Below are 121,896 nucleotides of genomic sequence, written 5' to 3'. Positions count from 1 at the left end.
CGTAGCAGCTCTGGAGAGGAGCACATGACGTTCCCTTTCCTGCAGAAATGCGTCTCCTGACGGGGCTGAGGATCAGCCCCTCATTGCGGGACCTAAGCATTCAGTCGTTTGAAAAGACGATTTCTCTCCTCGCTCATCTGCTGGGTAGGTACCTATCCTTCACTAGACCGAATAAAATGACCTCTGTAGGTCCCTATGTAGCTTGTAGTTAGCCTGCAAGTGACTGAAAGGCGGCGAGTCCGGCACTGAGACAAAGCACCCCACACTCAGCACCGCGCCCCGAGCGAGACTGGCGCTGGGAACGCGGGTAAGTGGTTAAAAATGTCCGAGGGCTGCCCGGGGGCGGTCCGGGGCAGGCGGAGGAGGGGCTGATCCCCGCCGGTCCCGCCGCTCACACCGCCCTTCGCTCAAGTCCCGGCGGCGGCGGCTCCCGGCGGCGGCTCCCGGCGGCCGGTCGGACGGGGAGGGCGCCCGCGGGACAGGTAGGAGGCGCTGACCGGACTCGTCCCGTCCCGTCCCGTCCCGTCCCGCAGGTGCCGAGTGTGGCAGCCTCGGGGAGGAAGCGGGGGTGAGGCGGCATCACTCCTGTAGCGGGGTTTTACCCTCGGCAGAAGCATCCTCAGGGGAGCGGGTGGGATGCGGAGCCGCCCGCGGTGCCTCCGCCTTTGCAGAGCATCCAGGCGTGTTTGTCCCCGCTTTCGTGAGGGGCGACCGGCATGGTGGGGCGGGATGCGGGAGCGCTGCTGCGGTCCCGAGCCCGGATGAGTCGGTTCAGGTTCTCCTCGGAGCACTTTTATTTATTTATTTATTTATTTTTCCGCAAAGTGCCTGTTTTTAAAGGTTATCCTTCGTTTTCGTGGAAGGCTTTAGGCAGTCCTGAGCAGAGACTGGAGCGAGTGTACGCGCTGGAATAGAGGGATGCATGTGTATAGACGTAAATTAGCGTGACCCGCACGTGAAAATGCACATCTGTTTAATACCTTGATTTCGTTCCAGCCCATGTCCCTCAGCAGAAGCTGCCTAGAAAAATTCTCAGTTGTATGGTATCCTGCACAGATTTTCTTTTGGCGACAGTAGCAGTAACGTAAACATTTCCTATTTTGTCTTTCAGCCAAGGAGTAGGTTCAATCTGGAAATGTAGGCACAAATCAATTACGAAAAATACACAGCTGCTTTTCCTCGAATGAGCTGGGAATGGACAGTTTTTGGTAATCTTATTAATTACTTAAATGTTACTGCGAGTCATTAAGTACTGAAATGTAGTCAAAGTGAACATGCGTTTCCTAGAATCACGTACAGCTCTGAAGTTTTTCCAAAGTACCATCTTCTCACGATACAGTGAGTTTAAAACCTCACTTGGAACGTGTCATTGGTGTAGAAGATGCTTCATAGCTTATTTTATCAAGTTGGTAACTGAGCTTTGGCAGCAGTGTTTTAGAAAGCTGATTAACATAATGACTCTATATAGGAAAAATGTTTTTATCCAGTATCTTGGAAGAACAAAGGAAAAAAAATCTAAAAAGACAAGTCTGGAGAGTGGCATTTGTTTTCCAGCAGATAATCTGTAGACCTTTGCTGAAAAGTCTTAGATTCTTTGATTGAGCAGCATGTCTGATGTGAGACTGAAACTGAAAGCTGGCTTCAGTTGCCTTGTCAACATCCCTAAATGGTATTTGTGCCCAATAGCACAATACTTGGAGGAAAGCATATGTAATTAGGTATGTGTGTTCCTCTTGAAGTGGAGGGGAGTGGGGGTGCAACTGGAGCTGGAGACTATCTGAGCTGGAGACAGAATTTAGCCTAATAACTATTTAGGCCAAATATTGCTTGCTAGGTACTGGCCCTGCAAATTAAATAATATTAGCATGTCTAGTTTGATTTCCCATCTCAAATCAGATAAAACAGCTGGGCAAGTGTGCTTCAGATTTTTAATAAGCTGGACAAACTAATTTAGGACCAAGTTTCTTCTTGTTTGCCTATGTAACTCATGCACCTGCACAGCATCAATATATGGCACCTTATGTAATAAACTTTATTTAAATTTTCTTACACAGCCAACCATGTGGCCTTGCCATACAATCAAATTTAAACATGTGTTGCTCCCACAGAGAGTGATTCAGCGGCATCATATTAGTATTGACTGTTAATATGCTGTTGCATGGCTGGAGGCGCCATGGCTTTTTGCTTGGTTCCTTAGTGTGTGGTTTTAAGTCTGCAGTGTTCCAAGTCTCTGACAGAGCAGTTCACAGGACAGGCTATGTTCTTGCTCACTGATTATAGTCCATATCTAGTAAAAAAAGAATTCTAAACTGCAGGCAGCTCAGTGACCTGTGTGAAGTCAGCTGGCTGTATCTACTTAATTTCCCTGGAAATAGAGTCTTCCTTTTCTGGTGTATCAGGTGGTGAAATGGTCCAGAGGTGGCACAGTTCTCCAGGGGCAGGGCTGTGCATGCCAGGTTTGAGACCCCACAGAGAGAAACTGTACTACCCTTGCATTAGGGAAGATGCCTTAGCCCTTTCTATATCAATTTCACCATTTACATGTCTACTTAAAACTCGGATAGCTAATGCCATCATTTTGAATGCGATTGGTAGGGTGGGAGGGGGCACTTGGAGGACCTCTCCAGGGGTCACAATGTTAAATGAGCTGTTCTGAGATGAGCAGAAGGGTTTAACCAAGTGAACAGTCCTTTGGTGACTTGCATAACCGTGTTTTCCACAATCAGCTGTTCAGCTGTACGGGTACATGCACCCGCCCCAAGGAAGCAAGTGCAGTTAACAAAGGCAATTAATTCATCTATGTGAAGAACACAGGAACTGTGCATTACCATACTTAAGTTTGATTAACATCTAGCGGAGTTTGGAGTGGGCTTTTAACTGCAGCTGGTAAGGATCCCTTGAATTTATATTCAGATTACTTGGCAGGAGTTTTGCATGGTTTCTCTATGTTGCTTTTTCTTGTCTAGGCATTTTAATTTCTTGTTAGGGAAAGCAGGTGGCTTTTGAGGAAGGTAAAAACCAGATTCTTTGTGTATGTGCCAGAGTTTTAGTGTAACCAAAGATATGTTGGTTTAAAAACCCCAAAGTTATGTAGATAGTACTGTAAGATGGATATGATCCTATTTTTTAAAAATTTTATTTTAATGGAACACAGTGTAGATGAGTAGTGTTTCTTTAGGCATGGACAGGAATGGTGTAGTGAAATGACAAAGTTCTTACATCCTTACTCCTGTTAAGTGGTGTCTTCCTTGATGAATGATGCCAGTGGAATCAGATTTCAGTATGTAGTAGTTATGTTACCGACTCACTGTGAGGAATTTGATCCTGATTTTTAATACTGACAGATTAGTTTGTCAGTAATTAGTACTGACTTCATATGCTCCAGTCAGCATAGCATAAACGTAGATATAAGTGCAGTATTTTTTCATCTGTGAGAAAAATCTGTGTCTTGATATTCCAAAAGTTTTTTACATTTGAAGAGTATGTATCATCTAAAGCCATCTGTCAGAAAACTAGGAGAAATACTCTGGGGTGGGATTTGCTTTACTGGAATAGCTTTATTGATTGTGTCAGCATTCATGTTAATTAACCCATGCAAACTGTCTGGTCTATAATTGATGTTTTGCCTGTGTAAGGATTTGTGGTTCAGGCTTTTGGATGTACACATTAAGTTTATATTAAAATGTGGACAGCCATCTCTTCCTGTTTTATCAGTGTTTTGTATCTGATTGTCAGAGAAATTAGCCTATAGTCAGCAGTGAGATACTAATTCTGAGTTCTTTTGATGTTCAAGGCAATGAAAACACACAGCAGAAAACATAATTTTAACTTTGACATTGACTTGCTGTGTGACCTCAGGAAAGAAATTTAATCATTTTTTCTGTTGCTGTAAACACCCTTCTCAGCCTACCAGATCATTTTCATTGAACACACAGAGGTGCAAGTATGTGCAAAATTATTTTTTCAAAGAAACATAAAGACTTCGTATAAGTGTGTCATTTTAGACTTAGGATCACTGGCACAAAGAGCTGCAGCTTCTGTGGCTCTAGTGTCCACCACTGCAGCACAAGAACAATAGCAAAAAATTATCTTGTCTTTTATAATCTACACCCGAAGTCAAAAGGCAAGAGGAAATAAGGAGAGACAATGAAATAATGAAGACAGGTGTCAAGCTAAAGTCGTGTTATTTTTCATCAAAAATCAATGGAAATTCATACATTTAAAGGAATTAATAATAGCTCTATTTTAGATGAGAGTCTTCAAGTAGGAGACAGTGAAGAACTATTTCTTTGCAATGACAGTATATTGCCAATGATGGCTGGAACCGGGCCTTGCCAAACAAACGGTCAGCATCTTGTAAAGTACTGGGAATGCTGGGCATGGGAAGAGACCATGAAAGGCAAGGCGCATCTCAGAGAAGTCATGGCCTTAGGATGATGCAGAAGGTGAATTTGTTAGGCTGGACCAGAGGACACCAGCAGGGGTAGAATTGTCCAGGCAAAAGACAGGGTGGCCCTGTCCCATCATGGTGGTGTTTCTCTGGGGCAGTTCTCATCTGGAAGGGTCTGCTCAAAGCACCAGTGGAGGATGTAGAGAAGGAGGAAGGCTGGCTCAGGCTGCTTAATAAAGAAAAATGATCCAGAGGAGGGTAATGTGTGTTTAGGGCACCTGGCACATTTATGAGCAGTACCAAGGTGGAACACCAAACCAGGGCACAAAGTTGTTACTTTGATGGACTGCAAAGGAAAGAAAAATGAACTGGACAGAAGATGGTATGTGAACTGGTTGTTTGTTGTTCCATGCACAACCCTATTTATTTTGGGAAGAAGTCACTGCTTCCCAAAGTTTTCTGTACATCACAGGAATTAGGTCATGAATTCTTCCCGCACAGTGCCTGTTTCTTCAGGGGTAGGTCCTATAAGTCCTCTTCAGAGTGAGTAGTGCTGTATTTCAAGAGTAGGTGTATGAGACAAAAGTTTCCAGGACAAAATTATTCAAGAGACAGTATGGGCAGGAGGATGTTTTTCTTAGTATGGTTTGGTCTCAGCCCTGTGAGACTTCTTTTCATTAATGAAAACAGAGACATCCGTACAGGGTTTCAATGAGTTCATCATGTTTAAAGCAACTTTTTAAGTTTCTCCTATACAGAAGTCTTGTCTATCTATTTTTCAGAATATTTTTTTGTCGGGGGAAGGGTTGGGTGTTCTTGGTGAATTTAAAAGATTTATAGAGAAAGAAGTAAAATAATATTGTCACCTGGCAAGTTACTTGTCTTTGTACTATGGAAATGTTTTGATTTTATCTTGCAGATGTTTTTCTAAAATAAAGGACAAAAATATTCAAGGTAGAGATAACTTGGACTTGTGATTTTTTCCCCATCCCCCACTTATTATTTGGAGCACAATTCTCTGCTGTCATATGGCTTAGGAAAAATGATTTAAAGTGATGTAAATAAATGATGGTGATGTTACCTTACTTGCCCCACTCTTCATGTGGCCCATAGAGAAACTTCATAATCGGTTGATTTGGCTGAGAGCTTTTGAATCCTGACTTTTAAAGTTTCAGTGTTGCTGGGCTGATTAACTAAAGAGCAGCAAAAGAGTTTCGATCACAGGGCTCTGCCAAAAGGAGCCCCCAAAGTGAGTGTTTTGTGTGAAAGCATGCCTTGCAGTTTGAGCCCAGAGTGACAATGATTGTAACACAATGCTGCTCATGTGACAGTGAGACAAAGAGGCCATTATGCACGGCTGACTGGCATCAGATCCTCCAAAAGCCAATAGTCAGACCAAGCTTGATCACCCTGAGAAACACACTGGAAACACTTGCATGTTAAAAAAAAAAAAAAAAAAAAAAGACATGTGTCTCTGTGTGTATGCATGCCAAAGCCTGGTTAAGTTTTAAGTATAAAATGACATAATTGGTTTGTTTATGTTTTTTTGGAAGCTGCTGTCAGGAATCAGCAAAAAACATGTAACATAGCATTGGGAGCAGACATGGTGGGAATAAGATGGAGTATGCCAACAGGCCAACAGGATCTTCCACTTCCTTTGCTTCTTTGCTCCATTGCTTCCTTCTGAATGCTTTTGAGCGTGAGTTTTAATTTCCTCTAAAGTGTTTACGAAATTTTTGGACCACATTGGTCTGTCAATACACATTTCTCACGATCACTGGAACTTAAGCACAAATAATGGCTATGTGTGTTTGTGGGAAGCATCTGTTTGGTGTTTTATAAACCCTCTTCAAAGGGTTCAAGAGCACTTGATACATGAAGAAATGTCCCTGACAAGTTGTGAGCTGTGGCAGTCTTGGTCCCAAAGGCAGCAGGGCTGGAAATCTACTGAGTAAATAGGATACAGCAGCTGGAGTGGAGAGCTTGTCAATTAGAAAGGTATTTGTTTAAAAACAACTGGTTTGCCTTTGTAACCTTGAGGGGTGGGTTGACTTCTCCAGCACATCCATCACATGGGAGCTGGCACCTGATGATGACCAGAATTAGCAGTGATCATCACCTTGCAAAGAGGTTTAGCTTATTCCCTGACTACTGCTGTATGTCACTTTTCCTTTTTACTATTTTCCTACCATAAGAAAAATTTCACAATCTGCACAGGCTGCCTGAATCCATCACTCTGTCACCACCAAAAATCAGAGGCTGCCTCTTTCATATTCTCTTTTTGCCTTTGAAAACCCCACTTAACTCTCTGGTGTCCTTCCCTCCCAACTTCCTCCTGCTTAGACAGTGAAAGTATGAAAGCAGAAGGATGATTTAGGCTCCTTTTTCCAGAGCTGTGTGTGGGCTCCTCCGGATCTGGGGGAGCCCCCTCGGGATGGAGCACTGGACAGGATATTTACCAGCAGTTCCCCAGTTTAACTTGTGTCTCTGCTCACTCCGTAACGGAGCTTTCCTGCCTTTTTAATCCATGCCACATGCGGGTGACCCAAGCAAACCCTGTGGGAAGACAGAAGCCCTGTTGTGTGTTTGTAGAGCAGTTGCTCAGAAGCTGATGTACAGCTGTGGCCAGGCTTGTTTGGAAGAGAAGAGTAACTTGATCTTTTAATTTTTTTTTTTTTTTTAATTAGTCTTCTCTCCCCCCCCACCCCCTGATTGATATTGCAGATAACAACTGCTTCTGAAGGTTTTATCAGTATGCAAAGAATGTAATTTCTGTTTTTTTTTTTTTTTTTAATAAATCTGTTTTAGGTAGATTAATTTATTTTAAAATAAAAGGCATAACTGTACAGAGGCTGAGAGTCCAGTTTTCTTACTTGCATTGTGTAAACCAGGAGTGACTCAAGTGAAATCAGAGTAACTGAGGCAAAGTTCATGATGCCAGACCCATTGTTTGTGCATTTTAGGATCTGTGAAGACACACATCTGTGTCATCCTAATATACCAAAGCTGCCCCCACCAAAGCCAGAACAATTGGCCTCTTTTAATAGATAATTAAATTTTCTTTTAGACAAAAGTGGAACTGCCAACACTGCAATGGACGCTGCTGAGAGTGCATACAGTTCTCTTTGTGCTGTGGGGTTGGTTTAGATTAAAGGCATTGCAGGTTCTGCTGTGCAGGTATGCACAGGCCTCCATCACTTTAAAAGAGAAGATGGTCCTGGGAAAAAAAAAATCACTACTTCCGGGAACTTGTTTAAACTCTGAACCCAGAAAAGACTGCATTTTTAATTATTGAATAAGAAGATTGGGTGAATAGTTGTTGAAAGAGTAAAACAAAAACACAGCAAGAGAGAAGCTTCCTTGTTTTAAGTATCCCCACTGCTTGTCAGTAGATTTTTCAATCTCCATAACCCATTTCAGAGAGCTGTGAGACTTAATCTCATCTCTGGAACAATATTGTTCTTCTGCAACTTTAATGCACTTTTTAGAAATGCTCCATTCTTTCTTGCTGAACACTAGTTCATGCCAATTTGCATTATGTATGAATAATGACGGCCAGGATATGCATTCATGGTAAGTGAACCTCAAAAGATGCAGTGGTTTGGGGTTCCGGTCTGCACCACTAATATGCGGGAGAAGATGTTTTTTTTTGTGCTTTTGCAGATTGCCAGACTTTCTGTGCGTATTTTGACAGTGCAATGACTTCAGAAAAGAGATTTTTGTTTGGCTTGTTTGCAGAAGTAATGTCGGGATGCAGGGAGGAAATGCCCTTACTCATCTAGCAGTGAGACAAGTTGTAAAGAAAGCCTGAGGTTGCTGCTGCTGCCTCTTGGTCTGCACAAGGGTTTTTTTTGGAATTAAGTAGAAATCCATTGCAGTCACTAAAAAAAATGTCTAGTGCCACTGAGTAACATTTCTGGAGCCTGCCTTCTAGATACACACTTAGAACTTTTATCTTCTCTTGTGGGAGTTTCTCAATAGACTTTTGAAAATTACCCTGCTTTCTGTTGCATGGCCTATCGTCAGGGAAATAGCAAAGCTTTAGTACACTGATATTTTCTCTTAGGTGTATGTGTGTGTTTTTTCTTCACTGCGGTTTCCAACAAGAACACCAGTGGGAAAAACAAGCAAAAGACCAGACTGACAAGAGGGCATTATTGGCTTCTTCAGAGGTGACCCAAACCTGTAAAAAAAAAATTCTCTCAGTTGTGACATTGGGTGTGGTGTTCCATTGTAAATGTTTAGGACCCAGAAGTCTGTATTTCATGATTTGCTACAGCCAGTTAGTACCATAAACACAATGCTCAGGACATTGCCATCGTGGCAGAATATCAAACTGGAAGCATAGGTCCCAGGCGTGGGTTGAAAATGGAGACTACCAGACCTAAATTCTGTTTTCAGCTCTGCTGTTGACTTGTTTCGTGAAACAAGATTAAACACTTAGACAGACTGGAGCCAAATACTTTCCATGTACAGTGTGGTTATTAAGAGTAGCCTCGAGAATGAAAGGCCTTGCAGTGTTAGAAGAAACATTGTAGATCTTGTAGGGAATCATGTCAGTTAAAATACTGTATGTGAGATTATTGCATAATATGTATCTAAAATAAATGTGTTTGAGTGCTGTCTTCTGCTGTATTCACTAGGTTGAGGGAAGACAGATATTTGGAAAAGAAAAGAGATCTCAAAGTAGAGTGCCATGTGGAAACTTTCTGGACCCCTATGTAGCATAGAGCAGCCTTGAACTCCTAAAAGCACAACAAAAACCTTCAAACAGTGACAAAGAGCATCTGCCCTGGCTCGTCTCACCCATTGGGGCAGACTCCTTCCAAAAAGCAGTCACTTCTCTCCTGGAGGGGAAGAATCAGAGTGTCCCAATCTGCCCTCCAGAGAGAAGAAAGATTTATACATGGATTAGTTCAGTGGGCAGCTGACAGATTGGGTCAGGCTGAGTGCCCATTGCTTGTCCATCCCATGGTGGGCAGCTTTGCTTCAGCTTCCAGCGCAGAAGCATCCTTCTGCCTTTCAGGAGTGGATGCAATGGGTATTGGTGCAGTTTTTGCTGCTCTTCCATGCATACTTTTATCTTTCTTTGCGCTCTCTGGAGCAGCAGAGAAAATTGGTAAGGAAGGTCAAATAATGCCCTGCTCCTTACTGGCTGAAGTGGATGAAAAGTAGTTTTCAGCAATACTGCAGCTGGCCTGTCTGTCTTCATGCTTACAATAGCAACATACATTTCTGCCCTCTTGGTAGAAAGCCTGTGTGAAATTGGAAAAACATAAGTTAGCTGAGGAAGAAAGTGTCATTTTGCTATGTCAGGACAGTAGATGCTAAGAGTTTGGGTTCTAGAGCCAAAAGAAATCAGCTGGTCATAAAACCAGTTATTGGCCAGCTCAGGATAGCTGGGATTTTCACCAGGTGTCATGATCTGATTTCAGAGAAAGGCAGTTCCTGAGCTCAGGTTTCATCCCATGCAGATCAGAGGAGAGTTCCATTTTTATTTCCATGCAGATCAGAGGAGAGTGTCCATTCCATTTTTGCTCTTCCCTGGAGGTCTCTCACTGTGATTGTCCAGTCCCTCTGCAAATGCTGTGCTGTTTGTCACTGTCCCCTCAGCCCTTTGCTCATCTGCTGGCAAAATAAGGCAGGAGATGCACGACTGAATGTGAAGTTTCATGTGGTGCAATTTCCAAATTCTGGGTTGCTCTCATCCGTTAATGAGAGATGACATATTCACGCATTCAGGTAACCACTGCTCTTCCTTCTGAAAACAGGGACTGCTTTTAATTTGCTTTTAAGAAAAGGAAAAAAAAAAAAAGAAAAAAGCAGGCAGAATTTGCAATGCTGACTTTAATTTTTAATGAATGACTGAACCAAGGCCAACGTTCCTGTAGTTTTAACTGAGAGGCAGCAGAAGCTGTAACAGAGATGCTGCTAGTGCCAGTTGGGCTATAAGTTATAAGTCTACTTTACAAAGTTTGCCTGTTTTCTGGCACAGTCTCTGACACATGCACTCCAGTCAATCAAAGTAAAGTGCCTAATAACAGATGTGGTAATTAAGCTGAAGAATTCTGTCTCTCTCATTTAATTTTTATTACAGAGAATAACAGAGTACCTCATTAAACCCAGCATCATAGACTTGGGTTTTTTTTTTAATTTGGCATACAAATGTCTGCAAAAATTAGATCTCTGAATAGGGGGCCTTGTTACGAAAGGTGCTTTGTCAGACAATGATATGAGCAGACATTTTTGTGTGACAAATATGTGCTTGTGCTACTGCTGTCCTTTTGCACACTGCAGAGGTACAATCTTAAGGAAGTCAACATGTGTCCTTAAGGATAATATTTTGTGGGATTTAGGGCCTTATGTTCAAGTTGATAAAAACATGGTCTTGGTTCTTCTGGGTTCAAATTACACTACCCTTAACTGAAATCAGCAGCAGGCATTTAAAAAGCTTTCAGATAATCTGTAACCCAGGTAAATTAACATATTAAAGTAAGAGACATTTTCTCGATCAACAGTATTAATTGCAACCTTAAAAAGTTGTCTTCTGGTTGTTGAAGCTTCTAAGGCATTTGCCATCATTAATTTCTTCTACTGATGTATTGGGCACTCTTTTTAAAAAGGCCTTTGATTTGTTATTAGACAAAGTTAATTAAAGAATTTAATGATTTGAGGTGCTCTAAAATTTTTGGTTAGAGAAGACTGATGCTGATATAAATCAGAACAGGAAGCTTTGATATGAAATTACTCTGTTAGTATAAAAACCATAAAATTACAAAGTTGTTTACTTGGTCATTCTTAGAAAGAATCTGCTTTTTTACTGCCTGCCACAAGTGTTGGTAGCAGTTTTATTTCTTGGAGGTTTTATTTATTCACTGAAGCACAGCATCTTGTCCTACAGCTGCAACTGATACTCTAGGGATGTATTGAACCAGTTTGTGACTGTGTACATTCACCTCCATGTTTTTATATCCTCAGTGTGCAGAAAACTTGCAGACACCACTGGCATCTGGCAAAGTTGAATTTCTCCCCAGGAATTTTTATTTTTTCTTCTGCTGGCAGATAGGGAGTACTAGAGTACTTAGTACTAGTACTAAATACTGGAATTCCACAACTGCAAACATGGCTTTAAATTTGTATTAATGTTTATGGAGGATGTAATGTGTTTAAGCCAGTTTACCATGAAAACCACATATTTTGCATGTTGCTCTCTCCATAGGCCTCTTGAGGTTGTTTTGTAATCCTTGTGAAAGTTCTTCAAGGAAGAAGTTCTTCAAGACTTAAAGATTGGATTTATCCCTTTAATTGTGGGTTTGTTAAAAAAAATAGAATTAACCAGTCACTTTTGGTTTTGAATTATATTCTTCCATTTTCCCCTTTGAGTGCAGGAGTCCTACATCCATTCCAACCTCTGCAAATCACCAAAATAAAAGATGGAACTGAGTGAACAAACTGTCAAAGGAAATACTTTTGCATTCCCCATTCTTCTGCTAAAATGTTTTGAATTTTCTTTGTAGGATGGTGGTGGCATGTGAGGCTTTGTGCAGTGAATCACAGATGCTTTCATTGCTGGAGGTGGAAAAACTGATCCGTAATGCATTGAAATGTTTCAGAAGCTGTTAAGGGGAAATGGCATCAGAATTAATTAATTTTGGTTTTTTTTAAGCAGATCATTTGAAATGTGAAGTTTTTAATATGTGATAAAGATTTACAGATGTGTAATGCTTGGTGTAAATCATGAAAACAGGAGCTAGCTGGAAAGACAATTTTATTCTCTGCTGGGTGTTGCATGCAAAATGGCATTTCACTAGATGATTTACAAGGACAAAGGTACTGAAGCAGAGTTGCCAGCAATTTTTTTCACAATTTTTACCGTCTTGTTAGCAGCTAGAAGTTTTAAACAAATGCAGGAGTTCATATGTCTGATTTTCATAATGAAAGGGTCCAGTGAAAGGCTGTGACAAGTGCAGGGTGCTGCAGTCTGAAGAATTTCGCCAGTGATAACAGAGGCTGTGTCTAGGAAAGGGAAGAATCTAATGTATGGTGAAAATGTATGTGGAAAAAGAGAAAGTGCATGTGATGGGGGAGAGAAGGAAACAGAGGCTGTCTTTGAAGAGGGCTGAAAAGCAGAAGACTTTTAAAGGAAGGTGGGCACATTTGAAATTGATGCTAAATTGCATAGGAAACTAAAGTAATTATCTGAGTCCTCTGACAGTGCTCTTTTATATCCTGGCAATAAACTGGAAGTGACATGGTGTCTGGAAGGCTGGTAATAGGAAAAAAGGGGTCACAGAAACTTTGTTCAAGAGAGGGTAAAACCATGAATGATAATTTCCACAGCAGTGGAACCAGGGCATTGGTATATTTAGGCAACCACAGGATTGTCCCAGGCAACTTGTCAGCAACCTCAAAGTTTTCATAGTTACATCCATGAGTGCAATGTCCTTTTCTTATGATTCCTATTAGAAAAAAAACACGAAAACTAAGTGTCAGAGATCTATATGCTATGTGGCTTAGGGACTATGACAAAAGTTTGATACAGATATCTTTGTCGTTTAACTCTGTAATAAAGCTAGTAATACGTTATTTCAAAAATAATTCTCTTTAAACATGTGCATTTAGCCATTTTTTCTTATAAGCTTCACCTGTACTATTAAAATAGACTTGGGGTTAATATAAAGAGATGTTTCAGTAAGGAATACATTATTTGAAAAATATTTTTAATTATATTAATTTTAAAAAAAGAAAGGGGGGAAGCGGAGGAGGATATGATTTTTGTCTCAAGCCTATACTATATAGACTCTATTAAATTACATGTTATTTGCCTTTTCTGCTAAGAACTTACTGTTAACTCCCAACATCCACCCTGGGAAAGATGCCTAGGGCTGAGAGGTGCCATCTGTGTATGGACCTGACACAGTTTTTTGTGTTTCACCTGAAATGTCTTATGTCAAACAAGCAAATCAGGATTTATGTTCAAGGTTCTGTTTCATCCTCTCAAAGTGTCCTTTTCAGAAACTTTGGTTTGGATTCTACACAGTTTTAACTGTCTTTATTTGGTAAATTTTCATCTGGAGGGGGGGTGGGGGGAAGGCAGCATATTTAGCCAAAAGATTTTTGTTAACAGCTCATCCTGCTGTCTCCCTGTGGAAATAATCTTTAAATATACAATACCATGGGCTATAGGTAGCCTTAATGGTTCAACACCTGTACTTGCTATCTGCCTGAAAAAAAAGGAAATACTTTCAAGTGAAAGGGCCCTAATTTATCAGACAATGACAGCTACAGTGAAGTGACCCCATGTTTGTGATGTTTGGCAGCCTTCCTCTGAGGAATAATAATGAGTCCATCTGCAAAGTATTTTGGCATGCTGGCATTTGTCTTTACCCAAATCTGCACAAGGCCTTCTTTCCTTGTGCAGATTTGACTTGCACTGAACTGTCTTTTCCTGCCCTTTTCCTGCTAATTTGAGGGAGAAGAGGACTGATAAGTGGATGTATGGTCCCTGCCAGTTTAGCAGCTTCAGAAGCTCTCACTGAATGGCAGTAAGTGAAGTCAGCAGGCCAAAGACAATCTTGCTTTTCTAGAGGACAATTCGTAGAGGAAACTCTCATGATCTGATGCAGTAAAACTGGTCTCGTAAAAGATACTGCTGAGTGTTCTGCAGGGAAGGTCCTTAAGGACCTTGTTGCAATATTCCCATACTTTCGGGTCTGTGCTGCAGCATGATCCATGCTATCCAGCCACCTGTTTCATCTGGAACCGTGTGGCATTACTAGTGCAAATCCACATATTTGCTGGGTGGTAAAGTTTCCTGTTTCCTCCCATGTTTGCAGTTACCATTTTTCATTCTGTGCTTGTAATTACAATGCAAGAGGTTGTTTGATGCTTACAAAACAATGTGTGGTGTGACAGCTCTCAGCTTCTCCAGGTTTACACCAGGAAATGTTTGTGTTTAAGTAGAAAAAAAAATCAAAAAAATACAGTTTAACTTCAAAATGTACTCCAGATTACAGTTTTAATATAGTTTGAAGGCTGCTTTCTGTTATTTTTAAATCAAGTAATGTATTATTGTATTTATACTTAGTAGGAATTGTAGAGAGATGCAGTCTGTGAAATTATAGCATTACTGAAAAGATTGTGATGCTGTAGCTTTCAAAACTGGTAATTCCATCACTTAGGGGCAAATAAAGTCTGATCTCCTCCAGACTTGCACATTATCACTGGATTCTCTGGAGCTCCACAATTCAAGACTTCTTCCTCTCTCTTGTTTTAAGTGACCAATAAATTTACAAGTTATTGGGCATGAGGCCAGAACACACAAACACTGTGATTACATAAACCTAATTTTCTTAGAAGCCTCTGATAATTAAAGGGAGACTGAAAAATAAAAATTATGTCATCTAATAAACAAAGAAAAATGATCATAGATTACTGATTTATTTTTCTTAGCAATGTAATGTGAAAAAAGTAGCAGCATATCTAGCTCCGTCAAGGAGGCTTGTTCCAGCACACTCAGCTTTTGATTTGGTTGTTCTTCAGACGCCAGTCTAAATGAGTTGCTTTTTCCCCATCACGTGCTTAGCCCATCTTCAACACCTTTGGACTGTCCAAATGTGTCAGTCTGTTTCACAGTGAGGTTTGAAAGTAAAGCATCACAGGTGAAGATTGTCAGATCTGATTAAGCTGCATCAAGAAGGGCTGCTATCATCTGACCATGGAGGATGTGAAAGTTTAGGGCCCTTCAGTTTAGGGCACTATTGGGTTATCCTTTAGCAAACTCCCATGCTGGCTGTGCAGATCCCACACATTTTCTGTCAGGCAGAGTCTCAGGCCTGCCAGCTTGGTCTGTCCTGAGCTCCCCGTGACAGTGACAATCAATGCTGCCTTTGGAGTGGTATGTTTTTAGGATTTGGGAAAAGACCAGTCAGTTTCCATTTGCTGTGACTCTACATCTTCAGCCAGCCTCGGGTCTGTGTGATAACGCTCCTAATTCAGGTTATTTTGTATCTGCTTTATGAGTGAGATTTTATGTGACAAGGTGTCAAACTGATTTACTGATTTCCAAAGGGAAAACGCCTTCTGCTCTTCATCCATTAATTCTCTAATGTAATCGATAAAAGCAATCAGTTGTGGGTTTTTATTTTTTTTCACAGAAGCTAACATGGGATTAATCATCATTGACAAGATTAGGTCAGATTCAAATTTTGCTCTGCCTGACATCAGTCGTGAGAGAGATGTTTTTATAAGCAAATTGTGTCCCTGGTAGAGGAGTTGAGCCTCAGGAGTGAAGAGTGTTATGGAAAAGACTCTGTAGGAAGTGAAAGACCAAACAATTCTTCACCCAAAAATGGTTAGAAAAACTCTTTTATCTCACATGGAGCTGTAATTTCCACTTCTAGTCACCAAGTCTGTGTGGGGTGCTCTGGAGAGAGTGAGGGCAAGGACACCTCCAAGGGGCTCTGTGCAGATGACTGTGTGGTTTACAATTCAGTCTGAAATTTGAAGAAAACTATGATGGACAGAGAGAAGATTTTTTTTTAAAGTAGCACTTGCTGTACATGTAGGTTGATGCCATGTCAGTACAATTAAGAATAGCCCATGGGTTTGCAGCTCAGAAAACATTTTGAAGTCCTTGTGCCCTATCACTGCAGAAAGGCAGGACTGAGTGCTCTAAAACCTTTGAGATGCCATGACAGAGTACGAAAGGCTCTCACTACTCTGGAGTTTGTCTTCTAACTAAATGGCCCGTTCCTGCTTCATTTTTCATGTTTCAATGGTAAAAATGCTTTTGCAACAGTAATGGGAAAGCTGCATCAGCAGTTCCCTTGGTCTTGGGACCATTATGTCATGTTAGCAACTGTGTCGTCCCATTCTCTGTTGCTCATTCAGTTCTAATCCTGGTTAATTCTCTGGCAGCACTTGATTTTGCTGACTAAAAAATGTTTGTTTGCAGCCTTGAGCAACCTTCACTTCTTTTACAGTGTCCATCATACCTTTCCCTGCCCCTTGCCCCAGCTCTACCTGTATTTATTTTCCTTTTATTACAAGAAATATGAGGGAGAGATGTGTGCCCTCAGCTTTGCCTGTGGCTCTGCTCTGGGTGAGGGGAGAGATTAATTTGTAAGCAGTCTTCATTTTCACCTCATAAAGAAGAAGCATTTTTTTGCCTCTTTTCTTTAGTTATCTGTTCTTTCTCTGGTTTTGATCCTGTACTCTTCATGGGGAAAAAAAAAACCAAAACCCAAACCAAATAAAAACTGTAGACATAGTTAGTAGTGGCAGAGAAAGTGCCTAAAAATGTCAGATATTGGTTATTAATGGTTAACTGTCTGTGTTTATATAGTGCACAGGATTTTTCATCAGCTTACTAGTGAGACAAATGCAATTTGTGTAGTTGCTCGAGTTTAAATGTATTTTGGGGGAGTACCTGTAATTTATAGGAATATATTTTGTACACTTTTTACACCATTTTAAGATGAGCTTGTTAGTAATTATAATAAACCTTGGGGTGATCAGGTTTATTTTTTTAAATGACTGTTATTGATTATCTGATTTTTATAAAATAAATATATAACTAGTTAAATTTCCTTAATTAGCTTACAGAGATTAAGGGAAGTACTCTATAGTTGTTTCATGCAGATGCACTGCTTTCCTCTTAAAATTTCTAAATCATTGGCATGGATTAAAATTGAGGGAAACAGAGAAGTGTGACCTGAACAGACACTGGTGCTGCCTTTAAGTTCCTGCCTGAAAGAGGAATACATCTTTGTCACTGACAGATTTTGCCTCAAATGCTGTAGAAAAAACTAACAAGCAATAAGATTTTAGTGCTCTGTTGTGAAGGGAAGTCCTGGTGGTGACACACCAAGGATTTTAAGTTTGTTGGGTTTTTTTTCTGTCTCGAGTATGTACTAATTTGCAGAGGGAAGGCATTCCTCAAAGTGAGCATTTTCAGTACTTAAACTACAGGTTCTGTGTACATGTAGAGAATGAAAATACTCTCGTGTTATTGGGTGAAATAATTTGAGCAATATATGGTATGAAAAGTGAATCTCTGAACAGTTGTTCTTGGTGCAAACTGTAGGCAGCAAGAGTTAAATGAGTCATCTGCATCTTTTATTGCTAATATCAACACTTCAGCAATGCTAATCAGCTGTACTGATTTTTTGTTTTGATTTTCCTTAATAATTAAGTGAAAGATCTGGAATGCAATCAAGTTTTACTCTAGGGGGTTCATGCAAATTTTTTTTTTAATCTTAAATTTTGTTAAATGTATCCTGCAAAAGGAAAGTTGCTGAAGTTGAGAATAAAAGAAAGAAAAAAGGGAAATACCATTTACAGTCTGCTTAATCAGAGTGAATATTTTCAATGAAATCACAACTTCACTGCAATTATTAGGTGAAAATACAGCTGCTGTTGAAATAAGTGCACATTGACTGCTTTGCTGCATGCAGAGAAATAGTTACAGACCAAGAAATACCTTTCAGCAGCCTGATTTTTCAAGAACAATTCAGCAAAATAGGATCATCTCTGTATCCTCAGATACCTTAAATAGAATAGTTTCTTGTTGTGAGCTTTTTTATGTTGACTTCTGAAGTAAGAGTTAAGTAAGACTATTTTGTCTTTTTTTTTTCCCCCATGGTCCTGTGGTCTTCTTTCTCATATAGTAAAGTGATTGATGTAATTTGCTTTATTCTTTTCCATAATATTTAAAGTAAGAAATTGCTATTTCTGGATTAATTTAGTGTGTTACAAATATTTTTATTAAATCAAACATATTTATTAGAAAATGTTTTTTATTATACTACAGATTAGTCTCAAGGATCTAATTTTTTTGTTATCTCTGTAGCCACATAATGTTAGAATCAATGTGTAAGTGAGGAAATAAGGTCAAATGTTCACTGAAACAGAAATGTAGCTTAAGTCATTACAAATAAATTACATGTTAATAGAGTTCATTCTGGCATTTTGGATTAATGGCCAGTTGGATTAAGAGTGTTTCAGCATGCAAATTAAAATAATTTGCTTAGTAGAAGTGTTAGGATAATCTTTTCAGACCTTCATGTTACTAAAACAGCTTTTTTTAACGAATGTTTATTCTGTTTGGAAACTGTACAGCCAGCTGAGGAAGGGGAATTAAATTTTGGGGATTCAAGTTTAAAGAGCAGTGACACTGCAGGGTAACGTGTGAGGCTGTGCTGGCCATGGGGAGCATGTGGGGAGGCACAAACCCTTGCTGTGAATGAGGGATGTGCAGGGCTCCTGGTGCTGTGTCACAGCTGAGTCTCTCCACTCTTGTGGTCTTGAGCAAGTACCAGCCTTTATTCCAGACCTCAGCTCTGGCTCTCAAGAGTGGGCAGAGCCTGGCTGAGCACACCCAGCCTGGGTGGCTGCAGTTGGAGGGGACAGCAGGACCTCTGAGGTGCAGTTTGTCTACCAGCTGACCTCATGGGAAGTGACTCCATTTGGGCTCTTCTTCCAAAACGGGCATGCTGTTGCTGCTGCTGGGCAAGCAGTGTGTGTTCCTTGAAGTACCCCTTGCTTTGGATTGATTATTAGCTACTTATATTCTCTATGGTATTACTAATGTACTATTTCTGTTTTTTTCCTCACAGTCATCTCTTTGGAAAGATGGTTCTTCATTTCAACTCCCTTTTTGGCTTCCCTGTCATACTCCTGTACCACTGGATGGGTTCAACTGTGTCTTTGAATCTGGAAGATCCCAATGTGTGTAGCCACTGGGAAAGGTAATACTTTCCTTTTGGAAAAATAAGTGATGTAAATTCTGATGTAATAATTTTGCTTTGCTTTACTTGGCATGCTTCTAATTATTGAAGGCTTTTAGCTGAGTTTAAAAACAGGGGGAAAGAAATTCACTTTACTGCATGGGCAGGTGAGTTCATGGATAAGTAAAAGACTATTTAACAGTAGGCTGAAATGCATCTTTGCATTAGGGATTAGGATGCAAAAAAGCCACTAGAGTGGTACCAGCAATATTAGACAACCATCTGGGTACTAGAAGTGAATAAAAATAGCTCTTTCCAATTTAGGTGAAAAGAAATTTTACATATGCAAAATATAATTAACCATATTGGAATTTGGCCAAATTTGATTATGCTGATTCCATCCTATTCAGCACTCACAGGATCTGAATTAAGATTTGTTGTTTAATTATTTTGATGAGGTTCAAAAATTTATAACATGCAAAATGAAATTCATCATCAATGTAGTTGGTCTGTTTGTTCATCCGATTTCATGTGAATTGCAAAATGCCACAATGGGTTGGAGAGGTTGAGCTTCAAGCATCTGCTGAACTTCTTTCCTTGTGTCAAAGTTATGATAGTGAAAACAAGACTTCTGGTCTCATTACAACTGTTGTACCTGTAATTGATCAGCTGGTCCATGAGAAAGTCTTAATTTTCACAGTTCACTGTGAAAATCAGTTCACATCAGTATTTCCTGCACTTAATGTAAACTGTGTTGTATGCTTAGTCATGGGGAGTGCTGCTGAGCCACTGTACATTTATTAGTGATGGTTATGGCTAAATCTTTACAGAGAAAACTTGTATTTACTTTTTTATAAAATCCCTCTGTTAAAAAAAACAAACCCAACACGTAAGGACATTCCTTGGGAATTTACCTCAGCTTCATTTGTCACCTCTGCCTCAGCTGCTGGGTACAGTTCATGCAACAATGTGTATATGAAGTAGTCACCAGATTAAATACCTGTTCATAGTAGTCAGGCATTTGTCTACAGTGTTACTGGACACTGTCCTATATTGTATGTGCTTTGTTTACAGTTTTTGTAGATAGGAGTGGCTTTGGGGGAAGCTGCACATAGTGAAAGCAAAATGGGAAAGAAACCGTGAATATAACTATTTACGCTGCATAATATAATTTAAAACTAGCTGATCAAAGTCTGCAGAAGGAAAAATATACCGAAAAATGCATCCAGCATGCATGCCCACTTTGTTGCATGAACTTTTTTTCCTTCTTGTGCTGTCTCACAAACAGGGCAGAGCTCCAAATAAACTTAGTGAAACATTCATGCTGCTGCCCAAAGCAGGGGACAAAGGGACAGAGGTATGAAAGGGCAAAGTGCCAGACAGAAGCTCTTGACTGTCACTGTCACTGTTGTATGCTTTGAATAAAAAATAGACCTCACTCAGTACTAAAATGGCCTTTACAAACTGTGAGAAGGGGTAGAGCCTCAGGACAAGAGCACAGAGCCTCAGGCAAGCGCCAGCATCCCACTGGTATTTTGTTGGGCTGGGACAGCTGGGTGGATTAGGGCTGCTTGCCTTCATGCAGGAAAACATGGAGTAGGGTGTGTGCATTTAGGAGTGAGTGGCTCTGGATGTACTTGCCCTTGGCATAGATGGTGACTGCAGGATGAGGAGACTGTGGCTGTCACCCTGCAGTGGGGGCTCAGGGCTAGAGAGGGTATGAGTGGAAGAGAAGGAGAGCTGGGCGGGCTTTTTAGTGTTTTGGCGGGTCCTGGGAATCAGTCCTGCTGCAGGAGCTTGCCATGCATTCCTGTATTTTCAAGCTCCCTTGCGCAATCCAGGACTGGCTGCCAGCACAAACAATCTCAGAGTTTTCTAGGATGATTCAGTATTTTCCCCTTTTGTGACAGGGCTCTGCTCCTGTTGCCCTACTGACAGCTTTGGAGGCTCTCAGTGTAGATTTGTTTCTAGGACACTGTATAATTGTGTATTTTGGCAAAAAAAAAAAGTAGGATTTCGCATAGTATTTCTGGGGGTGTGGTGTGGTGTGGGTGGTTCTCTGTTAAAAATTATCCAGTAAGCAAAAGAAAGTATGGTGTTCGGTATTCATTAATTTCTGATTGCTGAATAGACTGGTGGTATGCCTGTAATGTAATTTTTCAGAAATTACTACTCAGGTGTATTTCTGTGTTAATATTCACTTAGTATCTAAATGCACTGGATGTCTTCCTATAGGCCCAGATCCCAGATTTTACAAGAGATTTCTCAGAAAGTCCTATTTTTTCTATTTTGGATTATAATAGAAGAAACCTCATTTTCTGGCTCCTTAACTAGTTGTTCAGTTATCTAGTTGCATTAATAAAAGTTTCCACAGGAGAACACCAAATTCCCTTTGCCCTACTTCAATTGATGCCTATTTGAGATACAGGTGTTCTGGTTTTTAAAAAAATGAGGTTAACATTACATTTCTTTAAATGTCAATAGTGGAATTTCATCAAATGTGTTACACAGTAGAAACATGGTGACTCTCTGCAAGCTTATTTTTCTTTGCAAGCTTTCTGTCTCATTTTTTTAGACATGAGTATTTTGTTATATTTATTCCATTCTGTAACAGGACCTAATTAAAAGACCTGTAAAAGACCTAATTAAATGAGACTGTACTAAAAGGACTTACTTGATGATCTCCCTTTTTTCTCTCTGTCTCTCCCCAGTTACTCAGTTACAGTGCAAGAGTCATATCCACATCCTTTTGATCAGATTTACTATACCAGTTGTACTGACATCCTAAACTGGTTCAAGTGCACACGACACAGGTGATGTATGAACCTTAATATTGTCAAATTGCTGATGTTGTTAAGATTCTTGATTCAAAATCAAGCATGATATATAGGATTTTTTAGCTGTAATGTCCAGCCTGTCTGACTGCTGTAATCTGTGTCAGCTGGAAAATGCCTGTCCAAGCAATGCCACATACATTTTGTTAGCAGGCTGGGGTGTACCATCCCATGGAGTGCTAACAGAAAGTAAGCAGCTTGGGAAAAACTAAATTCTCCAGACCCTGCAAGGTGTATTTGTTTAGAAATATCATGGGGACCCCTTATTGCTTGCAGTGCTGTGTTCTGAGGCAAGTAAGTGTATGCCTCTTGAAAGAAAAGTAAAAAGATTTGTTAAATGAAACTTCCTGTGTAAGCAGAAAACAAGCAAGGGTTGAATGAATAAAAACTGATGACATCTGCAAAGAGCATTTTCCTCAGAGGAATATGCCCATAAGTATGAACCATCACAAGTGAAAAAGTCCCTATTCTTTTCCTCCTTTCTGAACATCCATGAACCTAAGGCCCTTGGACTCTTGAAATTGGCGACAGATAAATCAACCACTCGGAGCATTTTTCTTTTCTTATGACACCTGAATGTTTTTTAAAATGTGTAAGAATATATCCTGTCTTGTTTCTGAACCAAGGTATGTAACAAACACTCATTCCTTTCTTTAGGATCAGTTACCGTACTGCCTACAGACATGGTGAGAAAACGATGTACAGGCGCAAATCCCAGTGCTGCCCTGGATTCTATGAAAGCAGGGAAATGTGTGTCCGTAAGTTCAGCTTTTAAAATTTTTTTTTTCTTGTTTTGAAACTCCATACACCCATCACTGTGCTGGTGTGACTCCCCTCTGATGGGTGGCTCGTGGAGGCCAAGTTGGAGGAGCTCAGTTACTCAGCAGTGATGCATGTGCAGCTCTCATTGAAGCCAGCTGGGGCTGTGCAGATGAAGATGACAGGATGGTTGGATTTCAGATGTCTGAGTGGCCAGCCAGCCTTGATGTGTGGTTCTAGCTAATGATTGTGTGGAAAATGCACAGTGCAAGCAAGCATCAGTGTGTTTTCCAACACGGTAGATAAACAAAACGTTTAAAACCACAGGGATATGGAAGTCTTTTCTCCTTGGAATAGACCCCAGCAGATCCTCTTGCTGAACCTCTCTTGGACATACAGAGGTCTGTAACAACTCTTTGGAGGTCTCAGCACCTTTTCTGAGTGGCACACACCCCTGTCTCCTCATCTAACCCAAAACTGGGAAAATTTGTGTCTGGGGAGTCTGGAGGCAACCTTGGCTCAGTTCTTTCTCTCTCTTGTGTGGCCTTGTGCAGACCTAGGGAGGTCTTAAAATGGTATTTGTTAAAAATATGTTTTACATCCTGGAATTTGAAAAAAAAAAAAAAAAAAGCTTTGATTCAAAAGCAAGTTCAAAATATTTTTTAAAAAAATTAATATATTTGATATCAGGTTGGCAATGATTTTAGCTTTTTTTTTTAATATGTATATATTAGACTTACAAGAACTAAGTTCTGACTACTTTTGGTTATCATACAGCATGTGTGAATAATTATATTTATTTTTTTTATTAGGTAGAATACTTTTTGAAGTGCGTTACAGTTTGACTCATGATGTGATGACAGATGTGATGGTGATTCTCTTACATGACAACAGATTTTACATAGCTATAGCATATGTAGTAAATTCATTGTGTTAACACAATGATATTCAGAACCTGAAAAAATTCAAATACCATTGGACATACTATTTTTTCCTGTTACCACATAAAAATATGCCTGATAATGATACTCAGGACATATCTGCTTTGACTTCTGAAGTGATTGTGGAATGCCTTAGACTTTAAATTATATGAAAATACAGATCCTTCAGTGTACTAGAGTTTGCATTTATTTGACCTTGGAAGAAAGAGAGAGACCTTCAGTCTTCATGATCTCCAGCTGGAGCATTTCCATTACTGCAGTTTTATTTCCATGCAGTGTGGATTACTTTGTTTACCTGGTGGAAGGATGTAAGATGCCTCTAAAAGGCTAAAATCTTTGTGTTATTGTTAATATTTTGTTGTTTGTTTGTTTGTTCTTTTATTTGGCTTCTCAATTTAGAAAGGTAAATTAGAAAAGTCTACTGACTTGACATTGCGTGAATTGAAATTTCATTGCTGCTTCTCAAAAATAATAGGAATCTATGTTTTATTAGTTGTGCCATTTCATTTTGTCTTTAGGTGGGTTGACAAGAAAGTGTATTTTAATTTTAAATCCAGCATTATATGGAGTCAGTACTTGGACTGTTCGTAAGAGTGTAGATATCTTGTTACTACGTACTAATTCACTTTCACTAAAAAAAAGTGCTTTGTGCTGTCCTCATGAAACTCCTGTTTATAGAGGACATAAATAATACACAAATTTCTCAAATAATACACAAATTTTTCAAATGTCTTCACTATTGCCTACACTTCTGTAGAACAGTAGGTTAACTGGACCTCAGGTTGTTATTTTTACTGTTACGTTTAGACCTGATGCACTTTCTGAGGTAATCTAAATGCAGTTTATATGCAGATACAAAGGTAGAACAGTAATTCTGTGAAGTTCTATTAAGGAGCTTACTCCCGGCAGTTCCACCCCAGGCTGGGTGATTGACTAAATTTCTTATTTATTCCGAAGAATTTCCTGCCTCTTGTCTGCTACTATCAGTGGCAACCCCTAGGAGATTTGACATATTAATGCTAGCTTAGCTACAGACTAGAAACTTTTTCAATAAGTGCAAATTTTTTTTTAGCATGTTTCTGAAAATAAAGATTTCAAAGGTTTTAAGACATTTTCTAGTGGCTTTCTTGTAGATGGACACACAAGCAAAGATTGATTGTTTTTGGCAGCTCGACCATTTACCTTGCTTAGTTTCTAACATTGTAGTACATTTCTAAGAACCTTAATGAAGAACTATGCCTGTTGAATTCCCTCAAAACATGAAATAGGAAAAGCACCATCCATCTTAAGGTATAATTGGATATCACTCACTTTGCTAGCAAATTGCCATCAAGCACAGGAAACAAGGATCAAACAAGGGATATGTTCTAGCATACAGTATAGAAGTGAAGGATTTATTTGAAAAAAGCATGTTTATAACATAGTTTAATAGATAATATATTTTTTTCCCACGACAAATGCTTGTTTCAATTAATTTGGAGGAAGTTGGAGTTAAATCTTGCAGTCATTTAATTTATGTGCATAATTACATCCAAAGTGTTTCAATTTTATGTTAACTGGTTTATGATTGGCTTTTTGAAGTGAAAAAGCAACAGATACTAAAATGCATGCATAAACTTACATCAAAGATAAAAATACATTTTTTCAAGTTTTCTTTTAACATCAGATAATGAAGGCAAGAGTGTAGAAAAGATCTTGAAAAAACAATAAGGCACAAAAGGAAAGGGCAAATAAGATGTAAAAGCAAATGTGCAAGAATAAACCCAGATTGCTTTTTATACAATAATTGAGCTTTCCCTTGGAAAAAGAGAAGACATGGCAATTGCTGCCAGGGAGTTTTTGGTGCTTCTTCACACTGGTCAGTAAAAAAAAAAACCCTTCATATTAAGTTTTTCACCTGCACCTGCATATAAGTATTTTTTTTAATACTGTGCCCAACAATTCCATAGAAAGCCAAGAGAAAGTGGTTTATCTGGTTTATCTGTTCCTGGTCATTCGTGTCTTTTCAGCTTCTTCTAGGTGATTTTTATATTGTCCTCACCCCTTTGTATCTCTGTGTAGTAAAATTTGGTTCTCTCATCCCCATGTCCACTGCAATACTTTTTTTGCATGTGCTGTCTCTTACAGATGTAGGACTCACTTGCCAAGAATCAGTTAGCTTAGAAGGTGTCTGGAGAATAATTTATTTTGGTTAGAGAATAGATTTTTAGGTATATCCAGAATGTGGATCCATGTGCTCAGTATGGCGTGAGGGGCAGTGCAAGGAGATAGGTCTGGTTTCTTGCAACTTCTTTATTTTTCTGTTCTGTTCCAGCTGTCTCACAGAGGAGGTGGTGGAGTGTTGCCTTATTGTATTTAAGGCTCAGAAATTTGGGCTGAGCATTTTCATTGCCTGGGTTATTCCTACAAGTGCTCACACTGTATGTTTACAGTGACCTGCTGCTGTCTCACAGCTTGCTGGCAAGGTTTTTCACACATTTGGTTTGTGGAGAGCCTCAGTGCCCAAGGCAGCACTAACTAGGAAGGAATCTTCAAAGATGCAAGTGATTCACGTCAAGTTACAAGACTAATGGAAAATTGTGATGTATTATTTAAACTCAGTCTTTCCATAACACATAAATAGGCAACAACGCTTTGTGATAATGCCTTGCTTCATCAAATGTTTAAAAATTATTATTCTCCCTGTTGATTTCTAATGAAGATCATTTTAATGCACATCTGAAAAGTAGCTTGTTAGAAAAAGTTGAGAATGAAAACTAATGACTGTAAAAATAAGCAGTTAATGGCTGGGATACCAGATAATCAAAATTTTTTATTTCATTAATCTTTGTGTGGTTTTCCTTTTTCTTGGACACACTAAATGTAAAGATAAGCAATGTGCTTCATCATCTTTAATTGAGAAAAACCCAGAACAATTGCAAGTATTTTACCTAAATACCTAATTACTCTAGAATATTTTCAGTTATTTAGAACCACAGTGATTCATATGTAGCCCTGTTAAACTTTTTTTTAACATCCCCTTTGTCTTTTTCCCCTTGATAACTTTGTATTCATTTGTATAGCAGTCAGATTTCTGCTTTAGTTTCTCTGTAAATGTTGGTACAAAGGAAAATCTCATCCTGTGCATATTTTCTAGGTTTTATTATTGTTTAGAGAAGAAGGAAATTATTACAGTGTATGTATTTCAGAAAGTTAGGGGTGTTTTGTGATTAATATGATGCCAGCAAATTTTTGCTGGTCAGAGATTCTTCCTCTTGGGTGTATTATATTTTGTCATTGATAATGCTGGATATCAAAGCCTTTTCATTTTTTTCTTAGCTGCTTCAAACAAAAGATCTGTTTCAAAGTAAGACGTAGCTTACAAACATGTTTGCACATCATAAAAAAAAAAGAAAAAAGAATAAATTTAAGGCAGCCCTGTTTAGCACTTACAATAAAGGTTGCAGTGATTAATAAGGTTTATATGTCATGCTTTCAATCTCTATCACTGTTTGTTTATTCTTCAATTGATCTATGCAATCATTTGGTAAAGTTGATACTAAAATATCGGTGTGTTGCAAATCATATTTTATCCATGCTGTTGCAAAAGAGCATTTCTTTGGATGCCTGCTGAAGTTCCCCTCTTTTTCTTGGCATGAGGGTTTGCTGCAGAGAGTCACAGGATGGTTGAGGCTGGAAGGGACCTGTGGAAGTCATCCCATCCAAGTTTCAACCAACCAGAGCCTTTTGCCCAGGATGATGGTCAGATGGGTTTTCAACCTGGATCGTACTTTGACTCTTTTTTCATTAAATTTGGACAATTTTCTCTGAAGTATTTGAGAAATACTAACACATTTTTAGCTGGAGTCTTCAAACTTAGGAGAAACAGAAGAGACTGAAGTTAAACACATTTTTAAGAGATGCCACCAAACATTAATACACTGGTATTTATTTTGCTTTTAAGAGGTACTTGAGACATGAAAGAACTGGATTAGGACTATTTTAAAGAATATTTGTCCTAGTGGTAGGAGTTCTGTAATTGTTTTTTTTATTCCCTTCTCTGACAGCTCACTGTGCTGATAAATGTGTCCATGGCCGTTGTATTGCTCCCAACACCTGTCAGTGTGAGCCTGGCTGGGGAGGACCCAACTGCTCCAGTGGTGAGTTTTCACCTGCTTCTGCCTGTCTTGTACTCTTACCATGGTGTTGTCCTCTTTTTTAGACAGATAATCATCAGTGTTTGGGCTTCTGCTCTCTGATCAGAGCTTTTTTCTGAGTTATCAGGTTACTCTGTGTAACCTGATTTTTCTTCATTTACTTGCAAACACTGTTCCCACATAGCAGCACTAATGAGCTTTTTTTTTTTTTTTTTTTTTTTTGTGCTCAGAAACATGCAGATAGTACAGTGTCTGGAGCAAAGACATAATTTTATTTTACATGTAAGAAAACCTCACAGTTTTTATTTTACTAATGTGCAAAGTTTGATGGTGCCAGGTCCCATTTAAAAGCTATGGCGAAAGCCTTCCTAGCAACTCTGTCCTCCTTTTTCACTCTGCAACTGACTCAACCATTTTTCCCTTCACCCTTCACTCCCTGAACTCTCAATGTCTTTCCATTGTACTCTAGTCAAATTTCTCCCATTTCCTTCTCCTTTCCTTTTGCCATAAGAGCATGTGCAGGAGATGAGAAGAGCAGAATTGTGCAGAACACAAATCATTATCTTTTCTTCCCTTTGGCTGAAATACAGTTTCTCAATGCTATTTTTCAATTAATTATAATTCTTTATTAGTTCCAGCCTTGTGGCCCCCTTTTTAAGGTCTTTAAAAATGTATTTTTGAGGCTAACATGAAACCACACATTTTGTTAAAATCAAGTTCAAGGTGGGTCTCTGCTAGTGACTGCCCAGTTGAAAGAAATATATTTTAGCCAAGGATAAAAACAACTGTATTTACAAGTTAAAGTCCACAGACCTTGTAAATTTCTAACAAACAAATTGCAAACTGCTAATTTACTTAGTACATTATTCCTACAAAATTAACAACTCTCATTTGTCTTTCTTAAAAAAAAAGGAAATGTTGTTTTCTTAAATTTTCAAATATGTTGCTATAATAACTCAGTTCATTTGGAACTGATCTGTTGTTCCAGCAGCATATTTGTTGGCATGAGGAAGACTTTAACTATTTTAAATTTAACGACTACATTTGTTGTGTAGTTTTCATGTATGCTTACATGGGATTCATATATAGTTCCAAAGAAACACCCAAGTTTTGCATAAGGCATGAAACTGAAAGAACCATTGTTCTTTCACAACAGAGTGCTGTTGTAAGACTGGTCTTAATCTAATGCACTGAATTGTCAAAATAAATTGTCAAAACATGCTATCTTTCTTACTGAAAACCTTATGTATTAAGCTTTTCTGTAACTAATGAAACATGCAGAAGAAATGTGAATCATTAGACAGCACAGATTGCAAAAATACTGTTATTTACTGAGGTTTTCAAGTCTGAAAGTGTGCTTTAGATGAGACAGGAACCTCTAAATCTGCCTTTGGAATTAACTCTTCCTCTCACAGGGTTTGTGTCTAGTATAATTCACTCTGAGTACACGTGCAGCTCCTTTCCTCTGCTTTTTCCTCAGCTGGTTGCCTTTTGTGTATCTTTGAACAGTGATCTCTGGAGAGGCTGGTGATCCTCTAAAGGCTCCTGGGTGACATTAGGGCTACCTGGAGCTGCCAAAATTTGTTTGGGATTACTGGTGTAGCTGTAGGAGAAAGCGGGTGAGCTGAGGAAGTGGATATTTCTGTGCATGTGCTACAGGAACATTTGTTCTGGGATTTATCCCCTTCTGCGTGGACAAACCTAAGAAAGTTGCTGATTTCACTTGTTCATCCTTCTGAGCTTGAGAGCTGACATTTGCTGCTATCTGTCCATGATTTCCTTATCTGAAGAGCTACAGCACAGATCAAACTGAATTGAAGAACAGTGAAAAGTGTTGGAAATAACAGTAAGTGAGAGGAACTTGGCTTTCTGAGCTTTCTTGTTGCTTGCCCTATGTAAAAGATTTTGATACTCTGCCTTTAGCTGTATTTTCTTCATGATCCCCCAGCTTGGTTTTAGTTACAGAAAGGTACAATGATACAGAATAAAGATCTGTGCTTTTTTAATACTATTTTATATATATATAGCAAGTTATTAATTCAGTTGTAATTATGCATATTGCCCTACTGTAATATTGTCCATCAAATAGACATTTTCATTACTTAAATGACAGGTGGACCCATATTTGAAAGACAGGCCATTGTCTTTGTAAAGCAGAGGTTCAGGGATTTTATGGCTGCTGACGACCAGATAAAATGCCCTGACTGAAAAGGAGATACTATCCTCAAAGAGTGAGGTATTAGGCCAATTTCCAGATGTAGCTGTCTGTTCATTTTCATGGACTCACGCATATTGGAAGGTACTGTTCTACTTAGGGACCAAATATTTTGTAAAACTGCAAAACTAAACATTTACTTCCAAATTGCTGTCCTATCTCTAGTGGAATTGTTTATTCTCCTTATAAAGGAATTTTATCTGCAAGTGTCTGAGAACAGATTTAATCCTGTTACAGCATCAGTCCATCTGCCAGCCCCCGAGACTGATTTTTATCTGTTGTTTCTCAGGAGGGAATAAATTTTTTGGGTGACTCCCATTTCCTTTTGTAGCAAATATTACCTCCTTACTGCTATGACTCCTTGCCAATTCCTGAATGGTTAGTGTCTGCTCTCAGTTTAGGGAGAGGAGGCCTAAGGTTTGACCAGAGTGCTGAGCCTGTCTTTTTTCAGTGCTCAATTTTAACTTGGAGTATCTGCTCCTCACCACATCCTCTGCCTTTCTGGAAAAAAAATTACATCCCAGCTGACCAGGAGACAGGATTGGATCTATTCTTCAGCAAGAAAAACCTGAGTTGTGGCTAGGAGTTTTGTTAATTAAATGTTTCCTTGGGGAACATTTCCTGCACAAGGTGTAATTTTTCTTCAGGTATTTTCTTTTTATTTAAAGGAAATAGAGTGTATTAGGCAGTGTTTGCTTGCAGTGAAAGAAAGTCAGTGTGAGGTGGATCAAGAAGGTGATGATAATGTAGATATATCTGAGAGGAAACACCTCTTAGATGAAGAGATCATTCCTTTGCAGAACATCGCATTCTGGTGGAAGAGATGACAGTCATGGAAAACAATTTATTTTAATACAGATTTATTGACTGAATACGATAGTCAAGACAAAGGAGGGGACAGAAGATGTGTTGAGTGAGAGAAGCAAGTGAATCAGCACAATCCATAAGCTGTCAGTTCCCCTTTGAGGAAATACTTGTGAATTCCAGGAATAGAAGTTGGACAGTTCTGGGCTAGGGACAAGTGCAATATTAACAAAAGTGCGCAGAGTGCTAAATATAGGTTAAACAAACAGATTTTATTGAAGAACAAACAAACTGACACAACTTTTCCCTCCCAAACTGAATTACTGTTTTGTCAAATTTTTAACTGTCATGTGTCAGATTGGGTTGTTTTTATGAATGCTTTTTAGTACAGGTTGAGAATAAAATAGTCTTCTGTAGAAGTTGTGCTAATAGTTGAATTATGTGCTAATGTCTGTGTAGATGTGGAGATGATCAAACCCTACTGTACATTTGTAGTTTATGTTTTCTGCCTGTTTTCTGCTCACACTCCTACAACAGTACTTTATATCTATTTATAAATGTTATTTATTTATATTATTTATATATATGTATGATATTATTTATATTTATATTATTATCTATATTATAATGGATAATACATGAATCTGATTGTCAGTTTTGAGTGAGTGTGCAGTTCAGTGGGTGTCCTGTCCACAACCAGGACATCCACTTTGTTTTTCTTCTCATGCCTAGAGTCCGCAGATAATTCCTTCAAAATCAATAGGACACTTTCTGGATAAGCTGGAGCAGAGGCAAAAATCAATATTACACTGACTTGTCTGAAATGGTTATAGCCTTGTGATCCCCCCCAGTTGGCATGAGTGGTAAAGCAAAAAAATGAAGTGATATGTCTTTGGTTTATTACCAAAGCATGGTTAAGATTGTTTGTGAAAATGGGAGTGGGATTCTTCCATTTTTATTGTGCTGAAGTAATCTTGAGATTTGTTTGAATCACTGGGTTTTAATTTGTAATTTGATTCTGTTGCTGATTAGCAGAGCTTTATTGGGACTATAGTCTGAAGTCATGGGAGTAGAAAAAGTGGCACAAAGACATAATTTGTCTCCAGGGTTTTGTAAAGCATGAGAGGAAAATTGGATTTTTTTCCTTAATACATTAAGCTGCAGGTCTAAGCCTTGCACCTCAGAGAAACCTTTACCTTTAAATGGGCTTATTAAGGTAACTTTTAAACTACAATAGCTCTGCTACTATCAGATTTCCTTCACAGCCATGGGTGTTTTGTAAAGTTCGCAAATTCCATGAAAATCTTGCTGTTTTCTTCGTGGGATTTGGCAGATGCAGGCCATGGCAGAAACTGGATCCCTTGGCACTGCTGTGTGTGAGACACTCACGTGAGCCACGAGCAGTGCCAGCTTCCCATTGCAGCCCTGGATTTCCTTTAACCCTGCAGAGGTGGGTGGATCTGTGACTTTTCCAGTGAAACAGCCCCCGTTGAACCTGCCTGGAACCACCTTGCACACTCTGATGGCATAGAGTCCTCCCAAACTGAGATTTTTCTGGGCCAGGGTATTGCTTTAATTTTTTTTTTTTTTTTTTTTTTTTTGACTAATGCAGCTTGAAAGATATGCTTAGGGAGTTAGCTCATCCCTGAGTTTTCCAGGCCATCCAGCAGGAATAAGTTCTGGTTTCAGCCACATCCTTGCATTAGGAAGGCTTAGTTTCCAGAACTGGGGAGCTGGTAAACACACAGGTAAAACTGCAGAGTGTCCTGGCAGATAGCTATTTTACTTCTATGGAAGATGTAGAGAAATAGCTTATTCAAGTAATGTAGAACTGCCCCCAGCCCAGCTCCTGAACAAAAGTGCTAGCAGATTATAAACAATCTTGAATTTAACCTGTTCGTATTTAATGTGCCTTCCCTACGTTCACCACCCGTAATTCTTCTGTAATTATTGCTGCTGTAACTTGCCTGACTGACCTCTCCTCAGTTTTTCCAGCTGAACACTTCACTTTCCCCTCTAACCATGAGGAATGTCTTTGAGTTGAGAAACTAACCCACCAGTAAGTCATATGAGGTGCAAATAGGAAAAACAGATATTAATGGAAGTTGCCATCACCTTCATTTTTAACAGTCACTGCAGTGTCACTATAGTAGGTGGCATCAAAACTTCCAGGGCTCCATAGCACCTCTGCTTTCCTAGAGGTTCAGTACAATTATGCATTTGAAATAATAAAATCCTTATGTTTAGTATATATTGGTGCTATGAATGATTTTGGTTTGGAAGTCCTAGGGAAATTAATAGATTTTATGGCCATGCATCAGAATTATGCTTAATTACAGTCTGTAAGCAAAAGTAGAAACAAAAAAATCACTTTCTACAAAACAGAGTTATTAAATTTACTTATGTTGAGATTTACTTAAAGGAAGGCATTCCAGTAAATTGTGATAGTTTTATTGCTTTGTAAAATTTTTCTGGACCAGAGAAACTTTTCATTTCTGCTTTTCACCATTTTGGAAACCCAGTAATTTGTACTGTTTGCCTAAGCTGATTTTTTGACTAGGGTCTGTGTTGTTTTTTTTTTCCCCTACTAACAATGCTTAAGTATTTTTTGTGCTGATTTAATTTCAATCTGCCTTATATATTGGCAGGCTTATACGTTTTCAGTGGCTCACTTAGTAGGTTTTCAAGGATGTGAAAGATACCATTTGTGGCCAATTAAAGAAAAACAATTAAGATGACCTTCAAGTCATTGGAAAAAAAAAAAAGCTAATTTATGGTTCTACAAGGATATCTGTGCAAAATCAGGGTCATGGAAAGGATGTGCTGCAAACAGGTTCTTAAAATTTTTCCTATAATAATAATGATTTTTAACAGGTTTTATCTCAGTAGCATGATAAAATGAACACCAACAACCATCTGTGTGTGTTTTTCCTTATCAATTATCCATCCTTGTGTTCTGCTGTCCAAAGCACTTTAAAGAGTCTTGGAAATTTATGGCATGTGAAAGGCATATAGTTCCAGTCTTTCATAAGATCTGAAAAACACATTTTCATTGTTCTTCCACTTCACGGATCAAAAGGCTTTTATAAAGTAAACAAGAAAAAACCCTGAATTAAGTTTAAGCTTAGTGTTTTGAATAAAAATCCTTTCTTATACACAAAACAAAAAGTAAGAATGAAAAATGGGCCACAGGGTAAAAGCCCTACAGTATAACAAATGCAATCAGATAGAAACAAAAGACTGAAAGAAAATTCCAGATGCAATAGAAATGGCATTCTGAAAAAAAAAAAAAATTCCATGCATTTTTGTGTCTGGGATGTAGGTAAAGTGGTCTTTTACTAAAAGACATTGGTATTTTATAATTATTATGAGTGATTCTCTGAAGGAAAAAAAGGGGTTTTTATTAATATGCATGTGCCATTTTCATAGCATTTTGAGATGACTAGAACAGAGCAAAATTTTAAAAAAATACATAGAGAATAATCCATGGCTTTATTAAATAATACTTTGAAGGTTTCTACAGGATGTTTTTATCCTAGTTTTCAGAGTAGCTGGCTTTGTTTCCTGGGTTTTTTGACTCATCTCTGAAGTTTCTGTTTGCCATGTTCTACATTTGCTGTCCAGACTGACAGAGAGGCTGATGTCACATGGGGCTTAATGCATCTTGTCAAATTTAAAACACACTTTGAGTATTTATAGTTTTCACAATCAGCAGGAATTTACTTTTACTTGGTTTAAGTTCCAGTTAGGAGAATTATTATCTATTTCCTATCCTGCAGAAATATCCTAAGGGAAACAAGTTCAATCCGTTTAGATCTGCAGATGGAAATAGCAGAGAGTAGTTTCAAGAACACTCTCTAAACTTTCTAGTAGGTGTGATAACATCCATGTTTTTGTCATTTTTTTGCTGAGAGCATCAATGGATTTCTCTTCTGTTGACTCTTCGAAGTCACACCTTGGGGCATGTTCAGGGATTAGCAATCTTGTTTGTAGTAACAAGACTGTCAGTGGAGTATTCCTTTGGATAAATCAAAGTTTCCTCAATATTGTCCTTTTCTTATTCACACTGTCTATGGTTAGGGAAAGGGGGAGGGGGAGGGGGAGGGGGAGGGGGAGGGGGAGGGGGGAGGGGGGAGGGGGAGGGGGAGGGGAGGGAAAGGAAAGGAAAGGAAAGGAAAGGAAAGGAAAGGAAAGGAAAGGAAAGGAAAGGAAAGGAAAGGAAAGGAAAGGAAAGGAAAGGAAAGGAAAGGAAAGGAAAGGAAAGGAAAGGAAAGGAAAGGAAAGGAAAGGAAAGGAAAGGAAAGGAAAGGAAAGGAAAGGAAAGGAAAGGAAAGGAAAGGAAAGGAAAGGAAAGGAAAGGAAAGGAAAGGAAAGGAAAGGAAAGGAAAGGGGAAAGGGGAAAGGGGGAAAGGGGAAAGGAAAGAGGAAAGGGGAAAGGAAAGGATGGGATGTTGAAGCTATGGGCAGCTTCAGTTTGTTCTACATGCTGAAGGAAGGGAAATCACCTTTCACTTACTAAAGGCTGTAGTTGGAACTTTCTGAAGAAACTGTGTTGGGAGTTTTGCAGGCTGGGAGATAGGAATATGTGCCTTTGCCAGTGTTAGGTTATTTTAAATTTATACTTCACAATATTGCATTCCAAAGGAGGGAGTATTTACTCCCTGCTGTCTGTGGTAGGGAATTTTGTTTTCAGTTTTTCTAAAAGACCATAAAAATACAAAAGCCTAATGAAACGATAAGAATCTCCTCTGTTTTCAAACAGTGATAGGTATTTCCAGGAACACACTGCAATGTGTCTTGCAGAAAGATGGGTAAGATAGACTAAAATCTCATTGAGTTGTCTTGGTGCTACATATGAGACACCTGCAAGAAACTGACAGCAAGGATTGTAAATCTTAGTTTTGCTGTACTTCTTCTCCCTCCCCAAAGAAGGAGAAGAAGTGATCTTTAAAAATAGCATTGCAATAAACAATGTCTGGATTGAGTATGAAGTTATAAGGGAAATTGTGGCATAGTTAAAAGGTAGTTGCAAGTTAGAGTTTCTAAAGAAGTTTTTCTTCTGAGCTGTTCTTTGGTTTTATCTGATAGCGTTATTTGCTTCTTATTATAGGTCAGCTTTTAGAGAAGTGCAGAATTTTAGGTGATCGAGGTGGGTTTATCAGGAATAAACTGGGACTTGTTTGCATTTTTTTTTTTTTGTTGTTGCCCTTTAATGAAATCAACATTTTAAAAAGGTGGGGAAAAACCTTACAAACGTGTGACCATATTTAGTTAAAAGTGCTTTTTGTCTATAAAGAACAATAAAGCAGTTGCCAAATTCTACCCATGTATTCCAGATTGTTAGGAAAAATAATTTAAAAAATAAATTAAAATATTGGGGCTCCAACCACCCCAGTTTATAAATCACAAAAACCATTTGCATAAAACCACCTTTAGCCCAGCACAATGACAATGTGCATTACAGTTATTTTACAAGGAAATCTTATGCTATACAAGAGAACTTTACATCTTCAAAGATGCTACAAAAGGCCCCAGATTGGTAGCAGTTTCCATCAGAGGTTTCCGTTTCTTCTCAAAGTTGGTTCTTTTACCATTGAATCCTTAAGCTTCTCCCTGTTTCTCGAGACACTTGACCCTCAGTGTCAGCAAGAATTTTTATCATGGTAGACCTGCATAGTCTTAGAGATTCTTACCATAATGCTCATGTTAAACAGAATTTATGCAATGCAGTGCTCTTATTCCAAAGGGGAATTCCTGCTTTTGCTCAATAAAGCAGAGAGCAAAGTTCTCCTTCCTCTGTGTGTGGCATTGTGTGATGTGCACCGTGCATACTGTGGTGACAAAAAAGATACTCCAAGATGAATAATAAAAGGAAAATATTATAAGAAGATGTGACATTAATACCACAGTGTTAAAAGTGGTGTTTATGTGTATTTTATTTTTTCCCCAACAGCATAAGGTGAAGGCAGAAAGGACCCTGTGAATCTCATACAAAAGCTGACAGGGATACTAACTAATTCTTCTGTTTTAAAACATAAAAAAACCTGTGGGTGAATATAACATGTGTGAAAGGCCATGAGGGCCTTTTGTAAATAAGGTGTTCTGTGTAAGACAGAACAAAAATAAGCCAGTTCTCTAGGATCAGCACAGAAAATTAATACTGGTTTACTGACTGGGTTTGGCACCTCAGAGTGATTCAGACTTTGCAGGAGTGATTGGGGCTGACATGCACCATCCTTGTGCTGAAATAACTCTGAACATTCTCATGTTTCTATGCATTGCTCCCTTTTCCCCTTGTCCTGAGAGAGATGGTATAGCAGCTCTGGATCTGTTCAGAAAATCAGTGTATGAGGATTTTGAAGGCAGGCACCTTCAAAAGCTTGTGGTGTGTGCCCCATGCATGTGGCTGTGACCTTGGGTGCAGGGAGCACAGCTCTTCTCATTAAACTCCTGCTGACACTGTAACGTGGCAGTAGTTCATCAGCCCCAAGAATATCCCATTCCACCAAATCAGCAGATGGTGTGAGACTTCCAGCCCAGCTTTCTCAGTGTTTGAATTCCAGAAATTGTCTGATGTATTAATTGTGTAAAAGTAATCCAAACTCACCACAGGAAATATTTCTACCCTTTGCCTTCTTTTCTAGTAGTAAACTGAGCATCCATTTCTGATAAATCACTCTGATTTCCTATGGAGAATTTTATTGATGATCAGTCAGGGGAAATAGAGGTAAAATACATGATTTATCCATCTTGTTCAGTCTTATTATTTTTCCCCCTTAATCCTCCACAGTTCTGCCCATAAGTCCATCTTGTTCAGTATTACTATTTTTTCCCCCTTAATCCTGCATATTTCTCCACTGTTCTGCCCATAAATCACAGGTGGATGGAAGGCTGGTGACAGACCACGTGTGAAGGGTTGTGGCAAAACTGCACTGTGCTGGGGGCCACCACTGGAATGCAAGGAAAGATTGCCAAAGTTAATATTTGTTACTCACCCGATCATTGCTGGGAGAATGGTCCTGAGGCTGGATGTTTGCAGCCACAGGATGTGCTTTTATTTTAATGATTTCCTGCAAACATAGGGGAAGGTCATGCCAGGAAACTAATTAATGGTAATTACACTGGGCAGTGCATCCTGCCCAAATGAGGCTGGATGCTGGGATGCAGTGGCAGATGCTTGGTAGGAGCAGTTTCTGGGCCCTGTGGCTCTCAGGCTCATTGCACTGGGTCTTCAGGAAGTTGCAGGAATGTTGCTGCCTGCACCAAATACCCCATTCCCAGCAGCTGGTAAAAGAACACAAACTCTCACCAACCAATCAAGAATAAATTTCTTACTAGTTTCTGTCTTTGTAGCAAGGGCATATTCTGGCTGCTTCCATCCTTGCCTGACCTCTGCACTGGAACAGATGTGGTGTGGCAATCAGTCTGAATTCTCCTGCTTATCAGACGTGTCTGGACAGGGATTTTTGGGTTTTGGTTGGTTTTTTGAAAAATTATTATTACTTGTTTGATTTATTAATTAATTATATATTTCCATGAGGAATGGCAAAAATTGAAACTGTCTGAAATGAAGAAGACTTTCATCTGAATGCAGACTAATGTGTTAAAAAAAAAATATAAAAATTAGGGGTTTCTGCTCTGTCATGATAGAACACGTGACTGTCTCAGGCATCTTGACAGACCATACATGTATTTTTTATACACAAACTTGCTAGTTTCCTAACTGGTTGAGCAGGAGGATAACACCATTCTACTCATGCAGACATGTTGAAAATGTTTAAAGTTATCATGGCAAAAGGCAATTTAAGAGATACAGTGTGCTGTAGGCAGCAGTGTGTTACAGAACTGTTGTGGGCCTGTTCTTTTTCCATAACAAACCCCACACATCTTTAAAGACAGAGGCCAATAATAAGATGGGCAGTTGTTCTTACAGCCCAGCAGGCTGCGTGTTTATAATACATAACACTACTTTCTGTTGCTCTCTGTTTTATTGTGTGTAAGTGCTCACAGTATCTCCATTTATGGATGCATGTTCTAGTGACCTATACTGGGAGGGAAAAAAAAAACCCAACCTTAAGGAGTAGATTCTTGAAAAGACCCTAATTCCTTTTTATTTGTGTAGCCTGGGTGAACAGCTCTTACAGCTGAATAATTCCTACCCTGAGGAGCATTCTTGAATTACTTTGCATTAGTCTAGGAAAGTGTGGCTGTTCTCTGCCTGGCTTTTTTGCCCCAGGAAAAGACTGGGAGAACAATGGTTGTCAGTCTCCAAGAGGAGAGCATGGGCTTACAGTCACTGCAATTGAGGCTTTCCCATTGTGCTGCTGTTATCAACAGAACACAAAAATAAAATCAGATCATTTGACCATATGATTAACACATTCCTGTTGAACTCCAGGTGACCCTAATCTTCTGGCTCTTTACAGAACTCCTGTGTTTCTTAGGATAAAATTTCTTCCTTAACATCGAGTTCTTCTTTTGATGCTGAAATACCCTCTGAATGGTTTGCTTGTAGGGCTTTAATGGGATGCATTGGGGCAGACAAGAAAAGATGGATTTGAATGATCGGAAAGACGCAATGGATAACCAAATTTGTAACATCCAGATGAAGTTTAACCACATAGTTGTTAATTTCCTATTGCTTGGTGAAGTGCTTCTTGTGTTTTCTTTTGCTCTATCAGTATATTGCAAGATTGCAAAGGAAATATTTGCAATTACGTGAAAATAGGAATTCTTTGATTTGACCAAAATCATAAGTCTACACTGACCAAGCTTTGCAACTTCCTTGTGGGATTCAGAGAGTTGTTGGTGGATTTAGATTACATTTTTTTTAAGTTAGTAAGACTTTCCTCTGTAAAGGGAAACTAATGGTTTGATGGTGGAGAGTTACAATGAAGAGTTTTGAGAATTAAGAGATTTGAACTCGCGTGTAATTTTCAGCCTCGTGTTTTATAATGTTGGCTTTTCTCAAGAATAATCAATTTCATAAATCACATAAATGAAGTCTGATCTGCCTGCTACGATCCTTAAGGACCAAGGAGGAATAACTATTTCCATTTCATAACTTTGTTCTTGCTGCTGCATGGCTGGCTCGCAGCACCTCCACTGCTGTAACCACAAAAACTCCTCTAAAACTTTTCTCCCTCTGCCCGTCCAGCCTGCGACAGCGACCACTGGGGACCCCACTGCAGCAGCCGCTGCCAGTGCAAGAATGGGGCCCTGTGCAACCCCATCACTGGGGCCTGCCACTGCTCTGCAGGCTTCAAGGGCTGGCGCTGCGAGGAGCGCTGTGACCCTGGCTCCTACGGCAACGACTGCCACCAGAAGTGCCAGTGCCAGAACAGAGCCACCTGCGACCACGTCACCGGCGAGTGCAGGTGTCCCCCCCGGATACACCGGCGCCTTGTAAGCAGTGGCTGTGTTGTTTTTTGGGGGTGGCAGGGTTTTGAAGAGTTTAGATGGACTTCCATTCTGAGCTAGCAGGTTTGGGCAAATCTGTGTTGCAGGGTGTATTTGGACGTGCGGCCAAGAGAAAAAAAAGCCTTGACCCAGAGGGGTAAAAACGCACAAAAAGGAGCAGCAGAGGGTTCTTTGTGGCCGTCACAGCCTGGCCACAGGTTTGGGAAATGGCATTGAAACATGGAGTTGTTTGGCCTTGATCATTCCAGAGCTGTGTCAGCAGCAGTGAATGAACGCCAAAGTGCGTGTAAAGAGGGGCCTTGGGAAGGAGTAATTCCTAGAATGCCAGGTCTGTTTCCTTGGGGCGCATCTCTCTGCGTCTCACTGCTCTGTGCTCCACACTTTTGGCTGGAAGAGCTGATGATGATAGCACTGGAAACAAAGCTGGGGCCTGTGGTAATGGGTGTCTGTGCTGTCCCCACCCTGTGCACAGCTGTGAGGACCTGTGTCCCCCCGGGAAGCACGGCCCACAGTGTGAGGAGAGGTGCCCATGCCAGAACGGAGGCGTCTGTCACCACATCACCGGGGAGTGCTCCTGCCCGCCAGGATGGATGGTAAAAAATGCTCTCTGAAACCCCCCACAACCCCCCCAAAACTTCCATATTTGTACATCTTGACAGGGTTAAAAAAAAACAGGGTAGCAAATGAGGATAGCAAATGTGGTCTGCTTGTAGCCAGGAGTAATGAGAAACATATTTTAGCATAAGGGACTGAAATAAAATGTTTGCGAAACCATCTGTTACTGAAAATGCTCCAGTTCTGCACTGCCTTTTTAACTGTATCAGATTCTGGGAAGCAAAAGACATGAGTTGTGCTGTGACAAGGCAATATCCTTTAGGTCTTGCCTGGGACTCATTGGTTTCTGTGTGTAGGTTGATGTTATAAAGAGATGACACCATTTTGTTTATTAATAGTGGGTTTGTGCCTGTTTTTGTATGTCCAGTATGCATGAAAAAAAGCCCAAAACCTTTTCCTAGTGTGTTCACTGTTGGGGAGGAGATGGGACATCAGGTCTTTGACATTATCTTTAGGCTTCCTTCCCTTTTATCAGAGGGTAGGGAATTAAGACTCGACCTTGGAGCTGCAAATTACCTTCCCTTGCTATCAGGCTGCCTGCTCTGAGTTGGCAAATAATGCAGTTGGAAGGTGATCAAGGCCCAGATAAATTCTTTAAATGCATTTGCTGATAATATTGATAATGAACATTTGATAATATTTTCCATTTAAATGTTTCTTTCATGTGAAAAAATCACATGTACTGATAATTTAATTACCTTGTGATTCTACTGTATTATATTATACTGTGAATAACCTGTGGCAGAGGCCAGTTTTTCACCAACTAGAGAGCATGCTATAAAATACAATCTCTGGTTGTGAGGTTGTGTAGCACACCTGACTACCTAGCTTGGAATATGGCCATTTTTACTTTTTGTTGCATTTCATGCTAGAAGAGCAAAATTATTGGTCATGGAATACAGATGTTTGCTTAAATTCTTGACTCCGTTTATCTGCCTAAACACAGCCACTAAAAATGAGATAGAGCACATGAAGCAGTGAGGGAAACTTATACTAGTATGTATGTTAACTAATACATGACTATTTAAACCTTTGACTAATTTTCCATTCCAAGTAATTATTTAAGCATAAGTTTTCATTTTAGAACTTTCAGTTTTGTGTTTTGTCAGTGTAATATTTTATTTTTGCTTTTCCTGTGACAGAGGTTTAAGGTAGCCAGGTGCAAATTCTGCAGTGTCTTATATTAGATGAAATACCTGGATGTCTTTTGTCTGATTAAATGCCTGTAAATAACTTTTTCTTGAAATGGCTTCTTAAAAGTCTCAGGTTCTGATGTTTCCCTCACCACCCAGATGCAATTAATTCCAAGGATGTAAAAGGCGGTGCAGAAACTCAAAACCCATTGAAAGGAGCAATCATGCTACTTAAGCTTTTAGGATGTGCTGCTTTAAGAGAAATTGCAAACAGCTTTTACAGTCTTCAAAAAAAAAAACCCCAACTTACCATGAAGTAGAATAATTGGGGCATTAGAGCAGCTGCTGATTCTTATACCTCTATTCACTGGAGGGCATTCCTGAGTATATTGATATATAGTACTCCCGGTAAATAAATTGGGAAGACCTTGACATCAGTTAGTCTTATATGTGTAAGTGTTTTCACAGGTGCTTAGAGAGAGTGTTTTTTCATGAGTGTTTTACCTCCAACACACAAATTCTAGAAGATTATTCCTCCAGTGCTGGAACATGCCCTATGTTTAAAGCTGGAGAAGGGTTTGGCATTTCCAAGATCAGCACTGGGAGAGTAATACAAGATGTCCTTGATCTTCCCTCATTTCTTCCTTGTCCATTCAGTCCATTCAAGCTGCAGTCCCAACTCTAAGACTTCTCTTCTGCACTCCCAGGGCATGGTCTGTGGTCAGCCTTGTCCTGAGGGTCGTTATGGGAAGAACTGCTCCCAAGAGTGCCAGTGCCACAACGGAGGCACCTGTGACTTGGCGACGGGCCACTGCCACTGCAGCCCAGGCTACACAGGGGAACGGTAAGGAAAACCCATTCCTGCCAGGCTGCTGAGCCTGGAGGGCTCTGCTACAACAGAGGAACTTCAGAAGCTGGTAGAAGGAGCAGTGGAAGTATCTGAGATATGATCAAAAATGCTGTTTTAGATGGTGAAATGTTTGCCGTGTCACTCAGCTGGTGCTGGGTGGCAAGCTGAAAATCCATGTGAAAGAGCACTTGCTGTGAAGGAACTGCTGGGTTTCACTGTTTCCCTACTGTACTCTGGCACTTCTCATGAGTCTTCCTCCCTTGGAATGTCTTGCAGAATGGTGCAGCCTGGGCTGTGGTGGAGGGCTGAGGAGGGAGGCTCGTGGGTTTGTGCAGATGTCTGGCACTCACTGCAGCAAGGGAGGCTCGTTCAATCTCTCTTCAAAGGCTGCAGGCTGGAGAGTTGTCTCCTAAAAATGCTCCACTCAAATGAAATGAAAAATTTCATTTTCTGATGGCTGTAAGTCAGCTTTGGCAGATTGGAAAGATAGTAGACTGAAACATCATTTTTGAAGGCAGTGGAAAGCGATGAAAGAACATTTTCCTGCATGTCTTTTAAGCAGCACGCAACTAATTTTCAGGAGTCAGCAGCAGCCTGATCACTGAGGTCAGTCCAGGGGATCCCTGCCAGCAGCTGTGGATATTGTAACCATGTGCACTGCCCACACCAGTGTTCACAGGACGTGGGAAGTGCTCTGCCAGACATAATGTGGAAAAAGACCTCACAAAGAAGAGAAGTAATTAGCCCAGTGCCATTTGCATGCCAAAGTTATATTTGTGTCTGTGAAGAAACACTGCAGAAGGTGGTAGATGCATTTAAACAGACAAAGAAAGGGGCTTCAGGGAAAATCAAAGGAGTAACCACAGAAGTGTTTACACACTGCCCTGCACTGGTGTTTTTAAAAGTAATTAATTTTTTCATATTGTTAATAGTTTAAATCTGACTTTCATCTGAAATGCCTTACAGTTTGCAGCATTTTGATCACTTTGGCAGATCTGAGCCTCCTTCTTTTCCTGCAAAAGAGGCTGTATTTTCAATTCTTTCATTTGTTGAGATGGTTCCAAGGGCAGGAAGGAGTCAGCGGCAAGGCTGTAGACCTGGTCCTTATGTCAGAGAACTGTGGGTGCACTGTCTGAGGTAGCCCATGCACACCACCTCCAAAGATATGGTTTTTGCAAGTTAAATTAAAAAAAAAAAATTAAAGGTTAAATTTTGTCTGGTTTGGCTGGGGTTCCTGGTTGTCATTTGAGGAAAATTCTTTCACAGCTTTATTTGTATAACTTCATCAAGAAACATTGATACAGGGTAATTAACTCTATTATTATGCTGTTAGGTCTACTATTATTCTACACCTCAGGAGAAAATAAGATTTTATTGATAAAAAGTTAGGACAGAGTTACAAATACCTTGAAACTTCTGGGTATCAGCATCAGATTGAGAAAAATGCTGTAGAAGCATGAGACAAACATGTCTACCCATTTTACTTCACTCAGAGGGCTTTGCTAATTTCTGTTACATTTTGCAGTGTATTGTATCATTTCTCTTTGAAATTCTCATGTAATGAACCAGTAGTCATACCTGAAAACAAACCAAAACAAAAAAGCCAAATCTAAAAGATAAACAGAATAAAAAAAAAGGAAGAAATAAAAAGAGATAAAATCATTAATAATGTGTTATATTATCAAGTAGTATTTTTTTACAACCTGTAACTTGACTTGCATTTAGAATTTAACAATTCCTATTCAGAACACAGGAAAGGCAAAGCTGAAAAACATCAAACTCATAAGACATAGCCAAATGAAATTGCTATCCAGAAAATAATCAGTTAATGAGTTGCAATTTTGAGAAGCAGGATACTGAAATTTTATTTTCTAGTAGTCAGGTTAAAGATACAGACTGATCTTTAGGTTAAACAATGTATTACATCTATGAAAAATTAAGGATATTAATCTGTTGGCTAAAGTGTCTGCCTTCTCAAAACTCACAATGAGAGAGGAAAAGTTTGGTGAAGAAGTCTCTTTCTTAAGATATATTTTCCTTAAGCAGCAACAAAAATCATTGCTACTTTCCCCTGTGGGTTAAACTCAAATCTTTACTGATTTTCATTTTCATCTGTCAGAAAAATTAGATGAAAAGAATGGGTTTGAGCTCCTGGTTTTTTTTCCAAGTTACAGAGATTTTTGCTCTTATTTAAGGGGTGTTTTTGACCAATAGAAGACATTCCTCATAAACCAGATTTCCTTTAAACCTCCAGAAACTGTCATTTATGGGTAATAGAACTATTTTTTGTTTGTTTTTTTTGTTTTGTTTTTTTTTTTTTAACCTCACAGATGCCAGGATGAGTGCCCAGTGGGAAGCTATGGGCTGCTTTGTGCAGAGACCTGCAAGTGTGTGAATGGTGGGAAGTGCTACCACATCAATGGTGCCTGCCTCTGTGAGCCAGGCTACACCGGGCCGCACTGTGAAACCAGGCTCTGCCCCGAAGGAATTTATGGCCTCAAGTGTGATAAAAAGTGTCCCTGCCACATGCCCAACACCTGGAGGTAGGCTTTGCACCCTCTACCCTGCTTTGTTTTTCCTAAATAGAACACAGAAACCCAAATATAACCTGAAAAGGGGTATTTCCTGATTTTTCTAATACTTTCGTGCAGACTGAAGCAGCTGAAGACTTGTAAGTATTTGGTATTCTCTGACTGCAATGAGGAAGAAGATACCAACCCAAAAGATGCTTTGAATTTTACTTGCAACCATATTTGATCATAATATTAATGGCTGGGTTTGGTCTCTAACCCATGAAATAAATATTAAGACAAAGTGTGACCTTTATCCATGTTTGCCACCTGAATAAACATTATATTGTTCACTGTGACTGCATAAAGTCAGTGCACATTGGGCTGCCTCTTACATACTCTGGTTTCCTGTAGATGAGAAATAACTGAATTGAAATCAATGGATGTATAAAGTCTTCTGATTAGGGCATGAGAAGCTTGGACATTTCTCTCAGTCTCTCTCTTTATATAAGAACTTCTGTGGGTGACTTATTTTAGTACAAAATTTCAAAGGCCCTACCTATTGTAAATCTGGGTTTGAAAAGTACCTTTTTTGTCATTTAAGTGCTTTTTTGAGTGAGCAGGTAAAATACAATCCCTGGAAATCAAATGAAAATAGTTTTCCCATTAGCTTAGCTTTTACACATCTCTCCTTATTCAGGAAATGATAAGCCCTGTTTTTTGAGTTTTTGTGGATTTTGTCAGCATTTCAGCACATCGTTAAGAAAATGTAAAAAGTAGTTATTTTCAGACAGAGTTTCATTTGTGAGGGAGGGATGTCAGATGTCAGTTGAGGCGAGCCAGCATATTTATGGAAAAATTGTGGACAGCTTTCTTTTGTTACAAAACAGTTCTTCTGATTAGATACTGTGGTCATTGTGCATTCACTTACACTTAATTGCATTGCTAATAACAGTACCTTGGAGAAGGGTTGTGAGGACAATCTAAATTTTTGCTGTTGAAGGTAGCTGTGAGGGGAATATTCAGGAACTAGTGAGTGTCACACAGAATGCTGCTCTACGTTAATATAAGAGGCACTTTTTCTCATAGGCAAAATAAAAGCCTTTCGTCAGAATTTAGCAGTGATGTTAAATCCATGCATGGAAATAGCTACTCTGTTAATTCTTAGTGAAAAATTATTTTGTGTTTTGTTGGAGTTGTCCAACAAAACACAAAATAATTTGGTTTGTTGACAAACTGTGTGACAACAACCTGAATTCTTTTCCCCTTCCAGTCATATACTTTTACAGTTGTGTACTTGCACTTCTGCTCGTCCCATTTGCCTGAAATACATCAAAAAATACAGTTATTTTGATGTAAAATCAAGCAATTTATTATTTGGGCACAGTGTGTTCAGGCACCATAATGCAGGGCCCTCCAGCTCTCAAATTAGGCTAGCACACCAAACACTACTGTGTTATGACTTATGGTTAGCTACTTCCCTACAGAAAATATGTCTGCAGACTGTTGCAGCAGCCTGCTGCTGCACTGTATACCATTTCTAATATTACAGGGATTACTTCTGATTCATGTTCCACACAGCTGCTCCTTCATTTATACCACTGGAAGAGACAGCTCGTGGTCAAGTCACATCACAAATGTTCACAAGTAGACAACAGCATTTGGCTGGTCTTTTTTTTTTTTTTTTTGGACATTTCCCCCCCATGAATGAGAAATCCAAAGGCACTTAAGAGCCCTGAAGGTGCTGGAGCATGTTTGCCAGAGCATCATGATGTGTGAAGAAAACAAATATTTTCATTGCTTCACAAGTGAATTTAGCATATATGTAAGATCCTTCCCCTTGGGCCAGGATATGCCCAAGACCATAAATAGCGGGAATCAGGGTAATGATGTAGAAGACAAAACTTCCTGTGGGCACTTGAGGCTTTTGAGAATCTATTGAGAATATTTTTGGAAGTTGTGTCTGGTTGTCCTTGCTTCTTGATGTCAGTCAGCCATGAGGCAACTCTTTAATCATGACAGGGAATACCCTCAACCCTCTCTTGCCTGCCACAGGCACTGCACTAATTCATTTAGCAGCAAAGTAATCTCAGGGCATGCAAAAAAAAGGGGTGGAATTCATTCTGCAAATAATCTTTGTGTGTCTGTAGGTCTGGGGCTCTGTTTTGGGGGCCCTTGATACTGTGACAGCTTTTTTCATCTGGGTGTCACTGGTTTAGATATCATCAAAGAGGAGCTATTGGTAGGCTTAGAGCTATAGGTTATTAGCATTAATTAATACAGAAATAATCTAAAGGTTAATTTAAAAAATTCTTAGCTCCAAAAAATACTGCTCTAAAGAAAGTGTTACATAAGTTGCAGAATACAACTATATTTTTACTCATTTTCTTCACATACTTCTCCACATACATAGTTGAAAAATGCACATTCTTTGTTTTTTATTACTGTTTTATGATTGACAAAAATTGCATCAAAACAGCTCAGACAATAATTCATTATTTGCATTTTGGGTAGGCTAAGCTGTAGGGATTTTGATGCTGCTGTTGGTTGATGGCAGCTCCTGGAGAAGAAAGGCAAGCCCTTCCTTGCTCTTGGTTGTACCAGAAGCCTTTATTAAATCCTTTGTAGAGCATAAAAATAGCAATACTTGAGAGATTTTCATCTGTTTGAGTGGCCCACCAGAGGACAGCAACAGGTAAAAACCTTCTTGTATCAACAGCCTTGGTGCAGTTCAGCCTGCAAGATTTATTCATTACATGAGCACTAGTGGTTTTTTTTTCCCTTGTCTCATGCTCTTTTCTGAGATACCTGTGTAGGATTGATTGCAGTTGTATTGGTGGAATTCATGTTTGGTTCATGTAGTTTGGTTCTGTTTTTAAAATAAAGATGAAGGCCTTTCAATTTTCCATTTTTCTAATTGGCCTTTATGTACAGTTACAAGAGCTTTTAATGGAAATTTTGTATTTATTCATGTTTATGTTTATATTTATTCTTTAGGATGCTAAACAACTTGGTTGGATACTCTAAAAGCAAAACATGTAGATGAAGCATATAAAAATCATTCTTTTCACCTAAGTCCTTCAAAAACGTAATATGAACTCTCCACAGTAATTCTTTTTGTCTCTGTACAGAGTAGGGTTGCATTTCCAGCAAGTGTGAACAGGCAACCAGGAATAAAAGAGGATATACTGCCAGTATCTCTCAGCATCTCTTTATATCCCTACCTTAATATTTAAACATTATTGCCAATTAAGATAACTGCATGAGAACCCATCAAAAACCTGCAGAAGTGCTTTGTCTTCCTACATCTAATTACAAATCACAGAATACTAATTTTAGCGTCAATCAATACTGAGGGCAAGGGCACCTCAGTGGCACTCACTGGGGGGCACGGAATATCAATGCCTCTGCCTCATATCCAGTGCTTCCTCATGCGTGTGGGCTCCCCCTCTCCTGGAAGGGGGAGAAAAATAAAGAAAAAACCCAACAACAAACCACACTTCCAATCAGGAATTTACAGGATTCCGTGAACGCTGGGATTTTTGTCATAAAGTGCCAGTGCTGCTGAATTTATGTTATGAATATATTCTGGTTCTTATCCTAACAACTATCTAGTTGTGGATTATTTTTTTTTTAATTTTCCCTGCTCTGTGTTGTTCCACTGATGAGAACACAGTGGTCCTACAGGATTTTAGGACAGGAGACAGACCTGATTATCTTGCTGCATCATGTGTCTTCATAATTTTGCCTGTGTTTTATATGAGAATAGCTCCATTTCATCTTGTTTCATGGCTGGTATGCACATAACTAACAAATAACCAGGGCTGTTCAGTATGAACACCATGAGTTTTGAACCATTTCTGCAGGAAAAGGCCTTTCCTCTCACTTTATGTCAACACTGTCAAAGGTATTTTAATATTCTGAAGACCCACGAATTTTTATGGTGCCACAGCATGTGCATTAAATATGCAGAAAGCAGAATACATAGTGATGTTCCAACTTTCACAATCCATGCCTTCCCTGATTAGCAATGGTTGTTTTCAGCAATTTTAAACTCTTACTTGGACAAGCCCAGCCCTCAAGTCCAAAGGCAGTTATAACTAATGTCGTGTTCCTATGTTACACTGCAACTCTTTCAAAGATTGCTGTTGGAATTGGTAATGTTGCAGCACCTGAAAGTGCAGCAGGTATTTTTTCAGACTTTCAAATGTTCATAAAAATACTCAGTTTCCAATACACCCTAATACACAAAGTCAGCAAGTCTTGCAAAACCAGGCTCTTTTCATGGATCATTTAATTTGTCTGGAGGAGGGCTTTTTTTTTGTTTTTTTGTCCTTCCAGCACTCTTAAAGGAGCTTCACTTCAATCAGTGGGAGGCAAATATCTCCAAACAGTCTTCCCATTGTAAATATATTGGATTTGGATACTAAGGCTTTCCTTTGGTGAGAATTAAGCAAATGCTTTGTCTGCCAGAGTGCTACAGAGCACCCCATTGTGTCCCCTCTCCCAGCCTATATGTCCTTGCACAGCTGATGATGTCCATTTGTTACGAGGCAGCAGCTGCCTACATGGCCCTTGAATGAAACTGCTGTTCCAGGTATAGAGGCAGTTGCTCTGCCACCAGGTATGGCCAGCAGAGAGGGGAGATACTCCCCAAAAGGTCACTGCTCTCATGCTATAGCTGGCTTCTACCCAGTGCTGATGGTTTTGTACCATTCCCTGAAAGATTCCAGTTATTCTCTTCCAAACTAATTTAATGAAGAGAACGTTCTTGCTTTGCTGATGGCATGCTATGTTGTTATTTCCTGTTAGATGCCATGTTATTTTTCTTTTATCATGTTTCTCAGATAATATGCTGCTGAGCTTCTGCAGGGTTATGAAAATGATCCTGTTAGAGTGGGAATCTAACAACAAATTTGGAGAATGTAGTGGTTTCATCCTCTTAGTATTTATATCTGTGGATATCTGTCCTATGGTAAAAACTGTGTTTCACCAAGGTTTCTGTTCAAATAGAGAAAAACTATACCCCTTCATTTCTTTCCATGTCCTCCCAAAATGTCTGTATGTTGTATAATTTTACATTTCCTATCTTAATTGGAACATTTTTTATATAAATACACCAAATTGTGTTGTGAGAAGTAAAATCATTTCATCCAAGGCCCTTCATGCAACCCATCTGCAACAGGGAGGGTTTGGGGTGGGTTTTTTTGGGTTTATTTGTTTGTTTGGGTTTTTGGAGGGTTTTTTGGGTTGTTTAGGGTTTTTTGTTTGTTTGTTAGTTGTGTTTTTTTGGGGGCTTTTTTTTGCTTTTTGGTTTTGGTATTTTTTTTTTTTTTTTAAGTCTTGCGGAAAGAAAATAATATTTATGCCATGTTTAGTCCTGAATTACTGAGTTAACATTTCATCCCCCACCCCTGGCAGCTGTCACCCCATGTCTGGGGAATGCTCCTGCAAGCCAGGCTGGTCTGGGCTGTACTGCAACGAGACATGTTCCCCGGGCTTCTACGGGGAGTCGTGTCAGCAGATCTGCAGCTGCCAGAATGGGGCTGACTGCGACAGTGTCACTGGGAAGTGCACCTGTGCCCCTGGATTTAAGGTAAAAGAGGTCTCACTTTCACAGTTCCACAGTTTTTGGCCCCAGTTGTGCAACAAATTCTTCAGGGTGCCACCTCGTCCCTTCTCCGCAGCAGTAAAAGGGCAGTGAGTGTGTTTGGGTAGCACTGCTTGTGCTGTAGGACCCTGAAAAATCAACATTTCTGATGGGTTCTCACTGCTAAAATAAAGGCATTTTTAGAAGGAGAAGTTACTTGCTTTAAAAGATGTTGGTAAGAATGAGGGCGTGCTGGTGAGGTGTAAGTAAAGGGAGGAATGATGGGTTTCAGTCATCAACTCCTCACACTTCATCCACAGAAACTCCAGCCAAAAGCACTTCTTTTTATACTTCAGGACAGATTATTCTTCAACTTTTACACACACTTGCTGTTACACGTGCTTTGGATGATAATCTATCATTTTACAGTATGACTGTTCTTGTGAAAGTAATAACTGAAAACATCAGCCAAATTAGCTCTTAAAAATATTTTACATACCCACATAATTTACCATTAGACTGCTTTCTTACTGTGTTTTGACTTCATAATGAGCTTCTTTATTACTGTCCACCGATCCACCTGTTCTAACCAGGTGTTATGTGACCTGAGCTCTCAGAGCAAATCACAGAAAACCAATACTTACTTAAAAAGACTTAAAAATACTTCAACAATATGAAGATGTCCCTCTCTCCTAAATTAAAGATCATTTACTGACAGCCTAGGACATGCATGGGCTGTATTTTTTCTGGCTTTTGTATCACTTGAGTCAGTTGTATTGTCTGAGCCTCCTCAGATGGTTTTTAGACTGTTTTTTTTATAATTCAGGGTGCATCTTGTGGTACCCCTTGTCTCCCTGGGACATATGGAGTGAACTGCTCCTCCGTGTGCAGCTGCAAAAACGGAGCCACCTGTTCACCTGTGGATGGCTCTTGTGCCTGCAAAGCAGGTAAGTGTCTTCTCAGATGGATTTTATTTCCCTGTAACCATAAAATGAAACTGGGTTTTTGAAGTAGAGAAGAGGAAACTTAATGAGAAGCAGACACTTGATGCTTCTGCTGCTCTGGGAGGTGAAAACAAGGAAAAGATGTTCTCAGGGAAGAAAACATGTTCTCAGCTCTGTCAGGAGATCCTTTATGTGATGTCAGCGTTCCTAATCAAAATCATACAGAATCCCAGAACAGTTTGGTTGGAATTACATAACTTTTGTATTATTTTTTTTAATTAGTGGTTTTCATTAACTTTTAAATTTGTTTTTAATTAATCATAACCCGTATGTTGACTATAAGCAGTGTCTTAGTTTTTAATCACTTCTAGCCACAATTTAGCAAAGTTTGTCATAAGCAGCTATTGTAGGAATACTTGGTAAAAGTTACTGAAACTTCAAGTTTTCATTAGCTAATTTTGATAAGCTTCAGTGAACAAAGCCTGGGGGAGTGAGAGAGAGAGATGAGTTGTTTAAAATCAATACAAGAAGTGCAGAATTTATGGGCTACAAAGACATTTTGCAGAAACCAGAAGATGAGGAAGACAGCAAGATAACAAAGACTCCATGTACGTGTGTTGGAAACTCTCTACCTGTCGAAAAGATAATAAAAAGAGTAAAAAATACAGATTAATTAGCCTGAGAAGTGAGGAATCAATTACCAATAGAGGATAGAATGCTACGTAATGAAAGAGAATTACATAATTTAGAACCAGTGAATAATAATCTCTTTGTTTGCTAAAAATGGATAAATAAGTGAAAAAGTTTCATGTCTGCCTTTCTGTGGAGGCCAGAATTTTGTCAGAGACACACACACACAGACCCTGACCAGAAATAAACGAATGCCTGACTTGCTGACACAGAAAAGACAGAGGGATTTATTTATACCTAGGATTTTGGAGGATTTGGTAACAGTTTGGGTTGGAAGGAACCTTAAAGACCATTTTGTTCCACCCCCTGCCATGTCAGGGACACCTTCCACTATCCCAGGCTGCTCCAAGCCCCAGTGTCCAACCTGGCCTTGGGCACTGCCAGGGATCCAGGGGCAGCCACAGCTGCTCTGGGCACTGCCCACCCTCCCTGGGAACAATTCCTGATTGCCAATCTCCCATCTAAATAGAATTTGCTAGACAAATAGCCACTAAATTTTTCAGGGACTTATGCTGTTAAATCAGTTGTGCAGCAGATGTGGAACTTCTACTCTTTCCAGAGAGAGTGGGGCTAATTTAACACTGTTCAGGTAGATACTGCAAAGCAGCTAGGTCGTGCGGATAAAAATATTCCTTGGGCAATGCAGAATCCTAGCTTCCTAGGATTCTGCATTGCATTGTACCCCATGCAATTTTAATCATACTACAGTGAATGAGGACATCAAAAAGTAAATTAAACTGAACCTAGGTACTTGCCATGTAAACAAAGGAAGATTATAAATCTTGGGAAGACAGTTGAGGGAAAGTGTCTCAATTTCCTAGGCAAATTACAAAAAATATGTTTTTTCCTGAAATGACCCCTAAATTTGAAGTCATCAATGAAGCACGAGGCAGCCTGATTTCTGTGCATGTGTTTTGCATAGCCTATAGATCCATCTCAGTGCAGAATTATTTTTCCCTCCACTTACTGTAAACAAGGTACAAAATTAGAAACTTGGCCTGTGTCACTGGTGATGATATTATGTGATTGACTCCCTCACACTGCTCCTCTTGAATCTGATCACATTTTAAAAAATCTATTCACATCCCTGTCTATCCAGTCTGCAAACCATTGCTATTGGCCTGATCAGTGGCGAATGCTGCATTTTAGAGCTATTTTCCCTTACATTTCTTTTTGTATTTGGGGAGAAGTACAGAAATAATCTAAAAGATCTTCTCTGTTTCCTCAAAGGATCCAATTTATGCAATACTTTTATTTTTTTCTCTTTTTTTTTTTTTTTTTTTTATTAGATACCTGTTAAAACCATATTACAGGACTGTCTGAGTTGAATGCTGGTGAAACAATTATGAAAGCAGCAGCTTAAGCCCGGGGAAAATATTTGTCATTATTTTCAGGCTACACCTTAATACTCTCAGTGTTGTTTAGAGCTTCTCAGTGTAATGTCAAGGTGTCTCTATTTCCACTTCAGATCTTCTATCAGTCTCTTTTGCTTGTTGGCACCCATCTGCAGATGTGTGCTGTGCACAGATGTTACAAGGTGACCTTGAACACCTTTGTTCCAACCTGGACAAACCCTCAGCTGAAGCTGCTGATAAATCCTGCAGTGAATTTTACCCCAGTATTGCCCATCTCAGAGACATGAAACATCCTCTGAGAGGAATGGGGGAAAAGCAGATTAATTTCTGAGTTTAATACAGTCTTTTTTTTTTTTTTTTTTTCTTTTTTTTTTTTTTTTGGCAGGTTGGCATGGTGTGGATTGCTCCATAAATTGCCCCAGTGGCACGTGGGGACTGGGCTGTAACCTGACCTGCCAGTGTCTTAATGGAGGGGCTTGCAATGCTCTGGATGGAACCTGTACCTGTGCCCCAGGATGGAGGGGAGAGAAATGTGAACTCCCTTGCCAGGTAGTTTAATAATTCCACTGAATTTTGAGTTTTTGTAGGAGAATATTGGGCAGGAAGGGGCATCTGTCATTCTTTGTCTCCATGGGGATGAGTCCCTTTGGAGCACACGGAATGGGGGTGCAGGGTCAGGGACAGGCACTAACAATTCAGGGAAACTTTTAACAAAACTAATTATGAAAATAAACTGTTCTCTGATCTCCTTTTCTCTTCCCCTGTCAATTGATAGCTTTTGCAATGTATCTGCAGAGCAGGTTGTTGGTTTGATGTAACTGCAGAGGAATCGCCTGAAGTGAACGCATACCCTGTAAATTCCTCTCCTATATCACATTTAAGCATCTTTCAGTTTGGACAAGCTCTATTGAGCAATGACATGATGGGAGTAGCTGAACTACAGTAAAAAAACTGGAAATCACCTTGTTTTCAATGAATTTTTTTTCTGCTGAACTGCACTAGTGAATCAAGAGTGATTTTTTGGGTCTTTGCTTTTGGTTTTAAGATGAAGCACTCCTGTAGTGGGTAAAGAGGCAAAGAAAATGGAATGTATTCTGGAAAGCTGATGGCAGTACCACCTGTGCAGTGTTTCCAGCAATACATCTCTATCTGATGACTGATTTTTCTGTTTCCTCAAGCAGCTTCATTTATCACTTCGTGCCTGATTCTGAAGGGTGATGAGACCTCCCAAGCTGCATTAACTCTTCCAAAATTGACATTTAAAAAAGACATGTATAATTTCAGAGCAATGGCATCAGTATCACAAGCTTAGTAAAATAAAGCTTAAAAGAATTTCTGTATCAGGTAATTCAGCATGCCCAAGCTCATTGTCTTCCTCTCCCTCTCTCAATCTGCATCAAACAATGTTCATAAGCATTTACCTATTTCAAATTCAAATTCTGCTTCAAAATTCCAGAGCAGGGGAATAAACAGAAATTGTTTATTCAAATAATAATAAATACAATAATTTATTAAAAATAGTTCAAATACTTCCAGTTGTCTGAAATGTTTTTCATGTCTGAGTAGAGACTTTATTTAAATCAATGTCTTTCAGTTTGTTTCAGTAATTTCAGAACGTTATTATCACTGCTCAGATTGTTGTTCGAGATTTGAACTACAGTTTGGACTTCAGGCCAAGTACATATCAGGCTAAAAATACTGCTTTTCAACAGCATATTGGAGGATTTCATTTCATTCCAAATCTGATTATATGCAAAGGAAATGCTTAATCTTTTCTTTTTCAGTATATAAAAATGTATTATTGAGATGAGTGAAAGGCTCCTTACAGTGAAGTAATGTAAGATTTTGTTCTACTTTAGACTTGAAAGACTGGCAGTTGAATAGCTAAATCCTGTGGCACTTGGTTGGAATGTATGCATAAACATCAAAGAACAGCAGATTAATTTTCATATAGGTTTTATTCAGATTCTTAATGTGACTGACACCAATTTTTAGCCTTGATTGTAAATTATTGGGGTTTAAACCTGACATGATTTTTTCCTTTTTTGCCTTTGCTGTGGGTAACCCTGAAGTATGACAGTAAATTATACTGGCCTTTTTTCCATGGTCATTTTTTTTAATTTGGTTCTGACACTTTTTATTCAAAGTCAGTTGACTGTTATACTTTGCCTTGTTTGGAGATTGTAAAGAATCTGCTCTTCTCAGTTTCTTGGGTTGAATTTGTCTGAAATTATCCACAAATCTGTGTGCCAGCTTCTATGGAAGAAGCAGGAAAAGCAAAATCAAATATTTAGATGTTTCCCATGAAAAAAGAAGTACACCAACAGGGTGATTCAACTTGGAACTTTAATCTCTTGTTGGTTCAAAAAATGTTGCATAGGTAAAAATAAAAGTTTGTTTTGTGCACTGTTCCATAGCCAAATATTATCTCATTTTGATGGAGTATATATTGTAGTGCAGAGAGAAATGTTTTTAATCAAGAGAAATGCTTCTAATCAAAAGAAAGTGATAGATTGCCTTATTTATGCAGTGAACCTCACACTGAAGGTATCTTGTAATTTAATGGTTTTCACTCGTTTTATTTAAAATTATGCCTCTGTGTGGTACCCATTTTGACCCATAAGCAGAGATCTCAGGGTTTGACGTAGAAAGGAGACTTAATTGCTTTAGTCTGGGATTTTTCAAGAGAGCATAATTCATTCTTTATCTTCCCCCCTTTAATAAAAGAACGAAAGTGTAGGATGCTTACATGTTCCAAATGCCACAAGTATTTTACATTAATAGCAGCCTGGAGATTCAGCAAAGGTCTGTGGCTGCTTTTTGAGGCTGGGCTGACCCTAACTTGTCTCTCCTCTAACTCCCAGCTGCCATCATCTCTGGGGTGTTCTGTTCTTTGTTGCCACAGGATGGTACCTACGGCCTGGACTGCGCCGAGCGCTGTGACTGCAGCCACGCGGACGGGTGCCACCCCACCACGGGCTACTGCCGCTGCCTCCCGGGATGGTCAGGTAAAGGAGACACCCTTGGGAAGCACAAAACCAGAGTTTCCCACCAGTGGGACTTGGTTTTGTGGCAAAGGAAGAGTTTGTGAGGTTGGAAGGGCAAGTGGTTCCTGTTCTGTGGCCTCTTTGTCCCTCCTGTTACTCATGCGTGGGGAAATTTTCCAGTGTTATCTGCAGAAAACTGGGAATAGAAAGGGAAACTTTAAAGCTTGGACACCTCCACTACACAATTCCTTACAAAAGTGGTGATCAGCTGTAACTATCCAAGGTTGTTCTGGCAGCTCTGGGGTAAAACATTGTGTACAGGAGCTCAGGAAGCTTCGTTCAGGCAGCCAAGAAGAGGATGAACCGTTGCCCTAACTTGTCAACCTCCTAACTTTTCTCAAACCAAGACAACTGTGCTGCCATTTCAGTGTCTCAACCTTTTTTAAGTTTCTCTGCACATATTTTGTCCTGTATGAAAATTTCTGCACAATTTTTTTTTGGTTTTTGTTTTGTTTTGGTTTGGTTTGGTTTGGTTTTTTTGGTTTTTTTTTTGGTTGTTTTTTTTTTTTTTACATTGTGATTTTAAGAACTATTGTCAGTCAAATAATTCACCAAAATTTGTATTTGGCACTGTTGTTGCAGCCTCTTGCTAGTGGAAAGCAAGATTTTTTGAAAACATGGTGGAACTGTGCAGAAAGGGAGCTATCATGAAATTCCCTTTATCTCTAGAAGGGAGTTTTAGGTCTTACAAGGATTTCTAAGCTTTAAATTGGGAAGAGCTCTTTGATCTTCAGTAAGGTTTAATTAACACTGTAAGTTTGCCCCTCTTGGAGTGTTCCAGCTGCCTCCCTATGATGTTGCAACGTTGCAAGGGTCAGATCTCAAATCACCTGTCTGTCTGGGCTCCTTCCATATAATAATGAGGAGTCAGCATGAAAAACAAATCATAAATGAGCAAAGCGTGTTTGTGCTCCGAAAAATCAGTGTTTTGTGTTTTATCTGTGATTTTAGACATAGTTCACTCTTCTATAAACTAATGTTTAGCCTAACTGACTTGTAGGTTCATGATAGAATTGTTTTGTTTTTTCCTATGGCACTTTTAGACAAAGTAGGGGGAGGTAAGCTTATAATTTCCTCAGATAGATACAGTCTTACTATTGTTTTTTTTTCCCAAACCTTTATTTTTATATGCTCTTTCTTCCTAGCTCTGTGAATGGATTGCCAGCATCTTGTTTGAAGTACATAATACTTAGTGTCTACAATTCAGGTTGATTAACTGTAGCTGATTACAGCTTACCTGCTGTTTTTTCTACTTTCTGTTTAGATGAACATGACTTTTATGATTACTGGGGGTAGGAAGTGTAAATATCTAAGAGATACAGATAGGCAGGAAGAGCTCCTGCTTTGCTCTGGAAGACCAAACCTCTCTACTCATTTTTTAGTCAGTAAACCTTTCTACTCAATTTTTCTGTTTATTATCTGTTTGAGAAGGCCTGTCTCACCATATCTTCTCAGTGTGAGTGAGAGGAGCTTTAAGAGCCAGCACTCACCTAACTGAGGCAGTACCTTTTTTGGTTCAATTCTCTTCCCACCAGCTGCAGTGTGACTTGCCATCAGCCACTCAGATGCCTCAGGAGTACAGAAAATAGTAGAAGCTACCTGAGTGAATTATGAAAAAATACCATTAGCCTTATGCCAGCTATTGCTGTTTTTCCTGACACTACTTTGTGTTTATTTTGTTATGATGTTAATGTCTTTAACTTTCAGGTAGTTTTCAGGTAATTGTGTGCGTGTTTGGACACATTTCCACAAACTTACATTTGAATCTACTCAAAATGTGATCTCATAAATTACTAAATGTATTAATCAAAGAATAGCCACCATAAAAACCTATGAAGAGTTGCTGATCTTAATGGTGTAGGTAGGTAGAGCTGTTCACAAGTCCTAAAAGCACAGCTTGAAGTACATCCTGTGAGTCTTCTAAAACTGAGACAGACAGTCAGGGTCAAAATGTATTAATACATGGATCCAGGTTAAAAACAAGCAGTTTTGAAAGGCCGGATTAAAAATCTAGCCTAACCTGTTTCATAACAGGTTATAAAAATTTCCTGGCCAGTGTGATATAACTAACCCAGGGTGTGACAGAGGCTTCAAGTGCAGCACAGACCTTGACTGTGCTTGGATTCAGGTATGGGAAAGGATCATGTAGCAATAATATATCTTATATAATATAGAATAAGATAAAGACATTATATAGTAATTTTGTGTATTGAAATCTTACTTTGCCTTTGTTCTTAGGAAAAATACTTCACAAGAAAGAGACTTCAGGCCTAATTATTGATAAAATGGAGCCCCCCATCCCTGGATGATGTCACCAGAACAACATGTGTGTGACAGACTAGTTTTGACATGTTGGTGATGTCTAGACACACTTTACAACATCCACAGCATAGCTCACTTTATACTCAGTGTCTGGAAAAATCCTCCTCCCACACTTTGCATGTCAGAGCAATACCCAGAGAGGAATCCAGGCTTTGTGAAGATGCTTATATTTGGAATGATTAAAAAAAGGAGGGAATACTTCAGGAAAGGGCTCTCAAATAGCTGTGCTGTAACAGTGCATTGCAGGAATAGCAGAAGATTGTAGGATTAAGGAAGGAGGTGCATAGAGTTGTGTGGAGAAGCAGGTGGAGGATGTGTGGAAAATACAGGAACTTCTAAAATAAAAGAAATTATGTTAGAGTGGCTTAGCTGCTTTTTTTTTTTTTTTTAATGTTGAATTTTGAAAGTAACCATCAGACATACTAGTTTTGGGTGGGTAGTATTATCTACCTAGTTGAAAAACAAAGAGAGGGAAAACCAGATTTTGGATCAGTTTAATGCTTATGTAACCCAAATGAAGGATTTAGTTGTTTAAAACCATTGGTGTTAAACCAGTTTTAACAAATGTTAAAAATAAATACATTTTGAGGAAGCTTAAAAATGTGAACTTGTGAGTATTTTTTGCTTTTAAACACAAATAAATCCATTATGCCAAGGTGAACTTCCCAAGATGTTTTGTTGCCATCAAAATAACACAGAGTTTCCGAGAAGGTACTTTAAACACAGCATTTTCCTCAGCCCTGTGAACAGAACAGTTATCTGCACATCCCCCCAGGAATTTCATCAGAGGGAATAGTTTATGTAACTTTTCAGAAGCAAACAAAGGAGTGACACAGTTGTCCCACAAGGCTGGGGAGCAGGAAAAGCTGCATGGGGAGGGTGGGTCAGTGACCTTGGGGTGTGAGGGAGCTCTGAGCTGCTGACGTGGTCACAAGGGTATGGTCTCAGCCTCCAGACAGAGCTGCAGTTCCCCATTGGGTCAACAGTGAGATGCTCTAAGGTTTAGTTTTGTTAAGTAGTTTTTTGTTTGTTTTTGAGCATGCCCAGGGTGTTCTCTTTTCCTTATTACATTCTGCTTAGGAGTAAAAGTTCAGTTTTTTACTAATGTGTTAAAAGACTCGAGAAACAGTTAACTTTCATTAGATGTCTGTTTTCATTTGGGGTTGCTGGTTTTTATTTGGGTTCTGTTTCATGCTAAACAAAAGTGACTTAGGTTTACAGGACCCCTGTTAGAAATCCTGTGCTCTTTTGTAGTTTGCAAAATGCTTTCCCTCTGCAGCAGCTTAATTCTGTTTAGGGAAGGAAGAGTTAAGGGTGATGTTTTTTTCCTGGCAGTCTGACCATTCCATCACGTTCCAGGAGCCACATGACAGGATGGCACAAATGAGAAACATCCGCCCACACAGAAGATGATGTCTGCCCCAAACTCCCTCATCCCTTGACATTTTCACTGTATCTTATAAATAACTTCTTTTTCATTTGGAGGGAAAATTCTTTTTCATTTCTCAGTAGCCAGAGACTGGAAAAGAGTAAGAGCTATTAAAATGGAAAACATTAGAAACACACAGAAGATATACTCTCCTGATAGGTAATGATAATTCTCCTATTAAATTATACCAAAACTTTGAGTTACCTTCCATTATAAAGGTACATCTAACAGTTCTCTCAACAAGGAAACCAGCAAGCACCATGATAATTTCATCTCTTCATCTTATCTGTTCTGCATGAAGCTGCAAAAATAAATTTCTCCCAAATTTTCTGAAAGATTAGGGAACTCATATTCTTGCAAACAGAGATTTCGCATTAAATCATTAATCAATTAAATTAAGTAAAGCAATATGATTAATTAATTAAAATGGCAAAAGCTTATTCCCTCCAGACAGTTTATTAGTATAATTGCAGTGATGTGGGTTTTCCTGATCATACATCACTGCTCTGCTTCCATTGGTGCAGCACCTTTGTATTTGCAAGGAGATGTCACGTCGGGGTGGCATGACATTTGTTACTCTCAAAATCGATTTAAAGGCTGTGTGATGCCAGGGATTATGAAATACCACTAGTCTGCTATCTGTACCAAAACAATGACAGTGGTTTGTGGAAAAGACAGATGCAGTAATACCAGCCCATATTTCACCAGCGAGCAGAGCGTTCACCCACAGGCTGCAGCAGGAGGGGTGTCAGTGACTTTTTCTGTGCTGGACACCTGCTGGCATTACTCAGCTCACCCATCACCAGATGTGTTGCTTCTGTGTCCTTCCATGTGCCTCTGACAGTATTTCTGAGAGGCACATTTGTTGCTGGATTATAAAGGGGAGGTCTGCCATCTGACACCCAACCTGCCGGTGGAAACACCCAGGTCTGCTGGAAGGCTGCTGCTCTGCCTTGACCCTCAGCTTTCCATGAGTACACATTTTTCCCCATCCTACAAAGCAGAAAAATAGAATTGGAAGAGTTCTGTCATGGGTCTTGCTCACTTTTGGAGCAAAAATAAGCTGCTGCTGTAGCACCAGTGCACCCAAGATTCTCTTGTAAAAACATGAGCTTCCTTCTACTGCCACCAGTTCTGCCTGGCCTCCTGAAGGATGAAGCCCCATTGGGAGGAATACTCAGTGAGCTGCAAAATGAAATGATATCTGAGAACACTCTTATGAAAAATGACAAATCTGCTTTTCAAACTTGGGGAGAGGAATTCTCCAATAAGAGGTTTGGCTCCACCCTACATCTGGATTTCGCTGTGTCTGTATGTCTGTTCTCTGTGCACTGTGGTGGATCTTTATGTGGAAGAAATACCACCCTTTTAGAAAAAAAATAGCTTTAAATCAGTGATTAAGTGTATCTGTTTTCTGCCTACAAAGAAGTTAAGAGAGAAGTCTTACTTCCTGGTGGCTGCCTAGAGACTCATAGATTAAAACAAGAGCACTTCTGGAGTGGATAGCAGTACGTAGCAAGAGTATGGCCTTCAGAAGGACACTACACATATCTCAAAAGGGATTCTGACACTAAAATTTGCAGATAAGAATGTCTGTCTTCAAACTCAGATGTCCTTGTTGACAATCTTTTCTAGCTAACTTCCTACCAAAACTTCCAGCCACGACTCTCCTGCTGCTGCAGTGAAGCAGCTGAAAAATCTCTGATCCTCTTATTAGCTCCTTCATTTGGGACACTTAAATTAATTCCTCTGCCTATCTTCAGCAGTGGAGTAAGGTACCAAAGACAGTGAGGATACTTAAAAATAGTGCCTGTGACATTTTTCAGCACCTCCCTTTCTTTGGGCTGCCCATCCGTTATTTGACAGAGAAACTAGGAAAGTAATTCTCACCATCAGAAGTTGCAGCTGCCTTGAATAGAAGTGTCAGTTTTTCTCAAATATGAAGGGTGAGCTCTTGGACCATAATGAGAAAGCATCATTAGCTTTAATGACACCAAGATTCCTCCAGCCTTTGAAGGTCTTCTTCCTTCTTTAGTTCAGGCTGCTACATATCCAATTTTGCACTTACACACACGGGATATGCACCAGTTTTTAATGCTGAAGGATTATACTGCAAAGTTCCATGTGTGTTAACATAAATTGTGCACAGCAAATACATGTTCTTTATGAAAAAAACCCAAATTCTTCTTGAGATTTGGATAACATTTCATCAGACTAATGGAAACATAGTAAGCTGTAAAACAGGACTTATTTCAATAGTAAATTTGCCTGGGAAGATAGTAAGAAAGAATTGGTAATTCCCACCCCCCCACACCCCCCCCCCCCTTCAAGTGCTAAAACAAACCAGCTCTTTGTTGATCTGACTCGGGTGGATCACTGAGTCTGAACTTAAAAATACAGCATCGGGAGTGTGCAAATCCTCCGCTAGCATGGGCAGAAGGAGATGTATCCCTGAAGAATTCTTCCCTTCAGTCATGCAATTACGAATGCTGGGGGAATGCTGATTTGGATGTGAGGCCCCAGCATAAAGCACTGGGCATTAAATGCACGAGCATTTCTTCAGAGCAGCTTAGCTGAAGTTTATCATGACCATTCAGCTATTGCTTAGCAACTTGTGAAGGCCATCAAAGAGCTCTTTGTCCATAGCTCTGGCGAAAACATTTTCTCGCAGATATCCTTATCAGTATCAGAACCAACATGAAAACTTACTAAAAACAATTTTATTGTGTTAAGAGATAAATACTTGCACAAAACTGTGGCAATGATCAACCAGTTGGTAACAGTGTTGTAAAAGCTGAATCTAATCTTGCTTTGCAAGTTCTAGTAAAATGCTTCTTTTTCCCTGAATAATTTCTGGCTTTTCTATCAAAGCATAGCTTTCTTTGCTGAAATTTCATAAAAAGCATCACTCTGGAAATTAATTTTTAAATTTTTTTTATCCCTGTAGTATTTCTAACCTGTTCTTTGTCAAAAATACACACAAAACCAAATACAAAAATTTGGTTTTTACAACTATAAGTTGTGAAACTCAACTTGTTATTTTTAAGTGTCTTGTGAACTTACCAAAATAAATAAATAGTGAGTGAGACTGAAAACTATTTTAATAAGTAGAGATGCAGTAAATAACTAAATTATTTTGGACTTGCTACATTTGTTCTTTACACTCAGAGGAGTAAAACTGATTTTCCTAATGAGCAAGAATGAATATAATAAAATTACAGTGAAACAGAATCATATTCAGCAGTCTTGCAGTGTGTTATGTTGTCATCATTGTTACTCTATGACATTTAGTGTACACAGTTTATTTGCTAAGTAGAGTGATGCCATTCTTCACCTCCTCATAAGGGATGAGAGTGGGAAATAAAAGCCAGGTTTTCTCAGTTTCCCTAAGGGATGATTTTCCCTGATATGTATTGAAGGAGCCTTTTTCCCCCTTTTTTCATTTTTAGTGGTAGTTTCTGGCTCTTTTAAGCCCTGTGGCTCTGTGCAGCATGGGACCCATTGTCTTCCCCATCCCAGAGTGTCCACATCACCCTCGGACACTCTGCTGTCATAAAGCATCCTCTGTGCACAGATCAAGGCAGTATAATTGAGCCTGGTGTTATTGTGTGTCACTGGTCTACATAATCTCAGATAATGCACTTTGGTAGCTCTTGGCAACCACTGGCTTGTTAATAGTGACCATTATACACTGAGCACCGCTGACACCCATTGAGGCTGTGAAAAATGTCTTTCCTGCAGCAGGGTGCACCAAGTGCAGTTATGTGTGATATGGTAGATAACCCTCTGAGGTGTTCTGCCTGTGTTTTTACAGACTTAGAGACCCAGATTCTTAAGTTTGGGAACACTGGGCAAAGCAGCAGCTGGAAGAAGTCTTGTTTCTGGGAAAATAATGAATTAAAATGCGGTGATGTCATACTGCTCTTGTGCACCAGCATCTCTCAAAATCAAACCTCTCTCTTTAACTTGCTTCAGTGAATTAATGAAAAGTTTGAACTAGACTGCTGAGAAACAAGTCAGCACCGACTCAAATGTAGATGGAGACAGAAGAACGACACTGTCTAGGCAGGCAGAAAGTGAAAAAGGAGTGATGTAAGCAGCCTTTCATTTTCTGACAATAGGTTTGTTTTAGGTCAGTACTGATGATCATTGTGCAGTTAGGGCTTTGAGCTGGCCTGTGTACCGTCTGTCTGTATCTGGATTTTTAAAGTCAGGTGTTCTTCTGTCGTGCTGGCACAGGTTGATGCAATCTGTTGAAATACATACTTGATACTTCAGCCTGTTGATTGTCCTGCAGAGAAAAACAGTTCAAGAGTCTGGAGTTCTACGTTGCCTCTAATTAGAGAGTTGGTTTTTAGATATGGGCAGCTTTACAAGGCATGTGTTGGGGGTGTTGGGGAATCACCTCTTAGCCTGATCTATCAGCAAACCATGTAATTATTTCTCAGGATTTTTACAAGCAGTTGGTTCTGGCGTTCAGAGTTAAAAGATTTTTTTTTTCCTTGTCACATGTAAAACTGGTTTGCTTTTTTTAGGACTCTGGTAGCCATTGAACCTGTGGCACATTTTGCTGGAAATACTTACAAAGCAAGAGATGCTTGTGGTTGGATCCAGTCCACTTTTCCCTTAGTGGAGGGCTCATTCAGTAGAGGCATTACAATAAAACCTGATTGTTAATGCAAAGTGCTGCAGACACAATACGGTCTGGGTTCCACAGTGGTGCCTGCTGGCATTTAACATGCACAGTGCTTCTTAAAAAGCAGGGAAATTATATTTATGTTGCTGCATTGTGAAGAAAAATGACAAGCAAACAAACAAAAGAACCCAGCAAACAAACTGTGATAGGATGATTGTAATGGGTGGTTTGTATTAGGATCTATGTGTAGAGATTCAGGTTGTGGCCATTTTACAATCAATTTTATACTGAAACAGGTTAAACAAAGCACTGACTAACCAGCATCCTTAACACTGTGGCAGCTAAGCATTTTGGAATGCTCATATGGTGTGTTTGGGAGCCCTTTGTGTGCACTACATTTTTCCGTTCAGTACGAGGCTGAGCAGTAATCAGCTCACCACTAATTAGAAGTCATTCTATGTCCTGCACCCCATTATTATACATGAGTTATATCACACACAAAGCATACTCAGAGGGAAAAGTTTCTGCAATACCTTCTGTCATCCATTTCCCAAACGTAAAATCTGAAACCAAAAATCTTCTGCTGTTTTGAAACAGCCATTATGGAGGAAGCAAAACTCATTTATGTACCTCTCATCAAAACTGGAATATGAGGGATATTCACTGTTCTGGGGAAGGCAGGAACAGAGATGCAGGTTTATCTTGTTGTACTTTCCTGATGTTAGTGATGTTTTGATAAACAGGTTGTGTGAGCTATGTTTTAAAGTTCAGCCCTCTGAGAAGCAAAGGTTTAACCTAACTGTGCACAAGAGCTCTTCACAGATGATTTGTTTGTTTGTGGTTGCAGGTATTCACTGTGACAGTGTGTGTGCTGAGGGACAGTGGGGTCCAAATTGCTCCTTGCCTTGTTACTGCAAAAATGGAGCATCCTGCTCTCCAGATGATGGGATCTGTGAGTGTGCACCAGGATACAGAGGCACCACTTGCCAGAGAAGTAAGGACAACATAAATGCTTTAAAAATCTCTGTTTCTCTCTCAGTTGCTTGGAAAACATATCATACAACACCCTAATGCTTTGCTAATTGTAGTCTGAAAGACTAGGAAACACTCCTTGATTGGACATTTTGTCAAAACACATGAATATTCAGAAAAAAAAGGGTTACCTGAAAGGAACAAATGTTTCCATCTGTCTTCTTGTTATGGTACAGCTTTCCTTTTATTCACTGTCTGTCCTGTGGCACCTGTTATGAACATGACTTTCCAAGATATGTTATAGGAGATTCCATTCTAAAACATTTCCATATGTGATTGATGAGTGTTAAGTTTGTAATACAGGTAAATAAAACATACTTGAGTTTCAGAAACAAAAAGCCTTCCCATTCTCTGCTGGGAGCCATTAGCTCAGTTAATATTTGGGGCTTTAACACCTGTTTTGTAAGAATAGTGAGTAGGGTCAGGCCCCACAGAAATGTCAAATGAGGATGTCAAATGTACCCATGACTCCTTTTGAAAAATTAGTCTGGGTAAAATACAAATTTCATAAAAAGAGATACAGATGAACTAAGGAAAATCATGCCAGAATTAGGGAGGTAAATAAGTCTGCCCTCCCAAGATTTGTCACAGTTTGCCAGCAGTCCAGCTGACTTCAGTTTGAATCACTGAAGCTGTGAGGGAAAGGTGTTCAGGGAAGAGAAATGTGACTTGTCTGGAACTGGAGGAGAGCCCAGTTTCCAGAGCAGGACTCCCAGAAACAGGATCCAGGACCAGGTGGGTTAAGGACAAGCAAAGATGCTCCTGGCTCTTCCAAAAGAGGCTTAAAAGGCAGGAGATGACCTGAAATGGTCACTGTCAGGGAGAAGGAGAACCAGAGGAAGGTGAAGTTCTGTCAGTCCAGGAATGGCAACATTTCCAGCTGCAGGATGTGACATGGCACTGGTAAATCTCACTTCCGTGTGGCATTAGTATTCCTTGAGCATTTCTGACTCTGAGCAGTAATTATTCTCACTATCTAATCTCTAAGGGCCCTGCAGTCAATCAGTGCATCCGAAGTATAACACTGCCATGTTAAAATGTTCCGTGGTGTTTTGGAAATGTGCCTATAACCTGGAAAAGAGGCTCCTAGTCCAGAGCCCCTCTGAGGCATGGTCTGTAGGCTGGGAAGACAAAGGTCATAGGAATAATTTGGATCCTGGTCAGAAGCTGCCTTTTCAGTAAACAGGAAGACCTTTTGGCACTGTTTCACTTGGAGAAGTTAATCTCTCTGGAGAGATCCTGGCCATATAACTTTATCAAGTGTGTAATTAAAAGACTGAATCTTGAATGAAATTGAAATATTGAAAAGATTTCAAGTTTTGTCAGTGCTAATTGCAGCTGTTCAGGTATTTTCTCTTGATCTCTTACCTAATATTCTAATTTATCAGGAAATATATGCCAAAAGGAATTAGATCAACAAAGAAGGAGAAGCAGCCTTTTTTCCCTCTCCTTTTTTTCTTTTTCTTCTTGAGAAACTCATGCTTTTAGCATCACAGTTAACTGTTAACTCTGTATTTCTGGTCTCAGGTTCTCTGAAAGTTAGAGTGACTCTGTACCATGTAAAAGAAAGGTTGATTGGAAAATATCTGTGCTTTTTATTCAGTGAAGTTGTGACTATTTGAATTCCAAGTTATAAAACACATCAGGAATCAAGGTCTAAGATGACCTTACTCATCTAGAGATAAAACTATTCTTTCTGTTACTTCAGATGTGCTTCAAAAGATGTCCTTATTTAGCCAGATAAAAGTATGTATGCATTCCAAACATTATCCAAGGTCAGGGTGGCTTGACATGTAATGGAATGCCAACAAAGTCGTGATGAACCAGAATACACCAAATCCTCAAGGAGAGGGAGCAGATCTTGTTTTGGGAGTGTAAATCACTGAGCTGTACAAATAACAACGGCCACCACTGGGGCTGGAAAGCAGAGCCGGTTCCAAGCCAGGAGCAGGTGACCTGCAAGGATGGCTGATGGCAGGACAGCAGCAGTGACAATTTGTCCTCTCTGGTTCCAGTCTGCTCGCCGGGGTTCTACGGCCACCGCTGCAGCCAGACCTGCCCCCAGTGCGTGCATAGCAGTGGCCCCTGCCACCACATCACTGGCCTGTGTGACTGCCTGCCTGGATTCACAGGAGCCCTCTGCAATGAAGGTACAGCTGGCCATAAAGACTCCATGGGATGATTTGCATTCCATCACTTGGGAACTGTGAAACCAAAGATACTTTCTGTTGTGGAATGTTCAGTTTATAAATCAGAAATCTTAGGTTGTTTCAGCCTTCAGTGTGAAGCCCTCTGTACTCTTAACTGCATTATTTATTAGTGAATATGGATATTGTGCTCACTGTCATTTATAATACCTCACTTTACCCTTATACTAAGCAGTACCTCTCTCAATCCAAATATCAACTGTTTTCTCCTGAAATTACAAAAATTAAATCCTGTTCTGATCACTAAGGAGTTCTAATTCTAACAATGCCTTCTCAGTATGTCCTAGTGGCAGATTTGGGAAGAACTGCGCTGGAATATGCACCTGCACCAATAATGGGACTTGTAATCCTATTGATAGATCCTGTCAGTGCTACCCTGGATGGATTGGTAGTGACTGCTCTCAGCGTAAGTATCAGGGGTTTTTTCACCTTTAATTCTAGAACAAATAATCAGGATGCAGCTATTTAAAATACCTTTTTTTTTTTTTTTTTTTTTTTTTTTTTTTTTTTTTTTTTGGTAAAGAAACACTGTCTTAAGTCAGAAATTAGGACTTCATGGTAAATAATGGAGAGATCCTAAACTTCTTTGGTCAGGCCAAGAACAAAGCTGAAATTTTCTCAGACATAGGTTAGTGCTCTGGCTGCACAACCATCCTTGTTCTCACTAAGCATTTGAACATTAAGAAATTTTTCACTATGCCTTTTTTTTTAGATGCTTGTAACTCTGTCATGGCTTTTCCTCTTTCTTCCTTTTATAAGTCTTTTAACAGATAGACATTTTTAGTGTCATTCTACCTCACTCAATGAGTATTGTCTTCCTATGCTCAACTCATTGAACTCTTCATTACTGCCTTAAAAAGGAGAAGGGAAGGTCCTAATTTTACTATTTTGTAAAGTTACTTTATTAAATAGTCACTCCTCATATGCCTGGATGGGTCTATGAGATTTACTAATTAGAGGAAAGAATTTTTTTAAGGAAAACTCTCACAAGAAGCATATCCAATCCCATAAGGTGCTAAAACCCACACAGTCTGAAACACATGCATGCCAACATTTCAGTCAGCCCACTTTTGTGACTAAAAGAAGCTGCAACATACCCTGAAATGTCAGACATTATGCTGGGATTTCCAGGGAAGTGCATTTTTAAATAACATGGCTCATTGGTTTATATCATTTACGGTTTGACTGGCCCAGGTTAACAGGCTCTGCACAAGTGCAGAGTAACATCTGGTCAATTTGGGTAAAGAACCTGAAAAACAACTTTCCTGGCTAAATTCTGTGAAGTGATTAGCATGCACAGCCCAGTATGATACCAAAATAAATCTTGGGCCCATTCCTGTGGAAGCCAGTGGCTACAAAGGTCCCTGTTTTTATGGTAAAATAAGTAGGTAGTTGGGAGAGTAGCAGAATAGAGGTATTTAGGAGGAGAAAGGACTTATTGCATCAATATCAAGAAAATGGTGCCAGCAATATGAATGGAAGTGTTTATTGAGGCTGTGCTCACAGACCATAACAGAGGAAGTTTATTTGCTTTGTATAAAGGCCTTTCGTTCACATGGAAAATAATGATTCCATTAATTTCTTTCAGAACCAGCGACCTTTTTTAAATGTCTAACCTTCTGCATGTATGTGATTTACATTCCTTCTTAGCTGACCACTAATTCCAGACACAAAACAATAACAAAAAATAATTACAAGGTACAACTGAAATGAAAGTAATAAAAAAACTTAGTTTTTTTTTTCAATTCATCATAATACAATTTTTAATGAACTGAAATTTGGGAAAAAAGGTGATACTTTGGAAAAATACAGCCCACTTATACATGAATCATTATGCAAATGTTTAAAGGATTCATGAGTTTTATTGGTCTCAGGCAACCAGATCAGTACAAAACAATAAGGAGTTACCCTTTTAAATTTACACAGGAATAAAACCAAGGCTTCAGTGTCTGATCTCTTGCTTCCCTCCTACGAAATACTGACACTGTACTTCCATAAAACTATTTTCAAAGTACTACAGAATTATTTATTTTACTATTTATTTTTAAAATACTAACTACTCCTTAAAGTACTGCTTTCTTTACTAAAGGAAAAAACTCCTCAAGATGAGAATCCTACTCAACAGAAAGGGTCTATTCTTAGAGTACCCTCTTCACTTAGTGATATGCTACCATGAAGAAAATTATCTTTTGCTACCTCTGAATAGTAATTAGTGTTTTGGAACCACTTCACAGTTCTAGTGGCAGCACATAGCATCAGATTCATCTATCATGACATTTCCAAAGCAGCCAGTAAATTCTGTCTCATAATGAGTTGACATGATTGTGCACAAAATAGTCTCCATTCTCTGGATAATTACTTGGTGTTTAGAAATATTATATTGATTATTGGACCCACAGAAGCAACTGAGTTAACCAGATTAAGGCACAGACCTGATTATCTTCACCAAGATGGCAAATCATGAAATTTAACAGTGGAAGCACAAGCAGCAGGCTCAGCATTGGATCTAAAGCTCTAGGCTATATAGGAGTTTCCACCTTCTCTGTTTTCCTTCACTTTTTGCAGTTTAAAAGCTGTATCACCTTGACTATTTGCAGAGTAAAAAATAAGTGAAGAAAGGAAACCTAGAGGCTCTCTCTGTGAGAAAGCTGCTATGAATGTCCTATTTACTGAGTATCGAGTATGCATTTTTCACCCATTTAATGTTTTTCAGCACTTTTTACCTGGAGTAAAATGATGCCTTAGCTGAAGTAAATGAATAAATCTATGGCTGTTTGCTCAGAACAGAGCAGCCCAAAACATGAACTTGGGGGAAAAACAGCGAACACCAAACAAAGCAGTGCTCATGTGTGAATGGAAGTAACTCTATTCATGTGCATCAAGGAACCTTTGTCATTTGAGGTTAATTAATTGCTCTGGGTTGTTGCAGCTTGCCCACCTTCCCACTGGGGACCAAACTGCATCCACACATGCAACTGCCACAATGGAGCATTCTGCAGTGCCTACGATGGGGAGTGCAAGTGCACCCCAGGCTGGACTGGCCTTTACTGCACACAGAGTAAGTGGATTTTGTGCTCATTCTTAGTTTGAACATCAATGACAGAATTATCCTCCAGAACAGCTTGAACCTGGAATTCAAGTACTGATACAGAAGCTGTTTTTATTTAAAACCCTGAAAGATGATTTCACTAGACTGTAACATCATAATTTCTTCTGGAATTTTCTTCATTTAATAATACATTAATACTGATTTTTCTTCCCCCCCCGCCTCCGCCCCCCGCCAAGAGCTTTTTGTAAAAGTAAAGTGGCTGTGCAGTGACTGGGTGTAGGTATGTGGCATTCATTACGTGCTGGCTAAGGGTTCAAATGAAGTTTGAGAAATTAACATTTGTTAAAAATAAATATGGGTAAAGCTGACTTATCTTTTTTGTATTACACTTTCAGTTTGGTTTACCTTCAGTTCAGGTTGCTTCACTGACTGTGATCCTGGCCACAACCCTTGTATTTGACCTCAAGAAAAAGAGGACTGCTGACTGTGTTTTGCATTCAGTTTTCAAATATGTGTTTTTCATAAAATCAGAACTTTGCTGTTTCAAATGAGTAATGTTATAGTGGCAGGAAATAACAGATACATTACAGGACCATATGGATGCAGTTCTGGGAGACATTCACTATGCTGGTTCAGCTGTCAGCTATCAGGGGTTTTTTGCTTCCTGCTGGTGAATAATGATCTCTTTGCAGTGGTGTGTCTTCTTCACACTGAAATGGTTTCTTTGTGAGTAGCTCAGGTACAATACGTTGTTGTTTTGGCTTTTTTAATGCTTCAATACCAACCATGAAGGAAATATGTCCAGAGGGTCACAGACTGATGGGCAGACTCCCAAAGTACCCTCTTTCTTCTCCCTCCAATTTCTTTGGAAGCCCATTTCTTCAAGGAGCTGTCCCTGCTGTCTTTTCAGAACCTCTGCTGCCAGCACCATTTCCCAACCTCATTTTTGCCTGGTGTGTGTTTTAAACCACTCCATATGAGGCAGGTCTTGGTCCCTTGTACTGACAGAACTCCATTTCAGGAGCTGCAGGAGCAAGCCCTCAGCAACACGCTGAACCAGAATGCTTGTCTTCCACTCCCAGAGCAGCTGTTTCACTGCTCTCCCCCCTCCCTCTGCTTCTGTTGCAGGGTGTCCCCTGGGTTTTTTTGGGAAGGACTGTGCCTTGATCTGCCAGTGTCAGAACGGAGCCGACTGTGACCACATCAGCGGGCAGTGCACGTGCCGGACGGGCTTCATGGGGCGGCACTGCGAGCACAGTGAGCATACCCCTCCCTCTGCCCTGGGACACAGCCTCTGGCCTCCAGGGCCAGTTCTGATGGGTACAGAGGCCAAACAGTTTAAAACCTGACAGAGTTAAGTTGTCACAATTGTGGTTTCCGTTTCTTTGCACTGCATTTTAGTCACTTTGGGCATAATGCTAAAGGAACACCCAATTACTCTGTCATGTAAAAGCAACAAAATGAATCCAAGGAATTGTCATAAGCATCCTGTGAAAGCAGCAAGGCATACCCATTAGTATAAACCACAGCTAATAGTTGGAAAACTGGAGATAAGAACTAATGCATCAGTGTTGGTGGAAGAAATTAATCTTCGCAGTGTGGTTTTACAGCGCCACTGGTTTGTAAAAGTGTCTTAGGCGGTGTTCTGTTTTCATGTTTTCACACGTGTGGTTCTCCTCAGGAAGATCAGGGATAACACCACTGACATCACTGGTGGTGTAATGTTGTACAACATTAAAACAATAATCAGGCTCATGAGCACAGGACTGTCCAACCTTTGCTGACTTTACGGGGCTCTGCTCCCAAATTTGTGCGTTTGGATGATGTCTGTGTTTCTCCTCAAAACATCACAAACGTTCAGGAAAAGACAACTTTTAAGATAGTCTCTTGATGTCACAACATCACTTTGAATAATTTGGCAAATCTAACTCTGTTACAGATTTTGTATTTCATCCTACAAGTTGCTAATAATGATTTAGCAACGTTAAGCTACATGTTTTGGTATTCATTCTAATTCAGATCTTGAAATGCAAAAATATATTATGATGTGATAGGTTTTGCCCACCCATTTACCTCAGTATTTATAATCTTGTTACGTGAGTGTAATCAAGAGAAGGAGGAGGTACATAAACATTAAGTTTTCCACTTGAGCTGGGATTTGTCAAGACTGCAAGACCATTCTCTGGCACCCATTGTGTTACTTTATTTTTTTAAATTATTCCAAATTAAGAATGCATGAAAGATGAGTTGGATTCTTTTAAAAAGACAAAAGGAAGTAAATATAGTTGCAGAATTCTTGAGAAAATTTAGAAAAAGTGAAGAAATACTTGCTAAAACCATCAGAACTACTATAATGTCCCAGGCCACAGTACCAAGAGGTGGCAGTATAAAAGAAAAAAAATTTATCAGTGTAGGGTAATTCTCTACCAGGATACTTACATGAGGTAGGAAATACTTCAATCAGTAATTAAGTATTCAAGTAATTAATATAATTAAGTACAACTTTCCCAGTTACCTTATTCTCCATAATTTAGCATTTTTCTCCTGTCAGTAATTTCTCATTGTATACATTATCAGAGCATGCTATGGGCAGCAGTTGTATTTCTCTGTAAATGTGTGGTGCATTTTAGACTCACTGGTAGGGCCCGTTCCTTTTGCTGTTTTACACCAGCACACTCTGTCACACCACAGGACACCATCCAGGTGTCCGGCACCACCTGTAAAATAACGAGGTTTTCCAGGCTTTGGGATCTGAGTCTTCTGGCTCTGTATTCACACCTTGCCCATTTCTTCTCTGCCTTCTGCATTTTTTGTCTTTTTTGCCTTTTTTCCCCTTGATTCCTCGCTGCTTAGTGGCATGGCAGGTGAAGGATGAGTACACATCTGAACACAATTTCTCTCTCTCCTGCACACCAAGGGGTCCTCTTAGGAGCATTTCCAGTAGAGATCTGGTGCTGATGACACATTGCCACCTGCTGCCCACGGACAGGAACATGTGGAGTTGGACTCCTGTGGTGCTGCAGACCTGTAACCCCAAAGCCTTTAATGAGATTTTACTTGCTTTTTTCCTGTGCAGAGTGTCCCCAGGGCACATACGGGTATGGATGCCGCCAGATCTGTGACTGCCTGAACAACTCCACCTGTGACCACATCACGGGAACCTGCTACTGCAGCCCAGGCTGGAAAGGGGCCAGGTGTGATCAAGGTAAAGCCCAGACACAATCAAATTTAATGTCATCTTTTCACACAGAAACTGGCTTCAACTATTAAACACCATCTCTGTGTCATTCAATAAATAAATCTGACAGGTCTATTTAAGTAACCTATTCTGTTAATTCATGTAAGTTCTGGAGGCTTTAAATTAGATGCCTCAGTGATAATTAACTGGAGCAAAGTAACTGGAGTGTAGATTTCCATGAAATTACAGAGCAGTGCTGCTCAAAGGTGCTGATGGAGCATGGGCTTTACCTGCCCCATTCTTTTACCCAAAGAATGTTCTTACTTTTTCAAATTCATGAAAACATCTATTTTCTATGAAGATTCTGAGTGTTTTTCCTTTCTGTGAAGATTCTAAGTGTTTTCCCTTAAATTTAGGAGTTGTTCCTGGCAGAGTTCTATTCTGGCCTTACTAAATACAGTTAGATTTAGAAGTGAAATTTTGTCTCCTGCTCCTGACACGTGACTCCTCTGAGTTTATGCCACTTATTTACATTTCCTCTTCTATTCCAGCTGGTGTAATTATAGTGGGAAACCTGAACAGCCTGAGCCGTACCAGCACTGCCCTCCCTACTGACTCCTACCAGATAGGAGCCATAGCTGGCATCATCGTTCTTGTCCTGGTTGTGCTCTTCCTGCTGGTGCTGTTCATCATTTACAGGCAGAAGCAGAAAGGGAAGGAGACACACATGCCCACAGTGACCTACACCCCTGCTATGAGGGTCATCAATGCAGATTACACCATTTCAGGTATGTCATGTTTAGAATACTTTTTTTCCCCTCCATCTCTTGCCTTTGTGCTCAGATCTGCCACTAACAGGGCTTGAATTCATATATTTCTGCTTTTTGATACCATGAAGGTGGCACACCCTGGCAAAATGTCTTAATTCCAAAGAAAAGTGACCACGTACCTTGCTCTCCTGTGCAACATTTTGCACCCTCAGACTTTTTTTCTGCATTAAACATGGACATTTCTATCCTCTGTGCCTGCTTTTATATACACATGTAATGTGGCAAAATCTGGTTTCTACAAGGGACTTTAAATTCAATGCCAACAGCCTGAATAGAGGAAGAGTGTAGAAAATCAGGATTTCATGCTATCTGTGGCAAGATTCTGCACAGAAACAAACAGCAACAGGCTTGAAACTGACTAAGGGAAGGAAGATATTGTTTTGTGTTTGTTGGGGTTTTTCCTAGGAAACTCTAGGTCAGATTCAGAAATCAGTGCAGCACTCTCAAAAACATATCTTAAGAAAGAAATTCTATGTTGTTTTCTGTTGTTCATTTTCCTTTCTTTTTCTTTTCAGAAACCATCCCTCATACCAATGGTGGAAATGTCAACAGCCACTATTTCTCTAACCCCAGTTACCATACTCTGACTCAGTGCTCCAGCCCACCTCATGTCACCAACATGGAGAGACTGACCTTGGCAAAGGTAAAGCAGGAAAACTTCTGACAGTCTTCAGTTTATTTTACATTGTTCCCTAATCTCTCCTATTTGGCTTGTTTTTGCTCTTCCTGATTGCCACCTGGAAATTCAGCATCTCCCTTGCAACTTCAGTTTTATTACCTCACTTTCTTTGAAATAGGCAAAAACTAGCCAGCTGTTTGTGAACCTGAAAAATATGGAGCCTGGAAAACGAAGTGCTGTCATGGACTACACAGGAACACTGCCAGCAGACTGGAAACACGGTGGCTACCTCAATGAGCTTGGTAAAAAAAAAAAAAAAAAAGGAAGGAGAATGGGAATGTTACTCACTGTTTGTGGGATGCATTCCTTAAGGGAGGAAGAGATGAAGTGACCCCTTGTGAGAAATGGTGGAACAGTTTTTGATGCCCAGTGCAGACAAGATGTGTAAAGTATCTCATTTTTATTAAAATATTTGCTTATTGATTAGTTTCATAGAACAGTGGGGTTTTTACAGTAAGGGTCTCCTTGGGCAAAATTACAAATTCTTATTAAATAAATGAAAGGTTGCATATATTTCCATTTTTTTTAAATCACCACGAAATGCAATCAGTGGTTTAAAAAGTATTTTTTCATTACCTGAGCCACTTCAGATGTAAACAATAGATCTTCCCAGCTAAGCCTCCTGTTTGCTAAAAAAGCATTGTCTTTAAGAAGAGAAATTCCCAAGAAATGAGGAGAGTTGCTGTATCCTGCTTTATGCTGTTTTTTCTCCCTTTTCCACTCCCATGTATTCCAAAAAGGCTGGATTGCACTGACCAGTGAAACCCTTAAAAAGGTCTTTCTGTGGCAGTATAATTCAGAAAATTTAATTACCTTAATTTCTGGTGCTTACATATATCAGACCCTGGGATTCAGAACAACAGTATGCAGCACTGGTTTGTTTTTTTTTTTTCCTGCTCTTCCCTAACCTTGGTCAAACCACAATTCAGGCCTCAGATCTGTTGTGTTTGGTTTGGGATTTGTTTTTTTGGTGGGTTATTTTTTTTAAAGAAAGGATTTCAGTCATAATGCTCAACATTCAGCTTTATATTTTCTTAGAGTATTTGAACTTGGACTAAATGCTCCTAAGAGATACTTGCTGTGGTTAACCCAAGGCAGAGATCTTGAGCAACAGGGAGGTTCCAGAGGACTGGATGAGTGCTGATATTGTGTCTGTTTGCTAGAAAATAAAATAGGATTACTTGGGTAACTCAAGGCTGGTGACCTGAGCATTAAACTTTTGAAAACAACTCAGGTGACATGAGATCTAATAAATAAAGATGGGGTAGGAATAAAATTAATTATGTCTAGGTCTCCTTAAAATAATACCACTTCCCTCTTGAAAACTACTCATTTTGTTTAAATGGTACATAGATAAAGTAATTTTAGGCTTTTATAATGCTTTTAGCATAATACCACAAGACAGCCTAATTAAAAAAACAGCTTTCCACAATATCAATGAAAGCAATTTGAATAGAACAGTAACCAGGAAAGTGCCAGGTCTCTGAAGACAGCTGTTGTGCTCTGCTGTTTACTTTTATTGAGAGAAATCAGTGAGTAACAGGTAATTACAGAGTTGTAGATTCAGGTGCAAGGTGTTCAGGCCACTGGGGCTGGAACAGGGCAACCCTGATTTGGGAGTGATTAAATTTGGAAGCAGAGCATTGAGAATTGGAGCAAGCTCTGCACACCCTGAGATTTTCAGGTCAAGGTGGGATGCCTTTCTGGTAGGCAGGGTTTATCAAGACCAAAAAAAAACCAACAAAAAACCAGACAAAACAAAACAAACAAACAAACAAAAAAAACCAACCAACCAAACACAAACAAACAAACAAACAGAAAAAAACCAAAACCCACAAAGCTTTAGTCCAAAAGCACTTACTAGGATTGTTCAAGAGGGAGTAACTGGTATTATGTGAGGTCAAACTTGATAATTTAATGGTCCCTTATGACCCACCTTCCCTGTTCCTGTTGGAAAATGTGCAAGCAAATAGTCCCAGTGCTTCTGTACCCCCATCCTGGGCAGTTCCACAGTCCTTATGAGAGAATTATTCAGCTAGGGCAGAAATGAGTCTCAAGGCAATTCTTAAACGTTTAGAAGCTGTTGTTTAATCACTTTTGTTTTCTTTGATTTTAAAATTACTCCATTTTTTTGTATCATTTTCTCCTCAGGTGCTTTTGGACTTGATAGGGGATATATGGGGAAGTCCCTGAAAGGTGAGGTTGTTTTCTGATGTGTTTAGATGAAACTACATAGACATGCCTTTTATTCTTCCAAATCACCTTTGGTTTCTAGGTGAAGAGAATATAAAAAAACATTCTGGAACTAAATTTTTCCTAGATACTGAATCAATGGATGATTGGTTTGTTTGCTGGTATGGGTTTTTATCTTTTTTGAAGGGAATTTGTTGGATTTTTTTTAAACCAACAAAACCACAAACCAAGCCATTTTAAGTTACCTGCGTGTCACATAGATCAAGTGTTTTTTGTCATCTTGAGTCACAACACACTTCAATTCTAGACTGCAGAACACATGCTGCCTCTGCTGAAAGGCTATAAAAGGCAATTCCAACTTCAGCTGGCATGGTCTGCATGACCACAAACCTTCACCACATCCACTGCAGGCCCTTGGAAAGGATATCAAAATACAGAGACACAGACAGGAATGAAAAGCTTCTGAAATTCGGAGTAGTGATCTGGTATTTTGTTATTCTGAATGATCCAGTTTTCTCACAAGACTTTACATTGTACCACCCTGCTGTGTGTCAGTGTTTGTAGTACCTGATCAGGGCATGCCAAGGGTGCCTGGATATCGAAGCAATGGAAAAGGTGTAGCAAAGTCCGTATGAATGATGAGTTAAACACACTGACAGAAAGCAGCTGGTTTGTCACCTTGTGTACAACAGGGCGCAATTAAACTGACACAGTGATTTATTACACCTGGTTTTTCCTCCCCTTGAGTCACAACAACCCCCTGCAGTTCCAGGCTTGGGAAGAGGGGCTGGAAAGCTGGAAAAGGCCCTGGGGGTGCTGTGACAGCAGCTGGACACGAGCCCAGGTGTGCCCAGGTGGCCAAGAGACCAGTGGCCCCTGGGCTGTGCCAGCTGTGGGGTGGCAGCAGGAGCAGGAAAATGACTGTTCCTTGTGCTGAGGCCACACCTCAAACCGTGGGGCAGCTCTGGGCCCCTCACAACAAGACAAACATTGAGACATTGCATATCAGGAAAAATCCCTTCCTGAAAGGGTTGTCAAGCATTGGCACAGGCTGCCCAGGGAAGTGGTGGAGTTGCCATCCCCAGGGGGATTTAAAAGATGTGAAGATTTGGCACTTAGGAACCTGGTTAAGTGATGGATTTGGCAGTGTCCATAAATGGTTGGACTCAATTATCTGATAGGTCTTTTATAACCTAAACAATTCTACACTTCTATGATTACAGAAAGCTCAGTTCAAATGAGTCACAAAATCATGAGCACCCATCCACTGACAGCTCCACCAAGGTCAGTCTCATCTTGGATAGGGAGTCAGGAATGAGCTAAAGAAGTCTCATGTTAAATAACATATCACAAAGCAACAGAGAGAACAAAGTAACACAAACACCACAAAATTGCTTCCCAGCACAAGCAAATACATCTCTGAAACCAGTTATTCATCCTTGAGTTAAATCCTGACATCACAAGCCACCTGATGTTTCCTTGCCAGTTTTCCTGCATGTGCCTTAGAGAAACTTAGAAGATGGTTATTCTTTTTGTGTACTCAAATACACAAACTTTGCACCACCTAAGCCATCCCTAGAAATAAATCATGCTGCCATTTGCACAGACATTGCTCTTGGGAACAGTTTCAGATCAGTTCTTCTAAGTGTCCTGAGTTCAACACCTGGAGGGGCAGAAAGTGTTCTGAAGTGCTTGTTAAAAACTGATTCTACAGCTTATCTTTATATAATGCTAAGGCACTATTTTAACCAGAATTGAAAATGCTTGGATTTTGCAACAGTAATTTGCAGGTGGCAAGATGAAGTCCATTAAAGAGCGTTGCAGCTGAGATTCTTTCATTGATTGTTGTAAATAATTTTGATGTGTTACAATTGATTTTCTTTTAAATATTCACTTCTGTGTGCCTTTTTTTAGAACAAACCCCTTATTTTTGGTAGCAGTCTCCATAGCACACAGCATGGTGGAGACAATGACATGTTTTTCTTTTTGTAGATCTGGTGAAGAACTCGGAATACAATTTAAGTAATTGCTCACTGAGCAGCTCTGAGAACCCCTATGCTACTATCAAAGACCCACCAGCTCTGGTGCCAAAGAGTTCAGAATGTGGCTACGTGGAAATGAAGTCCCCAGCACGTCGCGACTCCCCATATGCCGAGATCGCCAGCTCTGCCACAGCCAGCAAGAACGTCTATGAAGTTGGTAGGTACAAAATCCACCTCTGGACGCTGGGGGTTAGGAACAAAGTGCATAGGGCTTTTTAATCTTTGATTCAGTTTCATCAAAACACGTGAAAACCACTGGAAAAACAACATTACGTGTTCAGATTCTGTGTTCTGCTCAAAAGCTGTAACAACAGCGTTTTTACTCTTTTGGTGTAATCCACACAAACAGGGTTTGAAGTACCTTCAGCTCTATTCTGTCACCTGCAGTACCTCCGAACTGCCCTGGTGTGAAAGCCTTCCTTTAACCAATAGCATAAGATAAGTTTAGAATTTGATTGCAATGTAGTTCAGCTCTAGGTCAGACTGAATGCAGCTGGAGTTATGCGTGGGAGGGCTGAAGTTCTGTTTCCTTCTCTTGATCAGAATAAAATAGCATCTTCACCCACAGACGTAGTATTCCATTAATATGGACCCTACCTAGTTACCATATTTCTTTAGTTACAGAAAACTTTGGGGTCCTTTGGAGTGGTAGCTATCGTGATCACTTCTGGGCTGTAATAAATTGTGTCCAGTGTCACAGGATACATTTTCCTTTTCTGCATGCAATTAGAGATCACTGAAATTCATCAACATACCCGTTCTGCTTTTAAGGACTGTTACAAAGTCTTGATTAAAACCCTCAAATTCAGGTTGTTGTTTTGTTTGGTTTTTTAATTTGCTGAAATTAAAGACACATGAAGAAGAGATGTTGTCTTGTTTCTGTCAGTAAAGACACTCATAGCAGGGCCCTGCTGCAAGTGCAAAGCAAAAACACCAACCTGTGTTTCTACAGCTGCATTTCAGGACTCAGCATGATGAGGAATCTTCCTACTGAAGCAGAAACTGAAATGAAGTATCAGTGTTTTCCCTGAAGCTGAGTGAATGCTCTCTCTCCTCACAGAGCCCACGGTGAGCGTTGTCCAAGGCGCGTTTGGCAGCGGTGGCGGGCGCCTCAGCCAGGATCCCTACGACCTCCCAAAAAACAGCCACATTCCATGCCACTATGACCTGCTTCCTGTCAGAGAGAGCCCCACACCCTCCACAGAGGGGGTCAGCAGCAAATGACCCCGCAAGGAGCTGATGCCTACAACCCTGGGACTCTCAAGGGGCAGAGTGGCACAGTCGTGCTCCTTCCTCTCTGGTTTACCATCTTTCTTGGCTTCTGATCTGTCCTGAAGAAAATTGCTGTACCTTAAGCAGAATCTCAGCATGAGGTCTGTATTGTGTATACAAGTGACAGATGGACAAATGCCACACTCTGGGGATCCTGACTCTTCTCTTTTTTTTTTTTTTTTTAATGGCAGTAAATTTTGTAGAAACAGGTATGCAACACATTTATACTGTAATATACTGGCTTAAAAAATAGTAGTTTGCAGATTAGTCTTGATAACATCACATTTTAGTGACTTCAAATATAGGCTTCATGTCTGTCATGTTCCAGAGCAGTAATACTCCCAGGACAGTGCAATTTACCAAATACCACTTTGTACAGGTGATCTGATTCACCAATTACTCACTAGTAGAAGGAAAACTGCCTTGCCAAATTTTACCTTCCATTCTTATCTTTAGTCAAGATCTGATACAAGAAACAAGATCTGATGAGGATAAGGAAGCACAGTGTTGCAATTATTTGGGAAATCCACCAGCAGGGTTTGCTGTCCATTACAGGTTTGAATAGTTGGCTTGAATAGTTCTGGAGAGAAAATAATTGCATACATCAATATTTACATGATGCTTCAAGATCTCTTAGTACTGTAGACCCAGCACCAGTCTTCAAGAAGTATTTTGCTACAGTTCAGCTTCATACGTTGCAGTTCCGACCACTATTTCTGCCACACACAAACTAATAATCCACAACATATCAGTTATTACTTCAAGAAATATGTAAATTGAATCAGTTTATTTTTGTCACCATGGACTGATTATGTAAGGAGTGGACAAAGGTGATGACTTCTGTAAATCTTAACTGCAAGGAAGGGTTTACATTTTATAAAAAGGTAGTAATAATGACTATAATATAGGAGAAAGATAGTCAAGTGTTCTGACTTTTTTTTCTTCAAAATAACTAGCGAACTCTGTGCATACTTGCTAAAAAGGCACCTTTTTTTATAGTTGATGTAGGGAAACACATGCTTAAGCTGGTCTTTTGCATTGCTAATAATGTGACACATGTACCCCCCCTTCACCTTCATTAACTTCTCTCTTCATTTTTACGCTGTGTGTCTGTGTTTTTAGTGAACTAGCCTGTAAATGAAAAAATATTCTAGTGTGTGTATCCATTTCTTTCGCATTTTTACCAACTGGCCTTTTGTTTGTCCAGTTCAAGGTACCTCTGGGCAGAGCAAGAGGATCAAAGTAAGAATTCACATTCAAGAATTCTGTCAGGGGTGATTAAAAAATACCTAACAGTTCAGAGTGATTAATTCAGGGGAAGAAAATCAAGGTGTTTTTTGTTAAGAATGACAAGAACACAGAAGTAGAAAAACAGTTCCTGCTTAAAGTTTAGCTTATTCTGCTGATCATGTGGATGGAGACCCATCTTCCCAAAACAGCCCCTTTTTCCAAAAGAAGCTTTCAGTCCTTCCAAAATAGTCTATTACGAGCTGCACAATTCAGTGGAAATTAAATTCACCAAGGGATCCGTCCATTTGACATAGTTTTCCCCAAACATGTCAACCTAAAGATAATGTGGTTGTTGTAGACTAGACACCCTCTTTCAGTGAAAAGATACTTTTAGGAAGCTGAGAGTGAGGTGCCAGCATTTAACATGACCTGGCAGTGCTTCTGTAGCACCTTGTCCTGAGGGTTGGTGTGTCACTGATTGATGGGGAGAAGGATCCTGGCTATTCTGTAGTTCCCTGGGCATTCTGTTACATCCCTGGAATAAAGAATTCCATTACCTTTGGATTTGGAAAGTACAGATATTACCGAGAAGATTTCTAAGGCTGCTTGCCATTTAATCGCTGTCTAAGATGAAGTCTTGATTGGGTTTGTATCCATGTAGATAAAATGTAGAGCTACTGGTATATACTTTTTTTTTGTTTTTTTTTTTTGTTTTTTTTTGTTTTTCTTTTGTTTAATTGTGTGAAACAGACTTTAAAATAAAACCTTTCTTCTCTAAAGCCATGAATAGAAAATGCTGCATTTTACAACTGGGGGCTCACTAAAACTTGTTGCTGTTTTTGAAGACCACTAGGTAAATTATCTTCATCATATAAACACTTATTTTAACAAGGAAAAGTGAAGAGCTGAATAAATGTTGTGTGGTTTTTTAAATTTCCAGCATGTCGCATATCCTCAAGTGAAATATTCAGTCAAATATTCATGAAAGTAGATGAGTTTACTGTCATTTTGCTTATTGTGTGTGTTCTAAATGTACACATGACTGACGTCTGCCTTCCTGCATGTGGGTGAAACTCCTGCCATGTAGTTAGCAGCAGCAATGTCTGCATAAATCTGAGCTGGATCTGCAGTACATGCAGGGCAAGCAAATGGCCTGTGAGTTTACTTCAGAGAATGATTCCTGGTGAGGTGCTCAGAACACTGATTTCCTGGAGTGCACTCTGCTCTCAGCTTCAGAGATCCCCAGCTCAATCCTCCTGACTGCCAGACAGCTCTTGCTGTAGATCCCACTGTAGTCTTCACACAACTCAAATACTTCTGAAGGTGCATTCCATAGGGTGGAGGAGACTGAATGGGTCAGGTGATGGAGCAATTTTAGCAAACACTCAGAGAACTGGCTTCACTTCACCACAGACAGGAATGGAAAGGGATGCCTTGCCTCCATATATTCACATAACAATAATGACAAAATATAACATCGATAATGGAGGTAGCTCTCCCCTAGCAACGTGTCACCATTTTAATAAAAGGCTGCACCAAGTTAAATAACTGACTTTAAAGTAGTGAGTATAACCTTTAGGCTTTAAATACTGTAGGCATTATTAATTCAGGGCACTTAGAAGCATAACGAACCCCATGGCTTTCTGCTGTGTCCAAGATTTTAATCACAACACACTGTTACACATAAAATCTTTCCTTATCTTGATCTACCCAGAGAACATCCATTAACTTTAATTGGAGATGCACATGCAGATTACAGGAAGGAAGATTTCATTGTGCTCACACTTTCTCCTGAGACAATCTGCAAGTTCATAGTGAAGTGAAGTTAGGATAAAATCAAAAGCAAGGAATGTGTTACTCTAAATATATTGAATTTTCAAGTACACTAACAATTTTTTATCCAATATGTGTCCAAATAGTAATTCTTACACCGAAGCTCTAAAGTCCAGACTGAAGATCACAGACCTAGTTTTGACAAAAAAATGCTTTCTATTAAAGATTGTATATACAGTAGCTGAAATTACTGAAAACAAATGAGTGTATGTTTTTCAATTACTGTAGAGAAAACCTTGTCATTTGATACACTCATCCCTAGTGCTAGAGCACTGAATATAACTTTTCAGTTTTTTAGCCCACAAGACTTCACTTTGATATGATTGAACTGTATTATATTTTTTAAGAAAACCTATCAAGTGTGCCTGGCTTTTTTTTTCCTTAGTTGTAAGAAAAAAAGTGTTTTGTTGTGAAAACATATATATTTTCCAAAGATGACTGATGTTCATCATTCTCCCTTTCACTATCATATATTTCACTTCACTTCACATCCCTGTAGCTTAATACAATAAAGTTTCTAATGAAAGATGAGAAGCGCTTTGATTTTTTTTACTTTGTTCTTCATTTGCCTACAGGAGATCTTGAAATAGCACAGGAAATCTTTGAAATGTGATTTTTGCTCTCATGGTTTAATCCTAGCTGGCAACTGAGTACCATGTGGGTAGTTACTCACTCCTTCAGGGAGGAGTAGAGGAAACAAAACTCTGTGGGTTGAAATAAGAAGAGTTTAATAATTGGAAGGAAATAAAGTAAACTACTAGTACTGATTTTAATGCTAAAACAGAAAAATCCATCATAGAGGGCCAATGTTTCAGGTTTAAAAAGCTACAATCCAGTATTGTAAAAGTACAGTTCTACTTCCCTGACTTTTCTGTGCAAATCTGAGAAACTCAGTGTTCCTTCAATGCTGTTGAAAAGAGGGGTTTAATCCTAAGTAATTGACTTGATTTACATTCAAACAGCCATCTTATTAGTAAAAAAGTAACAGAGTGATCCTGATTAACTACATAGGGTAAATGATCATTGGTTATAAATCAGTATTTTGCATAAAGAGTTGTGATTCCACATAACGAAAAAAAGGGCTGGGACATTTCACAGAATCACAGAATCAATCAGGTTGGGAAAGACCTTGGAGATCATCAAGTCCCAAGCTGTGACCTAACACCACCTAATCAACTAAATTATCCTTATGCTAAATTGACAGGCCTGGAACTGGACACAGCACTTAAGATGTGGCCTCACCATTGCTGAGCACAGGGGAAGAGTCACTGCTGGCCACACCATTCCTGATACAGGACAGGAGCCATTGGCAATACTGTTGTTAGCCCTATGATGAGATGCTGAAGTTCTGGGACACCTGGCCTCAGTGATTGCAGTCATGGATGGCTGGGACATTTGTGTCGTTGTGTGGGGCCATCCTGTGCTCCACAGGAAGCTTCCTGGTGGCAGCCTGCTACAACCTTCCCACTTTCAGCAAATTTGATTAGTGTGTTGGTAATCTCTGCACCACAGGTCCTAGGAGCGAGTTTCACTCCTCACTGGGGGTATTCCTTTATGAAATGTCCCTTTTTGCTACATTCAAAACATAGTCTCAGGCTCTGTTGTTGCCCTTGAAGGATGACTCACATTGCGGCTAAAGCCTCTGCAATCCCTTGTCCTACCACCTGTGCCTGTAAAGTAGCCAAGTGTTCTGGTGTTCCAAGCCTCAATCATTTGCAATCAATTAATGCTGGCTCAGGCTCTGGTGGAAGAACACAAAACACCTTTTTGCATTCAGGGCTGGCATTTGAAATTGCCAATGTTCTCAATAACTTGTCTTTTGCCCTTTAATTTTTAATTTGTTTTTCAAAGGCTTGCTGAAGGCAGTCAGTGAATTGCATGTAGTGTTCATTGGACCCCTGTCTTATGCCCACAAAATCACGTGTCAGTCTGTTGCCATCAGGCACCTGCATGAGTGCTTTTCTGGCTGCATTTTTGATACTGTCTAATACAGGTCTCGGGAGGTGTGCAGCAGGTTGGCTTTGCACCCCTTCACCCTCAAGGTGGTCAATCGTTAGTGCTGCCAGTGCTTGATCACCAGCATGTGGTCACTCAGGGTCCAGCTCGGATGGACAGACCGACCCTTAGACTGCCCAGGAGATTGGTGAGAGATCTTGAAATTCAGCACTGATAGATGAGGAACAAGCACAAATTGGTGACCCAAAAATGAAAAGGGTTTATTAATGCAAAAATAAACTGACCGAAGGCGAACAAGGTATGAAGGGGTGCACCAAAAGGGCCAAGGACCAGGGTGAATACAATTTATATAATGTAGGGTAGAAGTGGAGTTTGAGGGTGAGGGTCCAATAGGGAAGAGGGATTGGAAATACGTAAAACTTTGCAACATTTTTTAACCAATAATCTAACAGAAAAAGAACTTTCTACAGATGATTAACATACACGTGCATGGGATGCTGATAGTGAACTGCTTTCCTCACTCTAACTAAGGTGGGTTTTCCCACACCCTTTGTTCTAGTTCTGGTATCTTTATTCAACCCCAACACCAGCATATTCCACAATCAACTGATTTAATAATCTTTTCCACCCCCTTTCCCACAGGCTGTATTGTGTGCAGGATAACAACATAGGCATTATGTACTTTAAATCATGGAGCATCAAAACCTGAGTGGTGAAAATAGCCTGAACTAAGTTCCTTAAGTAAGGTGATTCCCTCCCATAGTCCTTTGCTGCTTTACACAGTTCCTTTATTTCCCCATATGACAATGACTCCCATCTTGGATTCACACCCACCCCCTTCTGTACCATACCAGAGCTTCTGTAAACTTTGATGCAATTTCCCAATCCCCCTCCTTGATTGCTGCTGTCCGGATCCTCTCCCAGGGGTCTCTGGTCACTGGATCTGGAAGGACTTAGGTCTTCTGAGGAGGAGAAGGAACAATGACTTGAGACAAATACAACTTTATTATTAACAAGGGTATCAACAATGGTGTTTCACCTCTACCACTGGCATCAGTATGGCCTGCATGGGCACCACCAGGTTGTCACTGGCATTGCAACAATCCTTGGACCAGCCGGGGCTGCAAAGAAAGAAATAAATAGGACAGGGTTGACGAGGGAGCCTGGAAAACAACTTTAATAAAGGAGCACCAAAAATGTAAGCCGCACGCAGTATAGGGTGTCCTCTGAAGACCCCAAAAACAGGTGAACACAACAATATATACGGAACTCCCAGAAGGTAGCGAACCAGTGAACAACAACATAACCATATGTGTAAAAACTAAGCAACCAATCATTACCAGAAACTCAGAACATAACCTTATTTGGCTTAAATGCCTTAGCATAACTACACTCCTAATTCCATCTTCCTCTCCATAACTTAAACAGATGTTTCCCACTGCCTTAGATTTGTGTTTGCTTTGTTGTCTACCAGGATCAGCTCACTGTCCAACTCTGGCCACTCAACTCCCACACCATGTTGGAGAGTGATACTTCCAGAACCATGGTGGAGGTGGTTCCAGTTTCCTCCGGAAAGCGTGTGGAGCCAAGGGAGGAGCCTTGGGGTAAAATGGTGGCATAGGATGATGGCATGACAAAATGGCAGTTGGTGGAATAAGGAGATTGAGGAGAAGACATAGGAACCGGTAGGGCACAGCAGGAAGGATGTCGTGGCCACCGCCATTTTGGGCCCCACATGGAGGAGGTGGAGGCACACACAAGACAGTGGAGTCATTGTAACTCATCCATGTCTCTCTACATGTTTATCCAATGACCTACTCGCAGGGTAGACCAAGGGAGAAGTATGAGAAAGAGCTTGGGTAGAAGTGATAGTGGAACTAGGACCACAATGCTTTTCTTCCTATTTCAGTGTTTCTAGAATTCCACAGAAGATAGAGAGTGACGTGGTGCCAGAGTCTGCCCGCTAGCTCCCGGCACCGGGCCAAGAGAGGGCTGTTCCCCAAAAGCCATGGGAACACAGCTCACAGCACTAATCACGAAGTATCAAGGGCAGAGGCTTGCCGACCAAGAGACGGATTCTGAGCGATGTCAAAGGATAAACCCACCGGAATGTTTGGCCGTCTCCTTTGCAGGGTCTGGAGATGACCACAGGCCTCACATTGGGCGCCAAGCTGCCGCCATGCCCACCAGAAGTCCATTGGACTACGCCCGACCAGCCGGCACGGTTGACTGCGGGGGATGCTCCCCTATTCCTCAGGGAGGTTCATGGAGTGGCTAGGGCTAAGCGCTGACGCTGTCAACCATGGGACGGAGGAGAGGCAACGTCCATGAAGGAGGAAAGAGGCAGACTCTTGGCTGGGTTAACAGTCCAAGGTTTATTATAGGGCTCCAGGGAGCTTCGCACCTCAGGGGAACCCACAGCAAAGAGCCCTGAGCAGGGCTATGCAACGGTATATAAAGGGGGGGTGTAAACAGGGGGAAAGAATCACCCACCAACCAATGGAGAAATTCGGGGGAGTGGAAGGTGGGAAGACAGAAAGGTACAATATCCTGTAGGGAAGATCTAGAGGAGGGATCCCTGGCCCTCGCCCAATCACTTAACGCCCTTGGTGGAAGATTCTAGATTGGTGGGATGGGGAGTTGAGTGATGGACAAGGCACCAGGGAGGGGACAGGGAAATGACTCAGCAGATTTCAGGGAACAGAAGCAGGGAGAAGAAGGGGATTGACACAGAAGGAGGAGGGAGTAACTTGGGGCAAAAACATTGTGTAGAATAGAGAGGTGCAGGAACGAACTATTACAGAACTGACAGAGAACTTGAAAACACAATACGAGAGAACTTGAAAACACAATACGACAGTTTTTCCTCTGGAGGGTCTAGAGACAAAAGAGACTGAACAAAGGTGTACATGAGCTTTTATAGGGGGGACATCTTAGGGGGAGGGTACAATTCTTACCCAATAGGGAAAGGGACAGGGAGGAGCAACAGGCAGGGTTTACAATACTTAAGCCAATGAGGAGTCACAGGGGGAGGGAAACAGTTCAAATAAACAAATGGGGCCTAAAAGGATTAGGGGATTTTCAAAGGGGTGGTCCAAGCAGAGGGTTGGCACAAGGAGGGATTGACAGTTGGGTAGGTGAAGTGACAGGGAACATTCGAGAACAGGAGGCAGGGCTAGGACAAGATTGACAATTGGAGGGGATGATACAATTTAGGGTAAAAAGAACAAACCATTAAAGAATAAACACACGGCAACAGGGAGCATGCAGGGTGCCACAGAATCTCTTTTAGTAGTTAGATCATAAAGCTGTACCCTCACCAAGACCCAGGAATTAGCTATAATGATGTTAGTGTCCATGACTTTGGTGAAATGATGAAAAACCCACTTTAAGATAGTTTTAAATTCCTGCTTGTGAACTTCTTTACTGGGATTAACTGTTAGGAATGTGGACAACTCTTGGATTTAAACAAAATTAATTTATTATAAAAAATTAATTTAAAAAATACTGTAATTAATTTTCCAAGAAATCACCAAATTTTTTTTTTTTTTTTTTGGTCAGGGGCTAAAAATAATTCTTAGACTGCAGTTTTTGAGGGTTTGCTGTCTCTGCTTCTGGGAAAAGGCACACTTAAAAAGGGTATTAAACATACAACTAGTGTTATAAATAAACTTGTTTTAGTAGATGGGGTTAATAATGGTTAATTGTGTTAACTGACTTGTAAGGAATTACCAATTAATGTAATGAATTGTTAATGTAATGAATTGTTAATGTAGTGAACTGTTGTAACTTACAAAGTTAAGTATGTATTGTTAGTCAAGTGTGCGTGTATAGTTGTCAATCCAGGGGGAGGGGACGAGGTTCATCGGAGAGTGATATCACCAGCTCAGCCTACGACTGGAGGGATCAACCAACCAATAGTGCTTCATAGTTCCACAATGATTGGCCAGGAATGCATCACTTTATGGACCAACCAGAGACCAGAAAGAGGGCCAATCACCAAAGGAATCAAGAAGCACCAGTCTGGCAGCTTCCAGAGACTTTAAAAACCTCTGGGTGCTGGCCACCCGGGTCTTTCTGCGTATTCTGTATCCAAAGAAACACCTTGTGCACACAGATACTTGTTACTTTTGTTACTCTGACTTGCCACTGAGGTCCTGGGCTTATCCTGGAGCCTCATCCTCAGTTGTCTTTGTTTTTAATGAACAGGCCCAGGCTTTTTAAACTATTTTGGCTCTGATTCGCCTGTTTGCAACAATTTTGGGGGCTCATCCGGGATTAGCCATGACCCACAGGCGGTCCCAGAGAAGGACAGGTTCGGGAAGACTGGTCCAGCTGCTTTTTTTTGCTGCCTGGATTTGTATTTCTCCAAGACGGAAGGCGGTTCGCTGGCTATACCTAAGAGGTGACTGAGGACACAGCAACTCAGACCGGGAAGGCCCTCCAAGAGGGAGTGGGGCTCGCGACACACAGGTAGGTGTTGCGAGAGGGGCAGGCATAAGGGGGTATGTTCATGTGTGGAGAGTGAATGAGATGGGGGCTGGCAGCTCAGACTCCCAAAGTGAGAGTGGACCTCCTAGTACTGCGTTATCAGACTCCCATGAGGGGGCCGGCTGGGAACGGAGGGAAGCGATTGAAATAAATTGGAGTGAGTGTGGAACTGAGGGACACTCCTGGGTGTGGGTGAAGGGGGAGGACCCTTCTTTTCTCTGTCCTTACCCGCGTAGGCTCCCGTTCCCCCAGGGTGGTGGGGGCTCCAAGGGGTTGCTCGTGACCAGCAAACGAAGGGACCGGAGGTGGGGGTTTGGTTGGGACAACTTTCTGGCCTGCCAGAAAGAGTTTTGGGACCAGGTCTTCCAGTTACAGTGTCAGGCATTGGGGCGGCTGGCTGGGGGAAGGGTGGACATTGCTGGACCCTTGATCTGATCCAGACAACGGGGGCGCAGGGGGGTTCCAGTGGCCCGAGCAACTTGGAGGGCAGTTCCTCAGGGTGAGCACGGGGAATGTCCCGGTCATTTTGGGGAACTAGGACCTTTGGGGTGGGCTAAAGACTCCTAACCGGAGATCTGCTGGTAGTGAGGCCATTGGATGGGGGATTGTCCCTCTTTTGGCAGGGGGAGGGAGTAGGAGCCCAACCAAAGGGGAGTAGGACCCTAAGCCAGGAGAGCTGGTCAAGGGGAGATTACTCATAGCACGGTGACGGGCCGGGGAGGGCGAAGGCTGCTGGCCAGGAGAACTCCCCCTATCCATCAGGGGTAGGAGGGAGATTTTAGAACCTGCTTGTTAGGGACACAATTTCATTTTGGTTTATATAAGTCGTCTATGTGTGACTTATTTTTAGTTGGAGTTTTGTGGTCAGTGCTATCAAGTTCTTTATTCTGTCTGTTCCTACTGATAGCATTATTTATTGGATTATTATATTGTGTTGTTTTGTTTATTTTAATACAAAAATACCAATTTGGTATTTTGCAATATTATTTGTAGTATTCTGTCTAATGTTTTTAAGTGATTGATGTGTATATTGTTTCAGGTAGGCAGTCTTTGGTGTCTGCTCGGCTTTTATCTCTGTTAGAGTTTCTGTTTGTCAGAGGGTATTTTGTGAGATTGAGCGTAAGAGTCGGTGTTTTGTTGTTTAGTGTACAGGTTTTAGTTGCTGTTTTGGGTGTCTGAGGTCATTGGTTCCTCGAATTTTATAGAGAAGTGATTGTGTGGTTTTAGTGATCTGAGAGAACCATTTTAGCTGTAGTGTGTGTGATCATTGGTGGCTTGGAGGAGCCATTTTAGCTGCTCTTGAAAGAGGAGGGACTCCCCTCAAGAAGGGGTGTGGCAGCCTGGTAGTGAGTGATTGACACTGAGGAGTAAGACCGGAAGAGTCTGAGGAGGCTTCCGGCTGATTGGCCATTTTGGTTTGTTTTGAGTTTTAGCTCCCACAATACACAACTTTCCCACAAGTTACTATTTTGGTTCCCACGATACCCAATTTTCCCACAAAGTTTCCTGTTGCATCCTGGGATTAGGTTTTAGGGGTTCTTATTTGTGTTAGCTACACGAGTCCTGTGTACCCCCGTGCTTTCCCTGTGTATTCCCCACCCCCCCCCCACGGTTTCTGGCCCCATGCTGCCTGCCGTTGGATTTTCCCCCCCTGCCACTCCTGTAACCACTCCCCCCTCCGACCCCAGGAAACCCCGTGTCCACCGCCCCATCCCCACAATCCCACTCAGCCCAAGGCTCGGTGTCCGCCCCTGTGGCTCCCTGGTTGGTCACTGTCCTACATCATCACCGCGGCACCCGCACAGATTGAGGGGGGGATGTCTGCCCTCCCTATCACATCCCCTATATCATCCCACTCCCTCCTGGGTCCCAGCGCCATTTCCCCCATGTGGAGTGGGAAGCACGGGTCGCTACCCCCCCCAACCACAGCTCTCCATGACAATAAAACCTTCCTGCCTTCCTTGTGGATGATTTGGACGTTCCTTCCCTCTTTACCTCGGACCCTCGTGCGGGTGACTGAACCCGGCAGACCCCGACCGGCGTGCCAGTGCCAGTGGCATGCGGGAGAGAAGCGGCGGACCCCGAAGTCCGGGCGGGGGCAGCGCTGAAGGGCGCCGGAGCTGTCCCAGACCTGGGAGAAAGAGTGCAACGCCATAAATGGCGCCTAACAGGGTGGCCTGAGCTGGCGGAGTCGCCCTGCACAGGCGGAGACTCACCGCGAAGCACCGGGAGTCATGTGGAGAGCCATCGCTGCCGGCGCGCGGCCACGCCGCTGATCAACGGCTGACGCCACCGAGCTGAGCGTGCATGGTCCGTCTAGAGAGAGATTGAGAAGATTATTGGGAAAAGAGTAGGGAAAGGGAGGATTGGCAACTTGGGAGGAGAGAAGATTAGGGAGGAGAATAGTGGGCAAGCTAAGAAAATTCAAACAAAAACACACCACGACAATTAACAACTATAATAACTTTTTCTAATTTAATCTTTAATTAATCAAACATGTAAATGCTAATCTTACAGTTTTGTGAGTAACATTAACTAAAAGTACATCCCTCTGTGGTTGGAAATATCCTCAAACCCATTTCTGCTCCTGCCAATTAATGAGCGTTGCTATTGGTGTGGCCAATCAAATCGTAGCTTCAGTTTTTGGGTACTCCAATAAACCCATAAACGATAAACTTAAGACCAAAACTTGTGCCACCCTTTTATAAAACCCAAGAATGATGAGTCGATATCCCCACCTTCCGTTCACCTCCAGTCTGTCGCAGACGCTTTTCCTCATCGAATTCTCCCCTTTTGGTCGAGGTATGCCATCGTTGCCAGGCCTGGCTTCCAAAACTCCAACTTTGAAAGGTATGGTCTACTGGTCAGCACTTCCCACTGATCCAATCCCAACAGTACCCTGAATATCAGGGTCCCCGTTCAGGCACCACTTGCCACAAACGGTAAGTGCAACGCAAGACCAGACCAGCCAGGAGTGGCAAAATGAAATAGGGACGGGAACGATGGAGTAGCCCAGAAAAATAAACTTTAATAATGAGCAAACAAAAGGAAATAAGCCACACACAATATAGGGTTTCCTCCAAAGACCCAGAAACATGAAAAACACAGCAATATATACACGCTGATCTGAGGGCAGGGAACCAATCATTAGCTGAGCCATCAGCTCCTGAAGTGTAATGATATTTTGACAGGCCGCTGGGATTGGAATACCCACTCTATTATAAGGAGTTGGTCTTTCTGAGTGGGGTCCCATGGAAAGGTAAGTCCATGAAACTTGAGTAACTTAACTAAGACAGCAAACTGAAAAAACAGGGGTCTTAAGGTCCAAGGGCTACTAGACGGTACAATGTGGCCCTTGGACAACTGCTCCGGCACAAGCGACTCGAGTGCCTTTAACTTTATTTCTAGAAGGGGCCACTGATCCACCCACACTGGCTAATTGGTCTTCCATGTGAGTGGGAGGGTGGCATGCTAAGGTGGCTCCAGATACAAAACCTTAACAGTGACTTCATCCCTTACTCCTAGAGTCTGGACTTCTAGGAGTACATGTAAATTATCCAGTCCATTGAGAGAATCTCTGGTGACTAAAGTGGCATCTTTGTTCCAGCCAGGTTCACCACACTTAAGGTTTTTATGCCACAGTTTCAGAGACAGACAAGTGACTTGACACTGTGTTCATGCAGCAACAGCCAGCTTTACTGAGATCTTACTTCCTTATATAGATAAGAAACTTACAAGATTAATCCTCACTGGCTGAGCCAGTTACCACGCGGCTAAACAGCCAACAGCAACCTAAGTCCCCAACGACCTGGGCCTGCTCTAACTGGTCAAATTACGTATGTAAAGTAATTATACACCACATTTTTCCTGTGTGCAATGAAGGCTTCTGCCACACTGGGATCGGGAATTCTGAGGGGGGCAACCCGCCATTCGGCACGGGGCTGCCAACATCTCCCTGGGTCCCCACAGAATTCTCGTGACCCCTGCTCGGGCAGTCCTGGCCAGACTACTCAGGGTCTTCCCTGTCACGCAACTTCTCCCAAATGTACAGCCCCGTCCCAAAAGTCTACAGTTCGGTTTTGTGTCCCTGACCCCATCTCCCCTCAAAATGTCCCCCAAGGGGTACAAAATGGCGGGTGCCACACGGCGATTCCCGCCACTTGTCCTTCTCCCCATGATCCTTCTCCCTCTTCTTCCCAAAACCCTTTCCTCCCTAAAACCAACCCCTTCCGGTCTTCCAATTTTCCCGCCCGTTCTCCATCTCTGCCTACCGTCCCTCCTACATCACCTTTTATCCCACCCTACGACTCCACCCATCTGGGGAAGCTACCACCCAATGTCCCTCCCACTGGCCCTGTTGTCGTCCCTTCTGGTCCCACCCCCGATTCCCATGCTTCCCACGACCCTTCTTCCGGTTCCCACACTATGGGTTCCTGGCGGGGGGTGGGGGTTGTGGGCAAAAACAGGCTGAAAAAATACCTAGGGGGGCTCTGCAGCAGTCTCAAGGCGGGTGAAAAGGCATTAAGTTAAAACCAGAAATACCAGTTGATAATTATGTTTATATTAAGCAGTCACCTTCTGAGTCTTTTCTAAGTTTCGTAGAGCGGTTGCGGAAAGCCATCGACCTGCAAGTACCAAATGAGGAAGCCAAGCGGGGGATCCTCACAAAGATGGCAAGACTGAATGCCAACGAGCCTTGCAAAGCAGCCATCCTCAGTCTACCTCTGGATCCCATCCCCACACTCCATGCCATGCTGGAAGTGTGTGAGAGGAAGGTCACCATTCCACACAAAGACCAGGAGGACCGCTTCCGCTCTACGAAAAGAATCTCTGCTGCAGACACGGCCAATATCAAGCCACCGCCTATTCCACCAGCGGTGCCACCACGCCACTTCACGGAACCACCACCAAAAGGGATAAACAGGGACTAGCTTTCTCATCTATGCAGACAGAAAGGGCATTGGGTGCAAATCTGCCCTTTGAGAAACGACTTATTTAACTTCAAGAAGAGACAACAAGGGCAAAGGAGCCCTCCTAAGGAGGAGACTCAAAAGAACTAAAAGAACAGCGCAGTCCCTCCCTGCGCGAGGACATAAATAGGGTGGGTCATACAACATCTAGAGAGGGATAAAGAAATGAATGACCTGCCTGGGAACAAGGACAATTCTCTACCGGACTTGACAACATTCAAACCAGCTGCTAGCATAGGAGAAGCTGTAGGATTTTCATTCCAGATGGGGGAACACTCTAGTTACCCTAAACCTATTTTAACCATCTCCGCTTCTTCTGGATCTTTCAGGCTGGCCTTGACGGAACCACTATACATCAAAGACAGCGATTGGCGGTTTGTGTCGGTGGACACGGAAGTGCCCGGGACCTGGAAGAAATTCCACAGTAAGTACATCGTCCTTGGGGACACTAAACACACGTCTCTCGACGTTACCGTTGCCCTGGGTTTAGTAACAACAGATTCGGGGAATCTAGTCGTATGGCTGCACTGTGCTCACCCTCTGGTGTACCTGCCTAAGGGCCAAGTAATCGCCCAGGCTCTCCCGGTACCTGAGCCCCCGTGGGACCCTGAACATCTGGGATCCGTTCCCACAGTTTGCTGGACTCGGGTGCTGGGAAGAGAAAAACCCAGAATGTCGTGCGGGCTGCGCCGGGGAGGTGAGTACAAGTATATGAGAGGACTTTTGGACACAGGGGCAGATGTGACAATCATTCCCTCTCGGGAGTGGTAGTCACATTAGGAACTGCAAAATGTGGCTGGTCATGTACCAGGTGTAGGGGGAATCCAATTGGCAAAGCAGTCGAAGAGCACTGTAAAAATTGAGGGGCCGAATGGGCAATTGGCTTCCATACGCCCATTCATTTTAGATTATTCGGAACCCTTGTGGGAGAGAGTTGATGGCCCAGTGGGGAGTCAGAATTGACATCCCGACTTCCCAGGTTTTACGGGCAGCGGTCACTGAAGAGCGCCCCACCCAAAAACTGAATTGGAAGACTGATGTCCCAGTGTGGGTAGAGCAGTGGCCGTTCAGTAAACAAAAATTAAAGGCGCTTGAAGAGCTCATGGCGGAGCAACTCGCCAAGGGAAATATCCAGGAAACAACATCTCCCTGGAATTCCCCCATCTTTGTCATTAAGAAACCATGCCAATGGTACGTTTCTTCTTTGCTGTCTCCCGTCTGTGCAGCCGTCGAGGGTGTAATAATACATCATTACATGGATGACATCCTTGTTTGTGCCCCCACTGGTGATTTACTTACCCACGTGCTTGAACTGACAATCAATGCATTGATTGTTGCAGGGTTCAAGCTTCGTGAGGACGAAGTTCAACGGATGCCTCCTTGGAAGTACCTGGGTCTTAAGATAAATAAGCAGACCATTGTGCCGCAAAAACTGGCAATCAAAAATAACATTAAAACTCTCACGGATGTCCAGCAGCCGTGTGGGTCATTAAACTGGGTAACACCCTGGCTAGGCATTACTAACGAAGACCTAGCCCCCCTTTTCAATTTATTGAAGGGGGGAGAGGAGCCCAGTTCTCCTAGGGTTCTTACCCCAGAGGCGAAAGCTGCGTTGGAGAAGGTTCAGGAGATGATGTCTGCCAGGCAGGCCCACCGATACCACCTGGGCCTGCCCTTCAAATTTCTAATACTGGGTAAGCTGCCACACCTCCATGGGATGATCTTCCAGTGGGAGATCATCCAGGGTAGGAAGAAGGACCAGGACCAGAATGACCTGCTCTCATCGGTCCAAAAGAATGACACGGCCACAAGAGTTGGTGGCAGAATTGATCCGGAAAGCCAGGATCTGGATCAGGGAGCTGGCAGGTTGTGACTTCACATGCATTCACATATCACTGAAATTGAAATCGGGCCAATTTACAAAAGGGATGTTGGAACACTTACTTCAGGAAAACTAAGCCCTGCAATTCGCACTGGACAGCTACCCCGGAGAAATCTCTGTTCAGAGACTGGCCCACAAAATTTTTAATCTGGATGCTCAATTTATCATTAAAAAGTATTCAGAGTAAAACACTTCTTAAGGCTTTGACAGTCTTTACAGACACATCCGGAGCATCCCACAAGTCAGCGGTGACTTGGAGGGATCCTCAGACTCAGCAGTGGGAGGAAGTAGATGTAGCGGAAGTAGAGGGGTCACCCCAAATAGCTGAGTTGGCTGAAGTCGTCAGAGCCTTTGAGAGGTTCTCTGAACCATTTAATTTAGTAACTGATTAGGCTTATGTAGCAGGTGTAGTGTCCAGAGCTGAGAACGTGATATTGCAGGAAGTGTCCAACATTCCCCTGTACAAATTGCTCTCAAAATTAGTAAAGTTGGTCTCCCACCAAGAGCAACCATATTATGTGATGCATGTGCAGTCACATACAGACCTGCCGGGGTTCATCACTGAAGGCAATCGGCGTGCCGATGCCCTTGCAGCCACACCAGCAAGGATGGCCCCGCTCCCAGATATTTTTCAACAAGCTAAGATCAGCCACCAGCTATTTCATCAAAATGCGCCCGGCCTGGTGAGCCAATTCCACCTTACTTGTGAGCAGGCTCGGGTCATTGTGGCCACATGTGCATCTTGCCAATCCCATTCCCTACCCTCACTGACCTTAGGAGCCAACCCTCGTGGGTTGCATAGTTGTGAGGTGTGGCAGATGGACGTGACCCATGTCACGTCTTTTGGCAGACTTAAGTATGTACGCATCTCCATAGATGCTTTCTCTGGCGTGGTCTATGCCTCTGCCCATGCAGGGGAGAAGGCAGTGGATACTAAAAAACATCTAGTGCAAGCCTTCTCCATGCCTGGTGTTCCGCGGGTTATTAAAACGGATAACGGCCCAGCGTACAAATCCAAGGACTTCCGAAGCTTCCTGCAACAATAGGGAGTAGAAAATAAGACCGGCATCCCCTACTCCCCGACAGGTCAAGCCGTGGTGGAAAAGGCCCACCAGAGTCGTAAGAGGATTTTACATCAGCACCAACCAACAATGAAGGTGGAAACCCCCTAGGTATGGTTATCTAGAGCACTTTTCACCTTAAATTTTCTTAACTGCTCATTTGAGTACCTGAACCCACCAATCGTGAGACACTTTAACACCAGTCTACAAACCAGCCTGAAGGCCAGACCTCCTGGCTAGTAAAAAATCCGGAGATGTGGGAGCAGGAGGGACCATATGATATGATAACTTGGGGGCGTAGGTACGCTTGTGTGTCCACTCCCTCAGGTTTGAAGTGGGTCCCTTCTAAGTTTGCCAAACCATATATACCAAAGCTCCCAAAACCCACCCAGAGTTCCCAGGTAGGCAACGCGGCATGGAGGAGAAAGAGGCACCAGAGATCCTCCCTTTAAAGTTTAAAATCTTTTTAAGTTTATGTTTTCAGCTTTTTCCTCAGGTTTTCTTTCGGCCCTGACCCAACCCAACATGACACTAAGGATGAGCCTCGTCCTTCTTGTGATGCTGATAAACATCTTACATCCCCAGCAGGTGTGGACAGTACCTCAGCCTCAGGCCAATGTCTGGACAACCCTAGCAAAAGCCATCAATCAAGATCATATTTGTTTATCCACCTCCTCGGCCTCCAACCCTATGCTCTCCTGCCTCGTGGGGATCCCCTTTAAGCTAGATGAGTTTCCTTTTGTTTTCCCTAAAACCTCTGCCTCCCCCCGAAGAAAGGCCCGCTCTCTTGTAATCAGAGAAATAAACCCCTGGAAAGAGTGGGTCAGGAAATTGCCAATCATGCAAGACCTCCCCCAAGAATTAGACCTTTTAGGTTCTTCCAAAGCTTTGTGTTCACTTTGCGGTTGACCCCGACCCCCAAGTCCGGCCCTTCACAGAAATCAAACAGTATAATGTTAATTACACAGCTAAAAATTGGTGCGAAAAGATAATTCACATTCCCCTGCAATGTGCCCCAGATAATCGACCCCATTCCTTTCCCAAAGGCACCTTTTTAATGTGTGGAGATCAGGCTTGGGCTGGCATCCCCCCCCACCTGGATAGGAGGTCCCTGTACCTTTGGCCGGTTGGGCTTGTTTACAACCAACAAAACTCAAATCACCAATTGGCAGTCAAAAAATGCAACTCGTCAATTGACTTGTCCTAAAAGAGAATTGAAAAATCTGGACCCAAATTGCGATGCAGAAATCATCCATTGGTCTAAGACAAAAGGGGTTGCGGTCATCCCATTTTTGCCTTGGGTAGCTGTAACCAAAGCATTCAGGGAATTGGCTCACCTCGAGTGCTGGGTCGCTAAACAAGCCAATCTTAATCAACCGCGCTTTCGAACCTTCTATCAGATGAGGAGATAATGAGGCAGGCAATCCTTCAGAACAGAGCTGCGATTGGTTTTCTCCTACTCCTACATAATCATCGATGCGAGGAATTTGAAGGACTTTACTGCCTGAATCTGACATCGCGAGCCGAGGATATCCATGCCACCATTAATAAAATGCAGAACATGATTAGGGACATTAAAAGAGAATCAGGAGACTGGCTGGGGAATGTATTTGAAGGATGGAGACTCACGGGTTGGGCACAATCTTTATTTCAGATTGGACTTTTAATTTTGCTTATTTTGATTATCATTATCATCGGGTTCAGCGTCCTCAAAAGAATGGTGATTAACTTAGTAACTGCCACGGTAGAGGTAAATCAAGTTTCTGTTCCTACACCTCCAGAAGAAACCCTGTCCGAAGATCGACCATGGCAAGAAACAGCGCCCACCCAGCAACCGTGGTTTGGGGACCTGTACCCGGAATCCAAATATCTCCCACGGACTGAATTCACTTCCTTTTAGTTTTCAAGTTCTGTTTAACTATTAAGTTCCATTCCTTCCTTTTTAAAACAAAAAGGGAGAATTGTTGTATTGTGTTTGTTAAGACCAAGATTGTTACCCATGTTTGGTAAATGGGTTTATCCTTGTAACTCCCCTATACCCCTGTGGTTTGGCCCCTGTCACTCCTCCCTAAGCCTGCCCCTTGACTCAGCATAAATGCTGAGTCATTCCTGTGTCCCTTCCCTGGTACCTTATCCATCACTCGGCATCCCATCCCCACCATCTAGAAGCTTCCACCAGGGGCATCGAGTGATTGAACTAAGACCAGGGACCCCTCCCCTAACCTTCTCTGATATGATGTTACCCCAATCCATCATCCCAAGAGCCACTCCCTAGTTCTTCCCCATTGGTTGTCAGCCCTTACCCTCCCCTGTTTATAAGCAGTTGTTGGGTCCTTCTCAGGGGCTCTCGTTGGTTGGTTTTGTTGGGGGTTATTAGGGCTCCCTGGCGCTACTAATAAACTCTTTGATGTTCACCCCCGAAGAGAGTCCGCCTCTTTATTCGGTGGATTTGCTGTTCGGTCGCTCCTCTGGAGGCACTCCTGGAAAACCGCCAGGAACCGAATGGAGTGCCTTCCACCGCCGTCTTGACATCTAGCTGGGTCACTCAGGCGGACGCTGAGTGGACACGATGGCAGGCCCTGAAGTCCCAGTCCGTTACCACAGATCAATGCTGTTGACAAATGAGATGGGCCTTGCTTGGAAAACTAAGGATTTATTAAATTAAAGGCTGAGCAGAGAGAAGGGCCTCGAACAAAGGAAGGGCAGTAGGTTTTAAGGCACAAGCCAAAGGTGGAGCTTAGGGTTGGAGACCAATTAAAAAGGGACTGTGGAGGAACTCAAGGTGGGGACTACAATGTTTAAACTAATAAGGAGTTACAAGGAAGGGGAACAGTTTAAGCAAACCAATAGGGTTAGGGCATTTCCAGGGTTGGGGGTTGATCTTAAGTAGGACTGACAACTAAATAGAAGGACAGAGAACAATCAGGAACAAGGGGCAGCTTTAGGATACAGTAGACAACCAGGACTAAAGCAATGTCTCAGAGAGAAAGTGGAGTGAGGGGTACAAAACAAAACATTGAAAATACGAATAAAACAAAAACACACTGCAGCATAAGTCTTCATTGTTAACGAAGGCTAGCTCACTATGCATCCCAAGTAGTCGAAATCCTACCTGCCTCCTTCTCCTGCAGTGCTGACTGGGAGTGTGAGTCTGGGGCAATGCATGGGAAACCTTCCCTTGCATGAAAAAAGAGCAGAGGTCTTTTTCCTAAACACCATCTAAGCTGTTCCACAGAAGGCTGGAGTCCCACTGCTCTGGGAACAGAAGACTTTGCCGTTGTCCTCCAGAGCCCTGGCTAGCTCTGTGGTGTCCTGGGGCCAGTGGCGAAAGTGGGTAACTGGCCAGGCTGGGGTTTGGCCTGGGCCAGGACCTCTGAGCCACATGCCCCTCACTTGGGCTGGCACAGTGCAGAAAAGTGCTCAGGCTGAAATGAAGAGACTATGAAGCAATGCAAAACTGCAAAGGATCTGAGCATTCTGTCCAAGCTGGAGTGAAGACAAGCTGTGTTAAACCACACCAGGAACGCAGTTGCAACCCTGCCCTTCCACCTCAATAAAGGGATTGGAATTTCACTGCCACAGAGTCTCCTCTGCTTTCTTCACCCAGTCCCTGGCACATCATCTCAGAGTACCACTGTAGAGCACTGAGCTCTAAGGTTCTGCTCTTGGCACTACCCAAGCCAGAGCAGTTCCCCACACTCACCACTGCTCCAGAACATTGAAGAGTTAGCCTGGACTCTGGGAGGCAGTGGAACAACTGTGCTAGGCCTCTAGCCCGGACTGTGCGCCAAGCTCTTCTAAAGCTGCATCCAACTGCCACCAACCCTCTTCTGTTCTGGAAGGACTGGCATCACACTCTACCATGGGTGGATCAGGAACCCCAGGAATTTTACCTTTTAGGTTCTTCCCCTGGCCCCTTTTGTATTCATTTTCAGTATCACTCCCATGATGGAACCCAATACATGGCAATTAAGCAGACAAAACATTCCAGGAAATCTCCATCAGGAAACAAAAAATTCCAGGCAAATCAATGGTGTGGGGTCATCTGTCAGGCTTATACAGCCTCCTCCATTGATGTCATCCCCATCAATTAGACCAAGGCACCGTCTTAATCTGTGGGTACTGTGCCTGGGCTGTGCCTGCTCTGAGGCCGCTGTACCCTTGGCAGACTACCATTGCTTATGCCCAGCAAAACCCAAATTGAAGACTGGCAAAAGAAAAATAATTTGGCTATATAAAAGAAGAAGTCTGAAGGATTTGGATGAAAATTGTGAAATTACTCATTTGTCAAAGTTCAAATGAAATGCAGTCTCCATTTGCTTGCCATGGGTAGCCACAGCCAAAGCTCTAGGAGAACTGGGCCGCCGAGAGTGTTGGGCAGTTAAGCAAGACAACTTGACATCACATGCCATAAGCGACCTTCTATCAGACGAGGAGATAGCTAGGCAGGCCTGTTGGGGCCAAAAGGCCCACTGGTGAGAGGGCTGCAGCCCTCCCTTGGAGAGCCAGTCTTTAAGCCACTGACTTTGCATTTACGGTGAGAAGTGCTCCCACCCAAAGTGCTCCCACCCAAAGTGCCTTGCTCCACGTATGTTAATACATTTTTAGTTTATTGGTTCAGCTTCCCTCGCCCCACCTCCTAAGTTGCACCCAATTCATTACTGTGTTTTCCCCACCCCCGCTTTCCCCTATAATACCAAATCTCTCTGTACTTGGGGAGCTGGCTGTCACTGGCCTCCTTCAAAGAGGGCCCTGCACTTAATAAAGGCTTTCTCTGTGGAATGCCATACAGTGCTCAAAGTCTCTTGCTCTGTGTCGTCTCATGAAGAGCTAGAAATCACTAGCCAGGCTGGGAGACGTGCAAAAGCGCTCGGGTTGAAATGAAGAGACTATGAAGAATCTCAGCAACACAAGACTGTAAATGATCTGAGTGTTCTATCTGAGCAGAGACAAGCTGCTCCACGACAAGTATTCTGTTGGAGCAGAAACAAGCTGTGTTAACCTCACCAGAGTGTGACTGCAACCCTGCTGGCTTGCCCTGCCCGTGAGAACGGCACAGAGCATGCTTCCCAGGGCTGGAGGAGCAGGGGCTCAGTCCTCCCAGTTTGGCAGGTGCCCAGAGCGGCTCTGGGTACATTTCCAGGTGCCCCAGGTCCCTACTCCCTCCCAGCCAGATGTACTGAGCCCCCTTTTTTATAGATTCTCACATACTCTGCTGTTTTCTAAACAAGATAGAAAGTGCTTGATTATCAAGGCTTGCCAGGGCTCACCCCCAGATTAGGGTGACCCCGAAAGATGGAAAAGTCTCTCCTCCAACCCGTGCCTTCAAAGAAAGACTCAGTAGTCTTCAGTCGTCCGGTCTCAAGGTAATTTATTGTATGTTATCTAAAAGATTTTCTTCCTGAACTGCTGTGGTCCATTCAGCAGGTCAGGCAAAGGCACACACACACAAACACACTGACACTGTCTCTCTGACTGCCCAGGGGGCTGGTGCCATCTTTTATATCATACATTACGTGTTAAATGTTCATGTTTTTTCCCCAATGCCTATCACCTATATTGAATTGTGACTTTCTACTCTAAACCAATCTGTGAGTGCCAACATCACCAAGAACATGGAGGTTAGGAAGGAGAAAGAAGGAGGACAGGGCACGCCCAAATCCCTCCATCTTAGAACTTCTGACCCCCATGTACAAAACTCAGACCCCTCTGTACAAGGCCTAAACCCCCCTGTACAGCACTCAAAGATTCTTCCTTTCACTTTGTGACTACTTCTACTATAATATCTAAACTTTTGTGATTTCTTGTTCTTCCTGCAAGGTTGGTAAATTGTTCCATGGATCAGATTCAAAGCCACAGGGGTTTCCGGCTGCATGCCAGGGTCTCAAATGCTTCTGGCCTGGGCCCAGAACATCCTAGAGTGTCCAAGGGACATTCTGGGTTCCGACAAAGGCTGAGGACGTTTTTTGTCACTGGAGGAACAGTTTTGGCTAAGTCAGAGGTCACAGAAAAGCTTCACCTTTTGTTCCTCACTTACACTCCCTCTTAAATCTTGTTTCTCTAATCTTACATATTTTAAATTATTGCTGCATGTTTTCTTTTTATACATTCCTTAACAAAGCATATAATTAAATCATTGGTCACAAAAAACCAGCTCATCATTCTCACTGGTACAAAACAATGTGCATCAACATATTTGGCAAGCACAAATATCTGAAGGCATGTATTCATTCTACTTTTCTAACTGTGAATATCCCCTGCTTATCTCTGTTCTCTCGGTTAATGACCTTGATCTTCTTCCTTTCAGGGGTAAACACAAATCTTACCTACTTCTGCTAACTCAGTCTTTTGGCTCACAGACCAGCTGTCAGCCCCTCCACATCAGCTCCTGCAGGTGACTGAGGGGAGCAGTGGCACCACGGAAACACTGCTCTCTTCCACACTGCATCAGCTGTACCTGCTTTGGGCCACTGCAGCAGCCTTGGTTCTGGTTCTGGTCAGAAGCATAGCTATGCCAGCTGCAGGGAGCAGGAAACATTGTGACTAGCAATACATTGGATGCCTCCAACTAGCTTGTTTTACCAAAGTCTAGATGAACAAAAGATTATTTGTTCCAGCAGACATATCCATGCACACACAGCGTTAAGAGTTCATTAACTCTAGAGGCACTTCACTCACAGCACCCACCCCTCTAACACAGAATTCTACATTAATAGCTACACTTGGGAACATACTGAAGACCTGCACACTTAAAACTTGCAAACCAATTGGATTTGAATATAACAAAGAATGCTGGCAGTATTTTGATGTGTTTCTCTCAGAGTGTATTAAGTGTAGAAATTTATTCTCCATCAGGATACAGCTTCAAGGGTGTATTACAGGCTTTGGATTCTCACATACTCGGCTATTTTCTAAGCAAGATATAGTGCTATCAAGGCTGAGGACGTTTTCTTGTTCACTGGATGTGAAAAACACCATCCACTTGCGTTAAAATTTTAGAAGCTTAATAGTAATAAATAGTAATAAAAATAGTAATACGAATTTGGACAATCAAAATTAGGACAATGAAAGACAATAAAAAGCAAAGAACTATGGATGCCCGGGTGCCTTGCACTCTGCCACAGAAACACACCTTGCTAACAGAGGATTAACCCATTAACCCTTAAAAGCAATAGCCTATTGCATATTCATATATCTCATACATGATGCACACACATTCTTTTCAAGCAAAGGATACCTTCTGCTTAATTTCTGACCCTCCCTCCCCCCATCTTGTAAATCAATTCCTCTGGCTCCTAGAAGTCTGGAAGAAGTATGAATAGTTCCAATAAGGAGGCAATAGCTCTTCTATTCATCAATAATTTTGGTGTCTTATCGCTGTTATCTCTGTATGTGAAGAATTTCTTGAGTATCTTTTCCATTCCTTGAGCTAGTTACAAAAAGTACCTTACATCACATAGCTTCTATTTTAATATTATGCTATAGCCTGAAAACTGTATTTACCACACTACTTAAAAGACAGAAATACAGCATAACTCTCCAACGTAACACATATAGTATTATTTTAATATTTGCGAAGAGCCAATCATATAATATCCATTTTTCACACTGGAGTAACAGAGTTTTTGGAAAGTCAGAGGTCACAGAAAAGCTTCAGCTTTTGTTCCTCGCTTATATTCCCTCGTTTCTCTAACCTTAAATTTTACTGAAAATGCAGTAATTGAAAATTCAGTAATTTACTGAAAATGCATTTTATTGAAATGCAAATACCACAAAGAGAGAAAACCACCTTCTGAAAAAAAAAAAAGAAATATTGAAATTTGTCTAACTTAAAAGTACGTGGCTTTGCTGAGTTTTGCTTAATGTAATACATAAATTCAGTTGGGAGTGTTCAGTGATCCCACCTGACAGTGGGATCTGTCAGGTTTTATTTTTCAGACCTCAACTGAGATACACTCCAAAATCCTACATTATAGCTAGAATGGGTGCCTAATAGAGTGTCAAGCCTGCATGGCTTAATTAACCATGTAATTTTTTCTTCTTTTGTATGCAGAGAAGGACATCAGAAAGGCTATTCATGTCCACGGTGCTGCTGGTGCCCAGGCACCCGAGAAGGCCGATGGCTCCTGGGCTGTGCCAGCTGTGGGGTGGCCGCAGGAGCAGGGCAGTGCTGTCCCTGTGCTGGCCCTGCTGAGGCCACACCTCGAGTGCTGTGTCACCTCTGGGCCCCTCACGCAGGGAATGGAGGGGCTGCAGCGTGGCCAGAGAAAGGAACGGAGCTGAGGAAGGGAATGGAGCCCCAGGGGAAGGGAATGGAGCCCCAGGAGAGGCTGAGGGAGCTGGTTACAGGCTGGACTCCATAACCTCAGAGGCCTTTCCCAACCTAATTCACTCCGTAAACAGAAATCATTTCAACCGAGACGTACTTCATATATCTACGAATAAAGAGATACACAGGATGCCCGATGGCTTCTTTAAGCTACCGTCTTAAGGCTGAGATTTAAAGGCACTACGTAACTCAGAAGTACATCCACCCAAACAGCCCCCTCACGCCGCCAACGTGGCGCTGCCGAAAACCCTCCCGCGCCGCCGCTATTATATGCGTGCGGAGTGAACCAAGCTGAGGGGGACCCCCCCCGCGAGGGGCCGTTGGACCCGACCGTGAGAGACGTGGCATGGCGCGGCGGCGGCGCTGCGGAGGATGCTGGGAGTTGAAGTCCGAGGCGGCGCTGGCCGCGGCCTCCTTTCGTGTATCCCTGGGACGGGAAAGGCCGGGAAGAGACAGCACGGGACGGGGGGATCGGTCTCGGTGAGGGCGCTTTTGGCGACAGGAGGACGCGCCGCGTTGTGACCCGTCGTTCCCGGCGGCGGGGAGGAGCGGCCGGAGGGCTGGGCCGGGCGGTGCCGGAGCCCGGAGCGGCTGCGGGAGGTGCGGGGCTCGCTCCTCGTGTTCTGACCCGACGCGTCCTTGCAGGGCTGCAGCGGCTCCCGCGCTCCGAGTGCTGCCAGCGCCGGGCTCCGAGGCTCGCTGTGAGGTGAGGGTCGGGGAGCAGCACTGCGCAGAATTCCCGGTGCGATTTATCCCGGTGATTCGCTGGGTCGCCGGTGCCGTTGTGCTCTTGCCTCCGGCCGGGTTTGCTCCTGCGTGGAGAGTCGGGGTGCCGGGTTGTTCGGAGCCTTGAGGCACCGAATTCCAGCCCTGCAGCGAAGGATGGGAGTGCTGGTCCTGCGGTTTCATCCTGACCTTCTTTAACATCGGATGGAAACGGTGCTTCAGAAGCCTTACTGCTGTATTTTGGTGTCTCTGGAGGCATAATTTGGTCTTTGTGTGATTTACTCGCTTTTACTATCATATGAAAAAAACCACATTGCTTCTTTTGGGGGAATTACCTCTGAAAGTGCTGGAGCTGTTGCATTACATCCTGTGATATCTATAGCGTGGAAAAACGGTGGGTGTGGGTTGTTGGAGCGGGCTGGGTCTGGCTGTTTCTTTGGTGCTGTTATTTCATGGCATTGCTGGATGGTGTTACACAGTTCCAGATCAGTAGTTCTGCCGCTTCAGCCATCCGCTGGTATGTGGGGTTTCGAGAGGGTTTTGTGACACTGAAATATTTGATAGCAAAATTAGGGGGGTGGGGTGGGGAATCTGCTGCGAATCCTGAGGGTTGGCAGTGGCGTGAAAAATGTGTGAAATGAATTAATTGACATTCTGATTATTCTGATGAGGTCAGGCAGCCTTTGGGAAAATGGAGCTTGCTGGGTTTATGGTGTCTGTGGACCCTGTCAGCAGTAGTGACAAGGGAAGGCCAGCAACAGCCCTTGCTGTCATGCCTGGTGTTTCTAGCTGTCCTGGTGTGTGTTAGCTCTCAGCACACTGGTGAAAAGGCTTCTTTGGTATTGCTTTTTGGGTTTCTTTTAAGGTGAAAAGGTTGTGCCGGTGTTGTGGTTAACATAATTTATGTGATGAGTATAGAATCACAGAATTGTTTAGGTTGCAAGGGGCCTTGAAGTTAATTTTGTTCCACCCCATGCCATGGCAGGGACACTTTCCACTATCACAGGTTAGTCCAGGCCCTGTCCAACCTTGAACACTTCCAGGGATCCAGGGGCAGCCACAGCTGCTCTGGGCACCCTGTGCCAGGGCCTCACCACCCTCACAGTCAAGGATTTCTTCCTCATATCTGACCTAAATCTACTCTCTTTTAGTTTGAATGTTTTTCACTATTTGCTGATAGTTCAATACATCAGATTCTGCATTTAGCTGTACCACAAAACATGTAAACTAGCACATTGTACAGTTGTTTCATTTGTGGATTTTGTAGCTCATATCACATCTTTGAGGTGCTCATGTTAACTTTGAGGAAGTACGACTTAAACAGAGCCCCAAAATAAGTGCACAGTACTGTTTACCTGGTGCAATCAGCTTCATTATGCATTGGGAGGAAAGTTGACTTAACTTCAGTTTCCTCCTCTAAGGCCTTAATCGTGAAAAGTTATCTGCCACCTCAGTTTCAAGTTAAAGGATTACTTCAAACACAGGTGCATTGTTTGAGGTATGGCCTCAGTAAAGAGCCCAAAGTCTCAGAAATCAGGTAGAGGAGAGTTCTGGGGGGCTGGTTTCTTCAGGTTTTTTGTGTTTTTTATCCCCTCTCCTGATTACCTCTCTTTAAGACTTTGGACTTTGGAACAAGTCATTCATACGAGGTGATTAAACTGATGACCTCTCTGTGCACTAACTTTGCACAGAGAAAAGTGCTCTCCTTAGTGCTCTCCCTTTCTAAAATGGAAAAAAAAAAAAACAAAAACATGAGAGACTTTTCAGATGAAAGTTATAAATGTAGTCAGGGTCCATCCAGTTCTGGTTTGGTTTCATTTTTTTGAAGAGTGTTGTCATTTGCTTGGTGTTAGCTGCACGTTATTCTGGACAGTTGTCAGCATGTGCTTAGCCATGAGCAGTGTCTGCAGCATGTGAAAACTTAATTAAAAGCTACATCCACTGTGATTAAAGTCAAAACGTTTAGTGGCATTTCAATTTAGTGTTCCAGCTTACTGGTTGTGTTTCATTTTAGGTTCTATTTAGAGAGCAGTTTTCTCTCTCAGTGTGCTTAAATATTTTGTGGTTTCTTTTTGTGGGTTTCTGGGGGGTTTGTTTGGTTTTTGTGGGTATTTTTTTGGGGTTTTTTTGGGTTTTTTGTTTGGTTTTTTTTTTTTTTTTTTTTTTTGGGCTTTTTGCTTTTTTTTTATTAGCAGGAGCACCTAGTGAAACAGAAGGGAGCAATTAAAGATGACTGAAAATACACCTCATTATAAACTCTGAAATATAGCTGATTCTAGATAATGTGTTTTTATCCACATGAAATTTGCAAATCTCCATTTGTAGGTAATCTTATCATTAGCTGTGAATGTCTGTATTTTAGAGTAATAACCTGAAGAATGCTTTTGAAGTGTGGTTAAGTCGTTAAGATTATTGCAAAATATTAGCACAAATGTAATTACCTTCTATTAAACTAAAGTGAAAAGACAATTTGCCATTCTAGTCTCTAAATCAAGTTATTTACTTCCTGCTTTTAGCACAAGCCCAATTCCCTAGTTTGAGAATTAGGTTAATGTCTGAGATTTGGTTTTAGGTTAATGGATGAGGTTCAGCTGGTGAGAATCAGTAGAAATAGTTCTAGAGACAGACTTTGTGGGTGTACTGTGTTTTTTTTCTGTAGCATGAGGGTTTAACATCATCCCTATAGTATCTTCATTGTAGTGAAAAGGGATTTTTTTAAAGAAAATAACTGATCAAACAAAATTCATGCTTCTACTTCCTAAAGGGTTTGTTTTAAGGATGACTGATCACTGGAAATACATTTGTCCTGTATTTCTTATCACCATATCTCTACTTTTTAATTTCGACATAAAAACAAATCCGGATTTCCTTCTAGGAAGACGTGGCATTATCGAATTTGCAGTTTCGGGTCACAAATCACTAGATGGCAGTGCTGATACTGTTTTCACTTAAATTCCATGTGATTCACTTTCCCTGTCTCTGGGTTTCTCCTTTGCCCCTTCAGTTTAGTAAGCCAAAATGTTCTAGTTTGCAAGAATGCACAAAAGTCACTTCCTTAAGAAGTTAGGCTGAGTTTCCAGGTGCTCCCTGTTGCAAATTGTGTGTTTGTGGCTTGGATTATGAAGAGTTATTATTACAGCTTTTGGGTTTTTTCTCAAGTCACCGAAAAGACAGCCTAGTTCTGTACCCAACAGTCATTAAGGTATTGTAGACTGATCCTACTGGGAAACTTTTTCCCTGCATCTCCCTTGAGGGAAGTTCCAGAGGAACCCCCTCTGGAATTTTTGTTGAGGACTGAACATTGCTGATAGGTTTCTTGGGTCCTTTTTTCCATGGTTTTCTCCTTCCACCCATTCCTCACACACAGAGCTAGTTTTGGGTATGCCAGTTATGTTCGTAAATATCCTGTAGGATTATTTTAATAATCTGTGGTGCTGGGTTATTTCAACACTGTACCCTATTAGCTTTAAGTTACCATTATACTTTCTGCTTTCCTTTTGCCTATTCCTGTGCCTGGTCTTTGCCCTTAATTTTTTTCTTTAAGTTATTTACTTTTTTCGTAATTCAGTACCTGCAAACCACAACTGGATCATGTTGAAAAATCAGTGTACAGAAAGTTGTCGTTTGTGCAGGCTCCAGATTAGTTAAGACATCGTTTAAGTCAGTTCCATATGGATTTTTACCTTATTTCTGCAACTGACATGATTTTTTTCACATTTGGGATTACTGTTTCTGTTCTGATTCTTTTTTATTGCGAAGTTAACAGTGAAGAACAGCTACAGTGTTAATTATATTTCTACTAATTCCTGACTCTCCGGATGTCAGGTGGCTTTTTGGGGGGGTTGCCCCTTCTCCCTCCCCCCAGCACCACCACTGTAATAGGTTTCTGAAAATTTGAAAAATCCTTGCACAGAGTTTTTGGAAAGCTGCTCTATGGAATTTTACCACTCATTCTGCATGGTCACAGAATTTATTTTAAGTCGTGAGCACCTCTCAGCAGCTTTTAATCATGGCATTGGGTGAAATCAAGCAGCAGATTGGAAGAGCCTCGAAAAAATGTTTCTAGGTTTTGGTCAGTGATCACTTTAATTGCACAATGGAAAATTCTTTCATCCTTTGCAGTGTATAACTGGAAGAATAACTTAAGAAATACTTCTGTGCAGAGGAATGTAAACTCCTGTAGATTGATTAAAAGGTGAAAATCTTAAATTGCAAATTCCTGCCCTTAGTAAAGTTTGATGCAAGAGTTTGCATTTCTTTGTTACAGGGTGATGAGATGTACTTTGCAAGGACAGTGTGTTCCCCACCAGTCAGTCACTGACCCTTTCATGTGAAGAGAAGCCTTTAAGTGAATTAGAGATGCTCAGAATCCAAAATCCATCTGTCATAAGAATTTCTTGAAGGGTGCTGCACATAAGCCACATTGACTTGCTTTCCATGGCTAGGCTGAAGCATTTAATCCTGAATCACTTAATGCAAATCATACTAATTTGTCAGAGGGTCTGTGACTTCTACTGCGTGATTTTGATGCTTTGATTTGTTTTGGAAACTCTTAGTGCACTAGTGAAGACTGACATTGATGTCCTGCTGTCTGGATTTTTCAGTTTGGTAATAATAGTAATTTTTCCTTCACATTAAACTAAGAGTTGTATATACTTTTGAAGCAATGATGAGAGAATGAGGAATTTTTACTTTTGTTTTTTAAACAGAGGAAAGCCCCTGTATTTTTGTAAGTGTAGCTTTTTTTTATATATATGTGAGTATTTTTATTCAACATATTATCTAAGCCTTTTCCTCTGTGAATTCTGAAAGGGAATAAGCTGGCAGTCTTCAGTAGCAGTCTTCCATTACTGATGTAATGGAAATGGTGGAAAATGTTTTGAGCCTATCTATTTTTTATATATATAATTGCTTTATACAAGACTTTTATTTTAGTAAAAGTTCCTTAAGGACTGCTACCTCAGGGAGTGGTACAGGTAGTTTACCAGACTTGTGAAGAAAGAAGACTTTTTGTAAGGTGCTGCTGCACTGAAGCATGAAAATCTCCTGGTGTTTATGAAAATCTTAGTTTTTCCACTTTTCTTCTTCTAAGACCTTTTACATTAATATTGTTAAATAAGCATGTAGGTTAATTTTTTTAGAAATAAGATATTTGAAAGGTTTATTCAAATATGTCAAAAGATTCTTCTGGCCTTCAAAATAAAAACCAAAGCCTTCAATTACTTCCACTTCTGTTACCATCACCGGAGAAGTGTGGTGTATGGGTTTTACAGGAATTGGCTGTACTGGAAAACTTGGTGTAAGTATAATTTTAATCATGCTGGAAGTAACAGGTCCTGGTTTGCATTATTGCAGCTCAACAATGCAGCAGAATTGTACCCTGTAGTTAAGTTTTTATTGCAATGAGATATGGGGTTTGTGATGTGTAATTACTTCTCTACTATTACTTTCCTAAGTACCACCAGTATATTTTGGAAGCAGTAGCTGAGCAGGCACAATAAGGTTTTTAGAAAGAGTCTTGGACTTTGAGGTATTACCACGGTGCTAAAAATAAAGGGAAGATACAGGAGAAAGGGGACACTGGATAATTTTGTACTTGAGATAAGTCGGTTGTTTTTCTTTTTTTTTTCTTTTCCCTTGAGTTGGTATTTGAATTACCTTCTCTGTTCAAGAATCTAAATAACTGTGTTGTGGCCTTTGCATTCAAATTTAAAATATTTCCCTTGTTTCTCAAGGTGCACTTTATATATATTTTTCCCCTCACAGCTTTTTGTAGCTGAAGGAAGATGATGGAAGAGAGTGGGATAGAGACAACTCCGCCTGGCACACCTCCTCCGAGCACAGGAGGGGAGGCTGCTGCTGCTACACCTGTCACTTTAGGTACAGAAACTTTTATTCAGTCTTTTGAAGCACTACAAAGCCAGTTGCAATCAGCATAATTGCAGTTCTCCAGGCTAATTGGAAGGATTTAAATAGTTTCTTAATCATGGAAGTGGGCTCCTTATCTGTAATGCATCTGATATCGCACAGAATAAATTAGCAATTTTTTTTATTCTTGAAACTATTGTAGGAAGTGATGTGGATGCTCTTGTATTTTGTAAGGATACAGGGCTGGAGAAATAATACCTTCCACACCAGTCCAAGTTAGATGAGCAGCACAGAAAGGAGTTAAAACAGATTTATAGTCCCCTAGTGAATAGTGGTAAAACGGAATAATCACTTGTGTTTTAATACTGAGAGAATCCCAGAACAGTTTGGGTGGAAAGGAACTTAAAGACCATTTGTTCCACCCGTGCCATGGGCAGGGACACCTTCCACTGCCCCAGGCTGCTCCAAGCTCCAGTGTCCAACCTGGCCTTGGGTACTGCCAGGGATCCAGGGGCAGCCACAGCTGCTCTGGGCACCCAGTGCCAGGGCCTGCCCACCCTCCCAGGGAAGGATTCTTCCTAATAACTGCCCTAAATCTGCCCTCATCCAGTTTAAAGCCATTCCCCCTGTCCTGTCACTTCACCTCTTTGCAAAAAGTCCCTTCAGCTTCTTGTAGCCCCTCTCTCGAAGGCCCTCTAAGGTCTCACTTGTGGTGGGTACTCAGAGTGCTTTTTCTGACTTTTTCAAGACTCTGAACATCATATTTGAGTACCAGATACTGAATTTTTCGGCAGATGTGGTATTGTTGAGTCAGGCTTGTATAGTCTCTCTTGTCAGATGCTAAAGGAGAAATATACTGACAAGATCTCATCCCACAATATTAAATGAGTTACATAATAAAAGCAAATTTTTTTTGTTATGTTTTGTTTTGTTTTGTTATGTTTTGTTTTGTTTTTTGCTTTTTTTTTTTTTGTTTTGTTTTGGTTTTTTTTGTTTTTTTTTGTTTTTTTTTTTTTTTTGTTAAATTAAAACTGTGGAAATGTAACCTATGATGGAGCAGTTGCTTTAATTAGGATGAAAATGGAGTCTGGACATCACTGGCTTGCCAGTGATGTTACCACACATGAAATGTACTTGCTGCCTCATTCATACATGAGCAAAGAAACCAGAGCCAGAAGTGCATGAAGTGCTACAGGTTGTCATCAATAAAGTTAATTTTATAAAAATGGTCTTTAAGTAGTATGTTTTTGGCAGTATTTTCTACTTACATAGGGAGTGACCGTGAAAGATTTAATTTTTTTTTTATGTGGCAGAAGCTTACTGGCCACCAGTGGAAGGTCTGTTAAAAGAGCTGTTGAAATTAACATGGACATGAACTTTTTTTTAACAAAAAGTCTCAGATTTGCTGATGTTTTCTGTGGTGCTAGTCAGCTGTGTGGTACCTAGTTGATATTTCCAAAAAAATATGCACTCATAATTTGAGTGCATATTTGACTGCATAATTTCAACAGGGAGTGACACAGGAAGTACTTTCATAAGAAAGTCATGTTTTTGAGAAATCATTTCCAAAACTGATATCTGGAAATAACTTTCATTATTATTCATTCCTGCTGCCAAAACCAGTGCAAGTGTTGCATAAAAACTGTCGGATCTGTAGACATCAATTTGCAAAGAGAATTTCCTGACCTGTGTAAACAACTTCCAAACTGTTTCTCTAGGATTTGAACACACTTATTAAAAATACAAAAATGCAGCACGTTCATCTTGCAAAGGCTGTTCATGGACATCAGGGAAGATGAAAATTTGCCAGCTAAATTTCAAGGAAAACTTTTGCATGGTTTATGGGTGGGAGTGGGAAATAAATAGCATGGTACAGCAAGCACAGCCAACAAGGCAGTTCCTCCATGTGGACATCTGTGTGGTGTTTTTTTCAGCCCTTAAACCCAAGCATCAGAATGGTCTGAATGTAGAACCAGACCTTTAAATTCGTGCATCGTGAGATGTTAAACCAAGTAAAAATTACTGAGGTTTCTTCAGTTGCACTGCTCACCCTAAAAAATTGCTATCAGTTATTGTATTACATAGTATGTTAACCATTATTAATTAACTATATTATTATATTGATAGTATATTATCAAAACAATTTCCAGTGTAAACAGAAAATGTTTTGTACTCTTAAGAAAAATTGTTTAAAATTTGTTTTTATCTCATCATTTAAAAATTTTTGTTGTGTGTGTTTTGTAATATACATGACATACTGGTACAGTGGTGCATGTAAACAATATAGAAATAGATTTTACATGGGGGAATGAATGCTCAATTTTTTTTTACTGATGGATGCGTGTGACCAAATTTCGAGACCATGGCATTAGTGTGATTTACGTATCATTTGACTGTGGTGTTTAGGCTGAGGCCAGTGAGATGCTTAAGCTGGTTTAGCATGTTACTGCCATCAAAAAAGGCAATTTCTGTTCTTCTAACTAAACTTCCTGGCTTAATTTGGTTACGGACAGGAAAATTGTCTTATCCAAGGATCAGCTGAAACAGGGAAAGCAGAGGGATCAGGGAGATGAGTGCCAGAGAAGAAAGAGTGTCCTTAGTTTCAGTCCATTTTCCAGTGCCACACCTCTAAAACAACTCCCACTCTCCCAGGTATTAGGGGTGTGTGTTTTATTCCTGAAGATGAGCGCTTCCTGCATCATCAGTTGATGCAGCAGTCACTCAGGAATAACAGAGCTAGCTAGAAATTTTTGAGGTAGGTTTCAGCTGCTGTAAATGCAGTAGTCAAATGTTGATTTGTCTTTTTAAGCTAATGACAAGTAGGGTCATGTAGGAAGAGATGTGTCTTACAAGATACTGTCACCAAGGACTAAGTGCGATTGGTGCTGTGTGACAACTCAAGCAGAAGTTTCAAATTCACTTCGAATGAAAAAAAAACTGACTGGTTAAAAAAATAGTTGTGAAATGTCTGAACAATTCTATTACTGAATCTCTGAGATTAAGGCTTCTAAAATTCTTCATTCTCTCTTTTTTTTTCCCCTTACTTTTGTAGCTTTGTCCACCCCCCTTGCCACACCGAACATGCCATCTTCTCCTGCCTACTCGCCACCCTTGCCAGCTGGAGTGTCCCCAGTTCCTCCTGCCATGATGACCTCACCCTCTCTTCCACTTGTGCCTTCTGCAACCGTTTCTACAATTGCACCACCCCAAAGCCCTGTCCCACCTCCTGCTGCCCCTGCAGCTTTCAGCACCCCCGTGTCCCAGTTCTCTGCTCCTCCTCCACTGAGCTCTGCTGCTGGCCCTGGTGTGCCTGCACCTCCCACTGGTCCCCCCATTTCAGGATTTTCCATGTCTTCCACCTATGATATCACCAGAGGTCACGCTGGCCGAGCACCTCAGAGCCCACTGATGCCTTCATTTTCTGCACCTCCAGTCACAGGTAACTTTATTTGCTGTCCTGTTTGTGGGACAAGACGGGGGATCTCCTGGGCGACTTATTCTTCTGGGTATACTTAATTAATTAGTTGTACTTAGGGGAAGGGATAATTAATGTAGCTCTACTCAGAAGAAGGTATAATAGCCTTTAAAATACACTCATGGTCCAGGGCAGAGTCCACTTTAAGTTCTGGTGGCATTCAGGTTCACAGGAAAATCTTTTGTTTGAGAACTTTTGTTTTTGTTACCTTGCACACAAAAGCCCAGCTTTTCTTCAGCTCAGAGAGCCACCTTCAACCATTATGTTTCCCCAGAATGACAATCACAGGCTGTAAAATCAAAATTTTCAGGGTTATGTTATGAAAATCTGTCTCTTAACAAGCTGTCTGTCACATGACACCAGCTTCTATTTTCTTGTTTCCAGCCACAAAATTGCATTGGGATAGCTAAAAATACATAATAATACGTACCTTCCATGCAGGCAGTTGCTGTGGTTGCTGAATTGATGTCATTTTAAGCTTGTGGAATGCAAACTTCTCTCCTCAGCTGCACTCAGGCTAAGCTTTTATTATTACTGGTGATATCTCTTTCAAGTCTGTGTTAGGAAGATGTCTAAAAAGAGCTATCAGTTGTGCAGCATAAAATAAAAATAACTCTTAGTTAAGGCTAGTGATAGAAAATCTGTTAAAATAAGCTTGAGTAATGGGGCAAAGGGTCCGACTTTATTTTTCTGTTCTTTTAGTTGCTTATGTTTTCCTTCTAAACATATAAAGCTTCCTCCTTTTTCTACTACTATTGATTTCCAGCACTTGGTTTTAGAAAATTTACTTTTCCTATTGTATGAGAACATTCCTATGCCTTCGTTCAGAGACTAACATTTGTCCCTCTCTTTACTGAGAGTTTATTATGAAAATTTGAATACAGGAAGAACAGCTTTTAATTTAGCATGATAAGAAAAAGAATAATTGTATGAGGCAGTCTCAATTTCATTAGCAGATACGATTGCATTCATTATATCTGCTAGCCTTTAACAAGCATAATTGTTCTTGGGCCTCCAAGAAGTGAGGTGAATTAGCCTGGAAATGTTTTATTCTTCCTGCTACTTTCCTGTTAAACAATCGCATGTTGCTTCAATATAACAAATTAAACCCTCGTGTTTTATATTTGTCTCTTACAGGTGTTTTGGCAGATCCCATTACTCAACAGGCAACTTTCTCTTCATCCTTATCTCCTGGGGCTGGTTCTGCAATCACTTTTCCTGAGGAGCATGAAGATCCCAGAGTATCTGCTGCCCAGAGTGGGGCACCTGCTGGAGGACTCTGGGGTTTTATAAAGGTAGGGGGTTTTTGTCTGTTACCTTCATGAGGAATTACCAGTTTGTACTGACTATAGGAAGACATGTTGTACTCTTTAAGTGCATGCTATTAGAAGTAATTTATTTTTCTAGCCTCATGTGCAAGGTGGCTGTTCGTAATAGTGGTGTTTGCTGAAACTATGCTTTTACTTTTTCTCTGTATAGAATAGAGGGGACTGTACAATTGCAGGTGTTCTAGGTTAATTTTGATTCTTGTGATATGAACTTGTGATAGACCCTGGTCCATATGGATATGTTCTTAAAGCAGACGAAGTTCTAGAACCTTTAAGGTCCTGAAAGGTATTTTTTACTTCACAAAGACTGTATGCAGAAAAGGATAAGTCTGTTTTACCTTACCTTAATGCTTTGCATATCCCATTTAGAACTTCCTAATTAACTGAGTTTTATTCCTGTGGGATGCAAGTCATGCTTGTTCTATAACAATCAAGTTATATTTTGTCTTTTTTCAAGGACTGACAAATTATATATTTTTTTCAATCACAAAGAAGGTATTTTGTAAGATTATTCTGCTAGAAGGCATGGAATGTATAGTGAAGAGCAGATACTCCTTGTGATGTTATCTAATCATACAGAGGAAATAAGCAGCAACATCAACTAGTAGAATTTCATTAACTTGTCACCTTTCTGGAGCTGTAAGAGATGCTACATTTAAGTAGCATCATGAAGATAGTGGCAAAAAGATCTGAGGGCTGTACATCAACACTGAGCTGTCTTCAAGAGCAGCACCACATTCTGTCCCATCTCACACTGAATGTGAAGGAAGAATGAAGAAGATTATTGTCCCAGTGTATGTGAAGAATTTTGGTTTTCAATCCCTTTTGCGCATGAAAACCTGGGCAGAAGAAGTTGTGTGTGACATGGCAGACTGAACCCTCTGTTATGCCAGTGATACAGTCTTAAAGAGGAAGATTCATTCTCCATCAGTACTCTGAGAGCAGAGTGGTCATGCTGCCATTTTCAGGGAGAAATGTCTTCTCATGATCATAAAAACACATTTTCCTTCTTCCTTGAAGTAACAATGTTTTCCTTTCAGTCCTTATATTCCTCCTAATATTTGCAATAGGTGTCAGTATTTTAGAAGAGAACATTTTACTTATAACATGATTCTTTAGCCCTTCTTAGAGTACCAGAGCTTTCAATTGCAAATAAACTGAAAAGCCAATCTCATCCACATTTTAGTGCTGCCAGTCCGATCCAGAAGGTGTCCTGTTTCTATTTACGAAGCACTAATAATCTGTATTACTGACTCCAGTAATAAAGACTTTGGTTGAAGTATCAAGCATTCCATGTGCTCTCTGTATTCAGTTACCCCTTCTTGAGAATTTCTTAAGTGAAATTATGAGGAATCAGTAATTACACTGAAACCATTAAGTTCGTGATGTATGTAAGCTCACATCAGAGTCTGTGCTTTTTAAAGATGAGCCAGAATCTGGGACATATGATGGTAATTTTTACAGAAATTACTGAAATTGCTCTGGAGGAGCTCACATAGTAGTTGCCACACTTATCTTTATTTCTGTTGTTGAAGTAATTTGTTAAGAAATCAAACACCTTCCTTTCAGATTTCCTTCAAGCTCAGCAATATTGAAAAGTACAGCAATCTAAAATTGACAAATTAATGGTCTGGAATCAAATGGGACTGTTGCAGTTTCTTCAGTCATTCAAAGATGCCTGTTCCATTGCAGTTCCAAGACTATTTCCAAATAATTGTTGCTATAACTTCCTGGTTTGGATTGGCATAAAAATATGGATTATTTCACCCTATTTGTGCTAGGCAAATGGACACATAAAGGCATCTTCCACAGGTAGAACTAGTCTCAGTGTTCAGAAACCATCTGTATAATGATATTATATTAGTTAAGCAGCAAGGATGCTAACTGGAGAAGCACTGCCTGGCTTTGCAAGATGATGGGGCTGTTTCTGCATTAATGAGGAAGGTAATATTTAAACTTGAGGTAGTAACAGAAAAGCCATGCACTGATAGTCATGTTCTGCAGTGTTTGTGCTGAGTAATGCAGAGCAGATTTTACAGAGCAGCTTAGTTTTTTGTTGTTTTTTTAACAGTAACATTTTGAATTTCTTGAGGAGGAGAAAAAAACCCCAGAAAGTAATATGGAAATGTATTTGCTTAAATTTAGGGTGTAGCTGAGAATCCCATGGTGAAGTCTGTTCTTGATAAAACTAAGCATTCAGTGGAGACCATGATCACAACGCTGGATCCTGGCATGGTTCCATATATAAGTGAGTGTTTATGATAAACCATCAAGTATTGCTTGTAAATCCTGGAGAAACTACTGCAATAGCCACTACTTCTACACTTGAAGTGTAAAAGCATTTCAGTTACAGCTTGAAAATTAATAGGAAAGAAAAGCTTCGTGTTACTCACCATTTTTTATTTTATTGGAGGAGACTGGATGTTGCATGTAGCTGACCTGAGAGTAAAATAAGCAAGCAAAAGCACCATTTGTCCAGGGTGGTGGTTTGGTTTTGGTTTTTTTAGCATGATTTTTTTTTCCTAGCAGCCTGATAAGCAGCTCTCCCTCCTAGGTGTGCCAGTACTGACCTTGTTCTGCCTATGAAAAAAAGCTGGTCAGGAAACAGCTAAGACTGAGAAGAAACCATTAAAATGATTTTTTATTATTATTTTGTTTTCCTGAGTTGTTTTTTTTTTTTCCAGCTGAACCTATTAGGTGACCCAGCTAATGATTGCTGCACCTTTGTACTAGTGCAGAGGACAGGGGAAGATGACCTAATTTTTCAGTAGTAGTTAATTGTCTTACATTTAAGGGAAAATTTCCCAGCAGCTGTCTAGTGAGGAGGTAGTGGGAATAAAACCAGTGAGGCCACCCAGCAATGCCTTCTAAAGGTATTTGAGAAGAGTAGCAGGATGCAGGGTAAAACTACAGTAG

At 41.0% G+C, this 121,896-nt stretch overlaps 2 protein-coding genes across 3 annotated transcripts in view; both read left to right on the top strand.

The window, feature by feature from the left end:
• Nucleotides 1–440: 440 nt before the first annotated feature.
• On the top strand, nt 441–83,735 carry MEGF10 (multiple EGF like domains 10). The gene is given in 27 exon segments (XM_054004141.1): nt 441–482; nt 19,009–19,140; nt 21,831–21,932; nt 22,611–22,711; nt 27,700–27,792; nt 39,966–40,189; nt 40,191–40,213; nt 40,701–40,821; nt 42,684–42,820; nt 45,157–45,369; nt 50,758–50,932; nt 51,753–51,873; nt 54,301–54,464; nt 56,821–56,923; nt 66,197–66,343; nt 68,397–68,531; nt 68,866–68,994; nt 71,518–71,646; nt 72,766–72,894; nt 74,714–74,842; nt 75,367–75,603; nt 76,161–76,288; nt 76,443–76,566; nt 78,476–78,520; nt 80,510–80,716; nt 81,620–81,932; nt 83,039–83,735. Coding segments are annotated over 25 exon segments (3,396 nt in total). The 5' UTR covers nt 441–482; nt 19,009–19,024; the 3' UTR covers nt 81,784–81,932; nt 83,039–83,735.
• A 24,238-nt stretch (nt 83,736–107,973) lies between these two features.
• PRRC1 (proline rich coiled-coil 1) overlaps nt 107,974–121,896 on the top strand; it is a 22,124-nt gene continuing 8,201 nt past the window's right edge. The window contains exons 1-5 of one of the 2 annotated variants that reach the window (XM_054003364.1): nt 107,974–108,063; nt 114,076–114,189; nt 117,230–117,616; nt 118,790–118,947; nt 121,126–121,228. In XM_054003364.1, coding sequence (XP_053859339.1) covers nt 114,096–114,189; nt 117,230–117,616; nt 118,790–118,947; nt 121,126–121,228 — 742 coding nt within the window. In that variant the 5' untranslated portion in view covers nt 107,974–108,063; nt 114,076–114,095. Of the gene's footprint in view, nt 108,064–108,229; nt 108,290–114,075; nt 114,190–117,229; nt 117,617–118,789; nt 118,948–121,125; nt 121,229–121,896 lie in introns of those variants that run through there. The other variant, XM_054003362.1, reaches the window with a different exon arrangement.

The sequence above is a fragment of the Vidua macroura genome, chromosome Z, assembly GCF_024509145.1.
Source record: "Vidua macroura isolate BioBank_ID:100142 chromosome Z, ASM2450914v1, whole genome shotgun sequence".
Classification (NCBI taxonomy): domain Eukaryota; kingdom Metazoa; phylum Chordata; class Aves; order Passeriformes; family Viduidae; genus Vidua; species Vidua macroura.
This window is presented reverse-complemented; position numbering and strand designations above follow the sequence as displayed.